Raw genomic sequence first — 144,179 nt, forward strand, 5'->3', positions numbered from 1 at the left:
TTACTAATTTATTTGTTTTTATTTTCAATAAGATTTAATATTACTATTTTTCATTCGTAGTTGTAGTTGTTGTTGTTGCTTGAATTTATAATTTTTTTTTAGCTAAATTGTATTTTAATTTAGTTTTAATATTTGTGTTAAAGGACAACCAAATTTATTTTCATAATTGTTTTTAATCTTTAAGGTGTATAAGTTGTGTTGTGTTGTGTTTTGTTTTATTTTATTTCTTCTTTAAGAATTTTATTAATTTGATATAGTTTCTTTCATTTTTTATGTTGTAATTTTTGTTCTAAACGATTAGTGTAGTAGGAGGAGGCTATAATTATTATTGTTTTGATTTTGAAATGAAACTCTTGGAAGAGGTTTATCTTTTTTGTCTAGGAAATTTTCTAAATAAAAAAATTACTAAGAAAATTAAAATGTTGGAATTTTTTAAACTAGTTCTTAATTCATCTTTTAATATTATTTTTTTTTACAAAAGGAACATTTTAGGGAATTATATATTGTATAATTTTGGTTTTAAATGTTTAATTTGAATAATTATAATAATAATAAAACGGAAAACAAAACAATAATCAATACATATTTGTTTTTTAAACCTTATTGTGTAAATTCATTTCTTTTGGTTTTTAATTTAAATTCTTTACAAGTCTACACGTTGTATAATTAACTTACATACATACATTTTGTGTAAAGTCTAACATTATTTATTATTTTTTTACAATTTACTGTGTATTTTAGTTTTCATTCATTCATTATTTTTTGTTTATTTTTATTATTTTTTAATTTCAGTTATAAATTATTGTAGTCCTTTTTAAACATGAAATTTCTATTTTTCAATTTTTATGAAATGACATTGTGCGTGATAGAATTTGAATTTTTAAAGGAACGAGATTTAGTATTTTAGTTTACGAAATTTGGAGGTTACGATTGGATGAAGGGTCTTTCTCTTAAAATTTCCTTGTCTAAACATCAGTTTAAATAATATAATGACACTTGATTCAATTTGACATGCAAAATAATAAATATGTCATTCAAATGACATATTTATTATTTTGCAAAAGTGAATACTGAGTTATCACTATACATAAACTAAACGAATACTGTCATTACATGATTCACTACAGCAAGTATTTATTTACAAAATGCATGTAATTGCTTGCGTATTCTGTAAACACTTACCATTCACAAAAGCAGCGAATCAATATGAGTGGTTTGAATATACACAGAGTTTTTTGAGTAAATATACACTTTCCTATATGAATATGTTTGAATTTATTTAAGGAGGATTTTTCATGCATATTTGTATTGTTTATAATACGGAAAGCGACATTTTCAATATTTTTTATTATTTCGGAGTTCATTGTATCAAAATAAGATGAAATTTATTTCTTTAACTTAACATCGAGCTTTTATGAATTATTTGAATACTTTGGATATGATTCAAAACACAGTAATCATTTTTGAATTGTTATTGCTAACGGCATTTAAAAACTGATTGAGAAAATGGCAATCACTTGTGAGAGCGCAAGCACTGACTGCAAGCAATATTATTAGGACTTGTTGATGATTGAAAACACTACAAAAACTGTGATTTCATTCATATAGAAAAAAAGCGAATCAACTCATGTACATTGTTGATTTAGCTTTAAGATTTTTATTGAATAACCTTATTTAAGTGATTTTCGGAAGTGGACCTAATACATAACTTGGTTCTACTAGACCGATTTTCAACAGAGAATATTTAATAAAGATTAAGGCTCTATCGTGTCTTCAAACAGATAGACAGGCGGACTAACATATCTAGATAAGGACCCAGAATATGTATGCTTTTGGTTCTAAGACAAATATTTCGATATGTTACAAACGGAATAACAAAATCAATATACCCTCCATCTTATTTACTGGTAGTTATACAATGATTCTATTATAGCTACTCACAATGGAGGGGTTTTTTAATAAAATTTTGTTTACCATATTAAAAAAGTACCAAAAATAGGGACCCCTTATACATTCAAATTTCAAAAAATATCCAAATTATCCATTTGAATTTTTTTTTAATTCCATTTAAATTTAATGAGATACAAATAGTACTAAAACTAGTTTTTTCCCAGTTTTATCCTCTTAAAGGTGAAAATGTACCACACAGCTGTCCACTTATGTTTTGTATTAAGTTGGATTTTTGGTGCTAGCTTTATTAGTTCCGCAGATATAGAGATACAGACTTTACCCGTTTTTTCCCATTTTTACCCCTCTTAGAATTCGAAATTCCAAAAATTTACACATCGGGAGATGTTCTCTCATAAAAAATTTAAAGATACACAAATTTTAATAGAATAGACGTTTAAAATTGGGAAAAATTTGTGCATGGGAAAACTCAGAAATCGGGTTCACGAATGGACCGATAAAATTGCCTTCCTAATGAATCCGGTTTGGAGCTCATCAATTGGATGGTTTCAGAGTCTATAACGGACATAGGAAGGTTGTGTTTTATAAAAAAGAAAGATTTTTTCCTACATTTCTTGTTCAAATGGCCTGAGACACTGAATACACAATCCAGGACCACTGAAGCAGCAAAAAGGCAATTGGCCTAAACAGAGAATCAGTCCTAAGACTATAAGATTTTGTTATTAAACAATTATATTCTATGGGGCGTTAGAGAACAAAAAATCACTAAAACAAAACTGGTGAATTTAGGACTACACCATCTGAGGCACTATTCAAAATTGCTCAACCATTTTGTAATGCTTTAAAGACGGTTTAGTTTGTTCAAATCATTTTGAAAGAATCATACCGAAACGCGTATCACATGTGATGAGTTTTAAAAAAACATAATCAGAATTATGAATTAATAAAATTTACAAACTAAAGTGTTTGACTTGAATAAATTCAATTGTTTTTTTTTATATTCCTCTTTACTGCAAACAACAAAAGTTGTCGGCTAATATTGCGATTGTCGGATCGTTAAAACCACTACTGGTGCTTTAAGCACAGAAGATACTGCAGTTTTCCAATCATATATAGGAAGTTCAGTAATTAAGATCTTAACAATATTGAAATTAGCCGACTTCAAAAAGAATGATTAAAACATTGAACCAGCGAGTTTTGCTACGGAATATGTAATGAGAGAGTTTTGAAAATGACAAACAAGTTTTGCTGCTCATTACAATTTTAAGTCATGAAAAATATAGAAAAGAACAAGCATCCATAAAATCTCTATATTGCACCATAAAGCTCCAAAACGAACGAGTTTTGCATCTCACCTACTCATATGTATGTTCCTGGACATAGGGACGTTGATGGAAACATTAAAGGAACCTCATAGGGGTCATAAATGATCACTGATTCCCTGTTGCACAGGCTCAAAGGCTGCAAATTCTTTACATCGACTTTTGTGGAATTTGCAACGTCGAAGAGGAGACTAAGTATTGAGCATATTTTCTGTATTTGTTCAGTCTTTAAGAACAAACGTTGTCTCTCTAATACTGATTTGAATAGAATCTATAACTTCCTTTAAACAACAGAAATACGAGAAAGCAACTGTGGCCATTAAACATAGGACGAATGGTGCGATAAGTGGTCTATACTTCAGATTTAATTAAAACAATCATCCCTTTATCATACAGTTTTTCCTAAATATTCATTCTTAAGTATTTTAGAAATTCCCAAAATCTCCAAATTATATGAATATAATATTGAAAAGTACAAAATAATCCAATCAAACAATGTACTTAAGGTATTTATAGACGGCAATACTGAGTATTAACATTTTTCAAATTTAAAATATTATTGAAATCATTCGGTATTTCAAGAAATCGTTTCGAAAAAACATTTATTTTTATATCTTTGTTGATTGATATTTCTCTGCAAACTTTATTTTTATTTTTTATTTTTTTGACATTTTTTGTTTGCCTTATTTCTATTTAAAAATACATACCCGATACATATGAAAATAAAAAGTTCTTGAATTGTTTTAAACAATTTTTGAATACGGAACGTATATCAAAAAAATCATTCCTATTTTTTGAAAATCTAATACAAATATTGTTTAGACGATGAAATTGTATTATGATACTTGAATTTTTGATAAATATTAATGCTCAGTATTGCCGTCTATAAATACCTTTAATAAATCATGTTGCGTATGAGTGATTTTTTTTTACCAATAAAATTAATCATACATCATTGTGTTCGTTTATGGTTATAGTTCAATGTTAGATTACAATCGTAAGATTTAATTTAATTTTATTGCTCTAATTTGGCCATACAAATATTAAGTCAAATCGTTAAAACTAATACATATTAACAGAGTAATAATTTCAAATATATCAATACAAAAAATTACAATGATTTGATATAGATATAGATATAATAAGGAATGAAATTTAACATATAATCTTCTTTATATAATCATATGAATTATTTTAACTATACTCTCATTGAATCTAACTTAACATATCTTATCTGCAGTCCCGGTTAGCGAAAAAGTATTCCTGTTAAAAGGAGGGGAGTCAATTTCTACACAGAACTTTTGATTATGTGGATTATGGAAATACGCCAGGGATCTTGCAAATATGATATGTGGTATTAGGAATGATTGCATAATGACCAGGGAACTATGTTCACGTCTGAATTTAATGTTGAATTACTTTTAATGTTAAGAAAGCATGTTGAGAAAGCATTTAAATACAACAATTTCTATTGGATGTAAAGTTCTTATCGAGAAAATGAATGATGTTCATAGGATCGGTTGTTTTTCCTATCGAACACTGAATTGAGTTGGATTGGCTATGACATCATTTCCTAACCTAACACTCAGTTAGGATTAGAGTGTCCAAAAAACCTTCAAATTTAAAAAACCGGTTTTCGGTTTAACCGAATATTGTGTTGTTGAAAAAACCAGTTTTAATTTTTGTCATTTAAAAAAACCGGGTTATATTAAATTTGTATTCAATAAGGTCTACTTAGATTTATTTTTATTTGTGGACGCTTATCTTCTATATCTCTATATATAAAAATGAAATGGTCCATGTATGTATCAGTTGAGAACGTCTGGAGCGATTTGGCTGATTTTTTTTTATTCGATTCGAAAAGAAAAAAATTCAAAAATTCCGGTAAAACTCTTTTGAACTTTTTTGAATCCAGTCAACTGTAATAAAAAGCCTCCCAAAAGAATGCAGTACAAATTTAGATATTTGCAAATAAATAAGAACAGGCTGGAGTATACGGGTTGGAGAAATTTGAAGAGCTACCGGACGAAGCCGGGGCGGTCAACTAATAAGAAATATGTTAGGAATTGTGTACTAAATCGTCGGAAATTTAACATTTTTGATTCTTAAGGCTCTATCTTTATGCAATTATTTTATATATTTTACGAAATATTGTCAAATGCTATAATTTTCTATAAAATAAAACAGTATTTTTAAAAATGATATCAAAGTTTTTCAATAATCAGCCCAATTATGAATAAAAATTCCCCCGGGAGTTTTTCCTCTTTCCTCTTTTCTCATTTTTCCTATTCAAATTCAATGGGAAAAAACTCCCGCGGAATTTTTTATTCATAATTGGGCTGAATATGTTGTTAAATGCGGTTCCTCAAAAAACCGACAAGTTAAAGAAAACCGAGACCAGTCGAGTTTACAAAGATGAAAAAATCGGTTGACCGGTTTTCAGTTTCGGGTTTGGATACTCTAGTTAGGATCATTAATTAAATGTTAAACGTAGTGTCAAAAAATATATTTAATCTTAGATTAAGCCTTAAGTATGTTTAAAATGTAGATCAGTTACCCGGCCTTAGTGTTATTTTACGGCCTATTCCTCGATATCGGTTTCTAAACGGCAGAAGTCTAATTTGAGCTGCATTAACTTAACGAATAGTCGAATGGATACGTTTATTAATGTTTTAAAAAATATTCTTTAACATATTTTTTATCTAATTTTATTGGTTGTATTTGCCGATATTGTATTACTAATTTACACAAATACAAGTCTCACTTCCCTCTATCACCCTTCATCTACTGGAAGCATCAGTGGTATTATGAAACTATGAAGTTGTGTAGAAGAACATCCAAGGAATATAAAATGAAGTGATTCAGATGAAATGAAAATGTACCAACACCGACTTGCTTTGAATATATCGTTCATTTACTTAAAGATTGATATAGGCATAAAATAATATGGTTATTTAAGTTAATGATGCAGAATTATATCACGCTTTATATTGTATAAAAAATCCATATTAATATCTTGTATTCTCAGAAAATGTCTTCTTCTTAGGCAAAGTCACAGTAAACAAAGTTAGTTTTTTGATTTATTACAGTCTTGATGTAGTTCTTTTGTAGTGATGATGGAGTAATAGCTAATCGAATGAAATTGAAAATTAAACTGTTTTGACGAGAGTTCAAGAATCCTTATAAAAGTACTAGTGCTACTAAAACTCAAAATTATTTAAATCTATTTACAAAAGTTCACATTTTTTTTAGGATTAAATCCCTATTTAATTTGGATAAAACGTAATTAAAGAATAGGCATTGAAACTACTTAAAACATTCAAGTACATTTTACTCGTTTTTCAATAATGATTTTCGAGGAATTAAATTAGATTGCAAATGGTAGGATAAAGACTTACAGTATTGGTTTCAAATTGCATTGCAATGGAAAACAATTTGAATTGGAAAATAAATTTCCTTGCAGTAATGTGGTTTAAATGTTTTATATTTTTTATGAGAATTTTGTATGTAAATTTATATTAAATATTTAAATACTGATAAATGTAATTTTGTTGGTTTGTGTTTTCATTTGTTGATCAGTTTTCTTTCTATAAATTCTATAAGTTTGTATAAAAAATATTACAACTTTTTCAATTAAATAAACATAAAAACAATGTTGCAATAATAATTACACTAAATATTTCTTTTATTCTTGTTTTCTTTTCTTTTTTTTTTTGGTAATTTTCTTTTAAATTTTTGTTATATACAAATATAAAATGCAAAATAGCATATTTTTCTTTTTATAATTTTCATATTCTATACTTAATACGCTTTTTAAAGTTGTTTACTTTTGGATTTTTCTAATATAATTTTCATTTAACATTTACTTATGCATTTATTTATTTATTAATTTATTTATTTATATTTATATGTGTATATATATGTATGTATATAAACATTTATATATTTTTGTTTAAATTAATTTAAAGCGCTTCATTTGAAGAACTGCAGGGTCCAATATAAGCAGCAGCACTAGCCAGATCCATACCTGTAGCTGACGATGACGAAGAAGCAATAGCGGCATTAGTTGTACTGGTCATATTTTGATTCGTACCCGAAGAGGCAGCAACATTTTTTATAGCACTTATGGTAGCAGAAGCAACTGATTCTGCAAATAGCGGTTTGGTGATCATATCGGATTTGGGTTGATACTGCAAATAAATTTAATTTAATTTATTTATGTATTTATTTTAATGATAATTCAAAAATAATTCAAATAAAAATAGAATTGTATTTCAGAATTTTCTAATTTTATTTCAGAATATTCCAATTATATTTCAGAATTTTTTAAATTGTATTTCAAAAATTTCCATTTCTTTTTTTCATGATTTTTTTAAAACAAAAGAAATTAACTATTTTCACGTAAAAATATATGTTTTTTGCTTAAATTTGTTATTATAACTCGGAAACTACTGAGCCGATTGAAATGCAATCGGATTAAAGGTTATGTAAATCTAAACCTTTCTAAGTTTGTCTTAATAACATCGAACCCATTTTGAGTTATCATTAATTATGTGGAGAAACTTCGAACAAAATTTATAATTATACTTAAACATTTTTTAACAAAGAAATCAATTAATAGCAAAATTTTACCACTTTTGTACTTAGGTAGCCATGATGCATCAAATATAGTGGTTAATCAAGCCTCTGTTATTATAATATACGTATTTTCATTATAGCTGATATTAATAAAATGGTATTGTTATTGTGCCGACTTTTTATTACATATTATGATCTGGTCAGATCTAGACTCCAAAATCGTTCACTTTGATCAGTTCAGGTTAGTGCTCGGTTATTTTTAATTACCGAAATCAATCAATACAGTGATTAAACTGTGTGTAATTTTTTGAGTCATGGAAAAATAACCACATACCACATACAGTTTTGCTCAAAGTCATGCACTTTTTTATGGGCCCCCAAAGATTTGGGGCCTCGGTGAAATTATTGCAAAAAAGTCATCATTTTCTCAGGCTCATATCTTGCAAACAGTTCAGAAATTTGATTTACTCTCTAAGGCAAAGTTGTAGCCCTTGTCATAAGGACAACAATTGTGAACATATAAAATAAAAAAAACTTCATCTTCAAAATCAAAATCCCAAAAAACTTTAAAAAATTCGATTTTTTTATCTTTTTTCCCTTGTTCATGTCCATAGGTAGCAAACCGTTAAAAATTCAAGGAAACAATCAACTACAAAAATGTACCTAAGATCTCAATAAATAACTTTCTAGAACATATGAACTTCCTAGGAATGATTTTTAACACCGTTTAGGTATGTCTATATAAGTTAGTAAGAAAAAACTAAAGAAATTAAGTGTTTTGGGCCATAAACTATTAAATTATTATAAACTAAAGCATACTTTTAGGCAGCCTTAAAAAATCTATTTCGAATTTTTTAAAGTTTTTTCGATTTTGATCTTGAAGATGAATTTTCTTCTGATTTTATATGTTCACAATTTTTATTCTTTATGAAAAGAACTACAACCTTGCCTCAGAGCGTAAATCAAAATTCCGAACTGTTTGCAAGATATGAGCCTAAGAAAATGATTACTTTTTTTTTTGCAAAAATTACTTTGGGCAAAGCAGGGAGACACGGGACTTTTTATACTCTTCAGCTTCGTGAGAAGGGTATATATAAGTTTGTCATTCCGTTTGTAATTTCTACATTTTTCATTTCCGACCCTATAAAGTATATATATTCTGGATCCTTATAGATAGCGGAGTCGATTAAGCCATGTCCGTCTGTCTGTCCGTCTGTCTGTTGAAATCAATTTTTTGAAGACCCCAGATATCTTCGGGATCCAAATCTTCAATAATTCTGTCAGACATGCTTTCGAGAAATTTGCTATATAAAATCAGCAAAATCGGTCCATAAATAACGGAGATATGAGCAAAAAACCGGGACAACCTCGATTTTTGACCCATTTTTGATCTATATCTGGATTACTAAGTCATTAATATAGACAATATGGATATCTAATGACAGATATTTCAAAGTCCAAATAGGGAAAAATATTTTTTAACCCGAATTTTTTTTTCATCAAACATTTTTTTGTCATACATTTTTTTTCCAAAAAAAAATTTAAAAAAAATAAAAAAAGTTTTTTCAAAATTTTTTTAAAAAAAATTAAAAAAAAAATTAAATTTTGTTTACCTAAAAATATTTAAAAAAAAATATTTTAAAGTATAATTTGCTGATGGGTATATAAGATTCGGCACAGCCGAATATAGCTCTCTTACTTGTTTTTTTTTTGTATTTTCTTCAAAATAACTATCCGTATATGGTTATTTTTTTCGTGTTGCACTGTGTTATCAACTGAATTAAAACTGAATATGAAAATCGTACTTCGTTATTTCTTAAACAATAGACTTCAAAGTTTTTGAACGCTTCAGTCAATATAAAGTAAATTTGTATTTTTAAATTCGATTTGTATTTTTATCACAATCAAAATGAAGGCACTAATTTAACTTTTCGTTTATTTTATCCACATGAAAAACGACCACAATTATTTAAAGTTCGCGTAATTTGTGTCTGCCGATTAATTGTTAAAAACAGTAAAATTAATAGATAAAACGTTAAATATATAATCTGTTTGCTCAACATTTTGTTCACTTGTTTATTGGAAAATGTCTTTAGAATCACTGCTGTCATTTATATACTTAGTCGCATAATTTATAGTGAAATATGTATAATAGACATTTAATCTTTATTAATTTACCACAAACTGTTTATTTATAATAAGAAAATACATTTATCAATGGTTTATGTGATTTACATGTGGATATATGTATGTAAAGTACATTGAGCCTTTAATGATAAGTTGAGAATATGAATTGGAATTTGAATTTAGTATTGTGGTTTGCACCAGATAGATAACTAAATAAAAAAGTTTTACAATTGTATATGGGGTCCAATGACTAAAATGAATTTCGAGATCATAGTTACCAGAACTTTCGTACAGATAACTACGAAAATTATTATTCTTTCAGTTTATACATTTGTAATTGTTAAACATTTAACATAAAGTGTGCTGAGAACGCAAAAACTAAGGGGTGCCTCAGGGTACTGTTGCGGGTTGCGGCTAATTTTATCGGTGTATTATTATTCATAGTTTTTTACTTTTATGTTATATTTTTTCATATATGGGGCACTTCATGTCAAATGAACCAACTTTTGAAATCAATGTCTTCCGATCGGGATGAAATTTGCACAAAGGTTAGTTCTTTGGATAGTAACTCAGTCCCAAATAGTTTAGATAGCTCTTTCTTCAATCGTTCGAAAAAAAAATATTTACAAAAAAAAAATAAAAAATTTTTAATATTTTTTTTCCGAAATCAAAAATTTTTTTTTTCAAATTGGGCCCTTGTTTTAAAATAAAGCTTAGATATTTTCCTTGAAGACCCTTATGGTCGCATAGTTGGATGCGAGTGGGATATCTATCAAAATAAATATTTTGAAACTCAAAACATACAATTTTTGACTTTTTTTTTTGGCAAAATCTAACTTTTTTTCAAAATGGGCCCTTTTTTATTTTTTCCTCAAAAGAAGCTTAGGTCCATTCCTTTAAGATATTTTTGGTCCCTTAATTTCCAAATGAATGACTGATTCATCATCGCACAGCCCAAATGACTGAAGCTAGGATTGTGAAATTTTAACTGTGGGTTCCTCCCTCCCCAAAACAATCCACTAAGAAGGGATTTTTGAAAATTCGAAATTCGGTAACCTAATATCTTCAAAACTAATAAAGATACTTAAAATTGCATGTTACTCCATTTAAAAATAAGCTGACAGGTGTTTCGTACTTTTTCGAACATCTTAGGGGAGAAAACGGGTAAAAACTATATTTTTGGCATCCTATGTATCTTTTAAACCAATAAACATAGAAACAAAATTTAAATTGTATTCTTTACTTATCAATAAATAAGAAATATAAGTTTGGTACTTTTTGGAAATTCGAACCTTTAAGCGATAAAAATTGTGTTTATTTTTGGTACTTTTTCATAAAATATATTTTTCTATAATTTACCAGCGCAATGGGGATAAAAAAGCTACCGAAAAGGGGATAAAATCGGGAAATATATTTTATTTGAAATAATTAAGTCAATTTTGATAATTTTTTTAACATTGGTTCCTGGATTCATATAAAAGTTTGTTATTTGGAACTCGAGTGCCAAGGTTTATATTGGGCCAAATCCGGGTAAACTGTTTGGTACTTTTCTTAAAACATATTTTTTCTTGGGCACATTAACACAGATTTTAATCGTTTGAGACATGTCTGTAGCATAAACAATTTTGGCAAATTGGAATGTTTTGAAATTTTAAACTTGAGGGGTGTTCAAGGAGGAATAGGGAAATTGGTAATTTTTTAATATTTTAAATTATTTCACTTATCGACATTAAAGTTAACTGATAAGTATCAGAGTGAAGTTAGTGTTAGAAATATTTAGGTACCAAAATGTGAGAACTTAACTATAGGTACTTTTTTATTATTCTAATGGTACTTTTTGAATTTTCTATAACAATGGACTTAGAAACATGAAATTAAGCATATGTATATGGTCCTAAGTGAGTGAGAATTCTAGGGGGAGACTTTTTGGTACTTTTTCTTTATTGGAATGGTACTTTTTGTAATTTCTTCACCAATGAACCTAGAAACATGAAATAAAACTTACATGGGCCCGAGTTGGTGGGAATCCACAAGTGGCTGCTTTTTTGGTACTTTTTCTATATTCTAATGGTACTTTTAGAATTTTTTATAATAATGGACGCAGAAATATGAAACTAAGCGTATATGGTCTAAGTGAGTGAAAATTCAAGCGGATACTTCATGGTACTTTTTCTTCATTCTAATGGTACTTTTTTGAATTTTCTATAAGAATAGACTTAGAAACATAAAATTAAGAATATATTGTTCTAAGTGAGTGAGAATTCTAGGGGGAGACTTTTTGGTACTTTCTTTATTCGAATAGTACCTTTTTGTAATTCCTTCACCAATGAACCTAGAAACATGAAATAAAGGTTATTGGTAAGTGTAAGAGTAAGTGGGAAACCACAAGTTGGGGCTTTTTGGTACTTTTTCTATATTCTAATTGTAATTTTTTGGATGGACTTAGAAATATGAAATTAAGCGTAATGGTGCCAAGTGAGTGTAAATTCAAGGGTATTTGAATTTTCTATAATGGTTCTATGTGAGTGAGAATTCAATGTGGTGCTTTGAATTCATTTTTAAAAATATTTTGTAAAATAGATTTGTATTCATAAAATTTTAATGATTCAATAAGGAATTAATTCTATAAAGAATGAATACTTAATGGAATGAATTGAATACATTTGAATTACAAAGGAATTAAGCCTATACATTAATTCATAATGAATTCATTAACGGAATGATTAATAGTTATCTCTTAATCATTTATTTGGTTTCAGTTTTCATATTTGTTAAAGATTTTTACTGATTTATTGAAGTAATTATCAATAATTTAGCTTCAATTCAAAATTTACAAAAGCTATTGGAAGATACACAATATAATTGAATCTTACCTCTTGACTTTCATCGACCGCTGGTAAAAGTTCATCCGTTGAATTGGGTGTTATTGGACTTGGTGTAGCCATGGTAATGCGACTCAAGGCAACACCATGTTGCATCGAAACAGCAGTATCGCCGATAATTATTTGCGGCTTATATTCCCTCAAATGTTGTTGATGCTGTTGCTGATGCTGGTGTTGCTGTAGACGAGCCAAACGCAATTTCATCTCTTGTCGAATTTCCTTCTGCTGTTGTTCCTTTTCGAAACGCATCATGCTATAGCTACGTACGGATGAACTCGTACTGTGTACCGACGCTAGACTTGGTCTTCGAGAACCTAAATTTATTTTTGTTTGTTGTACAATAGTAACAGTAGTAACATCAATAATGATGATGATGACGCGAGTGAGTTAAAGAGAGAAAGAGAGAATAAAAAAAATGCAAATATAAATTAAACACAAATCAAAATTAATTGAATTTCCAATAGTTTTTTTTAATAATAAAAAATGGCATTGATTTTGTTTGAGATTAAAATGAAATTAAGCAGTATTAAAAAATGCATTTGTTGGTTTTGCTTGAGGTTGTATTTTTTTTTTTTGAAAGCAACAAGCTAAAGGCTTTTTTAAATTCGACAGATTTAAAGATAAAGAATAGAATTTAAATTGTTAATAGAAATTTTGTGACACATAGTTATGTAAGAATGATTTACAAAGAAATTAAAATTATTATTTGTTTTATAAATTTTTGGTTTCGAATACAAGATGCAGCTTAATTTGGATTAATATTTGTTTTCTTATTTTATTTGAGGAAAAAAGCCAACAAATAATATGAAAATTTTGAAAAGATACAAACAAATTAAGTAAATAGTACATAAGAAACAGAAAAAAATTTAATTTACTTAAAACAATAAACAAATTACAGGAAAATGTGTTCAAAAATTAATACGTTTTTAAGAGTTAAAGATTTTTTTTTATATATTTAAAAGGAAAATTAATTGTGTTTGGTATTTTGTTAATGTGTAATTATTTAAGGAAAAATATTAATTAGTATTTAATTATTATTAGTAAGTATTTTTTGATTTTAATAAAAAAAAAAACAATTTGTTCACAAATATTCTTTTTAAAAAAATAAAAGCAGTTTTAAATACATATTAACATATTAAAACCGCTTTTATTTATTTAAATAATAAATATTTTAGTTTGTTAATAATTTGTAATAATTAGTACAAGCATTTCAATATTAAAAAAAATTACATTCTTTTAAAAAATTACTTCAATAATAAAAAACAAGATTCATTTTTATTTTATTTTTTTTTTTGATTAATAAAAACTTGGACTCAGTCACCGCCATATTGCTTTTTTATGATCACTAACGCTTTAGCTTAAAATTTAGTTATTTTTACCTTTTGTTTGACCTGTGTATAATATAAAGTTTAATGTTTTCTTTTTTTTCATATTTTCCTCTAAATCATAAAAATTTGAATTTCAACTGGTGGTGAGATTTCATTTGTGTTCAAGGTTTTTGTAGTAGTGTTTGATTTTTTTTTTTTTTTTTAAAAAAATACAAAATTAAAAATAACATTAATTAAACAAATTAAATAGTTACAAGTTAAAATAGAGAACATAATAAATAGACACATAAGTAGTTCAATAAACATCGATTTGAAATCAGAAGGCAGCAAATAACAAAATTTACATTTATACTATTCTAAGTATGTTACTAAGTAGATATTTCATATTCAAATGTTAGTAAATATTAAGTATAGTAAGTAGAATTGTTTAAACATTTAATTGTTGTTGTGTTTCTGTTAGTATTTATAGTATTGAACTGACTATTACTATTTATTGCTACTTGAGAGAGAATGTTGAATTGAATGTTTGACATTTCATAAAAAAGTGTGTTCGAGTAGTGTATGTATTTGGTTTAGTGTAAGTAAATAATCAGATTCTAAACTAAGAATTTAATTAAATAAAATTTGTTGCATTTTGAACATTATTCATAAAACAACTAAACACTAAATGTTATGGCGATAGCACATTCAGGGCCATTATTACAACTTGCCGTTATAGTTAAAGTTATCATTAAGGGTAACTTTTTCTATTGCTTAAAGTTACCTTTAACTATAACGGCAAGTTGTAATAATGGCCCTAAGTGTGATACAAATTTGTTTGTCATTTAAAGTCTTGAATTATCTACACCCTTTTTCATTGAAATTGAGAAAAGTCCAATTGAAATTGAGAATTTCCATTTTAAATTCAGAAAATTCCAAATGAAATTGAGAAATTCAAATTGAAATTTAGAAAATTACAAAAGAAATTGGGAAAATTCCAATTGAAATTAAGAAACTTCCAAATGAATTGGGAAAATTCTAAATATAATTGAGAAACATTATATAAATTATTTTGAACTAAAAAAAAACAAAATTAACGATTATATCAGATGTGGAAAGATGTGGTGATCTGGATAGACAAACTAATTTCAATTTATTTTGTCGTAGAAAGCGTGGTTGGTCTCGTGTTGGATCCCGAACAGTTCTTTCGATACCTACTTCCCGTGAACCCGACATCCACCTGATAGGTGCAATTCGTACCGCAGGCATTATTCAAATGGATAGTCGCATAGGTTCATTCACTGCCGAAAGCGCAAACGAATGTACATATTATAATATTTATTTATGTAGAGTAAAATAAATTTTTTTCAATTTCATTTGGAATTTTCTTAATTTCAATTAGAATTTTCCAAATTTCATTTGGAATTTTCTCAATTTCAAATGGAAATTCTCAATTTCAATCGGAATTTTTCCAATATGAAATGGAATTTTCTCAATTTCATTTGGAATTTTCTCAATTTGAAATGGAATTTCTCAATTTCATTTGGAATTTTTTCAATATCAGGTATAATGTTCTCAATTTCAATGAAAAATGGTGTAGTTAGTTTAACCAACGTTAGATCTCTGATTTAAAACATGCCAACAATCACAAAAAAATAGTCTCCTGTAAAGTTTGTTATTATGTACTTAATTCATTGCGGTTGGGTGGCCAGTTTACTAACCACTAGGGTATTCGAATTATTCGATTTTTCTCTTGTTCGAATAAAACGAATATTTCCAATAAGAGATTTTAACTTGTTCGAATAATTCGATCACACGTTTAAAATTAATCGAATTATTCTAATAATTAAATTTTTTTTTAAAAAGTAAGGACTGAAGTTTTGATGTCGCTTTTTTAATAGTTTATTGTTAAAGAATAATAAAAAATAATGTTAAAGTTAACAATTCAAGTATTGATAATGTTAAAACACATTCGAAAATTTAGTTAAATTTTCATTAAATTTTCATCAGAAATATTCTGATCCGATTAACTCCCGAACAATCTAAAAAACTATTGGCTAGCAAACCCTTTAATTTCCGTTTTGGAGCTATGCTTTAAAAAATTTGAGCTAGTTGGATATGATCCTGAATACAAATACAATATAAACGTATAAAGAACTTTTTTATGTCGTTCATTAATTCGGGTTTTAAATTGAGTAACTAATTCTTTAGTAAGTTAATTATTCACTATTTCTAAATTATTTATAACAAATTGTATTATACATCATGCTATATCAACGTTGCCGAATCATATATATTCAATGTAATCATTATAAATATCATTCTCAATATCACTTTCGACGACCGTTTCAAAATCACATTCAACTACACTTTAATCTAAGTTAAAATTTTGATTATTAATTGCGATTCTTCTAATATTTCGCCAGCTAAATAACAAATATTTTATTGCGTACCTCAAGTCCTAAGTTAAAAATTTTTAAAGATTTGTTTTTAGATTTGTAACTTCTTGCAGTAATATTTATATATTTATATGGAGCTATCGGAACACTCATCTACAGTGATCGAAAGTCCCTTTGTCTTTAGTTATTTGTCGAATTTCAGAAACAATACAATTTTTGTGAGTCATTATTATAAAATATTTGTTATTTAGCTGGCGAAATATTAGAAGAATCGCAATTAATAATCAAAATTTTAACTTTGATTAAAGTGGAGTTGAATGTGATTTTGAAACGGTCGTCGAAAGTCATATTGAGAATGATATTTATAACGATTACATTGAAATAGATGAAGGCCATGAACTTAAAATATATGTATATAAGTGTTGCAAAATATTAAATAAATCGAATGATAAATACAAATATTGCAAACTAACGTTTTGTTGCAAGAAAAGCAAGATTTTGAACATCTTTGTCTAACATGGTAATAAACTTTTTACGTATTTGTAAATGCCTGACTTCAAATGAGCCACGTTCACTGACAATGATATCAAATTTTGGACAGATTCCCTTTATAGTGTAATTCCCCAAGACCACTTTATTAAGCAAACGTTTATTAACTTTAACGTTATTTTTTGTTTTTCTTTAACAATAAAATATTAAAAAACCGACATTAAAACTTCATTCTTTACTTTTTTAAAAAAATTTGAATTATTCGATTAATTTTAAACGTGTGATCGAATTATTCGAACAAGTTAAAATCTCTTATTCGTTTTATTCGAACAAGAGAAAAATCGAATAATTCGAATACCCTAATATATTAATTTGAAAATATTGTAAAAATCAGTTTTTTGAGAGACTTTCACGCATTCAAAAAAAAAAAATGCAAAGAGTATTTATTGTTCACCGAATTCAGTGTTACTTTGATATTTCGGTGGTTTGGTCAGAAAATTTAGTCAAAAATATTTATACAAATTTATACGATACAAAAATTTTTATCATAGTTATTTTTGATACCAACCACCACGGTGGTTAGTAAATTAACCACTTCACTTCACTCCACAAAAATCCTTGGAATGGTTTGGGTTTTTCATGTTTTGATTATTTTTTTCTTACTATTAATAATAAACTAATCTTGATTAAACTAAAAATTGAATTGTTTTGATTTTAAATTTATACACAAAAAAGCGTGGCTGAAAGAGTTAAGATATTTTTCCGGTCAGAGTTTGATATGTTTTAGAAATACCCGGACAAAATTTTCGTATGATTCCATAATATTTATATATTTCTACAGATTGTCAATTGACAAAGAAGCATTACGGCTGCGAATTTTTTTCACCCAAACTAAATTTTTATTTTTCAGACAAAGCTGAAAAGTACAGTCATTAACAATAATTTCAAATTCGATCATCACAATCAACACTGTTTTCTCAGCATGACAAAAACAGAGAAATTTCGACTTAACCCTTTAACCCGCAAGAGTGCCTCAAGGAATGCATTACAAAACATCAATTTAGTTACAGATTCGTTAATATTTCCCTCGAAAGGCATTCTGACTTTTAGTTTTTGTTCTTTTGTTTTTGTTTTTATTTTTTTTTTTTAATTTCGAATGCATATAACTTTGGACTTTGTCATTATTTCTAAACAATTCTTTTTCTATTTGACACATTCATGTGTTGTAAAGGAAAATTGGAGAAAGTCGGGAAATATTTGGATCCGCTATTATCATAAAACTGGAGTAGGGTGGGTAAAAATGTTGAAAATTTAATTTTCAAATACGAATGCCTCCTAAGCTATAAGAGATAATTGATAGGTTGTTTGCAGTGCTCTATGAAGAGATTCTATATGTGTGACTTTTTTTGAAATCGGAACTCAAACGAAGAAATAGGATCGTTTTAAAAATATAACATAGCCGAGGTGTCCTACTTTGAGGACCCTTGACCGCACCCCTGGTGGGCCCATGAGGTCCAAGTTCAAAACTTAAATAACACTTCCTCTTTCTGCGTGTGAAATTTCATTCAAATTGGACTTAGCGTTTAGAAGTTACATATTTATTTCCCTCTATTTTTTATTCTATACCACTGTGCATCGTCACCTTATATGCAACAAAACTCGTAAACCGGTGTAATTAAATAACATATAATCACAAAAGAAAAGAATTTTCTTGAAACTCCATTAAATTAACTTATTAAAACGCTTTTTTTATTTCCGAAATTTAAGCACTAAGAGATAATTTAATTTATGAGGAGTGACTACAACCACTTTTTTTACCTTTTATCATTTTCATAAATTTTGGAAATCAATTTTTCAAACATCTCTAATTTACTCTACTTTTTATTTTGTGGAGTTAGGCCTTTAAGCTTCTGACACATTCAAATATAAAATGCAGCATTTAGTCCACATTTTTGTGCATCACTTAGTGTTTTTGTTCCTTGAATCATTATTAATGAAAATTTAAATGGTACTAATAGATAGAAGAAAAACTAATATTAACTGCCTGTTCCAGGATGTCGAAAGAAAAATCAGTCGAACAAATTTGTATGAAAAACACTCAGTTTTTAAAATTTTTCTTTCGACATCATGAAACAGGCTTTATAATTCTCCCTTTGTGAATTCTCACACATTCAGGATAACATGTTCCCAATTTCATGATTATTGGTTCATTGTAATAGAAAAATCGAAAAGTACCACTAAGTCCCTCTTTGTGGATTCTATTCATTTCATGATTCTATGTTCATTATTACAAAATATTAAACAACTACTTTAAACTGACTGGCCTATAATCATAGTCAAACGCTAAAGTCGGTTCTTTTTAAAAAACAACTTTAAAATAAAAACCAGCTTTTTATTAATTTGCAACCATAGTCAAAATTAAAGTATGTTTTAAATTGAATCGACTTTAACTGGGTGCCACCGCAAATGTAGAAAATGTTTTCATACAATAACAGCTGACATACAAAATTAAAAAAAAAATCCAAAAAACGTAAACAATAAAAGTAACCGGGACATCTAAAGAAAGTTGTAAAATGTTTGTTGTGGAAAAATGGAAAAGATAATATTAATTAATAATAATTACGATATTTTGGTACTAATTTTATTGATAACTGTTCAGTTATTTTTTTACTTTGTGACGAACTTTTTTACTCGGCGAAGAAAAGCTTATGCTGTTGTTGAACGAGTTAAAAACAACTTCAGCTAGTTTTATATTTAGAGTCGACTTCAGCGTCAGAAGTATACTTTAACTTGGGTATGATAGACCTAAAGTCCACTCTTAAGTAAAGTCGAGTTTAATTCTCTTAAAATGTACTTTATTTTTGACTATGATTATGGGCCACTATGTTTAATTTTTTAATTTAATTAGTATGTTTTAGGCTAAGATGACAACTAAACCTAAGCGCTCAGTTGGCATGTAGTATGAAATGAATTTGACTCTGGTGCTATTATCATCTTGTTGTTTTAAACCGAATATATATATTGTTATTTATTTTTAGTTTTAAAATACATATGTATATTTACATATTATATATTATTTTATTATAAAGGTAGATTCACACATGGCAAATATTTACTCAAAAAAGAGTAACCAATTTTTTTAGCACAAATTTGTTTGACGTGTTGACTCTTACAAGTGTTTTGTAAGATCAAACAGCATCAAATATAATAAAACTGTAGCATGTCACATTATTCGTATTTATACATACTTAGAACATAACGCATACTTAAGATACAACCATATATTTGTTTAAGAATCAACTCTGTATATTATTAACATTATTTGTATTTAACGTTTATTTTTCATGCAACTCTGTGTTTATTTAAGTACTATTAAAAATCAACGCTGTGTATTATTAAGTCCCCTTTTACAATGCAGAAATTAAAAGGCGACATTTTTCTCATTCACGTTTGAACTAACCTAAACCTGTGTAAATCATCCTTAAATGAGATGGCGAGACATTCGACAGTTGTACTCACTTGGGTACGTGGACACAGGGAGAATGAGAAGAACGGGAAGAGGAGCCTTGAGGAGGAGCATATTACGAACTTGCCCAAGCAAGGTGGAGAAATTTATTCACCTGTGCCACCACGAGGATGATATGACCTGCGTTGGACTGTAAACGCACGTCGTACCTACTTTGATTGCAACGAATACGACTGAGCAACATGGTGGCAGTGATCACCGGGCATTGCACCTTCGGTACCCATGCTGCTGGGTTACCTTACCACGACTACTGTAGAAGTTGTCACAATGAGGAAGAGACCATCCTACACTTCTTCTGTAACTGTCCGGCACTGGGTGATCTACGTGCCAGGCATTTAGGTGAACGATGCTTTATCACCCTTTCCGGGTTATCCGTGAAGAATCTAAGGTGTATAGACGCCTTTATTAGGGAAAGCGGATGGTTTATAAGACCAGACATGCAAATTATGCCTCTTATGGACCCAGCAGCCATCCCATGATGGTCTGCGTTATTCGAATTCTTTGAATTCTTGACCCCTCTCCTCCTTCTTTTCTCTTTTCATATATATTCTACTCTTGAAATTTCACTATAACTTGTCTATAGATTTCCCTTTTCCTAACTCCTATTTCCCTTTTCCTTCTTTCTGTTCAAATTTTTCTTCTTCAGGTATCACAAAGGGAACGTTCATTGGACCCAAGTGAGCTGTACGTGACGAAGGTTTTGGACGGCTGCCTGTATACCATACTAAACCTGTGTACTACACACTCTACCTCTTCGACCCCTCGCCAACAAACTTCGTCTGTCTGTCTTTCAATTTCTGCATTGTAAAAGGGGACTAATATAATTTGAATCAAGTACATATTTTGACAACAGTGGAAATGTAGAGAATTGCACCACTTGTGTAGAGAAGTTGAGTAGCATTCTTGTCTTCAATCAGTAAAGAACATTGTCCAGGCTTATTATAAGTACTGGGCGTGCCTTTTCTGTTGACCGAGAAATAAATCTAGAAGTTTTTGGAAAGTTATAAATAAATTCTGTTCTCTTTTGTAAAAAGTGTGCTGTTTTCATGATCAAATACAATCTTAGTAAAAAGATTGTCTTAAAAGTAAATTTTGTGTTTTGAATCATCCTAAGTGTAACAAATAAAAGAATTCGAATATATTTTACTTAGTGGTTACGTCTATGCCATGTGTGACCATTCCTTAAGAGATAAATCTGTCGCGTACGGTATGTCACGTGCGATATTAAATTTTATTTTTTATAAAATCATCCAAAGATTTTTTTCATTTAAATATGACTGATTGTAATGGAAAAATATGTGGTTTAGTGTAAGAAATTAAAAGAAAAAGTATCGCCTCTTACGAATCGCAAATTACATCCGTTTTATGTCACGTACGATATACCCTTATTTCGCTCAATATTTTGGACAACAATATTTTGAAAGTACTAATTACTTTTTTTTTAAATATAGTGCCCTCTGAAGGGAAGATAGATAGATAGTGGGAGGCAGTAAACAGATTTATTGACATTGTGAATCACTCGTTAAGGTTAGCATACGTTAGCATAATTTTGGAGTAATACGGCGAAATCAGCATGAACCCCCCGCGAAGTAATACCGAATGGCAGTTCCGTGGGAATGGGGGTCTGAAGAATGGGGGTGTGGTTTAGTACGTAGGCATACGTGAATCGTGCATGTTTTTCAATACGGGTTGAATACATTTATGAAAATTCCACACCTCCAGCGCATCAAAAAAAAAAAAATATAGATAGATAGATAGCTAGCTAGCTAGCTTTCCTATAAAAATATAGTAAGGATAAAGGTATATAAGATACAGCACTGTAACATGTGGCATTATTAAAGTATCGAACGAATATATACTATTAAACTAAGTTAAAAAAATTCAACAAAAAAAAAAAGAAAATGTTAATTGAAAAAGGATAATTGAATATAGTTACAAATAGAGAACAGTAGATCTGAATAGAGTAGATTTAACCATCATTAACAATTAGAAAAAAATGCAAAGAATATACATTGTATAAAAATGTTATTAATTTCAACATTTAGTATGCAGTATGTATTATATATCATTGTTATTTACTTGTATAATTCATTAATGAATTAATTAATTATACATACAAACATACACACAAAAACAACATCAATTTTAAGTATAATAATAGAGAAGAGTTTTTTTTTTTTGGAAAATTAATAACAACAATTAATTAATTAATTCTAATAATACAAACAACACACACGCACACACACACTAAAAACGGCAATAATTTAGATTTAGATACTATTGAATGAATACCAGTTAGAATAATTAATTAATAACAAATTGTTTAAATAGACAGAGATTGTTGTTTTAATTTGTAGGAATATGTTTATGTTGTTGTAAAGTAAAGTAGGAGTAAAAAAACAGAATAGAAAACAAAAGAAACAATTTTAAAAAGTATATTAAGAGTGTTGGAGAGTTCAAATCTAATTTAAAATGGATTTCATATTTTTTAGTAGTAGTAAGTAGTAGTTGTTAATTTTGGTGGTTTTACGGTAGATTGATAAAACTGATTAATTAAAGTTTTAATTGATTGATTTGGTTGGTTGGTTGGTTGGTTGTTTTGATTGTTTTGATTGTTTGTTTGTTTTTGTAATTGGTTTTTGTTTGTTTGTTTTGATTTTAGGAAATGTTTACCGCAAATCTTGGGGTTTCACTGGCCGGTGTAGGAAGTGCACCAATTTCTAAAAGACCATTATCTAAACTATTTAACGCATCGTCATCGCTTCGATAATTATCGATTCCATTTAGGCCCAACAATGCTCTAACTCTATCGTGATTTTTTGTTTTGGCCGGCGATAGTTCGAAGCTCAACAGATGACGCTGGTGATTCAATTGTTTTTGCAGATGGCGCGTCATCGATAGTGTACTATCGCAACTTTGACTACCCGGATCTGAACCGTTCTCATCAAGATTATCTCGAGAATTGGCACTGCAGCCAGCACCGGAAGTTTGACGCGATGAGACGCGTGACGCGGCCGTTTGTTTAGATAAGGTTGTTAAGTGACACGATATAAGCAATATGGCGGCTGATCTAGCCGCACCTGTGCGTGATGTTGAGACAAGTATGCCCTTGGAGCCAGCTGTCGCACTACTATTGCCGCCTGCGCCTCCCGTTGACGAGCGTCGATTGCCATAGGAACCGATTGAGCCGCCACTAGAGCGTATACTCGAACGTGAGGAGGGACGACCGGATTGCACTGTCAATGGTATACCTGGTAAATGTGAAGGCATATCAGATTCACAATAGCCACATAATCATATATAATAATAATAGTAATGTATTTTATACATATAGTAGGTGCGATTTAAGTAATAACAACAATACACAACACAACACCAAATACATGGCTCAGTTGGACATTGGTTGGACATTACTTGGATCATGGATTAATATTACCTGTTTCACTTGAATACATTATAGGTGGCGGTAAATTAGCATCACCGAAATTTCGATGACGTGGATATTTCGTTTTACTAAACAGATGGAGTACCATACAGATGAGACCAGCCAGTACACCGATTCCGACACACACGCCCAGCAATGTTGGTAAATCGGAATTCAATTCATCGATATCTGTGGAATAAAGTGGTAAAACAAGTCATTTTATTAATAAACAATTCATATTTATAGATACATTAAACGATATTATATTCATTCTAATAATATCTACCTTTATAGATAAAAGAAAGGCTTACTCCTCCATATATAGAGGAAATCTAATTTGTGTTTAATTAACTCCATACTAAATTACTTTATACTTCATACAAAATTGGGAGTTTTAGTTCTGAACATACCGAACGCAAATTGTAAATGTTATAGAATTCAAATATACTGATTTTGTTTGTCATCAATCAGTATTCTTACTTTATTGAGCCACCTATAAATTATATCCCCCACTAGTTATTTAGCGATGATATATACAAGAACAAATTGAATAAAATATAAAACATACTTTGTATACATTGGTCGGAAAACTATCTATCCTGTGAACACCATAAAATATCTCTCCCTTATCAATTTCTCAACATTCTTTCCGCCAAACATCATACACTCCCTGCCACATGAATAGGACCCCCTAAAACAATTTTTTCAAAAGATTACAGCTTCTACAAAAATAATGTGACGAACTTAATTTTTATTTTTAAATATTATTTAAAGGTATGTTTTTTTTTTATGTTTTTGAACACTACCGAAATTGGTTCAATATACATATACACATAAAAAAATTGCCTTTAAAGTTTGCGTAACATGAATAGGACCCTACTATAAAAAAAAATGTATGTATAGTTTGCTATAAAAATTTGTAATTTTATTTAAATATTATGAAAATTTGTACATTTTAAAGCCTTTTCAATAATGCATAGAGCATCCATTTTTACAGATTGTTTCATAAATTCGATTGGGAATAGAATCATACAATGATATTATATAATCGAGCAAAATGGTCGATCAAGCCACTTTTATGCCTTCAATAAGTTATTCTTTGGTAGTATACTGCTTTCCAGAAGCATACACTTTACGAGCTAGCCATCTCCAAACATTTTCAATTATGTTAAGGTCCGGCGAGTTGACCCCCTTAATCGAGAACATTAACATTTTTACCACCCGGGTAGTATGAATTAGGGTTTTTGTCATGCTGGAATGTCCACTGTAAGCTTCCAAAAATGTTCTGAAAGTGAGGAAACGGTTCTTGTAGCACTCCAATATAGCAATTAGCGTTCATGGTGCTGGACAAAAATTTCACTTCTCAGGTACCATAATAATATATGGCTCCCCACACCATAACCCCCTCCCACTCTGCTATGCAAATGATGCTCCTATTTTCGGTGACCGTGAAAATAATAATTGAAGCCATCAGGGCCTTCAAAATTTAATTATTTTTCATCTGAAAAAGGACACGGTGCCACTCGTTATTCCGCGTCATGTGAGTTCGACAAAACCCCAAGCGCATATTTTTTCGAGCATCGTTAAGTGGTGGTTTTTACTTAAGTTTTAATCGCTTCAGATGTTTTGCATTCGAAAATACACGCTGCGCTGTTCCTACACAGAAAAAATTATGACTAAAATATTTTCAAACAAATGCATGTTTGAAATCAGATTTGTATTTTATTATTTATTTTATTTGGTTTCATAAATATTTTAGTTGGTTTTAAATTTGATGGTTAACAATGCTAACAACTTTTTTTAATAATGAGAAACGTCTATTTGTTTTGTAAATATTTTAACATAATGTACTTAAAATCAAGCACGTTTTCATTTTGTGATACATTTTTATAATATTCAAAATAATAGACAACACTTGTACATAACAAAATATTTTCTTTATTAAAATTTTGTTTGAATTTTTTTATAAACTCAAACAATTTTTTAAATTATTGAAAAAATGTTTGTTTACTTTGAAACAAAAACAAATTTATAGTGAATTTTGACAAACAGCTGTAAAATAAAAATAAATTATACATATATTTTGAAAAAAAATATTTACATATGTACACAATTTTTAAGTTTTGGTCGTCATGAAACAGACTAGGAGTTCAAGGGCTCAATAACTCCTCACGTTTCAAGATTGGTAAGTATGTATGAACTTAAAATTCTTTATTATATCATTGTTAAACATTCCGGTATAATTGCAGACGTTGTTAGCTTCCTATGACAGAAATTTGGGAGAATACGACATAATTGGTAAGACGATTGATTTTCATTAAGATGAATGTGAAAACTGGTTTATCTTCCCACAGGTGAACAATATCCATATAACTTGGATTCCCGTTTGCTGGATAGTCCGTAAGTGGGAGAAACTAGTTCATATTTTATATGACAGTATTTTCTATAGAAAATATTGTGTATAACAGTATTTTCTTTAGAAACTATTATATATAACAGTATTTTCTTTAGAAAATATTGTATATAACAGTATTTTCTTTAGAAAATATTGTGTATAACAGTATTTTTATATAGAAAATATTGTCTATAGCAGTATTTTATATAGAAAATATTGTGTATAATAGTATTTTCTTTAGAAAATATTGTGTATAAAGTATTTTCTTTATAAACTATTGTGTATAACAATGTTTTTCTATAGAAAATATTGTGTATAACAGTATTTTATATAGAAAATATTGTGTATAACAGTATTTTCTTTAGAAACTATTATGTAAAATAGTATTTTCTTTAGAAAATATTGTTTATAATATTATATTATAATATATAATTAAAATATTTATTGATTTTGAATTTAAATGTTATTAATATTTTAATTGATTTAATAAAAAATATTGTTTGAATATCTAGTCAAAACCAATTATTTGTTTCTATGGTTTTATTAAAAATATTGTTTGATTTTATGTGGAATTTCATATAAATGTTTCATTGATAGTTAAAATATTTTAATAAGAAAAAAAATTTTTTTTTTCAATAAAATATTTACAAATGTTGTTGTTTGATTTTGTGATTTTTGTGATAGGTCCCATTTCAATAAAATATTCAATTGACTTTATGAATTTTGTGATTGGATTTGAATTTTTGTTTTTTCTGTGTACGCTTGTCGAAACACCAGTTTTAGCTGTAATTTGTGCAGACGAGTCGTCAGAATTTCATGCTACTTTGAGAATATCATGTTTATAAGTTTTAAAACTGCTTAACATTTAATGTTGCCATACTTATAAACAATGTTGATAATACGCTTACTGGTGGAAAAATTGATAAACATGTAGCAAGCAGGCGTAACATACCCTTAAATTCAAATTGATAATGCAATACCGCAACATTACGTTACAGCGTCAAAACATTGACAGCACTAAAAGAGGATACAAAAGAGGATTGCTTATCAGGCGTTTAGATTATAGAAAATAAATACTCTTAAAAGAGTCTTAGCTCTGGCGTCGACCACTTTTCCTAAATAGTTGATAAAAGCAAAGTTTTTCCTTTGTTTTTATTTGTAATCCTTTAGAAGAGTCAGAACTATTATTATTATTATTCACTTATCGAATAAAAAGGCTGTTGGAGTAGAAAATCAGTATCATTATATTTTCAGGCGGCATGAAATAACACCCCACGAAATAACACCCCAAAAATAAAATGAAATAAACCCCCAAAATTTGGGGCCTTATTTCATATGCAATAAAACCCCAATTTTGAAAATGAAATAAGACCCCAATGAAATGAAATAATGCCCCAAACAGAAATGAAATAACACCCCATTACTGGGATTAGGGTTGCCAGATAACAAAGGTCAAATAACTGGACAATAAGAACAATTTACCTGGATTTTTAAAAAATAACTGGATAATTTAAAAATGCACTTATAGTTCAAAAAAGTTAAATTTAAGTTAAGTTGTTTTTTTACAAAAATAAATAAAAAATAAAGAAACGTTAAATTCAGTCCTACATACATATGTATCGTCACCTAAAATGCAAAATAACGTATCACCAAAAAATTCTAAGTTGATTTTATTATTGATTACGATTTACTACATCATATTACATATGTATGTGTAAAAAATTTTAAACTTTTACTTTCAAAAATAATTAAATCATAACCAAAATTCAAACAGCGTATCATCAAGTGCATGATATTCTTAAACAAAATAAATTTAACGCTTTGAGTAATTAATTTATAAATACTATTTTACCCTATTTTATGTAGATTCCTTATATTTTTTAATAAATTTGTTGCTATAGAATTGTTTTAGGCAATATTTTTGAAAATTTAATAAGTACATTTTTTTTAATTTTAATAAGTATCTTTAAAAACTCCTTTTATATTTAAGATTTTATTTTTTCATACAAATTGATATTGATGATACGTTATTTTGGTTTTAGAAAACATTAACTCATTAAAACATTAATTTTATTGTAATCCAAATTTTAAAATTTTGTTTCAATACCACAATTGTGAGAATCCATATCAAAACGGAGAGAAAACAGCTATTTTTGGATTTGACATCTTCGATTTTAATCAAAATTGCCACACATATTACGGTTCCAAAGCGTTTCACAAATCAACCCTTTCCACTTCAAAAATATCGCGATTTGAAAATTTAAAAATTTGTTAAAATTGTCTAAAATTATATACACATACATAATTGCCAATAATATTGAAACTACTCAAAGTCCAACAAAATTTTTGATTCCATTTTCAAAAAAAAAAATGTGTAAATCAAATTTTAAAAGGTTAAAGGTCAATTTTCGGAGTAATGTTAAAAATGTCCAATATCGCAGTGTTAAAAATTCAGAAAAACACATGGAATATCTTACGGCAAAAGCAGGAATCACTTTCTAGGGTTAAGTTCATGCATTACATTATACATAAAATAGAAATATGCTTCTGGCAAACCTTCATCCATATATCCTTTATCATCATTATAACCCATGGTAGGTGTTCATATTGTTCAGGTTACGACGATTTTCGTCAAACAACCCGAATGTGAACAAAAGAGCGTAATAGAGCGTAAAAATACACACAATTCATTCAGTTTCTTGATGTTGTTGTGGATATTTTATTTTTTACCCAGAAGAGCACACAAATTAAATGCCTCTTTTTGCCTACCAATGATTATAACAAATTCCCATGTGACTTTTCGACAAGCGTTTTGAAGAGGTATTTTTACCTCTTTACTGCTGACCAGGATATATTAATCGGTCGGTTGCTCGCTTGGTACTAATCACTGTAAGGAAAAAATACAACTGACTATACATTTGCAATTACAATTATATAACTGTACAATTTTTTTCTGTACAAAATATTAATTAATAAAAAATATAATTAATAAAAAAATATTTTGCAAAATGAAAGAAATTATTTTTTAACTGGACAAATTGTGTTTTAGCTGGAAACTGGACAAGACACAAAAAAACTGGACAATCCAGGCCATTCCAGGCCGTCTGGCAACCCTAACTGGGATAGTTGCAATTTTGGGAGACATTTGAAATAGCATCTGCCATTAACTTCATATCGCATTAACTGCATATTTTGAGATGTTTGCACTGCATGAAAACAATGCTTGTAGCTTTCTCATTTTGTGTTGAAATCCCTTTTAAGAGTTTTGGGTGAAATAAAAACTGTATATGAATACGAAATATATTTAGGTTTAATGAGAAAAATTGTGTAAAAAATCAAAAATCGCGCGAGTTTTTATTTTTTACACAATTTGAAATTAAAAATTATTAAAAAAGTTAAAGCTGACTAAATATACAAAATTTCCCATAAAAAAGTAGACCTTTTTTAAAAATTTAAATCTTTTTAATTTTTATTTATTTAAATATGAGGAAATAAATTGAATTGCTTTCTCGGAAAGTATTTTCAAACTCCATTAGAAATTTAGAGAAAAATAGAACAACATTTTTTAACATACTAACAAACAATTTAAGTTTCACAAATATTGCGGAAAGAAATCTTATTAAACTCATTGCAGAGGTATAGCCTCATAATATTTCTGCAAGATCTTCACATTAGTCCTTAATTATATTCAGAGCCTTTAACTCCTTACACAATTCATTTTCGTTCTTGTGGTTGTGCTCAACATAATATAACTTCCTTAACACAAGTTGTTAATATATCGGAACATAATTTACAGATTAATTTACGTTTTCTTTATAAATTAAAAATGAAATTATCCCCCAAAATTTATATTGGGGACTTATTTCATAATGATTTTTTGGGGGTATTATTTCATATGAAATAACCCCCCAATTAAAAAATGAAATAATACCCCAAAAAATGAAATAAGTCCCCAAAAATCGTTGTTGTTGCTCTCTGTACTAATTTTTGCGGTGTTATTTCATTTTATTTTTGGGGGATTATTTCGTGGGGGTTTATTTCATGCCTCCATATTTTCATATCATATTATAAATTGCTTCACATTGGATCTGACTGCAATTTTGAAAGTGTTCAAAGTTTTAAAAAATTTAACTTTTTTAAAAAATTAAATAAAACATGAAGCAGCTCACTATATATTTTTAATTTTTTTATTTATTTTTCTTAAGATTATTCTTGCGTTATACATATAATTTAATTTCATTTATATAGAAGTACACAAGGCAACAGAATCGAAAAAATTTTAGAGGCTTTTTAAACCACTACACAATTTTGATGTATTGTGGTTCCAGTAGTACAAATATGGTCCAAATTCTATGGAGAAGTTTTTTTTAAAAAATGTTTTTTCTAAAATTGCGAATTTTTGTAGATGTTTCTCCACATAATTTATGATAACTCAAAAAGGGTTAGTCCGATATTACTGAAATAAACTTGGAAAGTTCAAATTTACATAACCTTTAATCTGTTTATATATTGCGTTTTAATCGGCTCAGTAGTTTCGGAGTTATAATAACAAATTGAAACAAAAAATATATTTTTTACGTGAAAATAGCAATTTTTTTGTTTTAAAAAACTCATGAAAAAAATGAGATATCGATCATTAAAATCGATTGATTATTTTCGAATTTATTCACAATTAAGTGAATTCGCTCATTTTCACAAAATTTTACTTTTTTGTTTGATATACATAAAATTGAGTAGTTAATAATCTTCTTTCGATTGAATGAATTTTTAAAACATTTTTCACATGCTATGTAGAAATATTCACATATATAAGTATTACGTTTTAATGGGCTCAGTAGTTTCGGAGTTATAATAACAATTTGAAGCAAAAAATATACTTTTTACGTGAAAATAGCAGGTATTGTAAAAAAAATTTAACAAAAACAAAACACTTGTAAATGTACACTCAAAGTGCACACTTGCAAGCACATACATACAATTTTTATGATCGATATCTCATTTTGTTTTGTTTTGTGGATTTTCGATAATGCAAAAAATTTTAACAATTTCTGCCGATCTCGATTTTTCATGATTTTTATAAAACAAAAAAAAATTGAATTTTCATGTAAAAAATATTTTTTTTCTTCAATTTGTATTATAACTCCGAAACTACTGAGCCGATTGAAAGGAAATATATACGTGAAAATTTGTACATAGCATCGGGAAAATGTTTTCAAAATTCAATCAAAACAAGAACTTTAACTGCTCAATTTTATGTATATCAAACAAAAATGTAAAATTTTGTGAAAATGAGCGAATTCACTTTATTGTGAATAAATTTTAAAATATTTGATTGATTTTTATGATCGATATCTCATTTAGTTGCTATTATATTTGGGTTTGCGATGTAGCAATAAACCTGATTTTTCATGAGTTTTTTAAAACAAAAATATTGGGTATTTCTACATAAAAAATATATTTTTTGCTTTAATTTGTTATTATAACTCCGAAACAACTGAGCCGATTAAAACGCAATGTATATACAAATTAAAGGTTATGTAAATTGAAACTTTTTTAAGTTTACTTCAGTAATAGCGGACTAACCCTTTTTGAGTTATCATAAATAATGTGGAGAAACATCTACAAAAATTCGCAATTTTAGAAAAAAAAATTTAAAAAAAAATCTATTCATAGATTAAAAATTTTTATAATTTTTGTACTTAGATAACCATGATGCATCAAATCTATATGGTGGTTAGTGAAGCCTTTTTTTGCTGTTGACCTGTGTTATTATTTAAATTTAACTTTTAACGTTTATTTTTGAATTTAACGGATTTTACAAGATACTACTCTGTCGTTTATTTAATATTACTTGTCCAAATTAACATAAAGTTTAATTTATTATTGAATTTATCGTTACTATTATTAAGATTATTAAGCCTGAATTTTATTATGTATTATTATTAGTATATTCCAATTTATAAAAATGAATTATATTTCTGAGTAATTTTGTTAAGTGTATATTCGAATTAATCCACATTTGTAAACCCTTTTTTGTAACTTAACGAAACACTTAAGTTAACCGTTATAACGTTGTTCTAAAAAAGCCTTGATCGCATTGAAACCAAAAAATAAAATTTACTTTATAAACAACAGTCAAACGGTGAGCATACAAATAAAATCCCCTTTTATTTACTTAAACACTAATTCCTTGTGTTCTTATTTTATTCCCCTTTTTTCTCAACTTCACCAACATTAAATTTTATAATTTCTCAATCCTGAGGAATTATAAAATATTATTTATTAGTCGATCAAGATTAATAAATATATGGTCCTTCGAACCGGATATGAACCAGTGATCGATTAATAAATAATATTTTATAATTCCTCAGGATTGAGAAATTATGCAACTCTGTTTATGGCTTATGATTGTTACTTATTATTTACAACAGTGTATTAGAAAATATTATATAAGCAGTGCCAGTTACATGAATTAAATCACTTTGCTTTCTGCCTTCAATGAGTCAACAGCTTTGTCTAGTATTAAATTACCGTACGGGTTGAAAATTAGTTGAAGCTAGTAAGAAGTAGTCTAAGTAAAAATCTTTTGTGTGTTTTTTCTACTGCCAGTTTTGTTCAAATGAACAATTATAATCATAGAAACAAGATTATTTCAAACAAAGATATTGAATTTGAAAAAAAAACAATGAGTTCTTTAAATGATTTGGAAATGTTTCTCAATAACAATTATGTTTTTTTTAATCTGCATTGCAAATTATTACTTTTGTTATAATATTGGTCATCAGTGTAGCCCCTCTTACGCTTCTATTTTCAATATCTGTATCTTATTCTCAATTCCCTACATTCATTATTCATCTTATCATCCATTTAAAGTACAAATAAATATTTCACTTAATCATTCCTTACAAACATTCAAACTTATACTTAATACACATAATATGAGTACTAAGAGAAGATGGCTAAATATTTGAACAGTTTGTCATCTGTCCCTTTTAAAACACACAATGAAGGAATGCTAACAATATTTTTGTTACATCATTTCTTTAAATTACATTTGATTACAATTTGTCGTGAATAAAAAACTTTAACTTTGTCAAAATGACATAAAACTTGTACAATACGATACGTTTAAAGAAACTAAAGTGCACAAGATTTTGTTGCAATCTACAATTATTTATATGAAAATGTAACATCTTGTAATAAATTACAAGTGTTGCTGCAATCGCTACCTACCAGCAGCTTTAATAGCAGGACCACTGACTGGCTTTATTTAGTGGTAGTTTGTATCTACTATATACATATTTGGGAATGACAATTACACACTTACCTTGAGTACAAAATACTCGTCGTGTTGGTTTTGTATAGCTAACCGAATGGAAACCATCCGCACACTGACACATGGCATTGTGACGCACCTGAACACAAAGGGAATTTTCATCATTGTACTGGCATGTCTCATCGTAGAAACATTGTTCACCTAGTTTTTTAGCTGTGTGCAACAACGAGAGAGCGTGATAAAGAAAACAAGATATACAAATGAATATTGAAAACAATACAGAAAGGAATCCAAGCCATCACCAACCAACCTCAAAAACCAACAACCCCCCCCCCCCCAAATTCTCACCACTCGACGTCAATACATATAAAAATGGATTTCAATGATACACCAGTTTGTGAGTGGGTGTGATATGTTTGAATGTGCTTGAATGGCTGGTTGGCTGGATGGCTGGCTGACTGGACAAAGTGGAAAATACTTACGTTTATCGCACCCCCTGATTAAACCAAGTTGTACGGGATAATTTTTTTCACAGCCGCATGTATTTGTATCCTTTTCACAGGTGACATGCAATAGAGTGGACTCACATTTCGAGTTGTTACATGGAGCTCCAATATATTTACCTAAAGCTGAAAGAAAAAATTTAAAGAAAAAAGTCAAAAGAGAACATTAAATTATTGTGGATTTAAAATGTTGTAAGTGGAATACATTTATTTAGAAAAATTTATTTTATTTATTTAAATTGTGGATGCACAGTTCCACCGTCAGACAATATAAATGTTATTTAATATAGAAATTCTTAATGTGGTCAGATTTGTTTGAAACTTCATACTTTAACAATATGGTTACAGAATGCAGTCCTATCGATGGCATTATGTACGAATGCCGCGTCTTCGCTGCATAGCTCGCATCCGAAATGTTCAATTCTCCATGACTCTGGCGTATAATCAGGCTGAATTTGAACGGTGTCACGTGTTATGTGGTTAGTGGCTTATTAAATCACCGCAAGAAATGTCTTACAGGGTCAAATCTCTCGATCATGGTGTTCAGTTCACATCACCTCCATGTGAGGTGACTATGCCGCTATTGGATCTCATGGTATCGTCCTAAATTCGAAAATTTTGTTTGTTGATGTACCTATTTGGGTACAAAAATGGGTCTCACAGTAAAATGGCCGCACCGAACCGAACACTCATTTTGATAAAACGATTTTATTATTTGATTTGGAAAGCTTAAACAATATGGCGACTATCAGCTGTCAAAGTTCGGAAGGGTCTTCCAATAGACCCTTTATATACTTTCGTTAATCACTTCTTAAAGTGTTAGATTGTTTTAACTATCTTCTTAAAATGTTCACAGCTGAAAGGAACCATAAGGCTTCTTTTATTTGGCCATTTAAAAGTAAAATGTTTATTATCACACAAACAAAAAATATTGGTTGGAAATCTCGGGATATCATCAATTCCCCATTTCGTCAACATTCCAAAACGTCAACGAAACAACAAAGCTCTTAAACATAGACTCTAACTTAAACAAAATTTTAGCTTTGGTATTAAAATACAAAATACATACTATATATTATACTAACTTGACCCGGTACGCCTCGCTATAATATCGTAATAAAATACAAAGTGTGAAAGTATAAAAAATATCCTGCGATTTAAAAAAATATAGATAATTTTCTTAAGACCTTCGCTTCGCTATAATTTCGTATGTTTTTACAGTGGGCTACTTTCGATCAAGCCTATTTTATGTCCAACGACTTACAATGATAGGAAAGTGATTTATAAAAAGTTATAAGAATCTAGTTATAACAGTTCTTTAGATATTCGAACATAACTATTTACTTTGTATGATCTGGTACCACCCATTTGCACTATTATTGTTCTCCACATATTCGATAATAAATATATACTTTGTATGAAGCGGTCACGTCTCTTTCTCCAAGCTCCTTAACCATTTCATGCACAAAACTTGTAAGCAAAACTTTTAAAGAATCTGAGTGCACTTTGTGAAGTATTAATAAAAGAAAAAATAAACAAGTAAGAGAGCTATATTCGGCTGTGCCGAATCTTATATAACCTTCACCAAATTATACTTTAAAATAAATTTGTTTAAATATTTTTAGGTAAACAAAATTTAATTTTTTTCCAAAGGTTTTTAAAAATTTTTTTAAAATTTTTTTTTTTAGTTTTTAAATTTTTTTTTTTGAGAAAAAATTTATGACAAAAAAAATTCGGGTTAAAAAATATTTTTCCCGATTTTGACCCATTGTAGGTCCAATTTACTATAACCTTATCTACATCGTTGCAATGGACTTTGAAATATCTATCATTAGATATCCATATTGTCTATATTAATGACTTAGTAATCCAGATATATGTAGATCAAAAATAGGTTAAAAATCGAGGTTTTCCCGGTTTTTTGCTCATATCTCCGTTATTTATGGACCGATTTTGCTGATTTTAAATAGCAAACTTCTCGAAAGCATGTCTGACAGAACTATTGAAGATTTGGACCCCGAAGATATCTGGGGTCTTCAGTAAATTGATTTCAACAGACAGACGGACAGACAGACGGACATGGCTTAATCGACTCCGCTATCTATAAGGATCCAGAATATATATACTTTATAGGGTCGGAAATGAAAAATGTAGAAATTACAAACGGAATGACAAACTTATATATACATTCTCACGAAGGTGAATCGTATAAAAATGTAAGTAATTACTGAAAATCTCTTGGGACAAAGATCACTTATTTTATGCATGAAAACCTACAAAACAATTTATGTTTGATATGAAGCATAAATGAACATTGCACTCTTAGCACATTGCAGACATCGTTTACGTGAAGTTTTTTTCCATTTCCCTTTTTATACCCTCCACCACCATAAGTAGTATATATAAGTTTGTCATTCCGTATGTAACATTGAGAAATATTCATCTGAGACCCAACAAAGTATATATATTATTGATCCTTATGAAATTCAAAGTCGATTGAGCCATGTCCGTCTGTGTAAAACACGCTCACGTCCAAAATACGCAAACAAACTTAGTAGAGATGCAAGAAAAATGTTTACTATTGTCCTAACCAGTTTGGTATTGAAAATCAGCGACATCGATATAGTGGAACCAAGGTTATGAATTAAAATGTGGGACAACCTCAAAAAAAAAATGATAATTTTCACATATTTTTGGAAATTTTTTTTGTAAATATATTGCAGCTAATATCATAAAATTTAGCACTCGTTACTTTTATGATAAAAGGAGTAACTCTGGTGAAAATTATAAGAATCGGTACAAGATTTCTCCTAGCCCCCATACAAATTTCTTCCCGAAATATGGTTCTATGGTCTATAAATGCCTACAGAATAGGAATATCCATATAAAATTCAGCAAAAATAAGTTTCGTGGTAAAAAAAATTATATTACAAAATTGTTCGTGGATCGGCCCATATTTGACCATAGCCCCCATATAAAGTACTCTTCCGAAAATCTCTTAAATAAGCATAAATGTCTTATAAATGTCGCTATCAAGTTGAAATTCGACGTAAATAATCCCCATATATACCAAAATCGCTGTACGTAATTCTATGAAGATCGGCCGATAATTGGTTATAGCTCCCATATAAGGACCACTTCCGAAAAACACAATAACCTACATAAATATCTAAACAATATCAAAACAAAACAAAAGAAATCATACTGCTGGATTTTGTGAATATCGGTCCATATTTGACCATAGCTCCCATATAAGGTCCACTTCCAAAAATCAGTTAAGTACTCATAAATCTCTTATAAATACCTTTATCATGCTAAAATTTGACAAAAATAATACTCATATCCATAGATATTTTGTACATTTTTTGTACATTTGAAATAAAATATCTTCTGCGTAAACTAGTCTTTCTAACAATTGTTATATTATTTCAGTTTTTATACCATCATATTTAGGTGGAGGGTATTTAAGATTCGGCACGGCCGAATATAGTACTCTTAGTTGTTTTGTTATGGATGTGGGAAGGCGTGCTAAAACTTTTCTAAATTCAAGAAATTTTTTCTTAGTTCCTCAAACCTTGAAAGAGGCATAGCAGAAGCTATACATGGCACTCCCATATCTGGTTCAGTTGACCAGTAGCTACGGGATATTCTAGTAGTTTTATATGCCTAAATATATAACAAACAAGATGAAAATGTAGAAATTACACACGGAATGACAAACTTATATATACCCTTGCCACCATGGTGAGGTGTATAAAAATATTAAATCATTGTAGGGAAAATTTCCACACTCTCGACCTTTCATGCATATTGGGACACAGGTGTCCCTTACAAAAAATCTCGTAATTCGATAGTTCAAAATCTTCTTTTATATCAAAAATTAATTTAATCAAAATCTTTACTTAACATTCTAACAAAATCAATCGAAAAACTGCTTTGAAAACTGCACTAATATATTACAAATCACTTTTTAATATTATAAAAAAAAAACTTCGAAATTACCAAAATCAAAGTTGAATTATTTGTTTAACTTTTCCTGATCAGTGGTACCGAACTTCAAAGAAAATAAAGTTTTGTTTATAAATAGTCGGTTTGTATTACAATTGATTACGAAAAGAAGTTTAATTTGAAAATATCCAATGTTAAACATTTGGGACAACGGTGTTCCATATGCGTCAAAGGGTTAATTTTTATCATAACAGCAGCCCGTTTCTGTATTTCTTGAATCGAAAAACTTTCCGCATGAAACGATTGAATTGCAACCAAAACAGTGTAAAATGAAACAAAATATGTTTTTTCTCGCACAAGTGTTTCTGTATCTTGAGTTTGCGAGAATTATCTGTCATTTAAATAATTTTCCAGCAATTATTGTAAGGATGTGAGAAAAAGTGTTTCTGTAACAATATTTTGCGAAAAGTTTCTCACAAGAACTGTCAAAACAAGTCACATTTGAAATTGGTGTGAGAAAAAATAGATATTTTTAACTTCGTATGTATAAATATGGAACCCAAATCAGCCGAAAATGTAAGTAGCACAGAGTTTGAATAAAATAATTATATGTATATACACATGTAAGTACACAAAAATGTGTTTCTAAATTATTTTTTTAAATTCAGAAGTTATAAGCGCTGTTTTATATTTAAATGATGACAATCAATAAAACACAATTTGTCTTGCATTTGACACTTAATTACTGGAAATATTCCAGTAAGAACAGAATCTGTGTTGTCTGTTTTCACATTCAATTACAGAAACACTTTTTTCTCGCACATCGAGAAACGATCGAATTTTTTGTTTCACACTTCATGTGAGAAGTTTTCCGATGCGATAAATACAGAAACGAGCTACAGGACACTGACATCAACGTAATTTACACAAAGTTTAAAGACTCTCACTTGATATTAGTAAATAACTATTATACTTGAAAATGAAGATATCACTCCACTGTTCTGATCCCACAAACTTGTATATATTTTATGTAACTCATTTGAAGAATTACTTTAAGTATTATAATTCTCCAGATATTCAATTATAACTATTTTCTATTTCCAATCACGCCCAATTTCAGCCAACATTCCAAAATATATGAAACTAATTCAGATAAAGACTCTCGAAATTACAATTTTCATTGTAATGGAGGTCCTAAACCTACTGTTCCATTTTTAGCTTTCGCACAGTGGTACTAATTTTAAAGATTTTAACAATTATTGTTCTCCAAATATTCGAAAATAACTAATAAAGTCCAGCACATACTTATTCAGCCAACTATGTACCATGATCTCTAATACAGTTCACCAGATATTTACCGTCAATTTACGTAAAATTATAAAAAAACGTTTCGAACAAAGTTTGAAGAATCTCGCAAGTTCAGTTATCAATATATTGAAAATTGAGTATGCACTTTGTATGGTATGGTCCACACCCGCTATTCCAGTTTTATCTAAACTCCACACAGTGATTATAAATTAATTCATACAAAGTTTAAATACTTTTACAGATACAGTTTGATTAGTGTTTGATAGGTAGCTCACCCCCTATTCCGATCCGTCACATTTTTGGTTAGACTTCATGCACCGATAAGAAATTGTTTCGTATAAAGTTTGAAGACTGCCACAATTATAGTTCTGCAGATATTTGAAAATATTATTTACTTTGCATGGGAGAACCACGCCCACTAATGGGAGTACATTAGTTTTCCCATTTTCAGTAATGATAAGAGAAATATTTGGACAAAGTTTGGAGAATTTCGTAATTATAGTTTTCAAAATATTTAGAAATAACTATTACAGTACTCCAGATATTCGAAAATAACAATTAACTTTGTGTGATAGGTGCAACGCCAACTAACACAATCCCGCCCATTCTCGGCCAAACTCCGTATAGTGATAAGAAATTAATGTGTACAAAGTTTCAATACTTTTGTAATTATAGTTCTACAGATATTCGAAATAAACAATTTAAATTATATTGAAGGTGCCACGCCCACTAATTTAATATCACCAATTTTGAATCAAACTATGTGAAATGCTAAGGTTGCTATTCGGTCAAAGTCTGAAGATTTCCAAAATTATAGTTCTCCAGATGATTTAAAATAACTATTTACTTTTTATGGGTGGTGTCACATCCCCCGCTCCGATCCGTCCCCTTTTCGGTTAATATTCATGCAGACATAATAAATCGATTCGAATAAAATTTTAATATTGTCACAATTATAGTTCTGCAGATATTAGCTTTCAGGATATTTTTTATTCTTAGACCGCAGATTGCTGCGTCGCACAGTGGGTTCGATGGTACCCAAAGTGGCGATTAATTCATAGAAGCCGTTGTTTTAAAATTTAATATTTTTTTATTGATGTGTTATTAAAACCACATAAAAACAAAGCATTTTAGAAAAAAAAGGTTAAACAAAAAAAATTTTTAACCCTTTAAGCGCATTATTGTTTTTTGGAAAAAAAGACCTTTGTTCACAATTTATGCTGTAACTTTGGAATGGAAAGCGATAAATTATTGCATACTTAATGTGCTATTAAAAAATTCAAATTATAAATTTATTGTATGTATTTATATTAGTATATATTTAATTTAAAATCCAATTTTTGTTATAAACAAAATTGTATAAATTTACAAATTTTTTCAAAAAAGACACAAAAGAGAATATTATAAATTCAGTAAATGTAATAGTTAAAATTTAAAGGCTTTGGGTTTTGGTTTCGTTTTACCTTCTTAATAAAAAATATATTAAAATATTTGTATTATTCTGCATTCTCAAATTCACCACAAATATCCCAATTATCATAAGCTTCATTATCTTCATGATCATTATTATAATCTTCATCATTATATTATCATTTACTGGTCTTGTTAAATAAAAGACAACTAGAGTTTTTACACAAAAATTAAAATAAAAAGGGCCGGGCATTGTCTGGACTTTTTTTTCTTAAATATAAGCTGATGTCCTATACTATTCTAAAATCTATAAAACTAATTTCAAATATTACTTTTTTTTTGTTTTTTCATCATTTATTTATTGTATCTTCATTATTTAATGAACTAACAATAAGTGGTTCAAATCTTATATCTAATAATTATTATTTAATTAGTCCAGCCAGAGCCGGACGAAAAACTTTTGTATTCATGGTTGTTTTGGTTAAATTGGCATTCTTCCTTCTAGATTAGGTCTGCTTCTTAATAGAGTGTGGCCACGGTTATCTAATATGTTGCGGGCCAGCGGGTTTGGGTGAATTTCAAGTTTTTTTAAAATATGTTTGTACATTTTTCGAGATTTCAGTTTTTACAATGGGCACGTTTAGATCTTTGTGTATATTCGCGTTTTTGATATACCAGGGGGCAACTTTAATCATTCTTAGAAACTTGTTTTGGCGTCTTTGGATCTTTTCTACATTTGACGCTGAGGCCGTGCCCCATAACTGTATGCCATAACACCATATCGGTTTTATGATCATGTTATAAAGTAGAATTTTACAATCTAAACTAAGCGTAGAGTTTCTGCCAATAAGCCACTTAATTTGAATTGATTTCAATTTCATTTGAGTCAACTTTGCATCTATATGACTTTTCCATGTAAGGCGACGATCGAGATGTATTCCGAGGTATTTCACTTCCGATTGTTGAATTATTGTTTGGTTATTGATATGAATAGGGGGCATGATTCTCTACGCAATGTAAATGTTATGTGTGTACATTTTTGCTCGTTGACTTTAATTTTCCATTGTTTTAACCATTTTTCTAATTCAAATATGTTGTTTTGTTCAAATATGAGGGTTTTCATGAATGCTTAGAATAGCAGTATCATCAGCAAATGTTGATGTATGAGTGCGATTGTTAGTTGGCATATCAGACGAATACATCAAATATAAAAAAGGTCCCAGGATACTGCCTTGGGGGACTCCAGCTTCAATGGGTTGTGCAGTACTTAAAAAGTTTCCCTCTTTAACCTTAAAAGTTCGACCAGTTAAATAGCTTTCCAACAGCTTATGTGTGTTTGCGGGTAAATTTTGACTCAGTTTGTATATTAATCCAGCATGACATACCTTATCAAACGCTTGAGAGATGTCGATGAAGAGTGCGGAATAGTATTTCTTTTCTTCAAACGCTTTTCTCACCATCTTTACAAGTCTATGGGTTTGTTCGATAGTACCGTGTTTTCTTCTAAATCCAAATTGATGATTCGGAATACAATTGTTTTCAGTTAACATCGGGTACAACTTGTTCCCGATTCTGTATGATTCCACCTTTGTGTGATCTTTTCCCGGCTTGGGTATCATGGTAACCAGTGAAACCTTCCATTCTGGAGGATAATATTCAAGTCGTAATATAGCATTAAAAATAAAATGAATTATTTTTATTGCTATCCGGGGTAGCTCCATAAGTATCTTGTTGCTGATCTTGTCCATACCAGGCGCTTTCTTGGGATTTAAATCAACAATAGCATTTTCGATCTCTCGAATCGCAAAACGTAGGTGGCAACTCAATTGCTTCGTTTGATGTGTTCGGTGTAAATACTTTTTTTAAATGATTAACAAACAGATTCCCTTTTTCAGTATCATTTCTTGCCCAACCACCACTTGAATTTCGCAAGGGGGACTTACATATAACGGGTCTTTTAAGACTTTTTGTTGCTCGCCATAATGAGTAATCCGATTGCGGGGTTGCGTCTAGGCTTTCTAAATAATAGTTCAATGATTCCATTTTTCGAAATTCCAAGAGCTTTTTAAGTCTTTTTATACAATCTTTAAGCTTCGATTTTAGTTGGGGGATCTGTGCAATTGCCACTCTCTGCGAAATCTTCTTTTTTCATTTAAGAGCCGTTCGACATCTGCAGAATTAATTCTATTATATCTGATTTGTCGGGGGGTTTGGGTAGCATGTTGAGCAGCCAGTTTGAGATTTTTATCGAAATTGATAAGAGAGTGATCGATGTTTTCTGGTGTTCTTAGCGGTATGTTTTCCGAGCAATGTGTACTGAGGTATTTTTTATATTATTTTATATTTTATTACCAGTCGGGGATACAATTTCTAGGGGGCTCAATAAAGTAATAATAGTGGGTGAGTGATCTGAAGATAGTTCCAGCGAAGATTCAATTTGAATCATTTCTCTAGGGACATTTTTCATCACGCTAAAATCTATAACATCCGGTATTTTTCGTGGGTCAGTAGGCCAGTAAGTAGGTTGGCCGCTCGAAAGCACATTCAAATCCATTTTAGAAATTGTATCAAACAAAATACGACCTTTAGGGGTAATCAGTCGTGATCCCCAGAATGTGTGTTTAGCATTATAATCGCCAGCAGCCAGGAAACGGGGACCTAGTGATTTAAAAAATCTATTATATTGACTTTCTGTAATTGAAAATCTAGGGGGTGAGTATATCGATGAAATCACTAAGTTTCGATGAAAATCTTCAAGACAGATTGTAGTAGCTTGAATATAATCTTCGTAAAAATCACACATTAAGTAGTGTTTGATTCGAGTTTTTATTAAAATTGCCGAGCCTCCGCATGCTCTACCTCTGGGATCTTTGGTGTCATATATTACATATCCATTTATTCGAAATGAACTTCTGGACGTCAAATGAGTTTCAGAAACCAGCATTACATCAATTTGTTGGTTTCTTAAAAAATATTCGAGTTCGTTTTTGTGTTGGCATACGCCAGTTTGCATTCCAAAAACACATTCTTAGGCAGTTCATGGTCTGTTAAGCACAGCCTGCAGTAACATTGATTGCATCTTAAGCATTTCTTGCATCATGTTACTCATTGAGTTTGTAAAGTTATTTACCGATTGCACAAGAGTTTCTATTGTAGATTCTAGTCGGGTAAAATTGAAAATTGGCGTTTGCTCTCTTACTTCTGGGTTCACATTTTCGTTTTGGAGTTGACGGACTTGCGTCTGAGTTTGGTTGTTTCTAAGTACATTTGCATATGTTACTTTGTTGTCATATGTCTGTTGCAACGGGGGGTAGTTCAAATTGATGTTATTTAATGGCTGAGCGGGGAAAATCTTTGGTTTCTGGCTTTGTGATTTTTTAAGAATTGAGTAGACAGGACAACCCCTGTAGTTTGCTGTGTGGTTACCTCCGCAATTGCTGCATTTTTTTATTTTAGGATCATCTTTGGATTTGTTACATTGGTATGTGTTGTGCAACTCCCCGCAAATGACACATACTGGTGGCAATTTGCAATATGCCTTGGTGTGTCCATATTCTTGGCAATTCATACATTGGACGGGGCCAAATCGCGATTTCTAATATTTATCATATTTTTTGTCTTATAGCCTTTATCTTCTAAGCTTTGCTTTATTTCGAGTGGTTCAACATTACAGTCAATACCCTTTATTACAACTTGTAGACCCTTGCTTCCTTTCAGCTGATAAGTGTAAAAACTTTTCTTTTGAGTTTCAAAATATGTTACAACCTTTCTATAATCGTTTTCACTATTGACCTGTATTTTAGTTTCATGAATCGTGCCTTTCTTGATTGGGATAATGTATAAAGAGTTCTCTCCTATTAATGAGATCAGGCTCTGAACCAGTGAATTTGGATTATTTTCTCTCAAGTAAATAGGGGGTGGTTTTGTAGAGGTAATTTTATTTACTGGTTCATCTGTTTCACATTCCAGAATAGAAAAACGATTTTCATTGTTTAGTCTAGCAGGTTCACTATCCTTATATAATTTAGCCAAGGGTGCCGCTTTCGAAGACTTGGGACTTCGTGCCCGTTTAAATATTGTAACATACCGGTCCATTCCAACCTGTATTTGGGATTTATTATCTTTATTTAATGGTTGACTAATCTTGGGTATAGCGCCGCTTAATGGGTTAATTTTAATTGTTGTCGGTGTGGTGGATTTCGTTTCTAAAGCTGATATTGCTAGCATACTTTCAGGTGTAAATAAAGTATTTGTATTTTTTGGTAAGTCCAGATTAACAGCTGTTGGGTTTTCTTTTGTTTGACAATCATTAGTTGTTGACAATGCGGGGGAACAAGAACGAGCACGGTTAACAGGCTTGGCGGTTAAAAACAAGTTATCATCTATTCTTCTATTTGTTTTGTTTATATTTTTCATCTACATTAACTGTAACGTATGCATTTCTGCCGTTTACACTTAGCCTTCGCTCACTGTTTTCGTTAAAGAGACTCATTAAAGAGTATTTGTAATTACTTTCGCTAACACTCTTGATCTTTATTTAATAGTCAATGCACAAAAAAGGTTCAAACAAATATAAAGAATTTTCTTTACTTATTTGTCTTTTAGTTGTTGTTTTGATTTTTTTATTTAATAATATTATTAAAATAAAAGCGTCCTTTCGCGTAAATAATAAACAGGTAATATTTATACTTATTTTCCGATAGATACATTAAAATAACGAATTACTAGGAGCAATATGTATGAATTGATACAGTCGAATAAAACACACTTGTGTTTTTTAATATTACTAACTTTCCAATTTTTTCACTTTTTTTAAAAACAGCAATTTGCTAACTTTGACCGCTCACTGAAAAGAAAGTAAACAACTTAGTTGATTTATTTTTACAGCTAGTGATGTAGAATTGTATCTACTTTTACCCTATACCAAAATTTATTATAAAAACTTTATTTTTAAATTTCAATTAATAGCCATTGAACCCAACGTGTGTAGGTTTCTATATGAAAGAAAGCAAATGTCGTCTGCATAATCCAAGTCTTCCAGTCGACCGTTTAGGCTAAGGTTACTTTGGCCAAGATACTATCGACGAATTCGTTGAATATCAGTGGGGACGTACGCCTACGTTGACTTAATTTGGATAGGCGATTACGTCTTCGTGGTAAATGCGACGTTTACCATTATCGTACAATGCCAGGATAATTCTTATGAGTCTTTCTGGTATTCCCTTATACCGAAGCGCGCTCCAGATTGCAGAGTGATGTAACGTGTCGAACACCTTTTCGAAGTCGATGAATGTTGGATATAGCGGCGAGCGCCATGCTATATACTCCGCTTCGCTTCACGAAGTGGCCACTGTTTGTTGTTTCTATGTGGAGCATGAAACACAACAACCATAAACTTTGAAGACATATTCACTAACCGATTTTCGGTCTTTAATATCATTTGCCCAATCAGCATAGGCAAATCCCAGAATGGGAATAGCATTGTTTGGAGAAAAAACCAGTAACTCACAATAGGGTTCATTTATTTTATTTTCCGGTGACATTTAAAGTCCTTTTTCCATTGGCGTTTTTACTGAATTGCAATCAGCCATTCCAAAATTTCGTTAAGACCTTTTCAATACTTGATGCTTGCGATAATTTTATTTTTCTTTCATCATATTCAATTTGAATTCCAAGAAAATAGTTTAAAGTGACTCATTTAAAATTTGGTAGATAAATCACTTGTAAGTTTCTGAATAGATTTTACTAGATTTCCACATTTAAAACGACGATCAGAACCATATCTTTATGATATTTTTTATATAGACTGTAATAGCTATTTGATCTTCGAAATCCAAGCGTCAGTAAAAACTCATTAAACTTGCTGTTCCAACAACGTAGGGACGGTTTAAGATCATATAGTCAGCCTTATCATGTAAGGCGTAGTCGTTTTACAACAACGACAGTTTCGTACTAGATTAATGAAACAGGTTGAATAATTTCTTTAATATAGTACGAAACTGTCGTTGTCGTGAAACGACTACGCCTTACATGATAAGGCTGAATGATTTGTTCAGCTTAAGCACCATTCTCTCTCTTAATTCAACGCCTTCAGGTGGTTCAAGGTATATGTTTTCATTTAAATTTCCGTGCATTCCATTCTGTGCATTCCAACAGCAAGTACAACACGTATTAAAATTTGGCATAAATGATCCCCATTAGGACGAAAAACGCCAGACATGAAATCGTAATATTCCATTATGACTTCAATGACTGAAGTGGTTGCGACGTTTTGCCTCACCCGCCCCTTCCAACTACTATTTGTTTCGTTCGATACAGAACGCTCTCTCTGGGAAGCTTCACTTCAGAACAGAGTATCCAAAATTTACTTGATTAGCAGTTCTTTTGGCACGGAATCCATATGTTACCAGAAAGAGACAAAAAGGTCATAGCTAAAATTAGGGGTACAAAGTTTAAAAATAGTTTTTAAAATTTGTACACTTTTTCATTCCTCAGTTAGTTAACAACTGAAATTGTTACTGGGATACAACTATTCTACTAATTTTTTTTTCTTTCAAATTGACAACTTTATAAAGACCACATACCTTGAAAACTCTATTATATCGTTTTCTTTGTTTTCGAAACATATTCATGAGAATGCTTTTATGAAGTTTTTTTTTCACAAATACTTTTTAACAAGGATGTGTTGGCAATATTTTACATATGTGTCTAAAGATGAAAATTTCTTGTCTTTGCTGAATTATGATTTATTTCATTTATGGAATTCCAAAGATGCAAAGAACTATAAATCAAATTGAACTTAATAATAGAACATTAAATAGTCTAAGACTCCAATGCAATTGAGGGAACAACAAAAAATATGATTTCTTTGTTAATCTAAAATCATGAGTTTTAAAAATTATTATGGTTATTAAAGCATTTCATTTTCAAACACCAAATACACACAAACATTTTATGTGTACAGATGTGAATGTTAAAGATTTGAAATCCTTTTATTATCCATTGTTTTATTTTTATTCTCTTAATATCTAATCTACTATAATCCGATTTTTGTTTTAGTGTTTTCATTGGTATCGTTGGTTGGAATATTTTTGAAATATTTGCATATTTGCTATAATTCCTTGACCTTTAGAACAAAGCAAAAATTATATTGAGATTATGCACATTTTGTTTATATATGTATTACATACATACATATGTATGTATGTACATTAGAGTGACAGCCGATTTTTTTTTTTAGATTTCAAAGAGTGCCGGGTGGAATATTGTGACACTAGGCCTAAATGTTAAGTGCTGAAAATTTGAGCCAAATCGGGCAACGATTTCTGGACGCGCATCGAGGTCAAAGTTCAGATATATGCAAAATTTTACTGTTAATATGGAATAAATAGGTGAAACTCGTTAACTTTCTGCATTTTTTTCTAGAAATGTGTAGATTTATTTATATTAATGAATATTACATTAAAAAAAAATTTTGGAAATTAACCCTGTATCTCCTTTGGTTCAAAATGACCCAAAAACTGTATTATCGCCAAAATTAGAGAAAAATGCAAATTTTTCAGTTTTTGAAAAAATTTTGCTACTAAATAAATACTTTTGCAATTGAATGCAAAAGAATCGAAATATGTACGTAATTATCGTTGTAATGAGTTATAAATGACAAAATTTGATTAAAAATGTTTAAAGTTATTACAAATTCGCCAGACCATTAACGTGTTTCAGGCCACTTGAACAAAAAATTTAGGAAAAAAATTAAGATATTTCGAGAAAAATTAAAATAAAAGCTCATTTTTACTTAAAATATGTCCATATTTACTTGTATATGAGTTTTTGTCTTCGTAGGATACCGTTAACCTATTCGCAGGTATGGCAAAAAAAAATATTTTTTTTTAACGGCTGTTTCAAAACTCCATTTTCAAATTTTTAAAAATTTTGTTAAACAAATTTCAGAGTTTTTCGATCATCACATCGGGGTTTATTGAGATCAAAATAGGGAATAAAAATATGAAAAAATTATGTCAATACCTCTTACAGTTTTTCCGTACCTGCGAATTAAATTTTGCGTTTTTCAAGAAAAACTATTTTTTTGTCCATATTTAGGCGAATGAGTCCAATTTCCTTACTGTTATAAACTTTATGTAAAACCTATTCATAATATTATAGTCCTTGTAATTTGAAATATGTTCTGAAAGTTTTACTACAATCGGCAAACGATAACCTTTGAATCGTGAAGGTCAAAGGTCAAATTTTTCAATATTTGGAATTTCTAGTGAAGAGATAGCGAAATGTTATATATTTTTGGGCCGATTTTAATGCAACTTAAGGAAAATATAACATAAAATCCAGAATTTAAAATAACAGCACAAAAATGGAAATTAACCCTTAGCAGCACTTGGGGTCCAAATTACCCTCAACTTTTAAAATCACGAAAAACACAACCATTTTGACCCCAAGTCCTCTTAAAGGTTAAAATCCATTTTTGCACAGTTGTTGTAAATGCTAGACATCAATATATATTTTCCTCAAGTTTCATGGAAATCGGCCCAAAAATATAAAACATTTCGCTATCTCTTCATTAGAAATTCCAAATATTGAAAAATTTGACCTTTGACCTTCACGATTCAAAGGTTATCGTTTTCCGATTGTAGTAAAACTTTCAGAACATATTTAAAATTACAAGGACTATAATATTATGAATAGGTTTTACATAAAGTTTATAACAGTAAGGAAATTGGACTCATTCGCCTAAATATGGACAAAATAATAGTTTTTCTTGAAAAACGTAAAATTTAAATCGCAGGTACGGAAAAACTGTAAGAGGTATTGACATAATTTTTTCATATTTTTATTCCCTATTTTGATCTCAATAAACCCCAATGTGATGATCGAAAAAATCTGAAATTTGTTTAACAAAATTTTTAATAATTTGAAAATGGAGTTTTGAAACAGCCGTTAAAAAAAATTATTTTTTTTGGCCATACCTGCGAATAGGTTAACGGTATCCTACGAAGACAAAAACTCATATACAAGTAAATATGGACATATTTTAAGTAAAAATGAGCTTTTATTTTAATTTTTCTCGAAATATCTTAATTTTTTTCCTAAATTTTTTGTTCAAGTGGCCTGAAACACGTTAATGGTCTGGCGAATTTGTAATAACTTTAAAATTTTTTAATCAAATTTTGTCATTTATAACTCATTGCAACGATAATTACGTACATATTTCGATTCTTTTGCATTCAATTGCAAAAGTATTTATTTAGTAGCAAAATTTTTTCAAAAACTGAAAAATTTGCATTTTTCTCTAATTTTGGCGATAATACAGTTTTTGGGTCATTTTGAACCAAAGGAGATACAGGGTTAATTTCCAAAATTTTTTTTTAATGTAATATTCATTAATATAAATAAATCTACACATTTCTAGAAAAAAATGCAGAAAGTTAACGAGTTTCACCTATTTATTCCATATTAACAGTAAAATTTTGCATATATCTGAACTTTGACCTCGATGCGCGTCCAGAAATCGTTGCCCGATTTGGCTCAAATTTTCAGCACTTAACATTTAGGCCTAGTGTAACAATATTCCACCCGGCACTCTTCAAAATTTTAACAAAATTATTTTTCCATACAACTGATTGTCACTCTAATGTACATACGAGGGTAGTCTAAATGTACTGAAATAATTTTGGATAAAGTTGATAAAAAATTAATTTTAACTGTGGAAATATTAGATTTATTTTTGTTGCGCAATGGACCTGCAACTGATTGTTTGTTAAAGATAATATTAAATTCTCAAATTTCACTTATACTATATTGAAAATCAATGGTCGATGAAAATTCCATGAAATTGGTTATAAAATTGATTCCATAATATTTGTATCTCCACCACCAAAAATAACTCCATTTTTATATCCTTCACCTTCGTGAGAAGGGTATATATAAGTTTGTCATTCCGTTTGTAATTTCTACATTTTTCATTTCCGACCCTATAAAGTATATATATTCTGGATCCTTATAGATAGCGGAGTCGATTAAGCCATGTCCGTCTGTCTGTTGAAATCAATTTTCTGAAGACCCCAGATATCTTCGGGATCCAAATCTTCAATAATTCTGTCAGACATGCTTTCGAGAATTTTGCTATTTTAAATCAGCAAAATCGGTCCATAAATGGCTGAGATATGAGGAAAAACCCAAGACATCCTCGATTTTTGACCTATTTTTGACCTATATCTGGATTACTAAGACATTAATATAGACAATATGGATATCTAATGATAGATATTTCAAAGACATTTGCAAAGACGTATATAAGACCATAGTAAGATGGACCTACAATGGGTAAACATTTTTTAAACCGATTTTTTTTCACAAAAAAAAAATTTTAAATTTTAAAATTTAAAAAATTTTAAATTTAAAAAAAAAAATTAAAATAACAATCGAAAAAATGTTTTTTCCAAAAAATTAAAAAAACAACTGGAAAAAAATTAAATTTTGTTTACATAAAAATATTTAAAATTTGAAGTATAATTTGGTGAAGGGTATATAAGATTCGGCACAGCCGAATATAGCACTCTTACTTGTTTTTATTGATTTTGTTATTTCAACCAAAAAGACAATCTAGCTATGTCCGACATATGTCTATCTGTCTGTTGAAGGCGCGATATGGATTTCAATATAAAAAACAGCCAGACTAAATGTTATAAACATCGGGCCATAATTGGTCGTAGCTCCCATATAAGGATCACTTACGAAAAACAGAAAAACCTACATAAATACCAATTTTGAACCAAAATGCAAAAAACAAACTTATTTTTCGACATATTTGATCCACTTCTGGAAATCCGCATAAATCTCTTGTAAATATCGTAATCAGTTTGAAATTCGACTTCAATAATCCTCATGTGCTGAGAAATGGCCGTACCTAATTTAATAAAGATCAGCTCTTAGTTTCCATATAAGGATCACTTCCGAAAAACACATTAACCTACATATGTAAATGTCTTATAAATTTCGATATAGAACCAAACTTTTACTCAGATCAGTTATATGTATGCAAAAAACATCGATTTTTATGATCGATATCTCATTTTGCTCCTATTATATGTGGCTTTGCGATAAAGCAATAAATCGAAACAATTTCTGCCGTTTTTAATTTTTCATGATTTTTTTAAAACAAAAAAATTTAATATTTTTACATAAAAAATTAATTTTTTGTTACAATTTGTTATTATAACTCCGAAACTACTGAGCCGATTAAAACGCAATATCAACATTCAATCAATCGAAAGAAGAACATTGACTACTCAATTTTATAATTTTATATCAAACAAAAAAGTTAAATTTTGTGAAAATGAGCGAATTCACTTAATTGTGAATAAATTCGAAAATAATCAATCGATTTTTATCTCCAATATCTCATTTTGTTGCTATTATATGCGGCTTTTCAATAAAGTAATAAAACTGAACAAGTTCTACCGTTTTCGATTTTTCATGAGTTTTTTAAAACACAAAAATTCTTTATACTACTGGAACCACAATACATCAAAATTGTGTAGTGATGTAAAAAGCTTCCAAAATTGTTTCGATTTTCTTGAACTGTGTTATTACAACTTACAAAAAATATTATTTTTATAGTTCTAATCAATAGTGATGTATTTATGAACTTTTTCCGGAAACTTTGTCACTTTGTTCGAACAGGTAGCCTATTTCCTTTTAAAATCTACCACACTTTTGGCCAAGTTTTTGTGCTCTTCAATTCTCTTTTAACAAGAGCCCAATATATCTCCACAGGCCTTAGCTCCAGACAGTTTGGAGGATTTGCAAATACCACATTATTGTTATTGTACAACTCAAGTCATATGCTTACCATAGTATCAGGATGCCAAATCAGGACAAAAATAAGTGGACACATTAACAAGTCTTATAAATAGAAGCATCCTCTTTTATAAACATTCCTTGAAGTAAATTTCAGTATTTATAGAGCCCTTGAGCCGGAAGCTGCGAAAAATTTTCCAGAACATACGTTTCGTCATCCATTATGCAGCAAAATCTGACTTAAATTTCGGTGCTATGTCTTTGGCCTCTAAATTTTTAGCAGAGTTAGTGTCAGGACCTTTTTGAGTCTTGTATGTTTTTAAACCAGCATTGCCTTTAACATTTCGTACCAAATAGTCTGAGCTAGAACTGAGTACTGAGCTACCGAATTTGTTGGGAGCTCATTTGGAATTGCTTTTTATCAACGGACAAGTTCTCTCGATACTGTTTAATAACATTGGAATCAGTGTGAGGTCAGATCTTTGACTGTTTGGTAAAAAAAATATTTTTTCTCGTTACTCATTAACGATTAGATTAACAAGAAGTCAACACAATTGCCATTATACATAATAACTTACATTTCAAAGGTATCATGATAAAAATAAATCATATAATACTTGGGTTAAAAGTTGTAAGGAAAAACGTATGTTAAGATTTTTTCGATCTCCTTACTTACATGCTAATTGGGAGCTTTGTTTTCGCCGCAATCTTAGCTTAAAATATACAAATTAAATTAAAAAACCATTAAGAGAGCTATATTCGGCTGTGCCGAATCTTATACACCCTTCACCAAATTATACTTCAAAATACAAATTTTAAATATTTTTAGGTCAACAAAATTTATTTTTTTTTCCAAAGTTGTTTTTTTCATTTTTTGGAAAAAAAAAATTTTTCCAATTGTCATTTTAATTTTTTTGTTTAAAACTTAAAAACAAAATGTTTGGTTTTTAATTTTTTTTGTTTAAAAAAAAAAATCGTTTAAAAAATATTTTTTCCGATTTTGACCCATTTCAGGTCCAACTTACTATGATCTCCTATACGTCGTTGCAAAGGATATCATTAGATATCCATATTGTCTATATTAATGACTTAGTAATCCAGATATAGGTCAAAAATTGAGATTGTCTTGGTTTTTTCCTCATTACTCAGCCATTTGTGGACCGATTTTGCTGATTTTAAATATGAAACTTCTCGAAATCATGTCTGACAGAATTATTGAAGATTTGGATCCCGAAGGTATCTGTGGTCTTCAGATTTCAACGGACAGACAGACGGACATGGCTTAATCGACTCCGCTACCTATAAGGATCCAGAATATATATACTTTATAGGATCGGAATTGAAAAATGTATAAATTACAAACGGAATGACAAACTTATATATACCCTTCTCACGAAGGTGAAGGGTATAATTAAATATAGTCAGTTTAAACTATTATCTTTGTCATTAAAATATTGTAATAAGCTTTCTCCTATTTAAATCATCTTGAAAAAAATTTTCAAGAGTTTTTGGTTTTTCAGTCGTGTTTGTCATTTACATGGAATTGCCCATTAATAGGTCATAGCTCCCATATAAGGCCCACATCCGGAAAATATATTACTCTCCCCCAAAAATATTTGGAATATTTATTCTGTCATTCCGCTTGTAAAACATCGGATTATTGTTAGCAGACTCATAAAAATAAACTTTGGTTTTCAAGTATTTAATCTAACCTCGTACAATGTTTTACATATAAATATGTATCATAATAAAATATTTATTGCAAATTCATGTATATTTTTTTTAATAATATACACACATATGTATTGTAGTACCTAGTATGTACAATTGTATTATGTATGTATATAGAAAACTGCAATATAATGGAACGAATGGGAAAAAAATGTCAATTCCCTTGCAAAATATTTTTAAACATATTTACTATAAATTATCCGCAAAGTGCACATGAACATTGTTTGGTTTGCATGAGTGTCTCTATGTATGAATATTTGCCAGCAAAACCTACAAACCATCAATTTGGTCAACCCACCAGCCAGTCAACAAGAGTTTCAGTCAAAACAAAACTATATATTCACTAAAATATGACTAAAACCAAAAGCCAAATTTTAATACGTTTTAAAACACACACTAACTATTTCTAGTTGTTGTGTTAAACCGTTGGTGGGAGGGTTATCATGGGTATATGGTGATTTTGGTTTGATATATCAATTGAGTGATAAGAGCTTCCTAAGTTAAAATAGATTTTTTTAATATATCAATAATTCCAGCGTACATTACCAACAAATTGACCTTGGGCCTTTTGATTTTGGTCCATAATTCTGGTTCTACTTGACCAATTTAATACTAAACACTTCTGATAAACAAATAATATTTGTGAAATATTTCATACCCTTACGTCCTTGCCCTGAGGCCTTTTCGTGCCAACAACAGACAGACGGACGGGCAAAGCTACATCGTCTTATAAGTTTATATGGACCCAGAATATATATACTTTTTTTATTCTACTATCAATATTTCGATACGTTCGAAAAGGAATGAGAAAACCATCTTTTTGATGGTGGGTATAAGTAATTATCGCTTTGTACATGCAGGCGTATGAATAATATGGATACATTCTAACAAGTATACTCAAGTAGTGTATTCATTGAGGTATTACTCATACGTTACTTTTCTTATTGAGACAAATTTATTTTCTTTCTCAGTAAAAACTAATAACCAGAGAAAGCGGAAATATGCTCTAAAAAAAGCGTTTTAAGCGCTTTAAATATGCAGTAAAAACTTTAAAATATGCTCTTAAAGTTTAAAAAATATGCTCTTAAAAAACCAAACTTTTACATAATTTTTAACCAAAAAATATACTTTTATTTAAAAAAAAATCAATACAATTCATTTCTAAAAAGGTAAAGTAACATAAAATAAACAAAAATAACATGAACTAAAACAAGTATAACAAAAAATAAATACAACATATAAACAATAAGTTATGAAAAGGATTCGAGAGGTATTTTTTGATGATATTTTATATAAATATAAAGTCACTTCTTCAATTAAGGTTATTATTGCAATAAATTACAAAATATTGACTTAAATTTTCAAATAATAATCGTTGTCTATTGGATCTGAAAACATTTTTATACATAGAAAATGTTCTTTCGACATCAACGATGTTAGGAGCAAATTTAAAAGACAATATTTTTTTAACACTTAGAACGATTAAGTTTGAATTAGAACTAAAATTTTATATTTAGATGGCGCTATTATTAAAATAGTGCTTATTTTATATTAAAAAAAGCCATCTATTTTTCAATTTTGAATTTCAAACAAAGGAAGTAAAAACCTGTAACAGAACAGCGAAAAATAAGTAAGACAAAATTTGTTTTTGATAAAGTCAAAATATGCTATTAAACAGTAAAATATGCTCTAAAAACGCAAAAATATGACATAAATATGCTCTTAAAACAAATATATCCATAATATGAATTTAAGGGTAAAATATGCAAAAATATGCACTAACAAATCGATGCCAAAATTCTTAAATAGTTCTGAAACGTGTAAATATCTTATCCATGTGCTCATTTGACTCACCAGAAAAAACATGCATTTGCATATTTGGTTTCCCTGCTAATAACATATTAGTTTAATAAAAACTAATAATTACACTGTGCACTAAATTGACACTTTTTTTCTGTCAAGCGAGGCACCCAGATTAAAAACATGTTAAGCATTACTTAAAAGGTAATATTATTGCAAAATTTCGGTTTTTCCAGTTTATTCAATACACTAAACCGTTTTTGAGTTACGCGAATATATGTTGTGCAACCTCCTCCATTTTCGATATAACGGTATATCTATAAACTAACCTAAAAAAACCGTTACCACCACTGAATTCAGCGTACCTGAATTAGTTTAACCCACTGCCCCGCTTGGCAGATTTTTCAGCTAGCACAGTATTATTATCGGCTGTGTAGAAGTATAATTTAAACATTTTTTGGCCAAGTTTATTGCGATTTTATATTCCAGGACATATTGAAGGCTTTAGACCAGAGCTAGGCATTACCTATGCACGCGTGCTTTTCGGCCGTTACTAAATTTACAAAAACGTACTCACAAGTATTAAAAACTCATTCAGTCTCGTTTGAGCGTTCATTGGAGAAGGTTGTGTTGTCGCATGTTTCTTGCTTTTGTACATGAAGATTACTAATGCACCGATCAGTAACGAAAAACCTGTCATTTGGGGCCGGAACGAAAACAACTTCAAGTGGGTTGTTTTCTGTGCTATAGGAACGAAATTATTTTAATTATTTTTTTGTTTCAAATCGCTACCTTAATATAGAAAGACCCTAACTAACATTTTCCTTACAAAAACGTACTCACAAGTATTAAAAACTCATTCAGACTCGTTTGAGCGTTCATTGGAGAAGGTTGTGTTGTCGCATGTTTCTTGCTTTTATACATGAAGATTACTAATGCGAAGGATGGAAAACTTTATATTTTTTAACATCAACGTATGGTGTACGTTTTTATAATTATAAACTTTTGCTAAATAAACATATTTTAATCTAAAATGCTTTCTTAAACCAATATAAGTAAAGAAGTCTGACAGAAATTTACAAATTTTAAATTTAAAAATATTATTATTAATTAAAATACCACCATTTCAAAATTAAAATTTCCATGTCTGTGTTGTAGTGAATATGAGAGTATAAATTTTTCTCTTTTCTTATTTTTCGCTCTGACCAATCGCATGTGTTGCCGGGCTCTGCTTTAGACCAATATTCTTTAAAATCGTACTTTTCTTAATTAATCTTATTTTTAATTGCTTGTATGATATGTTGGTTATGTAGGTTGAGACGAAATAAAAATTTGACATTCTTTACAATACTATGACTGCGTACTTCAATAATTTAAAACCATGTTTTCTAAAATGTTGTTTAGTTCAACTAAAACAATCATATGAATCATCATCATCATAATATTAATAGGCAAGTGGATTTCTTTAGACCCCTTTTACGCTCACATTATACATTCAATTTAGGAAAGAAATATACCATTTTAAAGGGATTTATTCACAGAAGTGCAGAATATATATTTTATTGAAATCGGTTCAGTTTTTTAGGAGTTATAAGCGTTTTAAGATGTTACTAACACATATACAAAAACGGGTACATGTGAACCTTAAGCTAAAAAGTAAACAAAGCAATGCGTGTTGTTGTTGTAAATAAATAAGAGAAACAATTAAACAGTTGATTTCGCTCTGTTTTAAGTGAGAGTTGTTATAGAAAACAATGAAGAAGAAGATTTTATTATGTAATTTAAAGTCGCTTGAAAGAAATATTTTGAAGGTTTTTTTTATTTTCTCAATATGTAATTGTGAGTAAATAGTTATTTTATAATATCTGCAGAACTATAATTGCGAAGGGCTTTAAACTTTATACGAATCAATTTATTATCACTACATGAAGTTTAACCAAAAATGAGATGGATCGGAACAGGTGGCGAGTAACCTCCCATACAAAGTAAATAGTTATTTTTAAATATTTTGTGAACTATAATTTCAAGATTTTTCAAACTTTGTCTATATGGCTCTTTTATCATTTTGCATAGATTCGCTTAAAATTTTCGGGATTGGAATAGTGGGCGTGGCACACCCTATACAAAGTAAATATTTAATTTCGAATATCTGGAGAACTATTACAATTATAAAAGTGTTTAAGCTTTTTACGAATTAATTTGTTATTACTGTGCGGAGTTAGCTGAAAAGAGGCGAAATTAGATTAGAGGACGTAGCACCTCCCATACAATGTAAATATTAATTTCGAATATCTGGGGAACCAAAATTGGAGGGTCGGAAAAGGATGTGAGTCACCTCCCATACAAAGTTATAATTACATGATTCTTCAAACTTTGTCCGCATAGCTCTATTACCATTTTACAGAGATTGACTGAAAGTGGTCGGGATTGCATTAGTGGTGGCACCTCTCATTCAAAGTAAATAATTAATTTCGAATATCTGGAGAACTATAATTCTAAAAGTATTTAAAATGTATATCAATCAATTTATTACCATATTAAAAACGAATTTATTCTTGATCATTTTACAAAGTTTAGCTAAACATGATCGGCTTAGTTGGAATGACGCCTCCCATATAAAGTAAAGTTAAAGTGAATATGAGTTATTTTTTTACATAAAATACATAAAAATGGGTGGGATCAGAACAGTGAAGTAGTGTCTCCCATACCAAATTAATTAATGTTTGAATATCAAATAAACAGTAATTGAGAGATTCTCAATATTTTGCATGTGTTATTATCATACCATTGTACATAGTTTAATTTTACTAGGATAGGGGTAGCGAAGTGCACCGGGATATACTAGTCATAATATTAATAGGCAAGTTGATTTCTTTAGACCCCTTTTACGCTCACATTATACATTAAATTTCGGCAAGATATATACCATTTTAAAGGGATTTATTCACAGAAGTGCAGAATATATATTTTATTGAAATCGGTTCAGTTTTTTAGGAGTTATAAGCGTTTAAAGAAGTTACTAACACATATGCAAAAACGTGTACATGTGAACCTTAAGCTAAAAAGTAAACAAAGCAATGCATGTTTGTCCAATTTGTTGTTGTAAATAAATAAGAGAAACAATTTAACAGTTGATTGATTTCGCTCTGTTTTAAGTGAGAGTTGTTATAGAAAACAAAGAAGAAGACCTTAGTAATTTAAAGTCGCCTTAAAAAATATATTTTGAAGGTGTTTTTTGTATTTTCTAACTATCAAAGGTTTATAAAACAAAATTTCCATTCAAAATTTGTTTTATAAACCTTTGACAAATTTAAAAACTGTTTATGCATATGGGGTTAAATATGTAATTGCACATACAAGTAAATAGTTATTTTATAATATGTGCAGAACTATATTTAATTGTGACGGTTTTCAAACTTTATACGAATCAATTACTTCTCACTGCATGAATTTTAATCGAAAATGGGACGGGTCGGAAAAAATGGTGAGTGGTCTCCCATACAAAGTACATAGTAGTTATTTCTAAATATTTTGTGAACTATAATTGCATGATTCTTCAAACTTAGTCTAAAAGGCTATTTTATAATTTTGCATAGTTTCGCTGAAATTGTTCGGGATTGGAATTATATACAAAGTATATAATTACTTTCGAATATCTGTAGAACTATAATTGTAAAAGTGTTTAAACTTTTAGCGAATTAATTTCTTATTACTGCGCGGAGTTTAGGAATTAGATTAGAGGGCATAGCACCCAAAATAGGAGGGGTCGGAAAAGGATAATTAAATACAAAGTAATAATTGCAAGGTTCTTCAAACTTTGTCCGCATAGCTCTCTTACGATTTTACACAGATTGGCTGAAAATGGTCGGGATTGCATTAGTGGTTGTGGCACAAATTAAATAATTAATTTTGAATATCTGGAGAACTATAATTCTAAAAGAATTTAAACTCTGTATCAATCAATTTATCCATTCTACGGAGGTTAGCTAAAAACGAATTTATTCCCTGTTCGAAGTTTAGCTAAGCTTGATATTTACATAAAAGGTTTAAAAATCGGTGCGATCAGAGCAGTGGAGTGGTATCTCCCATACAAAATTAGTTAGTTATTTTCGAATATCAAGTGAACTGTAATTGAGTGATTCTTATTTTCGTATTTCCATTCATATTTTTTTTTTTAATTTTACTAGGTTAGGTGTATCGAAGTGCACCGGGTTATGCTAGTTACGATAAATGTACTATATAATAATAAAGTTATGTAGTGTTAAAGTCGTGAAACCGATATTTTTTATACCAAATTTGTTTGTAATTCTTGCAAATGTAATGTTTCCATCGTATAACGTGACATCGTATAATTAAAAAGTAGGGGGCCGATAAAATGTACAAAGGCGCATCGCAATTCTAATTCTATGAGTTATTCCAAGAAACTTTGCCAAATAAACCATAGATCAAAAATGAATTTCGACATCCCAGATTTCATTATAAGACAGTCAAATATTCGTCAATATTCACAACAATATCGTAAATTTTCCACAAAAAATGGCTATAAATTCCAAACAAATGTACGACATTCAAAAATAAAAGTCCCACATATGCTACGTTTCCGCATACACAGTAATCGGCACCGAAAACGAAATTCCATACATTTGCACCGAAAAAAATTTCGTTTCACAAATCGGGAATGAAACGGTGCCGATCAGTTACGAAAAACCTGTCATTTGGGGCCGGAACGAAAACAACTTCAAGTGGGTTGTTTTCGGTGCTATAGGAACGAAATTATTTTAATTATTTTTTTGTTTCAAATCGCTACCTTAATATAGAAAGACCCTAACTAACATTTTCCTTACTTTATAGGAGTCGGAAACAACTTAATAAAATTTAAAGTTCTGTAGTTGCGTTTTTTTTAACACAGATTTTTATGAAGGTCTTCATCCAATTTAATGTTGTCACATTTTATTTTATTAATGGTGTATTACGGGATTATCAACCGAAATAAGCAAAAAACTAAATTTTGGAAAAAAAAACGAGTTAGGGCGTTTCTATATTAAGGTAACGAAATTTAAAGAAAATCAAAATGAATAAAAAAATTAATTTTCTTTATTGGAAGAGGAAAAAATAATAGATTTTGTCAAAGACGATGAAATTCTATTTAATGTGCGACATCCAAATTTAAAAAATAATTTCGTTTCTCTTTTATGCCGCAACGCACACAACTGAAACGAAAACAATTCAGAAACGAGATGGTGACGAGCACCAACTTTTTTCAGTTTCAGTTTTCGTTATCGGCACCGATTACGGCGTATGTGGAAACCCAGCTATACACATTTGGCTAGAGGAAATAAAATTAAATTTTTGAAAAATCCGGGGCTCGAGATTAATTTTTGAGCTATGGTTTCTTCGGCAAAGTTTCATAGAATGACCAATACAACAAGAATAGCGATGCGCCTTTGTCGCAAAAATTTTTACCCACCCTAATACACAATCATAACCGAAGTAAATACGAGTCGCACGTTGGCTCGGAACTTAATTTCATTTCCGATTTCCAAAATGTTAATGCCATTCAATAGCAAACATATTGAAACTAAAGTAGCAAAATCATTAGATACAAATATTGTTAATTGTGGGCGTGGCATGCTGTTAAAGACAAATATTTTATGTCATTTTACAAAAAATTTGATTTTTTTTTTAAATTTGATCAGTAGTAAATTATCATTACTCACAAACTATTAACGACAATTGGAAATTTTTTTTTGATATGTTGGTAGGATAATAGTCTTAAAGAATGATGTATGATGTATCACTGTACCGTTTATACCTGCTGTAAATTTTTTCTCTATATTTTAGTAAAATTTTAATTATAGTGGAATGGAACTTCTTAGGGTCAAAAGTGATTAAACTAATTTTACTACCACAAGAAAGGCGAAAATGTCCTCTTTAACCCCATATATACTTGTTGATATATTTTGAACTGTCTGTAACATTGTTTATATTTTTGTTTTAACTGTTTATATGACTGGCACAATGTACAAGTCGCAATGTTGAAGATATTGCGATAAAATTTGCTACATACATTTTTTCGGCCTATTGAAACTGCTTGAAATCGGTCCATTATTTCACCTAAATAAATATTCTCCCGAAATTGGAGTTTAATGGTTACACTAATTCAATTCATGTCATATAGACATAAATTACACTATCTAATTTCATGGCGATCGGTCCATAATTAGTCATAGATCATTCACGAAATTATATTATAGGGTAGTGTAATATATGGTCGGTCAAGCCCGAATGGCAAATACTTAAAAATTTAATAAGGATTTATTGTACGCACGAAAAAACTATTATATTCTCAATAAATCCCAATGTGATGACAAAAAAAATTTTGAAATTTTAAATTTTAAAATGGATTTTTGAAACTGCCGTTAATAAATTAAATTTGTTTGGTCATACCTGCGAATAGGTTAACGATATCCTACGAAGACAAAAACTCATATACAAGTAAATATGGATAAAAATATGTTAATTTTGTTCCTACATTGCTTGTTCTAGTTGCCTGAGACACGTTAATGACCTAATGAATTTTTAATAACTTTAACATTTTTTAACCAATTTTTGTCTTTTATGTCTCATTATAACGAAAGTTACGTACACATTTCTATTCTTTTAAATTAATGGCAAAATTTTTACAAAAAGTGAAAAAAATTGCATTTTTCCCCTTGTAAATGTATCTCAAAACTACAGAGGGCTTGCGGCATGTCTTAAACCCAACCAATTTACCTAATAATTGAGACTAGCATAACCCGGTGCACTTCGCTACCCCTAACCTAGTAAAATTAAAAAAAAAATATGAATGGAAATACGAAAATAAGAATCTCTCAATTACAGTTCACTTGATATTCGAAAATAACTAACTAATTTTGTATGGGAGATACCACTCCACTGCTCTGATCGCACCGATTTTTAAACCTTTTATGTAAATATCAAGCTTAGCTAAACTTCGAACAGGGAACAGGGAATAAATTCGTTTTTAGCTAACCTCCGTAGAATGGATAAATTGATTGATACAGAGTTTAAATTCTTTTAGAATTATAAATAGTTCTCCAGATATTCAAAATTAATTATTTACATTGTGCCACAACCACTAATGCAATCCCGACCATTTTCAGCCAATCTGTTTAAAATGGTAAGAGAGCTATGCGGACAAAGTTTGAAGAACCTTGCAATTATTACTTTGTATTTAATTATCCTTTTCCGAACCCTCCTATTTTGGGTGCTATGCCCTCTAATCTAATTCCATCTATATTCAGCTAAACTCCGCGCAGTAAGAAGAAATTAATTCGCTAAAAGTTTAAACACTTTTACAATTATAGTTCTACAGATATTCGAAAGTAATTATATACTTTGTATATAATTCCAATCCCGAACAATTTCAGCGAAACTATGCAAAATTATAAAATAGCCACAAAATATTTAGAAATAACTACTATGTACTTTGTATGGGAGACCACTCACCATTTTTTCCGACCCGTCCCATTTTCGATTAAAATTCATGCAGTGAGAAGTAATTGATTCGACCAGGTCTTCTTGCGTGTGCTATTTATCTCTTCTAATGTTCGAGTTATAGGCATTTAAATATTTAAATTTTAAAATTTTAAAAAATTGCACATTTTTGAGTCTAATTGAGATATTGTAAGACCAAAAATTAACTTATCTAAACAAAACAATATAGCTCGGAATAAATGTGGATCAAATTGTTCATAATACTTGCAATCCTATTAAAATGTTGATATGAATTTTTGTTTTAGAAACTCAATGAATATATAATATGTAATAAAATCTTTATTTATTAGCGAAACTCAATGAACGTTTTTAACATTTTTTGTGTTTGTCATTCTAAATAGCAAGGTGTAAAAAAACTTGTCAAAAGGTCAAAGGCAATTCCTAAAAATTGGAGCGAAAATCCCAAAAAAAATCAGCGGGGCTGAGAAAATACTTTAGCGATAAATAGAGAACACATCAAGGTTTCCAAAGCTGCTTTCTGTTTTCTGATCCCAGCTTTGAGATTTTAGAACATGTGGCCCAAATTTGAATTTTTGATACAAAATATGTCAAATTATGAAGGGCGTAGGGGCGACATATTCTAAGAATAGGACATGTTATTTATAATATTCTCCGTAAAGATATCTTTCAGGAAAACATAAAATTGTTATATGTTCTTGAAGAAAGTTTGTAAAAAAGCGGACCAAGGTATGGCAAAATTTTAAAATTTCATGCCTATAACTCGAAAAGTATAAGAGATAAATAGCACACGCAAGCAAGTTTTTTCAAGACCGCTATAAATAAAAAAGTCTTTGAAATCGGATAGGAAACAAAAAAATTGCACGTGTTTAAAAATTTTACATATCGAAGGTTGATCTAGATCTAGCACTTTTTAAACTCATTTAGCACCAAAAAAAGTAATCTAGCACCTAGTACTTTTTTTTAGCATTTTTAAATTTTTTTAAATTTGGTACACAGAAAAAAGAAATTCATAATTGGAATGAATTTTGTAATAAATATTATTAATCGAACATGACATAAAATGGATTAATAATAACAACACAGTATCTTTCTCGGCAGAGGTAAAAGCATATAGAGATGCCGGAGGGAACAAGAGATTCGAGGAAATTGACAATTTTGTTTTAAAACTTCTCAGTCTTTCGTGGTCTAATGCGGACGTTGAACGTGTGTTCAGTCAAATGAACATCGTAAAGACAAGCAAATTCTGTTTTAGCAATTAGGTAAGACTTTATTGTTAAATTTTGATTTCTAATTTAATGATATAATTTAATAACATTTTAGATACGGATTAAAAGGAAGCGGAAAGTATTATTAACAATATGATGTCCCAACGAATTATCCGAAATTAATTGGATCTAGAGAAAGTTATGATAATAATAATAATGATGATAATGACTGGAATTTTTAAATTCATCAAATTATTTTCGTGATCTTAAGTAAATAGTAATTTAAAGACTTTTTGTTTTTTTTAAGAATTTACTTTCGATTTTTCTTTTTAAAATTGAATTGAACATTTTATTTTTGATTTTGTTTTTAAGAAAAGATGTATTTTCAATTTCTATATTCATATTTAAGTATGAAAATGAATTTTACAGATCTTATAGTTTACTATAAAGTCAATTTTTTATTTATTTATTTTTGTTAGCACTTTTTTAAAAGTTACCAACTTTTAAATATGCATACTTTGAAATATACAAGAGATTTTGTTCATTAATTTGATATTTGAACTCACATTTTTAATCTTATGAATTCCATTCAACATAAATTACATTAATATTTACAAATTTTATTGAGACTTAACTTAAATATTTAAAAGCTTCGTATCATAAAATACATAATTTTATAATAAAATACCCTTGATTCCCGTTTATGCCACCTAATACCAGTTACCGATTCAGTTTTATGATATCGACCAGTAGGTTCTCTGAAATGTAAGTAAAAACCATTAAGAGTGTTAATTGTTTAACAACAATTTTAAACCAAATAACTTACGCATATCCACAATTACCATACCACCATCCACCGTATTTAGCGGCACAATTGTCACTTGCCTCTTCGTCATTATCATAATTGAATGTGCTAAATTTCTTACCCAACAAATATGACATACCGTCAGTAGCAGTGCCATCATAGGTGCCTAAAGATTTTAGTCTGTATATTTCAGTGGCATCCCCTACTAAAAAGTTATCATACAAAGCATAACTAGATACTCCTGAAACAAACTCTAAATGAACATATAATAGCTGTCGACCATTGGCTTTAGTAAGAGCATTTAAATTATCTAAGCCGAACCAGTAGTCGCCCTCTACTTTGCCAAATCCATTTACGTAGTCCGACCAAGGACGTGTAAAATTTTCTGAACCATCAATGCGTCTTAAAATGTGCATCCAATTGCCACCAGCAATTTCCATGTCACAAAATACCATAATTTGTTTTGCTTTATTTCCGGCTAAATAGATTTTGTAATAACCACTCTTTTGAGTGCACTTGGTAGCTGCTTTGCAATCAATTGGTTCAGAGTCCGGTTGGCAATGTTGCTTTTTAAATTCTGGCAGCTGATCAACACGTACATCAAATAATGGTTTTTTATCGTAGACATCGTGTGCTAGAAAGCTAGATAATCTAGAAAGCAAAATTTTCTTAAAATTCTGAAAGAAAATTTCTCAATAAAATAATTTACTGTGTTGTGCTGTTATCCATACGTAAATTTAAATCATTAAACGATTTTCTGTCCTTTTCAGTATTTCTTATTAATTCTAAATACTTTTCTTCCAAATCGATGTACTTTTCTTTAAAACTACAATGAAACAATAAATGTGATAAATATTAAAAAAAATACATATTTCGTTATCAATATGTATACAATACCTTTTTTCCGACAATTTTACAGCATTTAACTCGTCCAATAAGTTTGAATAATTTCCTTTCAGTTCAGATATTTCCTCTACTAAAAGCTCTGGTAAAGAAATTAATTTTTAAAATTAATTAATTTTAAATTAACACCCAGTGGGTTAAACTAGTTCGGGTATGCTGAATTCAATGGTGCTAACCGTTTTTTTTTTTAGGTTAGTTTGTGTTTTCGAGATATACCGTTATTTCGAAAATGAAGGAGATTGCACAACATATATTCGCGTAATTCAAAAACGGTTTAGTTTCTTGAATAAACTGAAAAAACCGAAATTCCGCAATAAAATTACATTTAAGTAAGTCTTAACACCTTTTTAATCTACATCGTGTACTGTTTTCTATGTTTAGTACTGCAATAGTCGGCAATGCAGTGCCGTTTTTACAAAATGGCAAGATTCTGTAACTTTTCTGTTTGTTGTTGATTTTTAATCCATAAAGATAAGGTATATATATATATATAAGGTATATATATACGTATAATATACATATATTAACGTATAGGAAATTGTGTCTTCTTTTCAAAAATGTATACGACTGAGAAGATTAAAAACATGTTCAGCCCTTCTTAAAGGTAATTTTATTGCGGAATTTCGGTTTTTTAATTTTTTACAATAGATTAAACCGTTTTTGAGTTACGCGAATATATGCAACCTCCTCCATTTTCGAAATAACGGTATATCTCGAAAATACAAACTAACCTAAAAAACGGTTAGCACCACTGAATTCTGCGTACTCGAATTAGTTTAACCCACAGCACAGTGTTATTTGTGTATTGGGTGGAAGCAACAAAAAATCAGACCTTATCTGTACCAAATTTGTTAAATCCTGGTACATAGTACAGTCGGGGCAGTATTATTTTGAAAATAAGTCTGTCATTTCTAATCCGCTGATCAGATAACCTAAACTGCACGTAGGCATTAATACAGACAATGTGGATATTTAACAAGTAAGAAAGTATGGTCGGTCAAGCCCGACCATATAATACCCTACACTAAGTAAAAGAGCAAACAAAATTTTTCTTTTAAAATTTCAATAATTTATATTTTTTAGTGATTTTCGGAAGTGGGCCTTATATGAGGGCTATGACCAATTATGGACCGATCACCATGAAATTAGGTCGTGTTATTTATGTGTATATTAAAGTTAACTATGTTGAATTTTTTGTGTTTACCAACATTTTTAAGCGATTTATGCACGTTAAAGTGATTTTCGGAAGCGGGTCTATATGGGAGCTATGACTAATTATGGACCGATCGTAACAAAATTTGGTGACATGAATTTTGTGTATATAAAACTTATTTGGAGCGGAATTTGTGGAGATACATTTGTAAAGTAAACATTTATGACCGATAAAGTCCAATTTCGGGAGGACATTTGTATGGGGGCTAGGTGAAATAATATACCGATTTCAGCCAGTTTCAATAGAAGAAATAATATGTATCAAATTTCATCGAAATATCTTCAAAATTGCGACCTGTACTCTGCGCACAAGGTTTACATGGACAGCCAGCCAGCCAGCCGTCAAGACGGACGGACGGACGGACATCGTTTAATCGACTCAGAAAGTGATTCTAAGTCGATCGGTATACTTTAAGATGCGTGTTAGATTAATATTTTTGGGCGTTACAAACATCTGTACAAACGCATAATACCCTCCCCACTATGGTGGTGTAGGTTATAATGATGGATATTTTAAAGACTCGTAAAACAAGTGGAGTTGTTAAAATCAAAAATTTCATGTGCCCCTTAAAAATATTGAATAACATATTTTAACATATTTTACAGTAAATTGTCCGATTTCTAATATGCTACTCTTATTTCAATCAGACTTTTGGTTTAAAAGATATAGCTCTTCAAAGTTGACTGATTTTCAGTTAAAAAAAAAAACAATTTTAGGTAATTTGGTCCGCTTTCAGTTACAATATATCGAAAACTATATAACGGATTTTTGATTCTATTGATAGATCTATTTATTAGGAATAAAACAAATTATACTGTTTGCTTTGTATTTGTCCAGGTAAATCGATATTTAGCAACTATCAATTTTTTGTCAATGTTTCTCAACTTTGATGGAAAAAAACTAACATTTTCTATATTTGCCATATTTTCAGAATAAGTTATTTGATTATTCCTTTACCTAACGCAAAAATTTCCAGCTGGCCGTCCTTGCCCCGTTTGTTGCTAGAGGTAAAACTTTGAAAAACTTCCAAAAATTTCCAAAAAAATGTATTGTTTTAATCTTTTTTGGAATAATTTTAAATCATAAAAGCCTTTAAACAAATCAAAAATTTTAAAAAAATATTTTATTTTACTCCCCATAAAAATGAGTTTTCCACAAAATTTCAACTTTGCTAACCCATAAGTAGGCACCTGAAAGGCGTATAACCATTTTCAAACACTCATTACACAGGGCAACAAAATCGAAAAAATTTTAGAGGCTTTTTAAACCACCACACAATTTTGATGTATTGTAGTTCCAGTATTACAAATATGGTCCAAATTCTATGGAGAAGTTTTTTTTTTAAATTCTTTTTTCTAAAATTGCGAATTTTTGTAGATGTTTCTCCACATAATTTATGATAACTCAAAAAGGGTTAGTCCGATATTATTGGAGTAAACTTGGAAAAGTTCAAATTTACATAATCTTTAATCTGTTTATATATTGCGTTTTATCGGCTCAGTAGTTTTGGAGTTATAATAACAAATTGAAGCAAAAAATATATTTTTTACGTGAAAATAGCAAATTTTTTGGTTTTAAAAAAATCATGAAAAATCGAAAATGGCAGAAATTGTTTCGTTTTACTACTTTATCACAAATCCACATATAATAGCAATAAAATGAGATATCGACCAAAAAAATCGATTGTTTTCGAATTTATTCACAATTATGTAAATTCACTCACGCAATATATAAGCAGATTAAAGGCTATGTAAATTGGAACTTTTTTAAGTTTACTTCAATAATATGTTAATGAGTTATCATAAATTATGTGGAAAAACATCTACAAAAATTTGCAATTTTAGAAAAAAAAAAATTAAAAATAAAACTATCCTTAGAATTAAAAACATATTTTGTATTCTCTCATTTGGTTCAAAAGTTATGATTTTTGCAACGATAAAACTCAAATGGCGCGACTGTGCGACGTATATAACGCCATAGTAGTTCGCACCTACAATCGGTCAATATCGGGAAAATATTTTTTAACATGAGTTTTTTTTTACCCTAAAATTAGTTTCTTTAAAATTTAATAATAACAAAATAATCATTTTTATTGGAACTCAAGTTGAAAGCAAGTGTAATTCAAGCCATTAATAAAAAGGAAACATAAATTCAAACCATATGTTTTTTGTTTGAAAAATATTTAGTTTTTCAAATATTTTTCAAAGTTTAAAACATAACTAGATTTGCATTCAAGTCAAATTCCAACAAAGTGTTCAAGTGCTTGAATTTCTTGGTGCTTTGGAGCTTATTGGGTAAGATTCGGCTCAGCCGAATATAGCTCTCTTACTAGTTGGTGTTAAAGTTATGCTTGGAAATGGAAATTATATGGTTCGTCACAATAGTATGATTTCTGAATACAACGGAACTGTGTAAAATTTTGATTAGATAACTTTGGGTGTATAACTTAAGAATATTTAAAGTTTCTCCAGAAACTCGACCCACCCAGATCATGATATTGCAATGTTTTATAATATCACAGTTAATGAATTTACTCCCAGTCAATGAAACACACGAATTTCAAATTATTTCTTACTTACTCTGTTGGGATTGTAAATTTTCCATTTTACTGTCTACATTCTGCTGCTGGGCTTTGAAACTGAAATATTATATTTTTTTTTTAACGCAATCTGATTAAATATTTATTTTTGCATACTTATCTGTCAGAGAATCCAATAATTGAGTTTTTAAATCATCAAGCAATTGCTTATCTGTATCCTGCTGCTTGATTTTAGAACTGAAATATTGTATTGTTTTACTTAGTGTAAAAGTGATTACACAGGGCAACAAAATCGAAAAAATTTTGGAGGCTTTTTAAACTACTACACTATTTTGATGTATTGTGGTTCCACTAGTACAAAAATGGTAAAATTTTTAAATTCTATGGACAGATTTTTTTTTAAATTTTTTTTTCTAAAATTGTGAATTTTTTCAAATGTTTCTCCACATAATTTATGATAACTCAAAAACGGTTAGTCCGATATTATGGAAGTAAACTTAAATATGTTCAAATTTACATAACCTTTAATCCGGTTATATGTATATTTAATTGTGAATAAATTCGAAAATAATCCATCGATTTTTATGAACGCAAAGCCAAATGTTCCTATTACATGTGGCTTTGCGAAAAAGTAATAAATGTAAACAATTTCTGCCGTTTTCGATTTTTCATGATTTTTTTAAAACAAAAAAATTGGATATTTTTATATAAAAAATATATATTTTGCTTAAATTTTTTATTATAACTCCGAAACTACTAAGCCGATTAAAACGCAATATATACGTAAAAAATTGTACATAGTATGGGGAAAATATTTTCAATATTCAATCAATCGAAAAAAGAACATTGACTACTCAATTTTATGTATATCAAACAAAAAAGTAAAATTTTGTGAAAATGAACGAATTCACTTAATTGTGAATAAATTCAAAAAGAATCAATCGATTTTTATCTTCAATATCTTATTTTGTTGCTATTATATGCGGCTTTGCGACCAAGTAATAAAGCTGAATAAGTTCTGCCGTTTTCGATTTTTCATGGGTTTTTTAAAACACAAAAATTTGATATTTTCATGTCAAAAATATTTTTTTTGCTTCAATTTGTAATTATAACTCCGAAACTACTGAGCCGATTAAAACGCATTATATAATTGGACTAAAGGTTATGTAATTTTGAACTTTTCTAAATTCTACTTCAATAATATCGGACTAAGCCTTTTTGAGTTATCATAAATTATGTGGAGAAACATCTAAAAAAATCACAATTTTAGAAAAAATGTTTTTTTAAAAAAAACAATCCATCCATAGAATTGAAAAATTTTACCATTTTTGTAGTTAGGTAACCATGATGCATCAAATCTATGAATATAGTGGTTAGTGAAGCCTTTTTTTGCTCTCTGTTGACCTGTGTTATTATTTTAGCTTACTTATCTATCAAGATATCCAAACGGGTATTTATATCATCATATGATTGTTTAGCATTACCAATTTTGCTGTCTATAAGTGAAAAACAGTCGCAGAGATTTCTTAAAAACAGATATATATATATATAGTTAGTACTTATACATAGATGTTTACATTAATCCTTACAATAATTTTCGTATAGATTGCCATAATCATAAAAATTAATCAACAAAATTAAATATAAAACATTGGTTTAAAATTCACTAAACTCACTTTTCACTCACAGCATCAAGTCGCACTTTCAATATATCAATAGTTTTTTTAACACTTTCCAACTGAACAAAAACATTTGAATGCATTTCATCGGTATTACGCATCTCAGAGCTCTGGAAAACAATCGCATCAACATTAGAAATATTGGATATTATTTAAACAATTTATTAAAATTCTTACCGCACACATTATGGTGGACACAATAATCATTAAATATTTTAAATACATCGTAGAGTACCGGTACACAATATTGTTGCAGTGAAGCTTAAAACACAAGTGACTTTGACTTACTTTTGAGACATATTTAGAATTGCAATTATTACGAATTATTAATAAAAATATGCACTGAGATTCTGAGAAATGATAAGAAACTAATTTTAGTTTAAAAATAATTCTCTTATCTACAAAGACATAAAGTCAATTATACGATTTAATACAATTTAATAGTTACATCTCTATATAGATTACAGATTGCCTATCGAATGATTCGATTATATTGTACATAGATGTGTTCCGATTTAGGAACATAAATTCAGCTAAAACAAATGTATTTACATTAAATATTATTTATTAGTTAATTAATAAACAAGTAAGAAATTGTTGTCGGTCATGCTCTTCTACCCTTCTTTTAAAATTTCAATAATTTATTTTCGTGGACTGATCGCCTTGAGATTAGGCCGTGAGATTTTGTTCTATATGAAACTTATTTTTGTTGAATTTTATGTGGATTCCAACATGTTTATGAGATTTATGCTCGTTAAAGTGATTTTAGGAAGTGGGCTTATATGGTAACTATTAGCAATTATGGACCCATCGCCATGAAATTAGGTCGTGTGATTTATGTCATTTTGAAACTTATTTTTGTTGAATTTTATATGGATACAAACATTTGTAAGATGTTAATACATGTTAAAGTGATTTTAGGAAGTGGGCCTGATATGATTTTGGACCTATCGTTATCAAATGGACCGATCGTCATCAAATTAGTTCGTGTGACGAAACTTATTTCTGTTGAATTTTATGGTCGTTAAATAGATTTTTGGAAGTATCTCTTATATGGGAGCTATAGTCAGTTATGGTTTGATCCAAAAAAAAAATTATATATAAAATCGAACGATTTAAAATTCTTAAACTTAATTTGTATTTTCGAGATATACGTTATTTCGAAAATGGAGGAGGTTGCACAACATATATTCGCGTAACTCAAAAACGGTTTAGTTTAAATTTTATTAATTTTTTTTAAATAAACCGCAGTATTATTGATGTGTTTTCGTGAATGTAGATATACCATCATGATGATCTTCATGACTAAATATGTGCTATTGAAAAAAGTATTTTTTTAAAATTCCAAATATTAAATTTAAATTTATTATTTAAATTATAATTTATTCTTAAATATGTATGTAAGAAAATATAATAATGGAATTATGCATGTACATATGTCTGTTATTATATCCATGTACAAAAGCCACGTTGACCAACACACTGCAGGTAGAGTTAATGGCCAAAACAAACAAAACGAAAAACAAATAATTTATTTTGTTGACCACAGACTTTGATTATAAATTTGCAACTTTTCATGTTTATTTGCCTCATACGAGTTCATACTAGGGTATCCAAACTATTCGATTTTTCTTTTGTTCGAATAAAACGAATAATTCGAACAAGAGATTTCAACTTTTTCGAATAATTCGATTACATGTTTAAAATTATTCAATAAATAAATAAAGCGTTAAAAACAAGTAAGAGTGCTATATTCGGCTGTGCCGAATCTTATATACCCTTCACCAAATTATACTTCAAAATTTTAAATATTTTTAAGTAAACAAAATTTAATTTTTTTTCCAGTTGTTTTTTTTTCATTTTTTGGAAAAAAAAATTTCGATTGTTATTTTAATTTTTTTTTAAATTTCAAATTATTTTTTTTTTAAATTTTAAAAAAAAATTTTTTTTTAAAAAAAAATTCGGATTAAAAAAATTTTTCCCGATTTTGACCCATTGTAGGTCCAACTTACTATGGTCTTATATACGTCGTTGCAAATGTCTTTGAAATATCTATCATTAGATATCCATATTGTCTATATTAATGTCTTAGTAATCCAGATATAGGTAAAAAATAATTCAAAAATCGAGGTTGTCTTGGTTTTTTCCTCATATCTCAGCCATTTGTGGACCGATTTTGCTGATTTTAAATAGCAAAATTCTCGAAAGCATGTCTGACAGAATTATTGAAGATTTGGATCCCGAGGATATCTGGGGTCTTCAGAAAATTGATTTCAACAGACAGACAGACGGACATGGCTTAATCGACTCCGCTATCTATAAGGATCCAGAATATATAGGGTCGGAAATGAAAAATGTAGAAATTACAAACGGATTGACAAACTTATATATACCCTTCTCACGAAGGTGAAGGGTATAAAAATCGAATAATTTTTTTTTTAAATAAAGTAGCTTTTTTCTTCGCCAAGAAAATGTCGAAAACATTTTCTATGTCACATGAATGAATGGATTACTGCTAATTGTATGGAATTACTGTGAATTGTGTCAAGTCCATTCGTTTTGACGAGTTATAATAAACGACGTTATTACTCATTTATATTCAGAATAATGAAAATTTGTTTAAAAAATATGATAAATTAAAACAAAAATTTTTTCGATTATATTTTACATATATACCGACTGAATGACTGATTCAAACCGATCCACTAAGTAGGGATTTTTGGAAATTAAAACGTTTAGTGGGTAGAAAAGGGTAAAAACGGTAAATTAGGTAATCTTATATCTTCAAAACTAATAAAGATACAAAAAAACTTAAAATTGCACTTTACTTCATTTAAACAAGTAAGAAAGTATGGTCGGTCAAGCCCGACCATATAACACCCAACACTAAGTAAAAGAGCAAAAACATTTTTCTTTTAAAATTTCAATAATTTATATTTTTGAGTGATTTTCGGAAGTGGGCCTTATATGGGGGCTATGACCAATTATGGACCGATCACCATGAAATTAGGTCGTGTGATTTGTGTCTATATGAAAGTTTACTATGTTGAATTTTGTGACTATACCAATATTTTTAAGCGATTTATGCACGTTAAAGTGATTTTCGGAAGCGGGTCTATATGGGAGCTATGACTAATTATAGACCGGTCATAACAAAATTTGGTGACATGAATTTTGTATATATAAAACTTATTTGGAGCGCAATTTGTGGAGATACATTTATAAACTAAACATTTATGACCGATAAAGTCCAATTTCGGAAGGACATTTGTATGGGGGCTAGGTGAAATAATGGACCGATTTGAGCCAGTTTCAACAGGCTTGGTCCTTCGGCCGAAAAAATAATATGTACCAAATTTTATCGAAATATCTTCAAATATCAGCCAACCAGCCGACCAGCCGACCAGACGGACGGACGGACGGACGGACGGACATCGTTTAATCGACTCAGAAAGTGATTCTAAGTCGATCGGTATACTTTAAGGTGGGTGTTAGACTAATATTTTTGGGCGTTACAAACATCTGCACAAACGCATAATACCGTCCCCACTATGGTGGTGTAGGGTATAAAAATAAGTTGATAGGTGTTTGGTACTTTTTCGAAATTCAAACTTTTTAGGGGAGAAAACGGGTAAAAACTGTATTTTGGTACTTTTTTTGGCACCTCATGTATCTTTTAAATCAATAGACATAGAAACACATTTTAATTCGTATTCTTTATTTATTAAAAAATAAATAATATAAGTTTGGTACTTTTTGGGAATTCGAACCCTTAAGGGATAAAAATTTTGTTTATTTTTGGTACTTTTTCATATAATAAGTTTTTCTATAGTTTGATATATACATACGAATATTTTATTATGAGCTCCCACCACGATACAGAAATTTATTTGAATAAAATTTTACCACCACAATGGGGATAAAAAAAGCTACCAAAAAGGGGATAAAAATGGGAAAATACATTATATTTGAAATTATTAAGCCAATTTTGATAAAAAAATTTACATTGGTTCCTGGATTCATACAAACACGGTGTTATTTGGAACTTGAGAGCTAATGTGTATATTGGGCAAAATCCGGGTAAACAGTTTGGTACTTTTTTTAAAACATATTTTTTCTTGAGCACATTAACATAGATTTTAATCGTTTGAGACATGCCTGTAGCACAACATTTTTCACCAAATTGGAATATTTTTTAAATTTCAAGAAGGAAATGGAAATTGGTACTTTTCTCCTAATGGTACTTTTTTTTAATATTTTAAATTATTTAACTTACTGACATTAAAGTTAGCAGATATGTATTTGAGTTAAATTAGAGTTAGGAATAGGTGATAATATTTCGGTACCAAAATGTGAGAACTGAACTACTTTTTCTTCTTCTAATGGTACTTTTTGAATTTTCTTTAATAATGGACAGAATGATATCAAATTAAGCGTACATGGTCCTAAGTGATTGAGAATAAAAGGAGATGGTATACTTCATGGTACATACTTTTTATTTATTCTAATGGTACTTTTTTGAATTTTCTATAATAATATAATTAGATATATGAGATTAAGAATACATATATGGTGCAGAGTGATTAAAAGTTTGACTTTTTTTGAAATGGTAGTTTTTGTATTTTATTCACCAACGAACCCAGAAACATGAAATAAAGCGTATCCTCGATCGAGTGGAAATCCTGTGGGGGCTTTATAGTACCTTTTCTTTATTGTAATAATAATTTCTAAGTTTATTATAGCATTTTACTTAGAAACAATAAATTAAGCTTTATGATCATAGTGAGTGAGAATTCAAGACGGAGACATTTAAATTTAATAGGAATCAAATAGTATAGGACTATTAAATATTATGAAAATTATGTACAAACGTTATTTGCTAATCAAATAATTTGGTAAGTTTGCTACATAAATAACACATTTTTATACCCTTCACCTTCGTGAGAAGGATACATATAAGTTTGTCATTCCGTTTGTAATTTCCACAATATAATTTTCCGACCCTATAAAGTATATATATTCTGGATCATTAAGATAGCGGAGTCGATTAAGACATGTCCGTCTGTCTGCTGAAATCAACTTTCGTAAGTCCCCAAATAACTTACATACACGATTCATACATCAATATCTCAGGAATTCTTTCGGCTCGGTTGCTATTTAAAATCGAGAAAATCGGTCCGCAAATGGTTGAGATATAAGGAGATATAACCAGGACAACCTCGATTTTTGACCTATATCTGGATTACTAAGACCTTTGCAACGACGCATATAAGACCATATAAGTTGGACCTACAATGGGTCAAAATCGGAAAAATATATTTTAACCCGATTTTTTTTTAAAAACAAAAAAAAAATTAAAAAACAATTCGAAAAAAAAGAAATTTTGTTTACCTAATATTTAAAATTTTTATTTTGAAGTATAATTTGGTGAAGGGTATATAAGATTCGTCACAGCCGAATATAGCTCTCTCACTTGTTTAATTGTACATTGATATACTTTAATTTTAATATCGTAATATATGCTAACGTAGTAGCGGGTAATAAGCTAGTTCTTCATAAAATAGTTCGAATTATTCGTTATTCGAAAATGGTAATTTTTAAATTCTTCGAATAATGATTCCTAAGAAATTGTTCGATTAATCGAACGATCATTATTCGAATGGATACCCTAGTACATAGATATATATATATTTTGTTTGGACATGTTGCATTAAGTACGCTCAGAAGAATTTGGTTCCATAATTATTTTATGGTTTAGGAAGAGAATTGAAATTATCACTCACATAACGTTTTTGAAATTTATTTACTTTCAGCTGCTATTACTGTGGTGTAATTTATCAAGTACCAATGTAGCCCTGCATTATTACTTATTTTGTGTGAAAAGTAAAGTCAGTTATTAATGAAATTTTCAGAATAGCAGAGAGCAGTAATGTTATATGCAGTTCTATTTCATACATCGTAGCAATTTATTGAAATGACTTTCTATTTAAAGCAACGTTTGAGTTATAGTTTTAGTAGATACTATAAATAGAAATACATACATACAGTGAGCCTCAAAAGTGAGTAAACACCAAAAATTATTTGATTTTTTTTTAAGATAATAAAAATCCTAAAATCTATCCATCGATTAAAATTTAAAAGTTTCGGTTTGATGGAGATTGAGTTGAATAATAGAATCGGTTCTGAAAAAAGAAGATTTAAGTCAAAATATAATGATTTTTATGATCTTAAAAAAATCAAAGAATTCACTGGTGTTTACTCACTTTTGAGGCTCACTGTATATATTGTTACTTTTTACCTTTTAAAAACGGTGGTTTATTTCCTTTATATAAACCGGTTACTTTTGATTGCAAATAAAAGCAGTTTAGTAATTTAAAATTGTAACAACTCTTCATTTATTTAAATTTATACAACAATATAAACGGTCACTCTATTTTAATACACACACACTTATATTATTATTATTATATAAGCTCTCTTTTGTTGTGTCTTATTTCTGACTTTCTGGTTGAATTTTCCGTTTTGGTGTATTCAGGGACTTATAGTAAAATTTCACGGACAATATTTTTGCGGAACATTTTAACCCCTTAAATCCCTGTTTTAATGGAGTTTGTTGCTCTTTTTTAAAAGAAGGACAAAAAAGCCCCATGCCTTGAGGAGTTAGAGGGTTAACATATTCAACAAAAATGTTCTCCGTAACATATTGGATAAATTTGCTGAATACATTTTATACCTAAAATGTTCTTTAAAATAAAATTCTTAATAAATGCGAAATTAACCCTCGGCTCACTTTGGTTATGTCTTATTTCTGACTTTCTGTTTGAATTTTCCGTTTTGCTGTATTTAGGGACTTATAGTAAAATTTTACGGATAATATTTTTGCGGAACATTTTAACCCCTTAAATCCCTGTTGTAATGGTGTTTTTTGGTCATTTTTTAAAATAAGGACAAAAAAGCCCCATGCCTTGAGGATTTAGAGGGTTAACATATTCTACGAAAATATTATCCGTAAAATTTTACATAACTTTGCAGAACACATTTTATACCTAAAATGTAAGGATCACATGGTGCTAGAGTTGGGAAACTTTAACCCCCCTTCAAAAGAAATTGAGATGTAAACTTTCAAAATGACGATACACGCGTCTTTTTTTTGTCTCCTCTATCAAAATTTATTGGTCTCCTCTATCAAAATTTATTTGGTGTTGTATAGTGTAATCGTTAGCAATTTGGAGCGTATTTAAAAAAGGTTCATTCCAAGAAACTGTATTTAATAGGGGTATCAAATGAAAGATATTTTGAAGATGCTTTTGTGAAATTTCACAAAAATTATAAAAAAGAATATTTTTTGCGCAATATGTTGGAAGTTGAATATATTTTTAGATTAAGAAGTCCAATTACTCATATAATCTATAATTGATTACAGCGAGTCAAACTGCTTTTACATTAACAACCTCTTTAAGTTATATGTAGATATTAAGTACTTACCAGATTTATTATTAATTAAAATCTCATATTCATCAAGTTCGTCATCGTGGTAGCTGGAATCATCATCATCAAAATCAGGCACATTGGCGGCTTCACGACGCATTAGCAAACGTCGCTGATAGTTAGTTAAAGTATCGTCAGAAGATAGTAATGAAATGGGAAGCTTTAAACTGCTGTTGGTGGTCAACAACGGCAGGGGTGGATCACTCCCCTCACCATGCACTACATCTACAGCACTGAAGCCATTGGTGATGGTGGTGGTGGTGATGGTTGTGGTGGTGACTGTGATGGTGGCTGTTAAGTTCGAATAAAACATTGCTTTGGTATTTAATTCTTCCACATGGCTGGCTGAAGTTGGCGTTTGTGTAGTGGTTAGGTTTGCGGCTACAGCAGCTCGTATCATAACGCCCCAATAAAAGAAGGCCATCAGAATTAAATAGCAAATACTACGCATATCAGGATGACCACTCACATGCAGCAGTTTATTAAATTGAGTTTTGCGTTTCAGTTGCAATGTTGCAGCTTCGGCATATGCCGTAAACATATTGTAGGTTAAGACACAACATGTTGAATAGGTCGAGTATGTGGTCGAGAGATTAAGATGTGATGGGGAAAGGGGTGATAAAGTATTGGAATTCACCGCTACTGCAGTAGAGGTTCTAGAAGGAGACGACGATGTTGAAGGAGTTGGGGAGTAGGAACATGTTGTTGACGGTGGTAATGGCGATGTTAGTGGCGGTGGTGATGTTGATGTTAATGTTGTTGGTGGGGTTAATGAGGGTAGAAATGTGTTGTTAACATTACGGGAGTTATTGATTTTTGAATTTCGATTTTTTAAAATGCTAAAGGAGGAAAGGGATGTTAGCTGTTGCAAATTTGTGCTGCTAATGTGAAAATGTGGCTGCTGGTCATTAGCAACATGTTGCTGCAATCTTGTATAGTTGATAAATTCATTGTTGTTGTTGCTGCTGCTGCTCCTACTGTTGTTGTTGTTGTTGAAATGGCTGTGTTTATTATTGTTGTCATTGTTACTTTGATTTGTGGTTATTTGTGTTTGTCGTTGTTTTTGTTGCTGCTTTATTAGTATTAGTTTTTGTTGTGGTTGTTGTTGTTGTGGTTGCTCCTGCTGTTGTTGTTGTTGTTGTTGACGATGATGATGACGATGGTCCGCTACATTTATTTTATGATACTTTGTATAATTTAAAACTTTGGCCATCGCTCATTCACGATACACAACAGCCCATTTATTGAAAACTTTTTATGTCCGTTTACTTTTCCGCTTCGTTTCTTCTTCTCCTTATTTTTTTGCGCTTCTTTTTATTGTTTTCTTTTCTAATATTTTCTCTTCCTTTCAAGCCACTTCCTGCTTGTTTTTGTTTTTGTGCTTCTGCTAGTTGTTTGTGTCTCTGTGTCCCACTGTGTGTAGGTGCTACTTTTCGTTTGTTATACGTAAAACCATTTCGTTCAATTTATATTTTGGCCAGTGTTCAACTATAAATTTTTTTTAAAAAATTCTTCTTGTTTAAATAAAATTTGTTCGTTTGATTTTAGTGTCGCATTGTAGTCGGTTTGTTCGTTTTGTTGTTCGATTGGAAGCCTCGTAAATGTATTTCGTTTGGCTTTTGTGGTTCCACTGATATGAGGGTGAATCGTTTTAATTTCTGACCCTTCATATATGTTCGTTACATTTTATGTATATAGTTAATATATATGTACATATGTATGTATGTATGTATATAACAAGTATACAATATTTTATTTTTATATAATTTTATATCATCACTTTATTCTTTTTTCTATTGTTCTGTATTGTTGTATGTTGTAGCTGCACATTTTGCTATTGAAATAAAAGAAGAGAAAATATTGTTTTAAATGAAATACATATGTACTATATTTGTAATGTATGTATGTATAAATTGTGGCATGTTTCATATTAAACAATAAAAAAAATTTATATTAAACATTTTATGAAAGTAATGAATAACTGGCTGAAATCAAAGAATGTTGCACAAGCATGTAACCTTTTAACCCATTAATGCCCAGAACATTTTCTTTGGAATTTTGAGACAAAATTTGCAACACATGTTGACTAAGAAAAATACATTTATCAATATTTTTATTTTATTTTTAAAGCAAACAGATATGGGCAATTCCACGAGTATCGCTACCACGACTGAAACACACAAAAACCCTTGAAACCCTTTATTCAAGATGATTTGAATAGGAGAAAACACTAAAATATTACTATGTGTAAGTTTTTAGAGCTTATTACAACATTTTAACGGCAAAAATAATAATTTAAACTGATTATATTTAATTTTTTAATGTTTTAGGATAAAATTGCGGCGAAAACTAGGCTCCCAATTAGATTGTAGTATGAAATGAATTTGACTCTGATTGTTTATCTGCTATTATAAAATTTTTTATTGAAACCGAATGTATATTTCCTATTCACTTTTTTAGTTTTTGTATACATATATTTACAGAATATATATTGTTTTATTATAAGAGAAAAATCTGTCACGTACGGTATGTCACGTACGATATTAAATTTTATTAAATATAAAATCATCCAAAGTTTGTTTTTATTTAAATATGAAGGATTGTAAAGGAAAAATATTTTGTTTAGTGTAAGAAATTAAAGGAAACCATAATGCCTCTCACGATTCGAAAATTTTCGAATATTTCTACATGTACCTCAAAATGAGTTCCGTTTTATGTCGCTCAATATTTTGGACAACAATATTTCAAAATAACTTTTTATTATTTTAAAATATAGTACCCTCTGGATTTAACATAAATACCAAATTATTTTTCAGATATTCTTTATTTTGCAAAATCTATGCCACTCTATAGGCGTACAAATGTCACGCTTGGAAAAACTAGGTAACTCGTTTGGAAAAACCAGGTAACTCCAGATAACACCAAAAATAAAAAGTATTTACTTTTTATGTACTATTTTTTATAGTTTCTCATTTAAAATTTATTTTCATGTAAAAACTTGCTAACTTTTTGAAAAAACAACAACTGAAAAAATTAGAAGTTTAAAACGACGTTGTTTCGAAAACTAAGAGAGAAAGAGCGAAATAGATTCAAACAGGTGTTTTTTCTTATCCATGTAACTTATTACCTATTGTTCTTAGCAAAATATGTCCCAAATAGTTTAGATAGCTCTTTCTTCAATCTTTCGAAAAAAAATATTTAAAAAATAAAAAATTTTTAATATTTTTTTTCCGAAATCAAAAACTTTTTTGACTTTTTTTTAAAATGGGCCCTTTTTTTAAACAAAGCTTAGATATTTTCCTTGAACACCTATTTGATCGCTTAGTGGGATGCGAGTGGGATATCTATCAAAATAAATATTTTGTAACTCAAAACATACAATTTTTGACTTTTTTTTGCAAATTCGATTTTTTTTCAAAATGAGCCCTTTTTTAAAAACAATAAAATATTTTTGGAAAATTTTCTCAAGCCTCTCCCCATTTCATAAGTGGTGATTGAAAAAGGGTCCAAAAATGGACTCTTTTTAAATTAATTATATAATATATATAAAAAAATCAGAATTATTATGTATGTATTGCCATGTGTTACTAAATCTCCAAAAAGGAACCTAAGGCCATTTACCCAGCGTACTGGTGAATATACAAGCCGCTAGGTGGCAGCAAATACCGGCGTGTGTTTCACCACACGTTGGTACTGATAGTGACATTGGTAATTAAATATTTTTTGTAATTACGACACAATCGATCTAATGGTAACCTTGGTTTACGTCTAACTACTTTGAAACATTAATTGCTAATATACTTTCCAAAATACATACCATAAACAACATAAATAACTTAAAAAATTGTACCGAACAAAAGATTTCAAAACACTTAACAGTACCAACGTGTGGTCAAACACACGGCAAAAACTATGCGTCAAAAACAACATTTTTTTTCCAAAAATATTAAAAATGATAACAGAAGACGTTCCTGAAATTTTCATCAAAAAATTCCAAAGTTTAAATTTCCGGTAATTAATGAGTTAAGGTAACTCGATAAGGACATCGATTTTCGGTTCTAATGTCCAAAAATGAGTTCAATGGAACCAGAAAATTATTAAAATTATGTTTTGTTTAATGCGCATGCATAATAACATAAATTCATATTAAATAACACTGTACAACAAATCGAGACTTTTTGATTGGTACAGAATAGCGACCCTATAATTCTGAAAGGGCATGTTGAGTAGATCATTTAATAAACTTATAGTCCAGCTGGTCTGAATTTTTTTTATAGTGGGTCAAAGTTTTTAATTTTTGATTGAATGGAGAAATGAAAAAAAAAATTAAAAGCTAATGTCTGAGAGAATTCTTATTGTATGAGTTATATTGTGGATTTTTATGAGGATAATTTTTCTTTAAGAAATTCTTTCTTTAGAGGTCAATTTGAGCCTTTTTCGAGATAATCAGAAAAAGTCCTTTCAAAAAGGACATTTAAGGATAAAAATGTTTTACGAAATTTTTTTCCGGAAAATTTCAAGCCCTTTACGCTTAATTAGCAAAATTATAAGCCTTATCGTGTCTCACCTCTCTCTTTAAAAAAATCTCCAAAAATCCAAGTATGATCCAAATGAGCTAAAATTTAAAACATAAATAGTCCTTAAGGAGATCTACAAAAAATTGCATACATATGTAAGTTATCTCTTTTTGTTGAAGAGATGTTTAGGTTTATTTATTTTTATTAATTTTGTTCGAAAGTTTTTTTTTTAAAATATCATCTATATTTGCGATAAAATTTCGAATACAATAAAAATAACTAGCTAACAGTAATCTCATTCTTATAAAAAGTTACACGCATCCAAAGTTGGAACATGAAAAAAATTTACCGTATTTTTTACATTTCTTCCAAAACACATTTTGCATGGAATGTATGAAAAAAATTTTAAAATTTTCCAAATTTTAACATTTGATGCTTAATTTTTAGTGAAATGAAATAATTTTGTGAATTTTTTAGACATTATTAACTTTAGAAACTAAAAATTTTTTTTTAAATTTGCAAAGTTTGGATAGCAAATATAGCTTATATTTTTTAAAAAAATAGATAACTTACATATGCAAGTATGTATGTATTTTGGTTGATCTCTTTAAAGACTATTTATATTTTAAATTTCAGCTTATTCGAATCAGACTTGGATTTTTGGCGATTTTTTAAAAAATGTGAGACCCAAGGTGGCGTGTAATATCGCTAATTAAGCGTAAAGAGCTTTATTTACAACTTTGGTGACCCCACTGAAATTTTCCGACACAAATTTTTGTAGAACATTTTAATCCTTAAATGTCGTTTTTGAAAGGATTTTTTTTGATTTGCCCGAAAAAAGGGTCAAATTGACCCCTAAAGAGAAGAGATAGATGGTTAAGATCTCCCACAAAAATGATCCCCAAAAAATTCCATAATATAACTCTGACAATAAGAATTCTCTCCCTTCGTTCATCCACTGTAAAAAAAAAGCAAGACCAGCTGGACTATAAGTTTATTCTACAAAAATGATCTACTCAACATGCCCTTTCAGAATTACAGGGTCGTTATTCTGTTCCAATAAAAAAGTCTCAATTTGTTGGACAGTGAAATTTCTTAAACGTGTATTTTGAAGTCTCTCTGCGGGAGCTAGGTTTTGATTTTAGACCCGTGGTATCTTAGATCGTAGATCACGTTTTTTCTATACGCCTGTTGATCAAAAAAAACCCACCCTAACATACGTACTTAAAATTTAAAGAATAACAATAGTTTTGGCCTTTCAGGATTCTACAAAAAATTATTCACCCTAATTTACAAATACATAACTAATTATTACATTTTTGCATAAAGTTTTAATAATAAAATAAAGATGTCCTTGAATGTTTGTTCTTAACGTTCAGCTCTTATATTCTTGAATTAAAACGTACAAATATGTGGTTTCCTTTATTGATATGAAACACCTCATAAAAATATTTATAAATTTTATAATTTGCTCTCTTTTCCGGGCCATCGAATTGAATGCACGTTTATTGTAAACAGTGTTGCCATATATAAAGATTTATATTATTTTAAACATTAAAAGATATTTATAAATTTGTTACTTTCGCAACACTTTCCATTACCATTATGTGAACGATTCATTGAAAATCTTAGAACTGTTGTGTTAAAATCATTATTATTTCTTGGATAAATTAATTGAAAAAAATAAGATTAAAAAAATCGATTTTTTCAAAATAATATTTGGCAACACTTATCGTAATCCACTTTATTGACCCAGAAATAATAAAACAAAGTGAATGAAAGCAAAAAGCAAATGTTAAACTTTTTAACTTTTTCTTAAAGTTTTTGTTGTGGTTGTTTTATTTTTCCTAATCGCGATGACGAAATGTTATTTCTTGGGGGTGGTAGCGTTTTACGAATACATACATACATACATACATACATACATACATACATACATACATACATACATACATACATACATACATACATATGTATTTATTTTATTTAAGTTTGTATTTGTGAATGTATGCCGCCAAACAATAATTTATAAAATTTGTAAAATTTTAGTTTCATTAAAATTTTTGTTCATACATATGTATGTATTCTTCTTATTGCTCTTTACTTGCAGTAGCATTCGTAAGTAAGTTTTCTAGTACTTATTATTTATTTATGCAAATTGTTTATCTTCATTATACATAGTAGTCACATGTCATCATGTCTGCTCATCATAAATTTATATTAAATAATCTTAAATTTCAATTGTCTTCTGAAAAATTCAGTTATACTTATATACATACATAAAGGACTAAGTAATTTTTGATTCAAATCGGAATCTTTTAAACGATCCTCTACGATTCGTTCATACATCATTTTGTAATGTCAGATGCTTTAAGAAACTTTAATTTGTGCCCACTCTGTTCAATTTCAGATAAAAAGTGCCCAATTCGACCACCTCTGGCTAGGAAATCTTTTTACAGCTTGTAACCATGATTTTATTTAGTTTTAGTTTTTCGAAAATAACTGGTAATGGATGTCCAATTATTTTTCTAGAAACATCCACTTATCTATATTATGTACATATATACATATAAATGAAATGGTCCATGTATGTAATGTCATCATGTGAGAACGGCTAGATCGTTTTGGCTGATTTTTTTTTATTCATTCGAAATTTTCAGCAGATGGTTTTTAAAGAAAAAAATAAAAAATTCCGGGTAAAACTCGGAATTTTTTTTTTTGTCTAGTCAACTGTAATAAAAAAATCCCCCTAAAGTGTGCAGTACAAATTTATATATTTTATTTGCAAATAAATAAGAATAGGCAGGTATGTGGGTTGGAGAAACTTGAAGAACTAACATTAGTAAAAAGCTACCGGGCGTAGCCGGGCGGTCAACTAGTTTCTAATGTTTTTTTGATACAATATCTCAATCAATAATCCAAGTAAAAATTTTGAAATGAATTTGAAAAATGAGTAAATTTTTTGACAAAAATTTAGCTTAATTTTTTATTAATTCTAAAAGGCCTTTTAATTATACCCTTCACCTTCGTGAGAAGGGTATATATTAGGATATTAGGATATTCGAATTATTCGATTTTTCTCTTGTTCGAATAAAACGAATAATTCGATCACACGTTTAAAATTAATCGAATTATTCGAATAATTTAAATTTTTTAAAAAAGTAAAGAATGAAGTTTTGATGTCGGTTTTTTAAAATTTTATTGTTAAAAAAAAGAAAAAATTACGTTAAAGTTAACAATTCAAGTGTTGATAATGTTAAAAAACATTCGAAAACAAAGTCCATCATTAAATTTTCAACAGAAATATTCTGATCAGATTAACTCCCGAACAATCTACAAAACAATTGACTATCAAACCCTTTAGTTTCCGTTTTGGAGCTATGGTTTAAAAAATTTGAGCTAGTTGGACAGGATCCTGAATTCAAATACAATATAAACGTATTAGGAACTTTTTATGTCGTTCATTAATTCGGATTTTAAATTGTGTAACTAATTCTTTAGTATATTAATTATTCACTATTTATAAATTATTTATAACAAATTGTATCAAGCTCTATCAACGTTACCGAATCTTTTCTTTGGGGAATTACACAATAAAGGTAATCTGTCCAAAGTTTGATATCATTGTCAGTGAACGTGGCTAATTTGAAGCAGTGCATGATTGATGCATTTACAAATAATCAAAAAGTTTATTACCATGTTAGACAAAGATGTTCAACGATGTTCAAAATCACGTATTGGAGTTCGTATTATACGAACTCCAACAAAACAATATTGCAATATTTGTGTTTATCATTCGATTTATTAAATATTTTGCAACTCTTATGTACGCGGTTAATAACGTCAATTATATATATTTTAAGATCATGGCCTTTATCTATTTCAATGTAATCATTATAACTGTCATCCTCAATATCACTTTCGACGACCGTTTCAAAATCACATTCAACTCCACCTTTATCTAAGTTAATATTTCGATTATTAATTGCGATTCTTCTATTTTTCGTCAGCTAAATAACAAATACTTTATTCCGTACCTTTCATTTTCATTGTTTCAAGTCCTAAGTTAAAAATTTTGAAAGATTTGTTATTAGAATTGTAGCTTATTGTAGTAATATTTATATATTTATAGAAGGAGCTATCGGAACACTCATCTACAGTGATCGAAAGTCCCTTTGTCTTTAGTTATTTGTCGAATTTCAGAAACAATACTATTTTTGTGAGTCATTGTTACTATTTAAATTTGAAATTATGAAAAATTTTAAGCAATTTAATAAATTTAAATATATATGAACATTTATTCGTTTTATTCGATTATTCTACATAAAATTGTTCGAATTATTCGTTATTCGAAAATGGCCATTTTTAAATTGTTCGAATAATTATTCGTAAGAAATTATTCGATTAATCGAACGATCATTAGTCGAATGAATACCCTAGTATATATAAGTTTGTCATTCCGTTTGTAATTTCCACAATATAATTTTCGGACCCTATAAAGTATATGTATTCTGGATCCTTATAGATAGCGGAGACTGTCTGTCCGCATGTCTGTTGAAATCAATTTTCTGAAGACCCAGATATCTTTGGGATCCAAATCTTCAATAATTCTGGTAGACATGCTTTTCAAAGTTTGATATTTAAAATCAGATAAAATGGCTGAGATATGATTAAATAACCAGAACAATCTCGATTTTTTACCTATATCTGGATTATTAAGTCATTAATATAGACAATATGGATATCTAATGATAGATATTTCAAAGACTTTTGCAACGACGTATATAAGACCATAGTAAGTTGGACCTACAATGGATCAAAGTCGGAAAAAAATATTTTTTAACCCGATTTTTTTTCACCAAAAAAAATTTAAAAAAAAACTTTTAAAATTTTAAAAAAAAATTTCAAATAACAATTCGAAATTTTTTTTTCCAAAAAATTAAAAAAAAAAACAACTTTGGAAAAAAATTTATTTTGCTTACCTAAAAATATTTAAAATTTGTATTTTTGGAAGTATATTCAATTGAAGTAGATTCAATTATTTGAACTAAATGAACTAGTTCAAATCCATTGCTTTATATTAAAACTTTTCGGTTTTGGGGGGAGGGATTTCATTTTTTCACTCCTCTGCTTTAGTGCAAAATTGTAATTTTGACATAAAAAGAAATAGAATAATGGGAGAGAACTATAATACTTTGGAAATAAATCTTCCTTTTCTACCTGACTGATTCCATTGACAAGAAATTTGACATAAGCATAACAGACGGACTCCGCACAACCCTCAGGAGCGAAGCTATAGGAAATTCAACGTTTGTGAGTTGTCCAAAATCAAAAAGGTCTACAAAAAACATGCTTGCACATTTGAAAATTTAAAAATTGGCCAGGCATAGCTAGCGGGAATAACGGGATTTACTTTTCCTAAATCTTACATTTGCTATCAAAAGTGCACTGATGTAACAAATTTCATTGCAATTTGAAGTCTTTAAAGCTCTAAATATGCAGTATTTTTTGATTATAGGATACAATTTCACTCCACTTCCACAAAAATTAACTACTTTGTTTAGAAAATTATTTTTTCAATCACACGAACAAAAAATCAAATCATTTTGTACAAGTCCAAAAATAGGTGACTTTAAAGTTGAACATTACAAAAATTTTAAATTTTATAGATTTCTAGTAAAAAACCTACAGAAATGTACACTACTAGCGGATACCCGCGGTGTGATACTACGATAAAAATAGTTTGCTTTTTGTTGAAAAAAGGTAAATTTTGTTTATCTTAATGCTATCGGATAATTAATATTTTGAGTTTTTTTCGGTAGGTATGTAAACATAATTTTTTTCGGCATTCCAACTTCTTTTTCGGCATTCCAACTTCGATAGTTATAGTCATCAACCAAAGTAGAAATATAATTGTCTGATTTGAAATCGAAAACTGAATCTAACCCTTTACGAATTACTTAGCAAGAAAAATTAGTCCAGGAACCATTATGTTTCAAAAAGTACTGCACTATGCATATTGACCCGTTCGGTAGAAAAACAAGTAAGAGAGCTATATTCGGCACAGCCGAATCTTATATAACCTTCACCAAATTATATATTATACTATAAAATAAAAATTTTAAATATTTTTAGGTAAACAAAATTTTTTTTTTTTTATTTTTTTTTTTTTAATTGTTATTTTAAATTTTAAATTTTTTAGCACAATTCTTACTATAATATTAGTTTTGTATTCCCGTATAACTCTTTTTTTTAAATTTTAAAATATTTTTTTTTGTGAAAAAAAACTCGGGTTAAAAAATATTTTTTCCGATTTTGACCCATTGTAGGTCCAACTTACTATGGTCTTATATCGTTGCAAAGATATTTGAAATATCTATCATTAGATATCCATATCTAGATTAATTTCTTAGTAATCCAGATATAGGTCAAAAATCGAGGTTGTCCTGGTTTTTTCCTTATATCTCAGCCATTTGTGGAACGATTTTGCTGATTTTAAATAAGAAACTTCTGGAAAGCATGTCTGACAGAATTATTAAAGATTTGGATCCCGAAGATATCTGGGGTCTTCGGAAAATTGATTTCAACAGACAGACATGGCTTAATCAACTCCGCTATCGATAAGGATTCAGAATATATATACTTTATAGGGTCGGAAATGAAAAATGTTGAAATTACAAAGGGTATAAAAATAAGAAAATAATTAAAATCAAATTTTGTATGGGAATTTTGCTTTAAAACATTTGGGGGATTCAAACTGTCTCCTATTAGGAAGGGTATAAAAATATATTTCTTTTTTTAAATATTTTTGTAAAAAAGGTACCAAAAGTTCAAATTTCTAAAAAGTGCCAAAATTCATTTGAAATTTGTTTAGAAGGACAACAATTCCATTTAAATTTAATTTCTGAGATATCGAGTCATAACAGCAAATAAGCGCCTAAAACCAAATTTTACAGGGAAAGGTTTTTTTTAAATATCCTTGGTTGAAGTCTAAGTATTACCGTGAAATTGAGTATGTATGCACAGTTACTTCTTAACTATATATTGCATTTATTTTATTTCATACATTTCCAAGATAACGGGTATTTATGTCGCTTACGTCTTTTTCGCTGGCAGTTACACCCTTCCAATTTTATTAAAAACACAACTTATGTTTACATTTTTTTATATTGTTCAAATTATATTTATTTACACAAATTCAAATTAACGTTTTTAACCTTAAAATACTAATATTAATTAATTTGTTAAAACTAATAAAGACGTAAGCGCCACTTCTTGTTCACAAAATATGTAGAAAAAACAATAAATTGTATTTACGTCTAAATTGTTTTTGCTGTAAAATCATAACGGTACATTATACAGCGATGGTATTTTATGAGATGATGCGAATGATCGAGAACTATCGATATTTATCAAAAAACTAAAATTGATAATCATGGCGCTTACGTCTTTTTGGCGGTTATGGCTCGATATGAGTACAAAAAAAAGTACCAAACTCGGTGTTCGCCCGTTTTATTCCCATATAAGTTCAAAAATCAAAAAGTACCACAAAACTGTCCTCTAATTTTTGCATAAATTCAGATTAAGTTTATTATTGGTGCTATCTTTATTATTTATGGAGATGTAGAGATACCGATTATGGGTATGGAGGTTTCTCCCTGGCATGAACAGACTTTTATATATGTAAGTACTAATATGAATACTTCTACAACGTATTCACTCGGTGCATATACCTACCTACTTGTTTATATTCATGCATCAAACAACAGGGAGAATCAGGTCATTCTTGTCATAATTGTGATGCCATTATTTGTTTAAAAAAAAATCATTATATTGTTGTTTAGTATGTACTCTAAATAATGTGTTGCAGTTGCATGTGAATTTATGTGAAGCGTAATGAAATATCCTAAATATAATATAAATGCAAATATTTGTAATTTAAATATAATTAAATTACACTATACTAAACTACAACTAGTTATATATTGTAGAGTATTTATATACAGGTACTATATATAGTATGAGAATGCAAAATATCCATGTAGTACATATGTACATTAGAATGGCCCTGTTTGTATGCAGTCAAAATAATTCATTTTTATGATACAAGATCTGAACAGATTTATGTCTTATTATAATTTGTATATATATTTTCCTTATATTTGTTTGAAAGGACTTAACATAAACATTATTTACTTATCCATTCATTGTCTGAGCTTTCCTAGGACAATGAAGGATAAAGGTTTCGTAAGGTAAGGTTTCCAGGCAGCCGCGAATTGGAGAAAATAAGAGCAGCTCACGTGGGTCCAAAGCTATAGGTCCCTTTGTGTTACCTGAAAGTAGAAAGTCAGAAAAAGAGGGACAGATAGAAGTGAAAAAGAAAGAAGGGGAAGATTGAAAAAGTTAAAAGGAAGATGTTCGAAGAAAGATGGAGAGGAGATATTTTTTAAAAATTGCGTACCGAAGAGTTGGCGGTTATAAGGCCACTATAAAGAGATCCCCATGTCTGGTCTTTTTAACCAATTACTGCTCCTTATAAAGGCATTAATGCCCTCTAGCCTCATATTCGAGAGCTCTGAAAGACTATTTAGGGAATGATGTCCCAGAAACCTTAAGCATAGATCCCCTAATGCCGGAGAGTTACGTTTTAACAACTTCTATAGAAGTCGTTGTAGGGCAAGCCAAGTCTCTTCGCATGGTTGCCAAAAGTGCAGTGTCCGGTTATGACAGCCACTACACCAGTCAATTGTGAGCGTGTCAAGCCAAGAAGATATGTTGTTCGTCCACGATTCAGTCGGGGTCATATAATTCTGATAATAGTGCATGTGGGTTCACAACCCCATCTTTTCTGAGCGAGCTCATAGTAGAAGTTACTAATTTTTAGCTTACATTTGGATAACGGAATCCTACATAGGAAATCTATGTCTCCGTCAGGTAGCATTGCGCTTTTTTTCGCCAAATCATCAGCAACGCAGTTTTCCGTAGTATCTCCGTGTCCCCGTACCCACTTGAGTACGACTGTTGAAAGTCTCGCTATCCTGTTTAAGGATGCCCGGCATTCCTGGACCAAATTTGATGTCGTGTTTACACCTGATAGAGACTTTATTGCGGCCTGACTGTCAGTATATATACGAATATCCCTGCCTGATATTTTGTTATAAATGAGCCAGTTAGCCGCCCTTTTGATGGCTGATATTTCAGCCTGAATAATGCTACATTCATTTAGAAGCCTAACCTAATGTTGAATTCCTGAATGTAGACACCTGCGCCAACTCGATCTCCCTTCATAGAACCGTCTGAATAGACTAAGAGACCCGTTGTGTCATATACATTCCTTCCGTATTATACGGAACTGAGAAACCGAAATTCCTCGACATGAAGGGAGGATTTTCCTATGGAGCATGTTTTCACGCCCCAATCGCGTTTAGCCTGAAAGCAGAGGTAAATGCCATTTTCTTTGCCATTAGATCCACGGTTATCCAATTCAATGTAGTAAAGAGCGACTTTGTTGCGGTCGTCCTTTCCGCTCCTGTTATCAGGATTGCCATTCTTCTTAAAATCTTCTCGAATAGCATGCGAATTAAGCCTTTGTCTAGTGCCTTCCACCAGACAGAAACTCCATAGAATAGTGTCGGCTTAATGACCGTATCACATAGCCAGTCGACGAACTGGGGTCTAATACCCCACTGCGTACCTATTGCCTTCTTAATGTCAATGATTCTTTCAAGGGTTTTCAGCAAGAATGATTATAGAGTTATTGGTCTGAAATCTTTTGCTTTGGTGTGTGATGCTTTCCCTACTTTCGGAATGAATGTCATAGTGCATTCGGTCCACCGTTTTGGTATGTACGACCATACAAGACAGGCAAGATAAATAGTTATCAGCCAAGGAGTGACTAGATCTATATTATTTTGTAGATCAGCGGGTATTATGCCTAACTACCCATTTAGATACCTCATTTGACTTCATATCACATTACAAAGTTTCATTTACCCAAAAGTCCAAATATTTAACTGTATATATATTTATATATATGTATATTCCATAATAAGAGAATATTCATGGTTTGAAATTATAAAATTATAAAACTATGTATATAGTTTGCGGACCACCTTAATGTACATAGTATTACAAATTCGTATGAACCATGTAATTGCTTAAACTATTTACATATATTGTAGTGGCATGTTAAAAAAGGAATTTTAATCGGTTTAATCATGATGGCGTTAATTAAATTAATTTTAATCTATTCATGAATAAACTCGTTTGTCACACAGTGCTTTAATTAGAAAAAAACAAACGCGATATTTATTGGTGACAACTTAAATTAATGGTCGAATTTTGATGCCACCATATAGATACTTTCATGTAATTGATAAATTAATTCAATTACAATTAGTTTGTTACAAATTAAACAAATGATTTGTCGTTTAGCAGAAAAATTGAAAAAAAAAATATTTTTTTTATTCTTTTCTTGTTAGTAATCAGATAGGACATTATTGGCAGAATTTTTATAATGTTTTTTTAAGAGGTCCTCATGAATTTTTATCAAAAGTTTTAAACTGCTTAGCTTAGTTAGCAGTTTAAAGTCAGTTGTGTGAAATAACGAAGTTTTCATGTCAAAATCTCTGTCGTTGTAGAAAATACAAAACAACGTAACTCCCAAAAACAAAAATTAATGATTGTGAGGTAGACTGCTAAGGTATAACAAATGTATTATCCATTTTATCATCTCATATACATACATAATATTTAAAATGATGGTCTCATTAACTATTATAAAACTCTAAAAACTTTATTTTTTGAAAAGAGAAGAGCGTCACATTCAGTTATCAGCTTCCAGTTAGTTTGATATTGCCGATTTCAAAAGAATTTGCAATAAAACCTGCTTCCTTCTAAGGCATAAGAATACGTTCAATAATTCTTTAAATATTTCATTTACAACCTGCTTCTCTGTTGGGATAGTAGCATAGAGAAAATATACATAGTGCGGAAACTAGAAAAAAACTTAAACATAAAAATTACTCAAAAAAGGTACATTTACGAGTGTTGTTTTTGTTTTCCCATAGTTTTTTTTACTAATACATTCTCACCACTTAGGTTTTTGATAACTGAGTTAGGTCTTTGACAGGAGAGTTTCCTCTCTATGTATATTTTCTCTATGGAAGTCTTGATAACAAATTTCAAAATTTTTTTATTTTTCCATTTTAAATAGAAAAATCTATATAACTGTGAAATTCCTTTACAAAATATTCATAAATAAAAATTTTATTTCAATTTGAAAAATTTGTATCTATGCCAAAACTCATTAAAAAGCATTTTTTGTCATATTTTCCAAAAAAGTATTCCATGAATTTGTTAATTGTCAAAAGTTATACACATTTTTGAAAAGTAGACAAAATCCTCTATCCATTGATATATAATATGTCTACTAGGGTGTTTCATTTTTCCAAAGATGTGATTTTCATATGACTTTGCTTACGCCCCGAGTCTCTGTGATGTAAAAGATATACATACCAAATTTCAAGAAGATTGGGTTATATTTAGGGGTTGCACACATTTAACACTTTTATCTGAAAACGACAGCATACTTAAAGTGTGTTTAGAACAGTTTTTAACATTATAATCATATATACGGAAAGAAGTCTTATATTATGTATATATGGTAAAAACTGTTTTTAATTATAGTTCTTAACGCTAATCTTAAATTTGGTGTAACAAACAATATTTAAATAATAGTTTGTACCAATCGACTTCACTTGAATTTCTTTCATCTTTTGTAGGTAATTGAACTTTAAAATGGGAACCAAAAGAGGAATTTGGCTGCTGGAAAAGGTACCTACTAGTGAGTTTTTAGGAGCTCGGCTCCCTTCAAAGGAACAAGTACTTTTAGTTTTTATTTACCACCATAAGGAAACTAAAGAAACACTTTCGGATGCTGCTAAATGTACCAGTACAAAACTACAGGAAGTGTGGAGAAAAGCAAATATCCCTGTTAAGACGGAGGAGAATATCCGTGCTAGTATACAGAAGCTGTACAACCAATACCAAAATCTGGGTAAAGAGAAATCAAGAAACACGGATAAAGTAAATATGAAACGGCAGAGTTGGAAAGGTGACCTCGTTGAGTTATTTGACATTTCTCGACAAAATGTTATGGACATTGCTAGCGTATCAGAAGAAGATAAAGAATTTCTTATATCACAAAGAGAAGATCGTACGAGTTCGTCAATGAGTGGAGTTGACAAGGTTTTCGCCTCAAAAATAAGAACTAAGTGTGCAAAAGAAGAACAAAAAGATTCATATAAGAATAAACATTACAAAGCAATCGCAGAAACCAATAAGACAGTCATACTGGAACACTCAAATCCATCTGTAACATCTAGTGACGAAGAAGCCGAGTTTTCGCTACCATCAAAGAAAAAATTACGTTCATGTCCTAAGTTAAAACCTCTTGATCAGACACTTACGTCTACTTGGGACCGAGAAAAGCTCTCTAATCGACAAGCAAGTGCTTCATTTATATCAACTGCAAAGAGCCTTGGACATGATGTTTCAAAAATTTCTGTATCTCCAGCTACCGTTCACCGAGCTAGGTCGATCAATAGAAGTAAGATGGCAAAGAAAATCGAAGTATCACTCTTTGAAAATCCTCCTCATTTGGTCTTGCATTGGGATAGTAAACTGTTGCCCTCTGTTGCCCATGGGAATGTCAAAACTTTGGAAGATAGGGTTGCAGTCGTAGTGAGTGGTAAAGATTTTGAGCATTTGCTTGGCGTACCTGTTGCTTTAAATGGCACTGGTGAGCAGATGGCCGAAGTAATTATTCGTGAAGTGGACCGATTTGAGCTACGTGACAAAATCATTGGTATATCTTTTGATACTACAGCATCTAATACAGGACCGATCCAAGGAGCTTGTACCAGAATTGAAAGGGAATTCGGACGAACATTGTTGTGGCTGGCTTGCCGTCATCACACCACTGAACTAATATTGAAAGCGGTGTATGAAGCGTGTTATGGCATACCATCAAGTGGTCCTGACATCCAGATTTTTCGTAAATTCCAAAGTCTGTGGGCTTCACTTGATAAGAAATCATATACGACAATGCTAGATGAAGAAATTCCCATTCAAGGCTTTCTAGAAGAACAACGAGTGAAAATGGTTATCTACATTCAAAATGTCTTAAAAAACGGAAGTCATCCAAGAGAAGACTATAAAGAGTTATTACAACTCTCACTCCTGTACCTAGGAGGGTGGTCTGAAAATGACTTCAGTTTCAAGATTCCAGGGGCTCTACATCAGGCAAGGTGGATGGCAAAAGCAATATATGCACTTAAAATTGCCCTCTTTACCAAACAATTAAATATTTCTCAACGAGAGATAAAAGGAATGAAACGGGTAGCACATTTTGTCTGCCTCATATATGTTCGATTTTGGCACGAGGCAATTGTAAGTCGATGGGCTCCAAAGAATGATTTGGATATGCTACAGCTTCTGAGCACTTACCCAGATGAAGGCGTCAAGAAAAGTGCTCTCACAGTTGCTAAGAGACACCTTTGGTATCTGTCAGAAATAAACGTTGGATTGGCTTTTTTAGACGAACGCATTACTGAGGCTGATAAGGAAAATATGATTAAAAATTTAGAAACCAAACCTGCAAAGAAAAAGGAAATAAAAAGATTAGATGGTAAAAACTTAGTTTTTGAAGGAAAAGATTTAAGCCATTTTGTCACTAAGAAGACAAAGAAGTTCTTTGAATTGTTTGGGATCCATGATACAACAGAATACAGCAGTGATTCTCTAAGAGAGTATGTAAACGCTTTTAAGGTGGTCAATGATACCGCAGAAAGAGGAGTTGCTCTAATAAAAAAGTTTAACCAATCAGTCAGAGACGAATAACAGAAACAGTACTTGTTGAGGGTAGTCGAGCATCACAGAAAGGTCGTTCCCAAGCGAACAAAAGAAGGCATTGCATCGTTCAAAGTTGATTAATAAAACACATGTTACATATAATACTTATAATTACTACTTATTAATCTGAATGTCTACTTTTTTATTTGTTTTTATTGTTTTAAGTTTGTTATTTTTAGTTTTCTAATAAAAATAATTAACATTGAAAAATTGTATTTTGTCTACTTTCACAAAAATGACCAAAGTGTGCAACCTCTAAATATTATTCAATCTTCATGAAATTTGGTATAAATATCTTTTGCATCACAGAGACTCAGGGCGTAAGCAAAGTCTGCAAAAATTTTACATTTTATTTTTTCTCTTACAAAATGAAACACCCTAATGTCTACCTCTTGTTTTTTACGTGGCAAATTAATTATGGAAAACTTAACAACTCGCAAATGATTTACCTAACATAGAAATTCATAAAAAAGTATGTTGCCTACATAACAACATTTTTATGAATGTAAATAACAGTGCTAGGTTAATTTTCAGCGAGTTGTTTAGTTTTCCCTAATTTATTTGCCACGTAAAAACATGAGGTAGACATGTTGTATATCAATGGATAGAGGATTTTGTCTACTTTTCAAAAATGTATATAACTTTTGACAATTAAAAAATTCATGGAATACTTTTTTGAAAAATATGACAAAAAATGCTTTTTATTGAGTTTTTGCATAGATACAAATTTTTTCATATTGAAATTAAATTTTTATTTATGAATATTTTTTAATGAAATTTCACAGTTATGTAGATTTTTCTATTTAAAATGGAAAAATAAAAACAAATTTTGAAATTTGTTATCAAGTCCTCCGCAATTCCCAAAAAAGTCTTGAAATTTCCTAAAAATGAGATTTTTCGTTTTTTGCCTATAATATCCAAACCAGGGGCGGGGTTATCGGAGCCCTTTACAAAATAATTAAGATCATATTGAGCCATCTAAAATAGGTTACAATATTTTGATATCGACTTTGCGATTGGAGAATTTTTGCCCTAAAGCTGAATTTTACATAAAAAATAGGCGTTTTTGAATGGACCTGGTCCCTCGGTATCAAAAATTGTAATGTTTTTTTCATTTAGAATATTTGATGTAAAGTTAGCTTTTCAAACAGTACAAATCCTCTTAGATAACTTAAAAAGAATAAATGGACTTTTTTCTTTATTTGATATATACATCTGTTGGTAATTCTACAACAGAAAAATGGAGAAAATCGGGAAATATTTGGAACCGCGGTCGCGGTCTAAAACCTGGAGTAGGGTGGGTAAAAATGTTGAAATATCTCCTAAGCTATAACATATACTTGATAGATAGGTTTTATGTAGTGCTCGGCAATGAGATTCTGTATGTGTAATTTTTTTGAAATCGGAACACAAACGAAGAAATAGGATCATTTTTAAAATTGAACATAACCGAGGTGTCCTATTATGGGGACTCCTGGCCCAGCTCCTGGCGGGCTTATGAGATCTAAGTTCAAAATTTCAGCTCGACAACACTTCCTCTTTCCGTATGTGAAATTTCATTCAAATCGGACAAAGGGTTTAGAAGTTACAGATTTATTTCCCTCTTTTTTTTCTCATACCACTGTGATTCGGTCGAATGGCGCTAACCCCTTTAGTGTTAGAAGACGTGCACAAACGCGCTTTTGACACATTACAACACAATGCGATCTGGGAAGCTCTAAGATGCAAAGGAGTTCCCGAGAAGATAATTTAGCTAATTAAGGAGATCTACAACAGCGCCTATCTATACTACATGAGGGCTCATCAAGCGAACATTTGCTATCTGGGGATTATAGTTCTAAAATGTGGGGCAGCAAAGAAGATATTCAGAGTAGCCTTTGTAAGGCAAGGCTAGGTTATGGTACGCTCAACAAATTCTGGAGATTGCAAAATATCTCAACTCACACCGAAGTCAAGGTTTTTTAACAGTAATGTGAAATCTGCACTTCTAAGTATATGGCTACGAAACATGCAATATATCGATGAGTACTACGCAAGCTTTTGTTAACCGTTGTTTCTGGCGTAAGATTTTGCAAAAAAAAGTCTAAAATTGTATGTCTTGAGTTACAAAATATTTATTTTGATAGATATTCCCACTCTCATCCCACTAAGCGACGACAATATTCTTAATGGAATGGACCTGAGCTTTTTTTGAGCAAAAAATTTTTGAAAAAAAATTTAGATTTTGCAAAAAAAAAATCAAAAGTTGTATGTCTTAAGTTACAAAATATTTATTTTGATAGATATTCCACTCGCATCTCCCTAAGCGACCAAAAAAGTCTACAAGGAAAATATCTAAGCTTTCTTTTGAGCAAAAAAAAAAACACTAAAACAAGGGTCCATTTTGAAAAAAAAGTCAGCAAAGTTTTTGATTTTACAAAAAAAGTTGTATGTTTTGAGTTACAAAACATTTATTTTGATAGATATCTATCCGTCTTCAAGGAAAATATCTAAGCATTCTTTTGAGAAAAAAGGGCCCATTGTGAAAAAAAGTCAAAAAAGTTTTTGATTTCGGAAAAAAATGTCAACATTTTTTTTTCGAAAGACTCAACAAATAGCTATCTAAACTATGTGGGACACATTTTGCTAAGAACAATGGATGAGAAAAAACACCTGCTTGGCCAAAATGTCAAATTTTGACCCCCTCTAACTCAGAGAGTTCTACACCGATCATGTTGAAAAAATTGTGTCTGAATTACTGTCCAATAGAACTAACCTTGGTACAAATTTCATCCCGATCGGAAGTCATCGATTTCAAAAGTAGGTTCACTTGACATGAAATCCCCCATATACATATATCTTATAGCCCTTTAAAGTTGTACATCTCAGAAATTTTTGTGAAAAATTATAAATTTTCAATATTGAATAATTTTGGATATACTAATTTTTATGAAATTACATTCATAATAAAAACCTGTAACCTCATTACAAAATTTGCATTAACGGTCATGGAACTATTGTCTGGGAATTGATTCTGAGATGAAAGGGATAATAATGTGTTAAATTCGCATAAATTTATGCTAAAATTAGTAGAGTTTTTCCAGTGGACTTTCGTAGTAGCCAGGCGGAATTCAATTTATAGACGAATTAATTGGTTTAAAATACCACATTATCTATAATATACTTCTAATATAACATTATATAAACTTTATTATTAAATGTAACGTAAATTATTTTTAACAAATTTCGCTCAGTGCACAAAAACTAAACTTCACAAAATTTGCTTAATTCTTTTGTTACTTTATTCCTTCTACTCAAAATATTACAATTTATATTTACACATAATCAGCATAATTAATTTTGACACAAAGTCCTCTTAACTAAATATTAAATACGTTTTTTAAACGAAACTGAAAAGCTCAAAATTAAATACACTTCATGTTTAATTCTTTAACATTAAACACTTGTCTGATTGCATCAGTTGAGCACGAGAACGAGAGCGAGTCCTCGTATCCTGTGTACTATGATAACAACGATACGTTTGAATGATGTTTCTGTTCTTCAGTCAGTGAACAGATATTAAAATTATAAATTTTATGTACTTTTTTTTCTGTTTTCTATTTGGCATAACAATTCTTGTCTCTGCCATCAACTACTAAATGTCCTTTTGTAATGAGAAGCACCAGCACCAGCAACAACAATTACAATATGTACTCGTAATGACAACAACAAGAACAACGACAAAAATCAAAACAAATACTTGTACTTTGCTCGTACTCATTCATTCACACTACACACTACCCGGCAGTTTTACAAGTAGTCAGTGATTCTTTTATAGACAGTGATTTTCACTAATGACTGATCACTTAGCTGACTCTAATTTATATATTGTATTTGCTCTTTGTAGTGCAGACAGAAGTCAATTGGTTACTTTATACATCCCAAGTAGTCTAGCGTGAAGTCAATTGTCACTTTAGCCTCTCCACGTAATTTCACCCTACTTTGAACATTAATTTTGTTTTAAAAAAGTAATGAAAAGTCTAAAACGGCAGAAATTGTTCAGGTTTATTACTTTATCGCAAACAATATGAGATAACGATCATAAAAATCGATTGTTCTTTTTTGGAATTCGCGCATTTTCAAAAAATCGGTGCATTTCTAACCCTTTGATAAAATTGAGGGTGAAACATGTTGCATATATTCAGGGTTTTAGGGTAACATTATTAGAAAAGAACATGACCAAACTACATTTTTTTCAGAAAAGAATACAAGAAGAGTAAAAGGCAGAATAAATGCATCATTTATGCCAGAAAATAAAACACCATTAATCTCCCTTTGTGAATCTAATTGTAAATGCTTAATTTCATATTTCTGGGTCCATTATTATAGAAAATGCAAAATAAAGTTACCACTAAAGTCACCTTTTGTGAATTCAAATTCATTAAGAATCTTGTGTGCCTAATTTTAAACTTTTAGGTTTATTATTATAAAATATTCAAAAAGTACCATTGCAATAAAGAAATAGTACCATTGATTATCACTTTTGAATTCGCATTCACTAAACTATAAGTTTGAATTTTAAATTTGTATAGCATTTTCTATATTATCAACTAATTTTGTTTCTATAACACTTAATATTTAATAAATTATCACAAAATCGATCGGTTTTAAATTTTTTAAAACTGAAACCACGGTTTTGAAGTTCTTCCGTTTTTTGGAAACCATAGGTCCATTATTATAGAAAATTCAAAAAAGTACCCATGGCAGTAAAGAAAAAGTCCTTGAATTTTAACTCACTTGGGACATACACGCCTAGTTTCATATTTCTATGTCCAGTATTACAGAAAATTCAAAAAGTACCATTAGAATATAGCAAAAGTACCAAAAAAAAGTACCACAAGTGGTTTCCCACACATATAAGCTTTATTTCATGTTTCTAGGTGCATTGGTGAAGAAATTGCAAAAAGTACCATTCGAATAAAGAAAAAGTACCAAACAGTCTCCCCCTAGAATTCTCACTCACTTAGGACCATATAAGCTTAATTTCATATTTCTAGGTCCATTATTATAGAAAATTCAAAAAGTACCATTACAATATATAAAAAGTAGCAAAAAGCTTGCGGATTCCCACTCACTCGGTTCCATATAAGCTTTATTTTTCATGTTACTAAGTCCATTGTTATAGAAAATTAAAAAAAGTACCATCAGAATAAAGAAAAAGTTCACTTAGGACCATATACGCTTAATTTCATATTTCTAGGTCAAAAAGTACCATTAGAATATAGAAAAAGTACCAAAAAGCACCCACTTGTAGTTTCCCACTCACTCTTTTCCATATAAGCTTTATTTCTTGTCTCTAGGTTCATTGGTGAAGAAATTACAAAAAGTACCATTCGAATAAAGAAAAAGTCTCGCCCTAGAATTCTCACTCAATTAGGACCATATACATATGCTTAATTTCATGTTTCTAAGTCCATTGTTATAGAAAATTCAAAAAGTACCATTATAAGAATAAAAAAGTACCTATAGTTCAGTTCTCACATTTTAGTACCTAAATATTATCCCCTATTCTTAATACTAACTTTACGCCAATTCCTAAAAAGGGAGAGGCTAACAACCCTGAAAATTATCGCCCAATAGCAATTTGTTCTGCACTTTCCAAAGTCATGGAGAGTATGGTTAACTACCATCTTGTGAAATATTTAGAGTCCAACAATTTACTCAGCGACCGGCAGTATGGATTTCGTAGAGGACGCTCTACGGGTGACCTGCTAGCCTTCCTATCGGAAAAATGGTGTCGTTCCATACACCGTTTTGGCGAAACTAAAGTGGTGGCTCTGGATATTTCTAAAGCGTTTGATAGAGTATGGCATGGCGCGCTTTTAGCAAAACTTATTGCTTTTGGTGTCGGTAATAGCTTCTCTCTATTTATATCGAGTTTTCTCAGAGATCGCACTATACTAGTTGTTATAGATGGAATCTCATCAAACGAGTTCAAGATAAATTCAGGGGTACCGCAAGGCTCCGTTCTTTCTCCTACTCTATTTCTTATCTTTATAAACGACCTTCTACGTCAAACTTCCAACCCTATCTACTCTTTTGCAGATGACAGCAACATTTGCCATTCATATGCATTCAATTATAGACCAAGCCTGTCGGAGATTGGGGCAATGAGGCAAAACATGAATGATATGCTTAACCAAGATCTTGTGACAATCTCTGAATGGGGTTGTGCGAATAGTGTCGATTTCAACGCACGCAAGACTCAATGTTGTATGTTAACACACAAAAGCACACGGGTGGTGTAAATATTAAGGAATCAGAAGCTCTTGATGTTCTAGGCATGAGTATTCAGTGCGATGTCCGCTGGACAAAACACATTTTTCGAGTGTCGAAAGAAGCATTCAAGTGCCTTGGTTTCCTTAAACGGTGTAAGAATTACTTCACTCCATCTGATCTCCTTACTATTTACACCACTTATATCCGACCTAAAATGGAATACAACTCTCATGTGTGGGCCGGTGCTTCGAAGTCTATTTTGGAGTTACTCGACCGCGTACAGGAGAGGGCGAAGGTGCTTATCGGTGTCAGTAGGGTATCCAGCTCTATTGACTCACTGGAACATCGTCGCAATGTGGGTTGTGTTTCACTGTTCTACCGATACTACAATGGTATGTGCTCTGCTTAAATTAGGGAACGTGTACGCAACACACGTTCTTCGGCAAGGGCTCACCAATTCGTTGTCGACTGGACAGTGGATCGCACAACACATTATAGAGAAAATTCGTTCTTTAGCCGTACTGTCCGTATGTGGAATAATCTTCCTCCTGAAGTCTTTCCTGTCACCTTCAATATAGAAAAATTCAAATCTAATGTCCACAAACACTACTCCCTCTATCCTCCCTCCCATAACCTATTTTCCTAGTTCCAACACAAAGCTTTGCATGAGTAGTGGTCATCCCCTGAGTGCTGGTCCAAGAAAAAAAATACTATTTTTACTCAGATACATATCAGTTAACTTTAATGTCGATAAGTGAAATAATTTAAAATATTAAAAAAGTACCATTAGGAGAAAAGTACCAATTTCCATTTTCCTCCTTGAACACCCCTCAAGTTTGAAATTTAAAAATATTCCATTTTGCCAAAAATTGTTATGCTACAGACATGTCTCAAAGGATTAAAATCTGTGTTAATGTGCCCAATAAAAAATTGGTTTTAAAAAAAGTCTCAAACTGTTTAGCCGGATTTGGCCCAATATAAACCTTGGCACTCGAGTTCCAAATAACAACCTGTAAGTTAATTTTTGTATGAATCCAGGAACCAATATTAAAAAAATTATTAAAATTGGGTTAATAATTTCAAATAAAATGTATTTTCCCGATTTGATCCCCTTTTTGGTATTTTTTTATCCCGTTGCGGTATTTTTATTCAAATAAATTTCTGTATCGTGGTGGGAGCTCATAATAAAATATTCGTATGTCTATGTCAAATTATAGAAAAAACATATTTTATGAAAAAGTACCAAAAATAAACACAATTTTTATCCCTTAAGGGTTTGAATTTCCAAAAAGTACCAAACTTATATTTTTTATTTGTTTAAAAGATAGATAGGGTGTCAAAAAGTACCAAAATACAGTTTTTACCCGTTTTCTCCCCCAAAAGGTTCGAATTTCGAAATAGTACAAAATACCTGCCAGCTTATTTTTTAAATGGAGTAACATGCAATTTTAAGTTTTTTTGTTTTGATGATATTTTCGTTCGAATTTCTAAAAATCCCTTCTTAGTGGATCGTTTTGGGGAGGGAGGAACCCACAGTTAAAATTTCATGATTCTAGCTTCAGTCGTTTGGGCTGTGCGATGATGAATCAGCCGATGTTTGTCTGAAATTGTCTTAGTGGGAATGACTTCTCTCATATAAAGAAAATAGTTACAATTGAATATCTGGAGAATTATAAAGCTTGAAATGATATACATACATATTTTGTTACCATTGTACATGAAATTTATAAAAATGGATGGGATCAGAACACTGGAATGGTATCTCCCATACCATATATATAGTTATTTTCGAATATCACATGAACTGTAATTATGAGATTGATGCCAGTATATTGTTATGCCAACAATTAAGGTGAGTGGTGAAAGGCACGTGCCCCCTCCCATACAAAGTAAATATCATTTATCGATTATCTGGAAAACAATAAAAGTGTGATGCTAAAAACGTTTGTTACCATGAATTATTTTTGTTGAGAACAAATGAACGGAAATTCAAATGGTTGGTATCCAAAGAATATCACTAGTTCGGGACAGTCACCCAGAACTGCGGGGTCATTCTTATTCAAAAATATATACTTATAAAGTACATACTCACTCAAACATTAAAAGCTAAAAATTATAACAAGGTGTCTGACAGTTTTAACAAGTGATTGATATTTAACAAAAAAAAAAAGAACAAAACAACAACATAACATACTAAAGTACAATAACAACTAAATGCAACAATAACATCCATCCATGCCACAATAAGAACTATTTTAACAATTGTCAAGTGTATACAACGGAGATGCGAAAAAAAACTTACAAATTGTAACAATGAAATTGAAAAAAGTACTAAATAACCAGGGCAAGTTTTTCAAGGTTTTTGTTTAAAAAAATAAGCTTTTGCATATTTCACCTTGCATTAATATGCATATTTCGCACTTCGACAATATTTTATTTAAACGAAATTTTACTTATTACAGCTTCATAGATGAAAATGCGTGCTGTATACTAAATTTTGACTCTGACTGTATATCCTTTCATATAATATCCTTTTACGATGATTTTGAACTCTTCCTTGATTTCTCCTTTTCCTTGTTTAATGAATTCATTTTATTCTATCTTCACAACATTCTCCACTGCTTGTTAATTCGCTATCGCCAAAGCTTCCTCATCGTCGCTTTGGCTTGGAACATATTTCTGAGATAAAACAAGTCTTTTGTATTCATCTGCACCCAGTAATATTAGTGAAGTACAATGACAGTCCAATATAATTGGAGATAATTGCGAGAATCAATATCAAAACGGACAGAAAACTGCTATTTTCGGATTTGTCATCTTCGATTTTAATGAAATTTACCACATATATTAGGATTCCGTAGGGTTTCTCAAATCAATGTCTTCTTCATCGAAAAATATGAATTTATATGAAAAAACGTACTTTTAATAACATTTTTCTTTATAACTCCTGAACTAATCGGGTCTCCATCGAAATTATTTGGCACGAATATAGTAGAGAGTTAGATGTCCTCATACCTCATTGATATTTTTTACATCCGAAAATTGACCTTTAACCTTTCGGAAGTAAACAATTTCATTCACACCATTTGAAGGAGAATATCTTTCCCATTAAAATGAAATCAAAAATTATGCTGGTATTTGGGTAGTTTCAAAGTTATAGGCAATTATGTGTATATAATTTTAGACAATTTTAAAATTTTTTTCAATTTTCAAATCGCGATATTTTTGAAATGGAATGGGATTCCATTGAAAATGCCACTGATATGAGGAACATGTTGGAAATATTATGTATGTGGTAAATTTCATTAAAATCGGAGATGGTAAATCCGACTGCTGCCCGCTTTCACATGGATCCTCCCAATTGTTAATTTTTTTCAATAGTTCTTTCTGGAACAAATAAATAAAATTTGTGATTTTGTATTAGGTGTGCATTGGTAAAACCAATAATGTTTTTAATTTTCTTTCCTGCATGTAGTTTTCGATCTACCTTTATTTTTCAATATTGGCTGTCATAAGTAAATTCGTGTGTCCGTTTTATAATCTTATATGTACATTTCCATAAATAAATTGATTCCAACCGAAATACCACATTGATGGCTGCTGTTTTCGTGTTGTTAATGTGCATGACCTTTGTACTAAGAAAGACTAGCCTTTGGTTTCCAGAGATAAGATAATTTTGGCTTCATTACACATCAAATTGAGTCTTATGAATTTCGATCATGAAAGTTTCCAGGTTTTAATAAATGCTGGTATTTTTGTTGGCCCACTAATAAGACTTTTAATGAAAGATAACTATTTAATACATTCAATAATTGATTTAGAAACAGCGGCTTGGAAATCTTTTGTTGTCATCATGAAAAAGCAGATTCGTGATAGTAACCGAATTTGCTGTCAATCGAATGATTCTACATTAGTGACCGAACTTTACAGTTGTAACTACAAAATTTTGGAAGGAATAACAAAAGTTTACTTGCTTCAATCGAAATTCTTCTTCAACAACTAACTTTCTTTTGATAGGAATGAAAAAGTCTATGTGTAGAGTCGAATCATTCGATTGGCAACAAATTCGGTTGCTACTACGAATCTGTTTTCTCTGTGTAGCTTTAAAAATCTCGAATGTAATATGATCAAAAAAGTACGCTATCTGCACAATCGTTTAGACAAGTGCAAATCCAATTTTGGATCGTATAGAGAAGAAAAAGAAGAAAAGGAGTTTCATGGTATCGGCTCCAAAATCATTGTAGACCTATCTTATAGCTGCACGTTAGAGTATCCAAAACCGAAACCCTGTCAACCGTTTTTTTCATCTTTGTAAAATCGACAGATAAAAAATTTTAGCATATAATTGCATAAAGTTCAAAAATTTCATATTTGAAAAGTTTTAGTACAGATTTCTTAACATAATTGGTCAATTCGCAAGGTCACCTATCATGTCATAATTTCCTAATATTTCAGGAATCGGCGGCTCGGCTTAACCGACTCTTAGGCGTTGGCCGCAGGTCCACAGTGCTTTGTTTTCATATAGGCAATGGACAAAAATAGAAGGAGTTATTGAAGACGAATAAAAATTAGTAGAATATTACCTTATGGTAAGATTAAGAAAAAATATAATTCTTGAAAAAATCCGTGCAAGGACACGGGCACCTCCTATATATCCTGAACATATAATTTTGAATAAAATTCACAGTTATACTCCTAACATTTTAAAATTTGGTTATAATCATTTTAATAAAGTTAGTGTTGTTTGTGAAAATTTGTATTACAATCGCAGCATGGATTCGGGTGGCTGCCATACATTCTTTTCCTTAAAAAACCTATAAACCTGTATAAAATTATTAATTTTCAGAAATTATTGTTCTCTTATAATATTGGATGCAAAATTATGAAAATTTTATCGGAAGGATATTCATAATTCCAAGACATCAAGATTTTAATATCCTGTATACCATCTATTTTTTTTTAAAAAATTCGTAAAAATCGTTTCTTATTTTGGAACCAATTTGGTTATAATCATTTTAATAAAGTTATTGTTGTTTGTGAACATTTTTATTAACATCGCAGCAAGGCTTCGGGTTGCTGCCACACATCCTTTTCCTTGAAAAACCTATACACGTGAATAAAATTATTAATTTTCAGAGATTATTGTTCTCTTATAATATTAGATTAATTTAGTTATTAACATTTCAATTCTATCCTTTTTTTTAAAAAAATACTGAAAATATTGTATATATTTTCTAAATTCGGAAGGACGGATTGACGGACATTTTCAAATGTTGATAGCCTTATGGTTCAGATGTAATATTATAAACTGGATGTTGGATTATACTGTAAGTGTTCTTAATATCAGCAGAAGCTCATATTACTATCTCAACCTAAGGATATGTAGGTTATATTCAATTGAGTTACTTACATTTACGGTAAAAATGTATTATTTATGGGTGCCATCAAAAACAATTTTTTTTTTAAAGTTCTAGTCAAAACGGACAAATAATGATTTCACATAATAATAAATAAGAGATAGGCATTAGATAAAATTAAAGAAAAATTTAAATTGATTAACATGTTTTCTTTTCAAAATTAAATCAAACTTTAGAATTTTTTTTGATTTCAACAAAAAAAAATACAACATCAAGAACCAAATAAAGACCTATTAATACACTTTATGCCATTAATCTACTTTTGTTAAATAATGCAATATTTCTTAGTTATTTAAAAGAAAAAACGGTATATTTTCATAAAAAAACGAAAATCTGGGGAAATACCAAACCATCGAATTGAAAATTTACGAAATGGTAATTTATACATTTAAACAAAAACAAAATTTTAATAAGTAGTTTTCATAAGAAAGGACAACTAATGATTACATTTTCTTATAGATAATATTTAAGGCTATTTTGTAGTAAAACATAATCAAAATCGATTAACATATATTTTACTAATATTCCAACAAAGTTTTAGAATTTCAGGCTTACAATAAAAAAAAGTTAATTATTAAAAATTGCGCAGATTAAACTGTTAAACCTTTTTTGGCTAAAACAGTAATTTTCCATAATTCCACATATTCTTTAATTTTCAGTCAATCACGAGCTTATATCTTTTAAAACTTACTTTTAACAATTATTTTAGTTAACCATAAAAATATATTATTCTCCATAAAATTTATGTTACTAGCGACTTCTAGTGACGACAAAAAATATTTATAAAAAAGTCTTTTTTACACGAATCAGTTATTTAGATGTCTACTGAAAAATATAAATTTCATTAACATCAAAGACATGATCTTGTTTTTGATTTTTGTCCATTGAACAAAGCACTGTGAGGTCTATTCTGGTTGGTTACGATAACACAATAAACATAACATATACACAGTAGTATTATAGGAAATTTTTTGCTTGAAAGGCAATAACAACATTTTTAAACCATTGTGAAATATTAGGACATTATGACATGATAGGAGACCTTGTCCACAAAACTGAAATAGAATGGCAAAACAATAACGATTAAATTTTAATAATGTAAATTATAAATCAAATTAATGGTTTCTCTGAAAACCGGTTAGCCGGTTTTTAAGAATGACAAAACCGAAACTGGTTTATTTTAAACACGCTTTTCGTTTAAACCGGAAACTGTTTTTTTTAATTTGCACGTTTTTTGAACACTATACTGCACGAAGATTAATTTTAGCAAATTATTTCTGACTGCTCCTCTAAATATTATTCCGAAACAATATTAATTAAGTAGTTTTTTGGAAATGCCTCTTTAGGAGAAAAATTAATATATAGTTATGCATTTGACAATAGGTTGGTCTAGAGAACTGTTATATTTAAGTCTAAATAAAATGCCAACTCAAAATTTTATTAGTTCATCTTAACTTTACTCCAATTTTTTCACATTTAATCAATTCCAACTGACAAATTCACAAACATTTCAATTTATATTAATAAAGTACTTACCATACAATAAAATATACATAGAAGCGTTACTGAGAGACAAAAAACCTAAGTCTGCTGTCAATGTATTTTGTTGTTGTGTCAGACATAAAATTTATGAAAGAGTAATTATTTTTACTCCCAGCTTACTTTCAGTTCCGCCTCTAGTTCTGCCTTATGTATTTTACTCTCAGTTGCGCCTAGAATTCTACCCTACTCACTTTCGACATTATTTTCCATTCTTTAATTTTTCAAAACTGTCAACTATTATTAATAAAACTTTTATCTGAAGTTGACACATAATTTACTGCACTCAACCAACAAAGTAAACGTAATGCAATGTTATGGAAAAACTTTAAATGATTTTTCGAACTTGTTATATTAAAGCAAAAATTTTAAATATTGAATTTTTGCCATAATAAAGTGGATAAAAGAAGTAGGTACTATTTATAGTAATATGGTACATTATACACTATCCATATTACTTTTAATAGTACCTACTTCTTCATCCCTGTCATTTAAAACCAAACGTAAGTAGTACGAGTATTTATACATGTCTACTTGTACATTAAGGTACATGAAGGAACTAAATAAAGATTTTTTTATGTAAATTTCCATTATACAGTTTGTTGTTGTTCTAATTGTAAAAAATGAACATTGTTTATGCATGTTCATTAGGCCTGCCCTTAATAAATTTATATAAAGTTATTAGTATTTTTTGTAGTCATTTACACCACAACTAAAATATTGGTCGTAGAATCAAAGATTACACAGGGCAACAAAATCGAAAAATTTTGGAATCTTTTTAAACCACTACACAATTTTGATGTATAGTGGTTCCAGTAGTACAAAAATGGTAAAATTTTTATAATTCTATGGATAGATTTTTTTTTAAAAATTTTTTTTCTAAAATTGTGAATTTTGTTAGATGTTTATCGACATAATTTATGATAACTCAAAAAGGGCTAGACCGATATTATCGAAGTAAACATAGGAAAGTTCAAATTTACATAGCCTTTAATCTAATAATATATTGCATTTTAATCGGCTCAGTAGTTTCGGAGTTATAATACCAAATTGAAGCAAAAAATGTTTGTGTTTTAAAAAACTCATAAAAAATCAAAAACGACAGAATTTGTTCAGGTTTATTACTTTGCCGCATATAATAGCAACAAAATGAGATATCGATTGATTACTTTCGAATTTATTTACAATTATGTGAAATGTTAGAAAAATCTAACAAAATTCACAAGTTTAGAAAAAAAAATTTTTGAAAAAAAGGTATCCATAGAATTAAAATATTTTACCATTTTTGTAATTCTAACCAAATCGGGAGAGCATATATGAGGAGACGCAGAACAAAAGGTACTTTTTCGAATTTGTTGACAATTAGATGTTTTGGTATTTTTATAATATTTGGGTTTAAATCTTCTAGAAACAATCAAAATAGCAAAATTTTTTTAATTTTTGTACTAAGTAAATGGGTTCTAAAGGAATTTGTGTTAACAAAATGTACAACACTAGTATAAAACGATAAAAATAATATATTTCATTTATAATATTTCATGTGTAATTTGTTCATATATTAGATCAGGGAAAAAATCCGTAATTTATATTTGAAAATCATACTATAGGATTTTGTGAATAACGGTCCATATTTGACCATAGCTCCCATATAAGGTCCACTTCCAAAAATCAGTTAAGTACTCATAAATCTCTTAAAAATATCTTTATCATGCTAAAATTCAACACGAATAATACTCATATACGTAAAAATCACTGTACCGAATTTTATGAAGATTGACCCATAATTAATCATAGCTCTCATATAAGGACCGTTTCCGAAAAAGATATTAACCTTAATAAATGTCTAAAACATATCGATATCAAAATGAAATTATACACAGATCAGTAATTTGTATCCAGTTATCTTACTAATGGATTTTGTGAATATGTCGGTCCATAATTGGACACAGCACCCATAGAAGTTCCACTTGCGATAATAAATATAATACTCATAAAACTATTGTAAAGATGAAATTCAATTAAAATACATATAAATCTCTTGAACGTGAAATAAATGTAACTTCTAAACCCTTACGCCTATTTTAATGAAATTTCACATGCGCAAAGAGGAAGTGTAGTCGAGTTCAAGTTTTGAATTTGGATCTCATGACCAAACCAGGAGCGGGACCAGGGGTTCCCAAAAACACCTCGGGTATGTTCAATTTTTAAAAAAATCCTATTTCATCGATTGTGTTCCGATTTAAAAACAATTACACACATAGAATCTCCTCGTCGAGAACTACATAAAACCTCGGCGTAGCTATCAATTATTTCTTATAGCTTAGGAGATATTCGCATTTGAAAATTTAATTTTCAACATTTTTACCCACCCTACTCTAGTTTTTTGGTGACCGCGGTTCCAAATATTCCCCGATTTTATCAATTTTTCTTTTGTAGGATTAACAATAGATCTATATATCAAATAAAGAAAGAAGTGTTTAAAAATCATGACTCAGTCCAAAGTTACATGCATTTGAATTTAAAAAAATTAAAAAAAGGCGATTTTTCGCAATGTTTTTGGGAAAAAAAGCACTTTTATTCTTTTTAAGTTATCTAAAAAATTTCTAAGAGGATGTATAATGCGTTTGTACTTTTTGAAAAACTAACTTTACGTCAAATATTATAAATGAAAAAAATTTATAATAAAATAAAAAAAAGCAATAAAAAGCTTTTTTTGTCATATTTTTCAAAAAAGTATTCCATGAATTTTTTAATTGCCAAAAGTTATATACATTTTTGAAAAGTATACAAAATCCTCTATCCATTGATATATAACATGTCTACTAAACAACTCGCTGAGAATTTAATTGTTATATCATCATATTTAGGTGGAGTGTATTTAAGATTCGGCACGGCCGAAAATAGTACTCTAACTTGTTTAATTTTGTTTTTAACAAAAGGTTCTTTTTCCAAAATACAAATGGTTTTATATCAAATATCCTTAACATTTAATGTGGTGACTTATGGCAGTTAGATGTATCTACTGATAAGTTGAAATTTGCCATTTTCAGGTTCATGCAGTTTTTGAGGGGGCTCTTTTGTACGTTATTAAAAAAACGATTTTCTCTAGAAGGTAATAATTATTTCAAACGTTAAAATGTTATTATTTAAATTATTTAAAGCTAAATTGTTGATGAAATCAGAAAAAAATTCATTCATTACCCAATTCATTATCCGATTGCACTAAAACTTGTCATCAGTTGGTTTTAGAAAATACATTTTTTAAGGACATATCTAATGTTTGTTAGATTATGTGACTATCAATAGATACACTACATTAGTGCTCAATATGTCGGCAAAAAAAATGTACTAAATACTAGTAAACAAATAGGAAAATAAAACATGAAAAAATTAATTTCAGTTAATGAAAAAGCTTGGTCGATATACCTGGGCTCTTGAGAGCATAAGCACTACACATTTGATATAAATTTCAGTAGTTTTAATTATTTCTTTATTTTTTATAGAATGTCCTGCTTTCTACTTTTACTCATCAATGTAATTGCAAGTCCTATTGACAGTTGTAGTAACTACTGGAATTATAAAATTTTATATTCCGGGGGTTTGCTTCGAGGCCAATGCCATGTAACTGTGCAAATTTTGATAAGCTAGTCCATAAATCCATTAAAAGAAGTAAATTAGAGTTTCGAATACCCTTCAAATTCTATGTATTTCTAAAAACTCAAAATGAAGTTTCTGACTTACTTCAGTAGAATAATGTTTTATTTTTAAAGTCGAAATGACTTTTAACTTTAGAGTTATAAATTGAGTAAATAAATTTTTTTAACACCCAAAAAAAGTCCTTCATATACTACGTTTATACGTAGCCTATTCGCAAATAAAAATTATTTGCAATTAACTAACTCTCTGTTTATATGTCACTTTGGTTACGGAAAATTCGAATTTTTTAAATGCAAAAATTAAAGAATTAAAAATTCTTGGTTGTCTTGCAATCCATTTAATGCAAAAACGCAATAAAATATTTTAAAAGTGAAAGAAAAACTAAAAACATTAAAAAATATGGCAATGTTTAAAATCTAATTTGCAAATATTGTCGTTAATCAGGAATTGTTTTCGTGAGTTAACTATTTGCAAATAAAAAAATAATTCATTGTTTCTACGGCAAATTTTTCTAATTACAATATTTTTATTTGCGAATAAGCCTTGCGTATAAACGTAGTAATAGAGAGTTCTCAAAATTTGATTCATATGTATTTACATAAAATTGGCGTGGGAGAAAATCTTATGCCTTGAGAATATTTGTGTTAGGGATAAGTGAAATAATGAAATGATTTTAATCAATTTAGTTCAAAAATCTCATGTCCTAAAGACTTATGCACGTTAAAGTGATTTTCGGAAGCGGGTCTATATGGGAGCTATGACTAATTATGGACCGATCGTAACAAAATTTGGTGACATGAATTTTGTATATATAAAACTGATTTGGAGCGGAATTTGTGGAGATACATATTTAAATTAAACATTTATGACCGATAAAGTCCAATTTCGGAAGGACATTTGTATTTCACATCTAGGTGAAATAATGGACCGATTTCAGCCAGTTTCACTAGGCTTGGTCCTTGGGCTGAAAAAATAATATGTACTAAATTTGATCGAAATATCTTCAAAATTGCGACCTGTACTCTGCGCACAAAGTTTATATGGACAGTCAGCCAACCAGATGGACGGACGGACATCGTTTAATCGACTCAGAAAGTGATTCTAAGTCGATCGGTATACTTTAAGGTGGGTGTTAGACTAAGGCCCTAATTTTATAAAACGCAACGCCTCCATTTTCTTTGCGTTGCATTAAATTACAGTTTGCAAATCACTGCGTTCAAGCAAGTAACTGCTCGCGTTGTAACATCTGATTCTTACGTTATTGTGATTGCAGTTGTTTGAAATTGTACATTTTATACAACGCAACGCTTACTTTTGTTGTCACTTTGATTGCAAATTTAACGCATCAATTTTCTTGGCGTTAGTTTAAAAAGTGGTCAAATATTCTTAAAAAAAATAACAAATATTTAAACATTTTTAAATATAATTGTTTCTGAAATAAACATACTTATGTAACTACTTTAGGTTTGGACTAGCATCAAATGTCTGCCCAGTACCGCAATTCTGTAAGTTTTTATATATTCCTACCGATGTCGTTAAGTAACGAAAAATATCGGTTGCTCTAACTAATTTAATATTCAGTATTTGAAGTTAACGTTTTCTCTCTGTATACATATTAACGACGAATATAGTTAAAAATATAAATTTCAATATTTTTAAAATTAAAAAATCATTTTTATTTATTAAAATGTTCACTGTATTTTCGTGTAGGTAGATAAAATTGTAGTCGTGTGAATAAATAATCGCATTTATATTTAAAAATCAAACACCAGCTCCCCCAAATACATATATTCGCGAAACCTACTGAATACAGAAGAACAAGGGTTTTTTTTTCTAAAAATCAAAGTAACCCAGTGTAATCCATATGTCTATGCCACCACAAGTTATCGTTGATTCAGAATTTAGATATTTGTTGTTATAAGGACCGTCGAAAAATTCGGATGAATTACCTTCTAAGAAAACGGTTTTAAAAACGATTTTTTATCTTTCATATAAGTTTATAGGGATAAACATTATACACTCCAGTAGTGCGATTCACTATGCTTTTTAAACCAGAATTGTTTCGTTTAAAAATGTTAACCACAAAATTAACCATTTTGCTATTTACTAACACTGTAAACGATATCTGCTGGCGTTTAAATACAGCTGTTTCAGTCAGCTGTTATTTTTAGCAAAACAAATTGTGGTTTATTAACACCAACATTTTTGGTGTGGTTTAATCATTTTAGAAAAGTGTTTATCGTTATAATCGTGTAATATAATGGCTTCGAAGTATATAGCCTACAATTTATTTGATAATGAGCCTGCCACTGGTTGACCGCTTTAACCGCCCCGCCAAGACAATTAAGGGCATTCGACAATTCGCTCCACTTCTTGTCCCGGGTTGTTTATCATCAGGGAAACCAAAATATGCAAATGCATGTTTTTTCTGGTGAGTCTAATGAGCACATAGATAAGATATTTACACGTTTCAGAACTATTTAAGAATTTTGGCATCGATTTGTTAGTGCATATTTTTGCATATTTTACCCTTAAATACATATTTTTGCATATATTTGTTTTAAGAGCATATTTATGTCATATTTTGCGTTTTTAGAGCATATTTTACTGTTTAATAGCATATTTTGAGTTTATCAAAAACAAATTTTGTCTTACTTATTTTTCGCTGTTGTGTTACAGGTTTTTACTTCCTTTGTTTAAAATTCAAAATTGAAAAATAGATGGCTTTTCACCAAAAAAAAATTTAAAAAACAGAAATTTTTTTTAAAATTTAAAATAACAATTCGAAAAATTTTTTTATCCAAAAAATTAAAAAACTGAAAAAAAATTTTTGTTCACCTAAAAATATTTAAATTTTTTTATTTTGAAGTATAATTAGGTGAAGGGTATATAAGATTCGGCACAGCCGAATATAGCTCTCTTACTTGTTTTAATATAAAATAAGCACTATTTTAATAATAGCTCCATCTAAATATCAAATTTTAGTTCTAATTCAAACTTAACCGTTCTAAGTGTTAAAGAAATATTGTCTTTTAAATTTGCTCCTGTAACATCAGTTGATGTCGAAAGAACATTTTCTATATTTAAAAATGTTTTCAGATCCAATAGACAACGATTTTTATTTGAAAATTTAAGTAAATTTTTTTTGGTTAAAAATTATGTAAAAGTTTGTTTTTTTAAGAGCATATTTTTTAAATTTTAAGAGCATATTTTAAAGTTTTTACTGCATATTTAAAGCGCCTAAAACGCTTTTTTTAGAGCATATTTCCGGTTTCCCTGTTTATCATGAAGTCAACCACGTGACTTAGCTGCTCGGCAGACGCTCGGCTTCTTTTAGTGGAAGTACTAGCCATTCTAAAATCATTTTATTTTAGAATGGCAACAAAATTTTACAAAAAAGTTATTTGTTTTGTTTTTTTTCTATTCTTCTTTGTTCTTTTCTCCTATTTTTACATTTCGCTTGGCAGCGTTGCCACGTAATATCAATTTGAAAACAGTTGGTTAAAAATAAGTTAGTGAATCACAAAGTGGTTAGTGCAAACATCTGAATGTGTGGTTAAAGTTAACACCTGCTAAAGTGTTAAAAGTTAGTGAATCGCACTACAGAAATGTGTTAAATAAGGATATTATGCCCCATATAAAAGTTGCTCTTAAAATTCGAATACTATTGTATTTTGAAAGCAAATGATAATTAAGGCAAGTTAATTTGTATATTTAAAACTCAAATCAGTCTATATCTAACGAACACAAAAAGGTTGACCAATCGTACTTTCAAAGAACGGCTTATTTCAAATATTTATGTTACAAAACTAACTTCTTAACAATTATCGTTATGGCTTAACTAGAACATTTTATTTGATGTTAACCTGACAAATGTCGTTATTTACCGACTATTTTTAACGAAAATAATCCGTATAATTCAATTCGGAGTATCTCTTAACGATAAGTATTGTTAACTTATGAATTTTGATAACATAACGACAAAATTTTGTCGTTAAAAAGTTACAGAATTCCGGTACTGAGCTTCCACAAGTATCGTTCTCTACCTCAGCAGAAAACTTCACTTTTATGTTCTTAATATTTATTTTGTTATATTTTTGTGTCTTCTTTGAGCAAATATTTTATGGATTCAAAAGTAAATAAACGCCATACAGCTGTTTGGCTTACAGCATTGCCAACACGATATAAGTACATCTTTTTGTATGTTTTTATTTTAAATTTTAGTATCAATTTATACAATGGCAACCACGGCTACGTAGAGATTTGACAATAGAATATTTCGTAATATTTCGGCGTTGACTAAACGCAATGCCGTAGTGATTTATAAAATTTTATATTTTTTGTTACGCGTTCACACAGCGTTGGTGAAGCGTTTAACGCAAGTGATTTACACAATTAGGGCCTAATATTTTTGGGCGTTACAAACATCTGCACAAACGCATTATACCCTCCCCACTATGAAATAACATTTGTCGCATTGACCATGAAGGCGTATAAGTAATATATATTGTTAAATAATAAGTATACGCTAGTTTGATACCATTTGATATTTCTTAAATTGATAAACAAAAATATATTTGAATAACTTACATATATGTTACTGTGACTAATCCTGCATAAATAGTATAGTTCATTTTATTAAAAAAATATTAAGAATTTAGTTGCTAAATTGGTTGATTTTCATTTTTTTGTCTATATCTTGACACAACAATATAAGGTACACTCAGTAGAAAATAAATTCTCAATTATATAATTCTTGTAACGTCAAACAAAAGAAAATATGAAAAAATCAAAGTTTGATGATTGAGTTATAGGGGTAAATATTGAAAACTCTCCCTAGTGATTCTACCTTCTACAATTATTGCATCATGGTCTATATGTTGAATTTAATAAATTTGAAATAAATTCTTTAAATTTTCACAATTAAAAAATTTAAAAATGTTTATTTAAAATTTGTTAATTACACTGCTATAAAATTCCAGATTTAAATAAAACCTCTTAGTTTAGTATTTCCTAAAAATATAAAAATAAATAGAAATAGAAATAGAAATATACAAATATAAAGAAATTATCAAACCTAATCAGATAAGTTTAAATGAATACTGCGAAATTGACCTGTACTGCAGGTAAATATGTATATTTTATTTATGTTGAAAATGTTTGTAAAATAATAAGGTATGTAGTTTTCAGAAATGTTAAGCTTATTTAAAATTGTTGAATTTTGCAATAAACAAATGAACTTTATAAATATGTATGTATAATATAGTATATGGAAATGCAAATGCTGCAGAATATCGTAAGCTAAAATGCAAAAACTATAACAAATATTTTAATAATATAAATAATTGAAATAAAACAACACAAACACTATTTGGAACATAAATAGTATGAATAGATTTCAGTTATTTTTATATACAAAGGTGTTAATAAAAATGTAAATATCTTTAACACACATAAGTATATTTAAAAAAATGTGAGTTAGTGCATTTGGAATTTATTACACAGGTCAACAGCAAAAAAAGTCTTCACTAACCACTATATAGATTTGATGTATCATGGTTACCTAAGTACAAATGTGGTAAAAAATTTTAATTCTATGAATAGATTAAATTTTTTTTTTTCTAAAATTGTGAATTTTTTTAGATAATTCTCTATATAATTTATTATAGTTAGTCCGATATTATTCAGGTAAACTTAATAAAGTTCAAATTTACATAACCTTTAATCCGTTCATATATTGCGTTTTAATCGGTTCAGAAGTTTCGGAGTTATAATAACAAATTGAAGCAAAAAATGTATTTTTTAAGTGAAAATAGAAAATTTTTGCGTTTTGAAAAACTCATGAAAAAACTCATAAAATTGAGTAGTTAATAATCTTCTGTCGATTGAATGAATTTTGAAAACATTTTCCACAAGCCATGTAGAAATTTTCACATATATGTATATTGCGTTTCAATGGGCTCAGTAGTTTCAGAGTTATAATAACAAATTGAAGCAAAAAATATATTTTTTACATGAAAATAGCAATTTTTTATAAAAAAAATCATGAAAAATCGAAAACGGCAAAAAATTTATTGCTTTATCGTAAAACCACATTTATGAAAGTAATTAGATATCGATCATAAAAATCGATGGAATCTTTTCGAATTTATTCACAATTAAGTGAATTCGCTCATTTTCACAAAATTGTATGTGCTTACTAGTGTGTACTTTGAGTGTAAATTTAACATGTGTTTTGTTTTTGTTACAATAAAAAAATTTACACTCAAGTACACATACAATTTTTTGAAAATGAGCGAATTCACTTAATTGTGAATAAATTCGAAAAGATTCCATCGATTTTTATGATCGATATCTCATTATTTTCCTATTACATATGTCTTTTCTGAGTTTATTTTAATAATATCGGACTATAACTTTTTGAGTTATTATAAATTATGTGGATAAAGGTCTAAAAAAATTCACAATTTTACAAAAAAAAATTTGGAAAAAAAAATTCTCCATAGAATTTAAAATTTGGACCTACTGGAACCACAATACATCAAAATTGTGTAGTGGTTTAAAAAGCCTCTAAATTTTTTTTCGATTTTGTTGCCCTGTGTTATTTATTGTACGTTATTAAATTTGTAATAACGTCCAATTTGTATTTATTACACTATCTACTGTCTACAGTGGGTCAAAGTTTTAATTTTTTGATCGAAGCGAGCATTTTACTAACTGAGTTAATGCCTGAGAGAATTCTTATTGTCAGAGTTATATTGTGGAATTTTATGAGGATCATTTTTGTGGAAGATCTTAACCCTCTAGCTCCTCTGTTTAGGGGTCAATTTGGCCCCTTTTCGAAAATTTTTTGTGGAGGTCACCAAAGAAACCCATGTTGTAAATAAAGCTCTTTACGCTTAATTACAAAACTACACGCCACCTTGGGTCTAATATCTTTTTTAAAAAGATAGCCAAAAATCCATTTATGATCCCAATGAGCTGAAATTTTAAATATAAATAGTCCTTGAGAAGATCTACAAAAAACATGCATACTTATGAGTTTATACTCCTTGAGTTTATTTATTATTTCGAATATTTTTTAAAAATATCAGCAATACATATTTGACATAAAATTCCGAGTAAATCAAAAATAAAATGTTAACAGTTATCCCGTCCATATAAAAAGTTACAAAATTGGAAAATGTAAAAATAATTTTTTTAAATTTTTTCCCAAAAGAGCCTCTATATAATAGAAAAACATTTCTTGGGGACTATATACAATGTTTATATCACTCAGAAGGAGAACTTAATGCAAAGGTGTGTAAAGTAATATTTGGCTCTCTTAATAGGACACCAATCAAAATATGGCCAAATTTTAAATAAAGAATTATGTTTGAGTAAATAATTCTAAAAACACAAAGCACCGATCCACAGTGCGGCCAAAGGCACCTTTGTCCGGCCAAAAGTCGAAAAAACAAGTTTTTAGTTGGTGGTTTTTTGTCATTGGGTTGGTTAAAGAAATGCTCTAGGAGATGAAAACTTATCATAGTAATGTCCCTTGCCTCAAATGCCCTTCATAATTTCAGTTTGAATGAGGCCTTCACATGAATAGCACACTACTCGAAAAAGATCCATAATCAGTGCTTTGTCTTTTTAGAATTATTTACTCAAACCTAATTTTTTTTTTAAACAAGTAAGAAAGTAGGGTCGGTCAAGCCCGACCATTTAATACCCTACACTAAGTAAATGAGCAAAAACATTTTTCTTTCAAAATTTCAATAATTTATATTCGTAAGTAATTTTCGAAATGGGCCTTATATGGGAGCTATGACCAATTATGGACCGATCACCATGAAATCAAGTCGTGTGATTTATGTCTATATGAAAGTTATTTCTATTAAATTTTATGTGGTCACCAACATTTTTATGAGATTTATGGTTGTTAAAATGATTTTCTGCAGCGGGCCTTATATGGGATCTATTACTAATTATGGACCGATCATCATAAAATTAGGTGACATGATTTCCATATATATAAAACTTATTTGGAGAGAAATTTGTGTAGATACCTATAGGATTTAACCGTTTATGACGGATAAAGTCATAAAATATCTTCAAAATTGCAAGCTATACTCTACGCACAAGATTTACATTGACAGCCAGCCAGACGGATGGATGGACGGATGGACGGACGAACATAGTTTACTTTAAGGTGGGTGTTAGACTAATATTTTGGGCGTTACAAACATCTGCACAAACGCATAATATCTTCCCACTAAGTATAAAAATGTGTAAAGTTTTTATTGGTCTAAGGGGATTATGTCCGATTAAGTGAACAAAATTTTACTTCAAATAAGTAAAAAACTGCATTAACAAATCATTTTTTTTGTGGAGTTTTGGTATCTGGCACATTTTCACACTAAGCTAACGATATGTACATTAGGCATATAACTAATTTTGGCGAAATTTTTGGCATACCACCACGTGATTGCCAATGTTGTATTAGTAATGAAAATAAACCAAATTTTTTTTTCAGTGAAAAATTATATAAATAATTTCATATTTTTTTCCCTTATTTAAAAATTATCTTATTAAAATAAAATATATTGTTTTTCAAAATAATTGAAAAAATTGAATGAAAAACTTTATTGCGTTTGGGGCGTGAACTTTTTTAACAACCGCGAAAAAATAATACCGTGGTTTTTCATATTTTTTAATGCTCTATTTGACTATGCTATGGCAATTTGCATATTTGCAAAAAATGTCAAAAGTTATATCCCTAATGTACATGTGTATAGTTTTGCTGTTTAAAACAACATCTAAAATATAAATTTTCAAAAATTTTTTTTCATATTTTCAAACATCTGTCAACTTTATTTATGAACAATTTTCAGGAAGTTTTGAAGCATACAGAAATAGTTTTTTTTGGTTTGAAAACCTCTCAAACAAACTACAAAAAAAAAACAACAACAAAAATAAAAACGTTTAAAACTTGAAAAGTTATTAGAAATCATAAATTAAAAAAAAAACATAAATAAATATTAAAGCAAATGTAACTTAGTATGATGTGCAGCAAATTGTACAACTGTAGGGTGAATGCAACGAAGAAAACTAATAATAATTTTAAATAGAGATAATGCAGCAATAAAACTAAGTGGACACTTCTTTTACTACTTCATTAAAATGCATTTAAATGAAAAAAAAATAAAACACTTTTGTTAAAAGCAGTTGGGGACAGAAAGCAAGAAATAATCGTTCTTAAGTTGTATCCAGCAAATGAATAATGTAGATTATGGCCAACTGGAAACGGAAATACTAAAAATTAATGAAGTTGTCAAACACACACACATACGTACATACATACAGAGCCAACTACAAAACTGTATGAGTATGAGTTGCAAAGTACACCATGCATTTTATTTATTTCAAACTTACTGCACAAAAAAAATAATTTAAATAAAATAAACAAAGTTTAAAATGGATTGCATAAATTATATTGACAAGAAAAAAAGTATTAGGAGACATTTAATTTTATTTAAGGAAATGCTCGTATATTTTGGCCAAGAAAAATATTTTAAAAGAAAAACAGTATTAGTATTTTATTTTTAGAATTAGAAAAACAATACATACGTAAAACTACTAATAACTAAATAGATATGTAGTACCTACGTATTCATGCCATTTAACTAAATATATTTATACAACTCGAGTACCAACTTAAATTCAACTTAAAGAATGAAAAATTTATAAATTTGTGGATGTGGGTTGTAGGTGGGTAGGTGTGTGTTTTTTTCGTGTGTATTTATAAGTGGGTACTTGTCCAATATTCTTTTAAATTCTATACAAATACAATAACAACAAAAGAGAATTTAATCGATTTTTTACGTGATGTTCAAAACTACACAAACTTGCAATATGTTTGTAAATTTACATTATACACATGTATACTACAATACATACATATGTATATATGCGTTTTTTGTTTTTCCTTCCACTTTGCAACTTTTATTTAATTCTTTTTAGTCGGTCTAAATGCACGAGTTTCTAAATATGTACATTAGGGCGGCCCCGTTTGTATGGAGGAAAACTAAGCTGTCGATGTTTTCACCTTAAATGAAAGTTTAGTTTGTTTGATGGGACCATTTCCATTGCCTACAGTAGTACTGACCTTGATAAACCGTATTTTCGTATCTAGATTAATATCATGACTTTTTTATATTTAAAAAATAAATCTCTTGCCAAAAGTGGCAATTAATTCAAAAACTGAACTTTATCTGTCAAAATCATGTTTGGTATTGGGTTAAAGTGCATTAAATTCTACATCACAAACTGCTAAAATTACAGTTGTGAGTAACTTACTTTATTGGCAGTGAGCGGTCAATTTTTACAAATTTCGCGAGCTGTGGTTAAAATTGAAAATTGTGATATTTCGAGAGCTTATATTTTTTGTTAAGTCTGTTAAAAGTAGAAATATTAAAATAGAACCATCAACTTCAGGTATTTGAGAACATAAATAAATATTTTTTGTTTAGATAAAAGTTTTGGAAATATTTTGTAATGTATTTTTTTTAAAAAAGTGCTCAATTATTGGGGGTGTTCTATACATAGATGGAGTTTTAATAAGTTCAGGGCGAGATCGGGTAAATTTCATTAAATGCTCTTAAAATATGACATTTCAGCTTATATATCCCAAAATAGTGCGGCTTTATTGAGGTTTTTTACTTATTTAAGTTATAGTGAAAGAACTCCTGTTGCTAAAAAACATATGCTGAAACAAAACAGGTTAAAAAAGACTTTTCTTCTATTTTTTTATAGTTGTGTTTTATGTTTTTATGATTATTCTAAAAAATTATAATATTCTCTTCTGTGACTTTTTTGAAAAAATTTGTACATTTATAAAATTTTGTGAAAAACAAAAATTAGATTTTAAATGAAATTTATACTAATATAAATAGATATGTATAATAAATTTATTATTTGAATTTTTTAATAGCACGTTAAGTATGCTTTAATATCCAATTTTATTCATTAACAAGTTGACCGCCCGGGCTTCGCCCTGTAGCATTTAATAATGTTGCTCGTCAAGTTTCACCAACCCTGCCTGTTCTTATTTATTTGCAAATAAAATATCTCAATTTGTACTGCATACTTTAGGGGATTTTTTATTACAGTTGACTGGACTCAAAAAAGCCGGCTTTAGCCGTAATTTTTTAATATTTTTTCTTTACAAACCATCTCCGGAAAATTTCGAATCGAATAAAATCGAATAAAATCAGCCAAATGTGAGCTAAGGTATTTTTTCCAAAGAAACAATAATGCGCTTAACGGGTTAAAAAAAAATTTCTAAACTTTTTTTTTATAAAATGATGTGTTTATATGGAGTTATTATTATTCATTACTAAAAAATTATAATACTCTCTTTTGCGACTTTTTTTAAAAAAATTTGTACATTTATAAATTTTTTTGTAAAACAAAAATTAGATTTTAAATTAAATTTGTACTAATATAAATACATATAATAAATTTATTATTTGAATTTTTTAATAGCACATTAAGTATGCTTTAATTTCCAATTTTATTCATTAATTTATCGCTTTCCATTCCAAAGTTACACGATAAATTGTGAACTAAAGTCTTTTTTTCCATAAAACAATAATGCGCTTAACGGGTTAAAAAAAATGCTGTGTTTTTATGTGCTTATAATAACTCATCAATAAAAAATATAATATTTTAAAACTACGGCTTCTATGAATTAATCGCCACTTTAGGTACCATTGAACCCACTGTGCGTCGCCGTATATCTTTCGTTCCGTCCCATTTTTCATTGATCATTACTCCATGATATCAAAACGGAGAGAAAGCTGATATTTTCGGATTTGACATTTTCGATTTTAAGGAAATTTACCGCACATATTACGATTCCAAAGGGTTCCTCAAATCAATGACTTTTTCATCGAAAACCATTTCCATTTCAAAAATATCGCGATTTGAAAATTGAAAAGTTTGTTAAAATTGTCTAAAATTATATATATGTATATAATTGCCCATAACATTGAAACTACCCCAAATCCACCATAATTTTTGATACCATTTTAAAGGCAAAGATATTGTTTAACCCTCCGTTACTTGCAATTGATCTGGTTGATACAAACATTTTTTTATTGTAAATTTTTTTAATCACCCTAAATTTTAAGCTATTTTTTGATAAAATAATATTTTCACTTAAATTTTGTTTGTACTAGTCTTTTAAATACATTGCATTTAATATTGTTTTTATGTTTTCGAAATAATAACTGAAGAGATTATTTTCAAACGCGCCTTTTTTTATTGGTAACAATTTGATACATTGCGACTAGTCGCGATTTAAAATGATTACGACTAACGGAGGATTCAAATGATGTGAATAAAATTGTTTACTTTCAAAAGGTTAAAGGTCAATTTTCGGAGCATATATTTCAATGTAAAAAATATCAAAGATCGCGGTGTTAAAAATTAATAAAGTACGCGGATACCTAAACACTCTACTTTACATTTTACATGTGTTTTGTTTTTGTTAAAATTTTTGTTACAATAACAAAACAGATGTAAAATTTACACTCAAAGTACACGCTTGTAGGCACATAAAATTTTCTGAAAATAAGCGCATTCACTTAATTGTGAATAAATTCGAAAATAATCCATCGATTTTTATGATCGATATCTCATTTTCTTCCTACTGCATGTGGCTTCGCGATAAAGTAACAAATCTAAACAATTTCTGCCGTTTTCGATTTTTCATGATTTTTTAAAACAAAAAAATTGGATATTTTTACATAAAAAATATATTTTTTTCTTCAATTTGTTATTATAACTCCGAAACTACTGAGCCGATTGAATAAATTCAAAAAGAATCAATCGATTTTTATGATCTATATCTCATTTTGTTCCTATTATACTCGGCTTTGCGACACAGTGATAAACCTGAACAAGTTTCGATTTTGTATGAGTTTTTTAAAACACAAAAATTTGCTGTTTTCACGTAAAAAATATATTTCTTGCTTCAATTTGTTATTATAACTCCGAAACTACTGAGCCGATTAAAATGCAATATATAAACATATTAAAGGTTATGTAAATTTCTAAGTTTACTTCAATAAAATCGGACTAACCTTTTTTGAGTTATCATTAATTATGTGGAGAAACATCTAAAAAAATTCACAACTTTAGAAAAAAAATCTTTCCACAGAATTACAAAAATTTTACCAATTTTCTACTTAGGTAGCCATTATGCATCAAATCTATATAGAGGTTAGTGAAGCCTTTTTTTATGTTGACCTGTGTTATGTACAGTGAATGTCACTTAAAATCGTACACTATCGTAGTCAAATTTTATTCATTAGTTTTAGAAAGTTGACGTTTTGGAAATATTTTAAAATGCTATTTTTATATTGTGTGTGCTATTACCTATCAGAAAATTGGGTATAATTTTAATTGCCCTTATCCACAAATAAAAAAATTGGGTAAGACTGTCAGTGCCCAGAATATCAACGCTTCATTTAAAATCCTAAAGGCACTAAAAAATAGCAAATGATACCCTACAAAGTATTAGGATTATTTAATATTAACATTTTTTTTAATTTTTAAAGTTTTAATTATAATTTAATATAATTGTACGAATTTAAGTGAAATATGAATTTTGTGATGTTCTTTAATTTTCATCAATATTTTTTTAACGAATTGAGGTTTTGTTAACTTTTTTGTTGAAATACATACTTTTTGTTCCAATTAATAAAATGACTTTTAATTTTTTATATAATCACCTATTATTGCCTGTATAATTTCATAATATTTAAAAAAAAATATGTTGTACGATTTTGAGTGACACTCACTGTATGTGGTAAATTTCACTAAAATCGGATATGGTAAATCCGACTGCTCTCGTCTGCTTTCACATGGATCCTCCCTTTTGTATTTTTAAGTTGGCATTTTTTCTGCTCACAATCATATATTTGGATTTCGCATATTTATTTTGAAACCATATGTTTCACTATTCATTAAACCTTGGGGTCCAGTAGTACCATAGAACGGAAGGAGAGAGAAATGTATTCACATATGTATGTTATATGTTATAAATGTATATGTGCGATACAATAACAAAATACATGGCAATATATTCTCATCTATTAGGTGTTTGACAATAGACTTAGATTTTTGCCTCTCAGTTACCTATTTAGTTGTCATCTATGAGCAATACTGTCAGCCAGTACTGTGGTATCATCGGCATATCTATTATTATTCCTATACTTATATGGCGCTTATAAAAATACCCCTAGAAATATTGTTTATGGATTCCTAAAAGATCCTCTCGGAATATATATTAAATATATATATATATTAGAATTCTTATTGTCAGAGTTATATTGTGGAATTTTATGGGGATAATTTTTTTTGGAAAATCTTAACCCTCTTTCTCCATTCTTTAGGAGTCATTTTGACCCTTTTTTCGAGAAAATCAAAAAACTCTTTTAAAAAAGGACGTTTAAGGATTAAAATATTCTACGAAAATGTTCAGTGAGGGTCACTAAGTTATCGAAGTTCCTGTAAGTGGCAAATCAAAAATACTCTTTTCAATATTATATTTTTCCTCTATTTCAAATACAGCTTCATATAATATACTGGATGTTTCTTGTGTAAATTATAATCGTAATGTTAAACTATTTGTATTTATAAATTTAAAAAACTTTGCGAGAAATGTGAAAAAATATCATAAAAACTTTAAAAAAGGTAATTTTTATCATTTGACTGGATCAAATAGAAAAACAAGTAAGAAAGTAATAATACCCTACACTAAGTAAAAGAGCAAACACATTTTTCTTTTAAAATTTCAATAATTTATAGTTTTGAGTGATTTTCGGAAGTGGGCCTTATATGGGGGCTATGACCAATTATGGACCGATCACCATGAAATTAGGTCGTGTGATTTATGTCTCTATGAAAGTTTACTATGTTGAATTTTGAGAGTATACCAAAATTTTTAAGCGATTTATGCACGTTAAAGTGATTTTCGGAAGCGGGTCTATATGGGAGCTATGACTAATTATGGACCGATCGTAACAAAGTTTGGTGACATGAATTTTGTATATATAAAACTTATTTGGAGCGAAATTTGTGAAGATACATTTATAAATTAAACATTTATGACCGATAAAGTCCAATTTCGGAAGGAAATTTGTATGGGGGCTAGGTGAAATAATAGACCGATTTCCGCCATTTTCAATAGGCTTGGTCCTTGGGCCGAAAAAATAATATGTACTAAATTTGATCGAAATATCTTCAAAATTGCGACCTGTACTCTGCGCAGAAGGTTTACATGGACAGCCAGCCAACCAGATGGACGGACGGACATCATTTAATCGGTGTTAGACTAATATTTTTTGGCGTTACGCATAATACCCTCCCCACTATGGTGGTGTAGGGTATAATGATAACTTTATACCAAATACTTAACTTAGGACAAACATTTTAAGAAAGGGTGTCTTAATATTTATTTAACCTTTATTTTAGTTGCGAACATCCACACATTTTTGTTTGTGCCTCCTTAATGTACATATATAAGGGCGCTATGTACATGTTCTAGCAGTCCTTTGTGTATACAAGTACGAGATTTCTAAAGAACCCTTCTGCTCGCTAGAGAACTCACAGTTTATGGTCAGGTCATTTTAAAATGACGCATGTCACATTCAAATTGTTCATATTGTTTTTTAACTGCTTAAATTAATTTAGATGTAAAGTTGAGTATATTTAATTAGACAGCGTTATATATATATTCAGTAAAGTGGCTCAATAAATGATGGTGCCTCTATAATGTTTTTGATAACTCACTACTGTAATTAGAACATGAATCTGTAAGAAGAAATTTCAGGTTTTACCTCCATTATCACGATGTCTGGTTAAGTGTTAACTTACAGTTTTACCGTCTGTTAATATAATTATTGTATGAAAACTGTCAGTATGACTATATGTTAAAACATAAACATAAATTGTGATAGTGGGGGTAATGTGACTGTTTAAAGGTTTGACCATTCTATATCCATTTACACCTTTTTAAGTCTGTAGTTAGTAGGGTATCCTAATTATTCGATTTTTATTTTGTTCGTTTGTCTAGACCAACGCAACGATTTTAATGTCTCTGAACGCTGTATTCACATCAGCCAAAAGAAAAGCAGATAGCTACAGAAGTTTCTCCAACATACACCAATCAGCTGGTCGAATATCCGTGGTGCGGCCGAAGTACTAATCCGAACAACCCAAGGATCGCACAACTCAATAGAGATATCATGAGCATATGAGTTGGTAAATGAGCATATGCGGAACAAATGGTTAGATAATCTGAGAAACTGCAACTTAAAATCAAAAGTTGGTAAGTTGTGGTCTACAGTTCCGTCTATCCAACCCTGATGTTAAAACACTTTGGTGAGCGGGGAGTTGAGTACTTGACAACGGTTTTTACCCTAATAATGAGGAGCCTAATCTGTACCTGGAAAAAGGTACAATTATCAATCCTCAAAACAGGGAAGAACGCGACAGATGGACAATCGTATAGGCCGATATCCCTCATATTACTCGTCGCGAAGACGCTTGAGTCTCTTCTCCTCCTCCACAGACCACAGCTGCACCATTTCCACCACCAGATCCCACAAGTCTTAACCAGCAGATGCCTCTTCCAGGATATCCTGCAATCCTGTGACGTATATTATCTCAATGGCTCCCAGTCGTTCGTAGTTTAAGACAAATGCCCACCACCCCGTATAGTTAAACAAGGAGTTCCTCAGAGTGGCGTTTAACTACCACATCTCTAAAGTCTCCGCAACTCCACAAGGAGTGGGAGTAATACCGAATACTGTCGGCTGAAGCATTATGGCGAGATGCCATAACATTGATTACCTATGCGGAAGTGAGAATTGTTATCTCGGAGAAATTCACAATTTCTTCACTGCACGATATCTGCAGCTCTCCAGCGAAGTCTTCAGCACCTGGACGATGGTAAATCTCAAGTCTGGCATCGTAGTCGATGCATCCCAAATTTCAGCAACCCAACAATTTTTTATGCCACCATAGATTGCCTATTTACCTCCTCAGCCAAGTAGAAACAAGAGGAAGGATAAAGAAACCTTGTTGGTTACCTACAAGACGATTAGTCGGTCAGTTATGCTGACACACAGTGGAGAAATATTCAAAGCTGCCAAAATACTGCCTTAAGGACTGTCACATACTGAATGCAAATCACCTCGGAGCATCGTGTGCATAGTTCCTACAGTAAAGGAACACAACGTCACACGGTGCTTTGTCCCATAGACAAAAATAAAAAAAATTTAGTCTAAAAATATGATAAAATATATATTGATCGATAGCTAACAACACAACTCAAATAAATTTTTAGGAATTTATTTTATTTGACTCTCCTAGACTTCAGCAGAGGTCGTTAAAGACAAAGAAAATAATTTTCTATTTAATTTTTTTACAAATTGAATTTAAATTTTTGTTTTTTGAGTTTTTTTGTTATTTTAAAAATTTTTCAGTAGTAAAATTTTTAGTAAACATTTCGACTGAAATTATTTTTTATCACTCCAAAAAATTTTTTTTTTTAAAAAAATTCAAAAATTTCAAAACTTTGTTGGAATTTTTTAAAAACAAAAATCGTATAAAATCAGATATATTTTTATTTTGTTTTTACTTATTCCCATAAAATTGTAATTTTTAAAATATCAAAATCCATCTCCCAAATAAAACCTGAAATCCCTAATTTTAGGATAAATCCTCTGACCTGGCTACACTGTACACAACCACAAATGTTTCAAACTATTTTGTTGTTGTTGCTTTTTTTGTTACATAGGCTGGCTGCACAAGAACTTTTTGTTTTTTACGTAAATTATTTATGTGTGAGTGTGTAGATTGCGCTCGTTGTTGTTGGTTTTTCTTTTTTTGATTTATGTGAACAGTTAAACTTGGTTATAATGAATTTCCGGTTATTACGAAAATTTTTTAAAGTTGCAAAGTTTTTGAAACCATTTTCATAAAAACCATTCGTGCAAGGATTTAATATATAACGACGATGTAAAATTCAGCATTATTGTATTTTTGTCAGTACTTTTTGATATTGAATAATGCTACAACACTCTTTTGGTGTCCAAAGTCGTTTTTTTTATTAAATTCAAAAATTTAACAATATATAGCCCAATAATAGTTGTCACTAATTAATCTGCAAACTAATTAATTAATAAAATACCTCATCTTATGCAATTTTCATTAAATTCGAAGACATTTATTAACACATTCAAGACGAAAAAATCATTTAAATTCCTTTTCGACTTTAAATTATATAACTACTAGCTGACCCGGTGCGCTTCGCCACCCCAATTAGAAGAATGAAATAGTACTATTAAGTCTCCCTTTGTGAATCTAATTGTAAATGTCTAATTTCATATTTCTGGGTCCATTATTATAGAAAATGCAAAATAAAGTTACCACTAAAGTCACCTTTTGTGAATTCAAATTCATGTGTGCCTAATTTTAAATTTTTAGGTTTATTATTATAAAATATTCAAAAAGTACCATTGAAGTAAACAAATAGTACCATTGATTATCACTTTTGAATTCGCATTCACTAAACCATAACCCGTCAAGTTTGAATTTTAAATTTGTACAGCCTTTCCTATATTATCAACTAATTTTTTTTCTATAACAATTAATATTTAAAAATTATCACAAAACCCAAAAAAAAACGAAACCGCGGTTTTGAACATATACGATTAATTTCATATTTTTATGTCCATTATTACAGAAAATTCAAAAAGTACCGCTACAATATATAAAAAGTACCAAAAATCGTTGTGGATTCCCACTCACTCCGGTCCATATAAGCTTTACTTCATGTTTCTAGGTTCATTGGTGAAGAAATTACAATAAGTACCATTCGAATAGAGAAAAAGTACCAAAAAGTCTCCCCCTAGAAATCTCACTGACTTAGGACCGTGTATGCTTAATTTCATGTTTCTAAGTCCATTGTCATATAAAATTCAAAAAGTACCAGTAGATGAATAAAAAAGTACCTATAGTTCAGTTTTCACATTTTGGTAGCTAAATATTGTACCCTATGCCTAACACAAACTTCACTCAGATACAAATCAGCTTACTTTAATGTCGATAAGTGAAATAATTTAAAATATTAAAAAAGTACCATTAGGAGAAAAGTACCAATTTCCCTTTTCTTCCTCGAACACCCCTCAAGTTCAAACTTTAAAAATATTCCATTTTGCCAAAATTGTTTATGCTACAGACATGTCTCAAAATATTAAAATCTGTGTTGTTAATGTGCCCAAGAAAAAATATGTTTTAAAAAAAGTACCAAACTGTTTACCAGGATTTGGCTTGATTTGGAGTTCCAAATAACACCCTGTTAGTTAATTTTTGTATGAATCCAGGAACCAATGTTAAAAAATTTATCAAAATTGGCTTAATAATTTCAAATAAAATGTATTTTCCCGATTTTATCCCATTTTTGGTACCTTTTTTATCCCCATTGCTTTGGTAAAATTTTATTCAAATAAATTTCTGTATCGTGGTGGGAGATCATAATAAAATATTCGTATGTCTATGTCAGATTATAGAAAAACATATTTTATGAAAAAGTACCAAAAATAAACACAATTTTTATCCCTTAAGGGTTTGAATTTCCAAAAAGTACCAAACATATATTTCTTATTTTTTGATAAGTAAAGGATACGATTTAAATTTTGTTTCTATGTTTATTGGTTTAAAAGATACATAGGGTACCAAAAAAGTACCAAAATATAGTTTTTTCCCGTTTTCTCCCCTAAAAGTTTCGAATTTCTAAAAAGTACGAAACACCTGTCAGCTTTTTTTTAAATGGAGTAACATCCAATTTTAAGTTTTTTTGTATCTTTATTAGTTTTGAAGATATAAGGTACCGAATTCACCCGTTTTTACCCTTTTTTACCCCCTAAACGTTCGAATTTCCAAAAATCCCTTCTTATCGGATCGTTTTGGGGAGGGAGGAACTCGTTTGGACTGTGCGATGATGAATCAGTCAGTAACGTTACTTTTTTATATATATAGATAACACAGTGCAACAGTGAAAAAAAAACACACGATCATGACTATATAGGTTCGACTCTACTACCAAAGGGTAGTAAAACCCTATACTCAGTTTGTCCATTTTGGTGACCGATTTTTTTTTATGGGCCCCCAAAGTTTCTGAAAATCAGTGGGGCCTCTAAAAAAGGTATCATCAGTTTTTGGTTAACAGCTAATTCAGACTTTGTGATTCGGCTTAACTTTATATGGCAATAATATAGCTAAGAGTCCGCCAAATAAATTTTGTTAACATTTTTTTCCAAAAAATAGCTTTTTCGTGCACTTTTGTTGAAAAAATATAGGAAGAACATTTTTTTTTTTACTTTTTTTAGAATAAATTCCAGGGTCTCCTAATTTTTCACTAACAATATTTAGCAAAGCTGTAGCTACGGTAAAGTTGAACAACTCATGAGATCATATCAATGCATTCTGAACGTATCTAGTCACTCTAAATAGCACATAAAGACTACTTTGTAGCTTAACAATTTTCGTTTTTACTATTTTTTGACTCTAAAACAAAGATTTTTTGTTAAAATAGTATGATCAAGTCCACACTTCTATGTTGTGCTGTATTATCTACTCGGCTGAAGTGTTCGGAATGGGGATCAGTGAGTGGACCCTTAATGTCACACATTTAAAAAAAAATCGCCATAAAACCATTTGTGATCCGAATGAGCTGAAATTAAAAAATATAGATAGTCCTTGAGAAGGTCTACAAAAAAAAAATTTTCTTCCTATATTTTTTCAACAAAAGTGCACGAAAAAGCTATTTTTTGGAAAAAAATTTTAACAAAATTTATTTGGCGGACTCTTAGCTATATTATTGCCATATAAAGTTAAGCCGTATCACAAAGTCTGAATTAGCTGTTAACCAAAAACTGATGACACCTTTTTTAGAGGCCCCACTGATGTTCAGAAACTTTGGGGGCCCATAAAAAAAATCGGTCAGCAAAATGGACAAACTGAGTATAGGGTTTTACTACCCTTTGGTAGTAGAGTCGAACCTATACTGTCATGATCTTATGTTTTTCCAAAAGTCTTCATTTGTTGCATAGTGTAATTAACTCTCGAAATAGTGGATAATAATTGTCTAATTATTCACATATAATGACTATACATATGTGTAAATAATTTGGTACTTTCAATCTTAGTAAAGTACACTTTTAGTGAGATTTCAGTACCACTTCAGAATCTGAATTTTCTATGCCAGTTTTGTAACAAACTCCCAAAACTTTGAGTTGAGAAAATAATAAAACTTTAGTTTATGCTTGAACTAACTACACAGAGAAAACACATTCGTTAAAATTTAAGCAATTGCAATAAAATATTAATGGTTTTTATAAAATGTTAGCTATTGCAACCGTTTTACAGCTAATCTTTTTTCTCTGTGTAGTTATAATGGAATAAAAGATTTAAAATCGGAATATGAATTAACTTAGATATTTGTTACCATTTATTGTGGATTATTTAAATTTATTTTCTTGTGAATATTATAACGAACTATTTTAACAAGTCCCTTGAACTTGCTATAGCAGAGTTTTACTGTATTATAAAATGTCGTATGACATTTATTATACTGTATCTATAAACAAACAACATAAATAAAGAAGCATTAGTACACAGAGAAAAAAGTTTTGGTTGTGAACCGAAAAAAATCTGTGAATATATTCGAATCATTCGATTGTCTACAAATTTGGTCATCACAACGAATCAGTTTTCTCTGCGCATGAATGTATTTTCATTCAGACATTTTTGGATTAGAATTTCCTTGAAAATATTTTCAGATTAAATTGGAAAAAATAATTTTGCAATAAATTACACAGGGCAACAAAATCGAAAAAAATTTTAGAAGCTTTTTAAACCATTACACACTTTTGATGTATTGTGGTTTCAGTAGTACAAAAATGGTAAAAATTTTGAATTCTATGGAGATTTTTTTTAAATTTGTTTTTCTAAAATTGTGAATTATTTTAGATGTTTCTCCACATAATTTATGATAACTAGAAAAGGATTAGTCCGATATTATTGAAGTAAACTTTAGAAAGTTCAAATTTACATACCCTTCAATTCGGTTATATATTGCGTTTTAATCGGCTCAGTAGTTTCGGAGTTATAATAACAAATTGAAGCAAAAAATATATTTTTTATGTAAAATTATCCAATTTTTTTGTTTTAAAAAAATCACGAAAAATCGAAAACGGCAGAAATTGTTTAGATTTGTTGCTTTATTGCAAAGCCACATGTAATACGAATTCAAATAAAAATCGATGAATTATTTTCGAATTTATTCACAATTAACTGAATTCGCTTATTTTCAGAAAATTGTATGTGGTGAAACATCTAAAAAAATTCTCAATTTAAAAAAAAAAAATTAAAAAAAATCTATCCATAGAATTCAAAAATTTTACCATCTTTGTACTTAAGTATTCATGATGTATCAAATCTATATAATGATTAGTGAAGCCTTTTTTGCTCTTATTAAGAAGTTAAAAGTCCATATATAAAGACTATTATTCACAATTCAATGTCAGATGAAATCTACAATATTTAATATTAAATAAAGTAAAGTTCAGAAATATTAACATTAAATATTGAAATAAATATTTGCATTGTCAGTCTAGTAATATATTACTACGAGTTCAAAAAACATATTGAGAAATATTATCAATTCGTATTGGAAAAATTGTGTTTAAATTTTTTTTTTAAACAAACACAAACTGCGAAGCGTTTTGCTTGTCTGCAGATACACCCAGAGTCTCTGACGGGAATCGAACCCGCAACCCTTAGATTAATAGTCCAGCACACTATCGACTGGTCTATCGGGGAACCCTAATTGGGGCACTTTCATCTCCGTATGAATTTATCAAGACATAATTTTGCTGTTATTTTCTTTAGACTCTTTAGAATTCTTTTTATATAATATATGTATGTATGTTTTATGAGAAACTATGATGTTAACAATCAGTATTTATTCAACCACAATATCGCTAAATAACTTTATTAAAAAAATGTCATTTAATTAATGACTTTTACTGGCTATGCATGATTTACAAATTATTTTTAATTGGTCAAGTGAAAAATGTAGCAGTAATTATTTTTCATTTATCGATTACACTGGATGAACTACATTACAATGATACGAGTAAATACAAACAACAACAGCGGTGATTATTTTTAAAATATTATTCCCCCGTGATTCGAATGTTCTTTCTGTGTAATAATCAGGGCTGCGATTTACATGCAAATGCACGTTTGTAGTCAGTAACCCAAAATCAAGATTTAACAATTATTTTTCCGAATCAGATGATTTGTAAAAAAATGGCATCGATTTGAGTTGCATATTTTGTATGATCTTTAATTTGGAAAAATCTTTCGTAACATTCAGACAAAATATTTGATGTTTTTGATTTCCAATTCAATGGTTCTTATACACGTGTATAATATTTTCATACATTTAAATTGATAATAATGCTAATAAAGATATCAGCAATGAGGCATAACATTTTGCACAGGTGTTTGGTAGAATATTAGCGGAGTTCACTATTAAGTGCGAATGGTCTTCCATCATTGCAAATGCAAAATTGTATAGGTTTTTGTGTGTATTTTGTTATTGGATTACGGTAAAATTTTGCGTTTGAAAGACCATTCGCACTTAATAGTGAACTGTACTAATGACTTTCCAGTTGTAATCATGTAAAGAGTTTGAGGCTATTATCGCATAGGGTAGACTTGGATACGGAATCGGCTACAAGCCCATCTCCACATTACTGTCAGCCAACTGGTCCGTTGTTTTGATATTCGACTGGATTGGTGAACCACCAATATCCAGGTATATTCATTACAGAATACTCGGATATCACAAACTAAATGATATCAAACAAGTCTTTAGAAATAATAGATGCAATGAGAAGGTTATGAACACTAGCATGACCCCAAAAACCACTTCATTGGATGCCAGCATTGTGGAGGTAAGAGACGAATGTTGCCCAATTCCATTATGGCTTGTACGTTTAACGATTTTTGATCCACATAACCGTCTGTAAACTAAGTGCAACTTCAGAGATTGGTCAAGTTGTAGTGGAAGGGAAAATATCAATCTAAATATTCTATTACAGTTTTCAAATGAAATTTGAAATTTGATTGGTTAACGCAATATTCTGTCGGTTGGGAACATCTTAAATCATAATCGAATTTTTCAATTCAGTTACGCCGTATTCGGTTAATTTAATTAACTTTAGAATTGCTAGAACCTTAAAAGCGGATAATTTTAATTGCAAATAAGAGCAGTTTAGTAGTTTAAAATTGTAACAACTCTATATTTATTAAAATTTACAAAACAACAGTTTAAATAGTCACTATGTGTTTTTACACAAATACACGTTTATATTCACACTATTAGGCAGTTAATATATCTTCACGATGCTTTAAATTAGACTCACTGATTGATATTCTTACAGCCAGCTTATATACACTGCATTACCATCCAGATGTTTCTAGCACCATCTATCGTTGCTTCTTGAAAGTTCTATTTCTAAGCTTTTATTCAATGTTGTATGTTCCACAGCTATATTAATAATATCCACAGATATGTTAACTGCTGTTAATCGGCCGATAAACAACATTGTCCACAATTAGAAGTCTCCAGAAATAGAAATTTTAAGAAACATGATGCAAATTCAAACCAACTGTTAGAAACCGCAATATTTGAATTCAAATACAATTTCGTAACTTCCATACTTCCATACTTTGGCAGTTGATATCGGCCATATTGTTGAAGCTACATTTTTCGAATTGGCTGTAATTTTTTAAGTTTGTTTTGTCAAATCACCATGAATGGATATAGCGTTCAACAATCTTCAGCGATGAGGCCCATTTATGGATATTGCTTACCGAAAAAGTCACTGTTTGGTGTGTTTTTTGGGCTGTCGGCGTCATCGGTTCATATTTCTTTGAGAACGACGCACAGTGCTTTGTCCCCATATAACGATGGGACAAAAATAGAAGGAGTTGTCGTAGAGCTTTGAAATTTAGTAAATATAAAAGAAAATTTAAATTTTTGGAAAAAAATCAGACCAAGGACACGCCTACCTCCCATATATGCCAAAAATATAATTTCTAGTTTTGCCTACATAATAGATCTAAAAATCATGAAAATTTGCAATTCTGTTAATTTTAATTGTGATTGCAGCAAGGACTCTTGGTCCTGCCATATATCCTTAATTGTGAAAATTCTATAACTTTAGCAAAAATTATCTGATTGTAATGGAACTTGGTCTATTTATTTGTATTTAATGGAACTTGGTCTGTTTATTTGTATTTACTGAATAACTTTTTGGGTTGAATTTTGTCCGTCCGCCAGTCTGTCCGTATCTATCTATATATCCGTCTGTCCATGTAAATTTTTAATCAAGGTATATGTCGCAATTTTAAACATGTTCCCATGATATTTGGTACACATCACTTTTTCGACCCAAGGAAAAACTTTGCTAATTTTGGTCATAATCGATTGATGATTTCACCTAGCCCCCGCACAAATGTCCTCTCAAGCACAGTGGGGGAAATGAAAAAAAAAGTGACAGTAAATCTATAACTTCTAAACCAACAGTCAAAAGTTAATAAAATTCCACGGCTATAGAGGAGATGTAGCTGAGTTTAAGTTTTGAATTTGGAATTTAAAGACTAAGGAAGGGCGGAGCTTCAAGGCCCCAAAATGGGGTATTTCGAGTATATGAAAAATTAAAAATTATACCAAATGTTTGTTCTAGGTGTAGAATCTACAAGAAGACAGCTATTAAAAACATAGCTTGAACTATATTTGATCTCTTATAGATAACGAGATATTCCCATTTGAAAATTAAAATTTCAAGTTTTTTTCCTACCTTAGTCTGGATTTTTCCTAGTAGTTAATCCAAATCTTTCCCTATTTTGTTCAAATATACATTTTTGAATTACCAACAAATCTATTAGTAATAGGAAAAAAGAATTATTTAAAATTTTTAATATTTTCCTACACGTTGGTATATAATTGGGGTATTCACACGGTCTACTATTTGGTCATATTGTCATAAAGTCCTAATATATTATGATAGTTTAATCAAAATTTTGTTGTGTTTCAAACAAAAAAGTTCTAAACTAATAAGACTATTTAAACTATGTTTATTGTTTTGTCATAAAATAATACTTTTTTTGTTTAAAACACAACAACAACTATTATAATATATTAGGACATTATGACAATATGACTAATAGCAGACCGTGTGAATACCCCAAATATTTATAATGATACTTTCCAAAAGTCTCATTAATGGATTCAAAATACATAACTCAAAGTAATTAACTTAATCTTGTAGTGTTTTCTTATGGTAATGCAATAGTCGGCAATGCAGTGCACAAAAATATTTTACAAAATGCCAAGATTCTGTAAATTTTTTGATTGTTGTTGATTTTGAATATATAATTAATCCATAAGAAAAATATTGAGAGAGATATGTCACAAAAACAGGTGGATATAACATATTACCTCATCTTGCTTAAAATTATAGAATACTACCGCACTCTGTTTAAGATGTGGTGCCCAATTTGACTTCCATATAATACATTTTCAATATTTCTTTAATTGAATTTAAGATATTAATATTATTTCATATCGCTTGTAACATTACTTTAACATTATTACTCTATAATATATACAATTTAGGTAAAAATTGTGAATTTAGACCTATTTTAAAATGATTTTATTAAGTTGTGGCATAAAGTTGGCACTAATCTTTTCACGGCCCTTTTAAAAACACTATATACTAAGAAAATACAAAATAAAAAATGTAATGTTTTTAAATTCCAACAAACTTTTGTAATTTTTGAATTTTTTAAAAAAAAAAATATTTTTTTGAACGATAATAAATTATTTTAGTCGAAATGTTTTATAAAAATTTTACTATTGTCAAATTTTGAATATACCAAAGAACTAAGAAAACAAAAATCTAAACTCCTTTTAAAAAAAAAATAATTTTTGAGAATTATTTTCTTGAAGCAATTCAAATCATTTTTTTATTCATTAATTTTTTCTTAAATTTAACTGACTTTAGCGACCACTGGTGAAGTCTAAGAGAGTCAAATAAAATCCAATTCCTAAAAATTTATTTGAGTTGTGTTTTTAGCTTTCCATCAATATATATTTTATCATATTTTGAGACTAACATTTTTTTTTGATTTTTATCTATGAAACAAGCACCGTGCGACGTTGGCCAGCCCATCACTGTCAACCAACAACATGTGGTTTCAAGAGGACAGCAAAATTCACGTTGGGTTTTAAAATTGTTTACATATTTGTATTCAGAGTGCCAAAATTATATTATTGTTTTTTTTACTAGTTTCCGTCCACAAATCTCTATTATTGCATATTTTTCAGCGAATTTTCATTATTATGTCGCAAGAAAATCTCAGCCCTGTTAATAATAAATTATTCATAAATTGTTATCAAATATCAGAATCGAATAAGTAGTAGGTAGAGTTGTTTATTCATTCATCATCAAAGGGTTGGAAAACCGCATGGTTGACTGGATGTCTGGTACGTGCTAGTAGAATTGTTAACAATGACGAGTGTTTGTAATTAAATTTCACTCATATTCGCTGGAAATTACACTAGAAAAACGTTTACGCTATTTTCATTAAATGTTTGCGCCTGGCAACTGCTTAAGTACTACATACATATTGCAAAAATTAAAAGTATTTGAAACCAACACCACATTGTGTAACATCCCTAGAGGGAAGGGAACAAAAAAAAACAATTTCTTTCCAAAAAAAATACTAAAATATATGCACGTGACTGAATTCTTGCAGAATATAGAATATAGGTTCAAATTCCTACTCTTTAAACGAAAGCGAGCCCAAAAAACTTGTTCCTTTTCGTTAATGACAGCGCTTGTTTTAAAATATGTAAGTCTTTAATATCAATTGATATTCAAATTATGAAAACAAATTAGCTAAAAATTAATTATAATTTCAATTATACCATCTAAATACGATTATCTAAGAAAAAAATATTCGATTGCATAATTTGTGTGTAAATACCCCCCAAAAAAATAACATTCTATAGGATAGATTCTCTTGCCAATTGGAGGAGGACATTACATCATGAAATGCTGGCATAACAACACGTTTTGCTCTCAAAATATAAAACTAAGGAAAATGTTAAGGCACATTTATGTGCTTGCATTCTCATTGCTAAATATGTTGTCATCCATTTAACGTTGATAAACGAGCAGGATGAAGAAAAGCAAAGGCTGTGCGAAAGAATTAATTCATTAATTTTATTTTGACATTTAGAAAAAAATTAAAGAAAAAAAAACATTTTTGCTCGGCTTCCATGTTTGTACATGAGACATACATATATACAATTGATGGGCAGGTCTTTGAAGTATAGGACACAGTGCATGCAAACATATTTCCTGGAAATTGATTAATCATGGAGGAAAATGCTTGTGTGGAATTAAGCAAAGATTTATCTTTGGAAAAAAAGAAACTTAATTTAAGTTGAGATTTTTATTATTTGATTGTATTGTCTGAATATTTCTACATATGTACATTAGAGTGGCCTCGAAAATGTTAAATAAAAATTTATTTCATTCTAAAATACCTTTTCTGAAAATGTTTGTGCTGGGCTTAGTAGTTGGTGACCTGGATCGTGTAATTCGAATTTTGTGAATTTCTTACCTAAAACCTGACATCATTAAAAACAATTGATTTTAAATTAATTTCATTTATTAAAGATATTGTTACGAATTTGCACTAGCAATTTGAATTTAGCGGTCGGTAGCAACTGTCAGAAACATACATCGTGTATGTAAACATTTCCATCAGTAGAAGTAGAAGCTTCATCATCAATGTTGATAGCATGCGGTTGTTAGCATTATTTGAAAGTATGGCAACACTGAATGTTTAAACATTAACTTTGAAAGCTCAAGAATTCGAATATTGTAGTTGTCCGTTAAGATTATTGTAGAAGGTTCACGAAAGATGGCGTGTGTATAAATAGTGGCAAAGGTTGCAGTCGTCAGTTAGTTCTTGATAGACTCTGTGTAAATAAACATGAACTGAGTGCCTTAAAGTATGCTGTATTTTCCAGTGAATTCGTGTACATCATAAACGTGTATGTGTGCATTAGAACACATAGTGACAACTTAAATTGGTGTTGTTGTACATTTTAAATAAATAAAGAGTTGTTACAATTTTTAGGGCCATTATTACAACATGCCTTTATAGTTAA

The 144,179-nt window shown here is 29.6% G+C and overlaps 2 protein-coding genes across 3 annotated transcripts; both read right to left on the minus strand.

Moving 5' to 3' along the window:
* Nucleotides 1-6,897: 6,897 nt before the first annotated feature.
* Nucleotides 6,898-80,805, minus strand: LOC135954197 (uncharacterized). 2 transcript variants are annotated; one of them, XM_065504276.1, is made up of 7 exons: nucleotides 79,495-80,804; nucleotides 34,116-34,262; nucleotides 33,685-33,846; nucleotides 23,975-24,151; nucleotides 23,619-23,774; nucleotides 12,809-13,131; nucleotides 6,898-7,420 (listed from the first exon to the last, which is right to left on the minus strand). In XM_065504276.1, the coding sequence occupies exons 1-7, from the start codon at nucleotides 80,708-80,710 to the stop codon at nucleotides 7,193-7,195; spliced, it is 2,409 nt and encodes an 802-aa protein (XP_065360348.1). In that variant the 5' UTR covers nucleotides 80,711-80,804; the 3' UTR covers nucleotides 6,898-7,192. The 2 variants fall into 2 exon arrangements, with proteins under 2 accessions (XP_065360348.1, XP_065360347.1); XM_065504275.1 differs by lacking the exon at nucleotides 6,898-7,420 and having other exon boundaries at nucleotides 12,973-13,131; nucleotides 23,212-23,774; nucleotides 79,495-80,805.
* LOC135954777 (angiopoietin-4-like) lies at nucleotides 65,309-72,285 on the minus strand. Its single transcript, XM_065505008.1, has 9 exons — nucleotides 72,187-72,285; nucleotides 72,007-72,119; nucleotides 71,757-71,855; nucleotides 70,487-70,567; nucleotides 70,371-70,429; nucleotides 66,573-66,660; nucleotides 66,385-66,501; nucleotides 65,697-66,326; nucleotides 65,309-65,628 (listed from the first exon to the last, which is right to left on the minus strand). Exons 1-9 carry the CDS (start codon nucleotides 72,232-72,234, stop codon nucleotides 65,514-65,516), a joined length of 1,350 nt encoding a protein of 449 aa, XP_065361080.1. The 5' UTR covers nucleotides 72,235-72,285; the 3' UTR covers nucleotides 65,309-65,513.
* Nucleotides 80,806-144,179: the final 63,374 nt, after the last annotated feature.

Source organism: Calliphora vicina, chromosome 3 (assembly GCF_958450345.1).
Source record: "Calliphora vicina chromosome 3, idCalVici1.1, whole genome shotgun sequence".
In the NCBI taxonomy this organism is placed as follows: domain Eukaryota; kingdom Metazoa; phylum Arthropoda; class Insecta; order Diptera; family Calliphoridae; genus Calliphora; species Calliphora vicina.

Coding starts and splice junctions, on each gene's coding strand:
- LOC135954777 (XM_065505008.1), bottom strand. CDS start 72,234: ATGTATTTAAAATATTTAATGATTATTGTGTCCACCATAATGTGTGCG. Junction 66,502..66,572: donor GTAAAATTGTCGGAAAAAAG/GTATTGTATACA, acceptor GTTTCATTGTAG/TTTTAAAGAAAAGTACATCG. Junction 66,327..66,384: donor ATGGATAACAGCACAACACA/GTAAATTATTTT, acceptor TTTGCTTTCTAG/ATTATCTAGCTTTCTAGCAC.
- LOC135954197 (XM_065504276.1), bottom strand. CDS start 80,710: ATGGCCAAAGTTTTAAATTATACAAAGTATCATAAAATAAATGTAGCG. Junction 13,132..23,618: donor TGTCTCAACATCACGCACAG/GTGCGGCTAGAT, acceptor AAATAAATTTAG/GTTCTCGAAGACCAAGTCTA. Junction 7,421..12,808: donor CGGTCGATGAAAGTCAAGAG/GTAAGATTCAAT, acceptor ATTTATTTGCAG/TATCAACCCAAATCCGATAT.